This window comes from Falco cherrug, chromosome 6 (genome assembly GCF_023634085.1).
Source record: "Falco cherrug isolate bFalChe1 chromosome 6, bFalChe1.pri, whole genome shotgun sequence".
NCBI lineage: Eukaryota > Metazoa > Chordata > Aves > Falconiformes > Falconidae > Falco > Falco cherrug.
The window spans coordinates 62,171,972-62,314,297 of record NC_073702.1 but is presented as its reverse complement, the minus strand read 5'-3'; the positions used below and the strand labels follow the sequence as shown (position 1 = coordinate 62,314,297).

Genomic DNA, 142,326 nt, shown 5'->3' with positions numbered 1-142,326 from the left:
GCAAACCAGGATTCAGCTGCACCTTCAATGCACTACAAATCTAGCATACCCTCCATTTCCCCTCATGTGAAAAATGATACCTGAATCCTACAGAATGGTTCAGGTGGTGACATGGATTTAAAAAAATATATATATATTCAAAGGTATACATCAGATAAGGAAAGCCCTACATTACAAGCTCCTCAGCCTGGAAAAGAGGGGGCTATAATGAAGGTGCACAAGATCATGAGTTGATGAAGGTACCAGGTAAGGATCCAGTGTTTTATCTCTTCCACTTCCAGAACCTGGGAGCATCGAATGGGCTGGTGTCAGGTTTGAATGAAGTATTTTGTACAGTATTTTGGATGCTGAAAAATCTGCATGGGTTAAAACTGAAGCCAGACAAATTTACAGAAGATACACCTCAGGAGATGCTAGATGCAGAGATCCCTGAAATGCAGATTCACAGGGTGCGAGTGCATTCCTGAGCTTGCTTTCCCTGTCCCCGTGCTCCTCCTTAGCTATCCGCTGTAACCAAGAGGTGACCAGACTAACTCAGCCTTCAGTCTGATTTACTCTCACTAGTTTTATGTCCCTTTTGGTTTTATGTCTTTATTATACACTGTTGCTTAATAACAAAGCAAATTCTCCTTCAGACCAAGGCAAACATTTAAGTTAGTGGCATGTTTTTGCCTGCAGCAGCAGCAGGAGCTCAGTGCTGAGCACAGAACGTCTGGTGCAAGCCCAATGGGCAGCCACACCAGCGCTGACTATTCTGGCATCTCTGTGCCACCTACTCACTGACCAAAGAGCTGCAAGGACCCTTCTTGGAATGTTTAAATGACCCCCAAAGTTCATTGAAAGCAATTTAGGCTCTCACAGAGTTTTGACAAGCCACTGTGCTTGGTTCCTGCAGCCCCAAGTATGGCATGGAGTCTAGCAGCATCATACCTTGCTGTCTTGCCTGAAGTAGCCAGTACAAAAATCAGGCTGGCCCAGCTGGAGGCAATGTTTCCCTGAGCCTGGGGTGAGGCTCTGGCTTTGTGGTTAACCTCTGTGCAGTGATAATGCCCAGGAAGAATCAGTGCAGTGTAAATTATAGCATTTCAAATCTGATCAGGATGAAATCATATTGCTGATCCACCCAGTGAGCTCCCAGGTCATGCAAGAGGCAGGTAATTTTGACTAAAATCAGAGATAAGCGGCTGCAGCAGAGGAGACAACGGTGACCACCATCCTTGGCTGGCAGCTCATCTGGGTGTCACCAAGGATATGATGACAGTGAACTACCACACTGCCTACATTGCCTCAGAGATCTTCAGCTACATGGCTACCAGCAAACACAAAGCTTCAACTTCCTTAATTCTAAGCGCCAGTTCACCTCATCTGGATTTAGACAAGACAAACCTTAGCTAGGAGCCTGGATGAACTCCCTCAGAGTGTGAATGAAACCTGGGGTCTCTGGGAACAAATGTTTTCATATGCAGCCCAGTCTTCCAAGCCCAGAAATCCCTTCCAGATTTCTTTTTCTTCATTATGCAATACATTTCCATCATTTTTCCACTTCATGCCATCTGCTTAGTTTCTGCTGGTTTACGAGTGGGATTTTGGGGGGGGGGGCTACAAAGCTGCCACCACCTACTACGGAGAAGGAAGTCCAAAGTCTGGTTCCTGGCAAATGATACTCTGGTAGTTGGAGCTTCAGTGGAAACCACTTGCTGGGCCATTGCTATGCGCATACTGCCTAATTTGCTCTAACTGCTTTAAAAAGATTAATTTCTTAGCTTGAAAAAAACATTATTATAGTTGAACTTTCTTCCATAAGGGAACAAGCCATGTTGTATTGCCAATAATAAGGCAGGATAGAAAACTGTACATGGTCCTGGATAGATTTCTCAAATTTTATTCACACTTTGAATCTGTTGCCTCACTGAAAAGATGATGATGAAGTTTAAGCCATTAGTACTTGCAATGCATGTGCAGACAATCTATTTTTATAGAAACAAAGATAGATCATTGTTGTTTTGATGTAGATTACTGGGCTGAGTTTCGACCGTGGTCTCCACATGACCTTGATACTCTGCAGTGGGCTTGTGCTCTTCTGTTTCCTCCGAGAGCTGCTTCTATGCCTCTTTACGTCACCACCAACAGAAACTGAAAGCTTCATGAGCTTCTCTAAGTCGTGGGAGCTTCAGGACACTTGTCTTCCTCTATTCCTTTTCTGACTGAAATTTTGCTCTCCTCAAAGTAAGGGGACACAGAAAATGGATAAGTTACACTGGGTGCTGGATTTCTGCATCCGCCACCAGACTGTTCTGGGTTACAGCACTGTGTCCCTGCTGACAGCTGCCAGTGAGCACATCTTCTCGTCTGTGGTGTTCAAGTGTCCTTGCAATTCTGGGAACATGCTGTATGGCTGCGTCTTCCTCATAGTGCCTGCCTTCATCCTCTTTCTGCTTGGCTACATGGTGAACACCAGGACATGGCGCCTGCTGACAGGCAGCTGCTCTCCGGAGAAGTGCTGCAGCTGCAACCGCTGGGGAGCCTGCACCCACTACTGCTTCGTGCTGCTGATGGTGACAGCCAGAGCCTTGGTGGCCCCCCTCACCTGGATTGCGGTGGCCCTGCTCAGAGCTAGCTTCTACGAGTGTGCAGCCAGTGGGAACAGCCTGATAAGGAACTTCATGTGTAAAGGCAAAGGACAGGAGTGCCACAAGCTGCTGGTCAAAATACCCTGTGATGAGAAATTATCACAGAACATATCGACTGAAGTCCTCAGCCTGAAGGCACAGTCTCAGGTAAAGCCTCTCCACTCTTCACCCTACGAGCTTCAACCCTGGCTGTTCTGTGTATGGTGGTGCCTGCTGGGGCTGTCAACAGCCCCTCCCTTTCATGCTATGTAAGCACCAAAAGTATACAATTAGCAAAAAAAAAAAACCACTAACAGAAAGGTAATAAGTGTATATTTGTGCTAGTTTCTGGGTTTACATGGCAATTGTTTGGCACTGCCATTTACAAAACCCCTTTCAAAGCTGGGCAGGGAACCCGCCTAGAGACCAGGACTTTCCACAGGAAGTTTTCTTCTCATTTAACTTAGTGAGTTCTTCTCTTTTTACATTTCTATCCCTCTAAATTCCAAAAACTTCCGTAAGTACACATTAGCTGAGGGGAAGCTGAGGTCACAAATAGACAGGACACTGATGTCTCTTTGCAACAGAGCACCAGCAAGTGAAACTAATGAGGACAGTTTGTTTGACTATTAATCTCAGCACTTGAACCTATCAATAATTTCATACTGGTGTACTAGAATCATTGAATCCCAGAATGGTTTGGGTTGGAAGGGACCTTAAAGGTCATCTAGTTGCAACCCCCCTGCCGTGGCCAGGGACACCTTCCACTAGACCAGGTTGCTCACAGCCCCATCCAGCCTGGCCTGGAACACTTCCAGGGATGGGGCATCCACAGCTTCTCTGGGCAGCCTGTGCCTCACCATCCTCACAGTGAAGAGTTTCTTCCTAATAGCTAATCTAAATCTACCCTCTTTCAGTTTAATACCCTTCCCCCTTGTGGGATCACTACAGACCCTACTAAAATGTCTCTCCCCATCTTTCCTAGAAGCTCCCTTTAGTTAAAATATGTATACATCTTGTTAGAGTGTTCTTGTGCTGAAGACAAACTGCATGATCAAAAAAATAGCATTTGTGGGTGGATTTTTTTTTGTTTGGAGTGAAATGAAATGCCCAGATTTTGGCAGCACTCCAGTTTTGTTTCTAGTTTTGTTTGGTTGTTGTCTTAATTCCAGTAGAAAAATCAGGTTTTACCAACTTTTTCTCAGGAAAACATCAAGTCTGGTTAAGGGAGTTAAGTTTATATGAGATTATAATCACTTGGATTTTAGTACTTCCTCTTTACTAAAAATGCTTATTAAAACAAAAACAACTGTTTAGATTCATCAAATATTTAGCATGCTGCTGCTCCAAGAAAAAGACTGAAATGGGGCAAACTCTATATCATTTAATTCAGATAGGGTAGAGAAAGGAGCAAAATCAAGACTGTCTGTTACTGATACCGCAGTGAAATCTAAAAGAAGCAAACCAGTCAAACAAATCAGAGAAAGTATGAGAGCATTTTTGTTACTGACCATCATTTTTAATATCTGATCTACTTCCAAAAACTTTAAGAACCAAAAACCTCATTTTTCTTTAGCACTCAATGTTTTCCACTTGAAAAAAAAAATCAGCCAGATGTGAAAGGGAGTACTGTGAGATCTCTGCCTGGACCTTCCAGCTATGTACCACTGGGTACTGGAGGGACCAGCATCTACTAGGACACTTGCCTTAGGTGGGGCCTCTGTGACTTGTCTAAGGATGTTAAAATCATGTATAAAACAAGAACAAATTCCAATATTCAATAGTCAAATCTGTGTCCTGCCTACAAAACATACAGGAACCAACTTTTCTTGTGTACTGTGGCAACTGGCTATTTTTTGCAGACTCAGACATCGGGGAGAGCAGTTACTTTCTCAGAGCAGATAAAACACCATTTTTTCACTTGCAGCACCAGAGGCAGACAGGGTGATTCTGCACCCTCTGTACCGTAAACCTGACCACAACTGCAGAAACTGCTGGCCAGTATCTTGCCTTTAAAGTTAAGAAAGCTGGATATAACTGAGGAAAGAACTTCACTCCACCTGCTCTTTTTCTTTTTTCTTTCTTTTTTTTTTTTTTTCTTTTTTTTTTTTATATTCATCCTCAATCCAACAAAATCAGCTCAGGGGTTCATAAGCTCTGTAAGGCTTGCTGAATTGTGTACATGTGGTCCCCTCTTCCCAGAGCAAGCAGACTGTTAACAGGCACTCCAGAACATCTTTAACAGTTTTCATGTCTGCTTCAATATTAAGTTCTATACTCCTACATATGACCATGAAACCCACCATTAACGCATCTATCTCTTTTCCAAGCTGATAGGATGGATCCTGGTATCCAGCATCATGACTGTGGCACTGATTTCAACATGTGTCAGCCATTGTTACTCCCCAGTTAGCTATCTTCAGCTCAGGTTCTGGAAAATTTACTCAAAAAAGGAAAGGGAGCTCTGGGAGATTAAGGCTAAAGAGCATGCAACCAAGCTGGCAGAAATAAATATGAAGTGCTTTTTCGAAGCCACTGACCCAGCACCGTTCCAGACTCCCAGCAATGAAGACTGGAGGAAGATTTCAATCTTGTATACCTTCAATTCACAAGAGCAGTATTACAGCATGATACACAAGTATGTCAACACAAACAGAGGCAACAGCGTCAGATTCAAGGAAGGACATCAGAATCTCCCTGTTTTAGAGTTTGTGGATGAAGCAAGTGCAAGCGAGTCCGGGTTTTAATGAAACAAATCCTTTGCAACGCCTGCCGTCTTTTAACCCTATTGATAAAAGAATCTATGAAATCTATGCATATTGTGTGTAAAAGCTGATAACTGTAACTCTCCGCAGATTTGGTTTTAAATATACTTGATAACTTTTGCTTAAGTACATTTAAATAAATGAATCTGTCACAATGGGAGTTTTCATATGTCGTTGTTCATTGAGAACAGCCACATGTATAAAATAATCATCATCCACAAAGATGTCAGCACATACTATGTCAAATTATTACCAAACACCATAAGGGCATTTGGCATCTGGAGTGACAATAACAAATCTTCGTACCTGGCAGTATCAAAAAGACAAAAAGGAATGGAAGTTTTCACCAGAAATTCAGCTTAGTTTATTAGCTCTCACTTGACCACATATTCTTCAGTGAAGTTTAGAGCAAGCTCTAGACTAAAATACTTACTTTCAGTCAATTAGTTTCTCAAGGGAAGGACGGTATCTTTTAAAATCTGGGAAGCAATCAGGATTTTGGAGCTATCTGTGCATAACAAAGGAGTCCATCAGAATGACTTCAGCTGCTTATCAGTTTGATTAGATGAGCAAAATGATTCCAGCGATTTTACCACTACATGCTCAGCAGCTTTAATAACAGTGAAACTAAAGACTATTATGGTGGTAAATTTTCTTTACCTCTGCCTGATCTTGATCACCTTTTGCAGCAGGCCTTCTTAATGAGCTCCACTGCTTATTTCCTGTAATTGTACAGCTTTTTATAGGCATTTGAATGGTGCAGGGGAAACACACAAACATTAAATCTTCCTGTTTACATTCCATTTATATTTTTTCTATTTTTCCTGAAAAATCCATAATTATTATGCTTTTTTAAAAAATATATAATATTATATATAGGGGTTTGGCCCTGGCATCGGTACCTAAGCTACACCTGAATGTCCCTACCCAATTCACTATTTAACTTGGTCCAGAATGGAAACTTAACTTAAATTTTCATGTCTTGTGTTAGGCTTATGCATAGGATGGCAGTATAGGTGAAGCTTATATTAACAAACATTTACAGCGCAGCTACATACTTAAGGACATTATAAATCCACAATCCATATTAGCAAATAATCATGTTTTCATCAAAGAACATCTAATTATAAGAAACAAAGATAGATATCAGTTTTGAATGAAGAACAAGACAGTTCAGGTTTTCTCTGAAAAGTTTTTTTTTAGAGAGGTGAGTCAGATTGTTTGGTCGAGGCTGTCTTCATTTCTCCCAGAAATCTTCTCTTTCTAGACAGTAAATTCTAACCTGGAAACTATTCAGACAGACAGAGTGGAAGCCCTTGAAATTGTTTGTTACAGTCATTTTCCAAGGAAGAAGGAAGGGAAAAGCCTTTTTTAACTAGATGAATATAACTAGCTTGGAAGCTTCTTTCTTATTATATAACACATATAACATATGTATAACATGACATAGACACATATAACACATAAAAGGAAAACAACATTTAATTCTGTAAGTAGAAAGGAATTTTAAAAAGCATTCATTTTGTCACAGAGCCACTGACTTGCTCAGTGCTATTTTCCTTCCAAGAAACTTGATAATAGAGTAACAAGCATCCAATTTGGTATTTGTGACCCCAGAAAGCATGGTTCAGTTAAAAATATTCCATTTTACCTTTCATATTGAAGAACTCATTTGTTCATTGACACGTAGAGAAAGATAAATCTCTGGAATGTTGCAAAAGGGAAGGAAACAATATCCTGGCCCCACTGCAATCAGTGCCAAAATGTTCCTTGACGCAGAGGGGCTAGACTTTACCTTAGAGTAAAATACTTCTGGGTAGACTGAAATCTACCAGGAACAAGCTGTGCCTTCTCTTCTTTTCTTGAAGAGAAGCTGCAGCTGAAAACACCCTCAGATTTTGTGTTAATCCTCTCAGCTGCATCTGGGTGGGCTTTTGCCACTTTCCACAAACAGTTGCAGCTGCTAGGGTCTCATTACCAAAGCTGCCTTAGCTTTCCAGGCAAGACACAGAGCTAGCACTTTTAATTAAAATCAAGGAGCAAAGGCTTCAAATGGGACTGCAATACATGCCTTCAAGTTTGCTGGAAATGATGGCAGTCTGTTTTTCACAGGTGAAGTGACTTTTGGGGGAAGGAAAAAATATATATCTATGTACAAGAACAGAAGCAGATGTGTATTGGTTTTGTATGCAGTCATGTTTGAATTTTGATTTTTCCTCACTTTATGTAACACTCATATCTTCTGTATGTAATTACATTTATAATGAAAGAAAGTTTGGAGAGAAGCTTCAGCACACTTGTGAGTCCTCCATTAGACACCTTCAAAAGAAGGGCCTACACTAAAACAAAACACTGAGGAACACTTCTGTGAATATGCTACCAAGCGAGACAAGCAAAAACTGTATGTGCATAGGGTAGCGAATGTCAGCAATTAATGGTAACGTAGCATGGGTCACTGTTTTTTCTGTTGTTTATTACCATTTTTCTAGCTAATATTGGTTTATTCCATATTAGAATACAACGGATGAGGTGATCCAGTGTAGGAAGAAAATACAAGAAACGCTAACAGTAAAACATTGTGCATTCAGCATGTCTGCCCAGCACAGAGCTGAGCCAAGAGGAACGACTGCTGCACAACCAGATGCACAAGCAGAATATGAGTATGAACTAGCACCCAGCCTAGTCTGGCAGTCTTATGTTGCCTCTTGGCTTGATCTCAATCTGTGCTGCCTTGACTGACTCAGGCATTTCTGCTCTATGTTCAATTGCACAGTGGAAACTCATCCTTCAAAACTTACTGTGTCCAAATAGAAGTAAAGATTTCCTCAGGCTGTTTATTCTGAAATACTGAAACCTAAAGAAACAGCTTTGATGCCCTACGTCACTTTGATGGAACATCACTGCAAATGTTTGATGCTAAAGGAAGGGGAGAAAGCCCTGGCCACGCCACAGCCAGTGCAGCAAGACTGCAAAGGCCCCAGCATGATGCTAATGGTCCTTGCTTTAAAAATGTTGAAATACCCAGCCCTGACTTTGCTAGCTAATGCCTGCAGGCAGAAACTCTTTAATAGGTCCTGAATACACAGGAGTCTGCCTTCGTGTCACTGCAGTGTGGTGACTGATGCTTTTTAACTAGTGCAGACCTCGACAGAAAATGTTACCATAGGTGTGTGCATGCACACAGACCTGTGTGCACATCTAATGCAACAGAGTTTTAAATAAGATAATTGTATCTTACAAAACAAAAACAGTATAGGTTATTCACTTTCAAGGTAATAATAAAAAGAGAATATTTGATTGGTAGGATGTTACTGGAAAGAGCAAAAATGGCCAATGCCTTGTAAAAAACCTTTTTGTGGTCAGCCAAAATCACCACATCTCCATCTCAGCCAGCTGGGAATAACCAGCAAAACCCCACCAAGGGCTCCTGCACTGGCAGTGAAATCAGGCAAATTGCACCTGACGTTTCAGCCCTGATTAAAAAAAAAAAAAAAAAAAAAAAAAAAAAAGGCAGGGAAACTTGTTACTTGTTGTAGCATGTTGTCATTTGTTACGGATAGCATGTAACAGCATGTTGCGCTGAGCCCAAGGCTGGGTAACGAATAGCATAGTTTTTGTTCTGTACAAAATTGTTCTCTTAAAGCTGCATTACAGTACCGCGTTACAGTATGCCACCACTGTACTACCTGTTAAGACAAAAGAAGGGAGAAAGATTATTGTGAGGATTGTACAGTTCTGGTGGGAATGAACCCTGTTGTCCCCAAGGTAAGAGGTGCCCCTGAATTAGCAGGATTAAAAGGTAAACAGACTGAGGGAAAAATAGGAGATGAGGGTGCAAATCACAGCAATAAAATCAGGGTTAACTCTAGGCTTCATTGAACTGAATTGAGGGTTTGTATTTCAGTTTAAAACAAGCTCTTTGGTGGAAGAAGGTGAGCTGGCGTTGTGGACAGGGTACTTGGGGTTTTGTCCACCCCCTTACCCAACCCAGACATCTTGCATTACACTGGACAACATTAACCTTTCCTATAACTCAGGTCTCTGCGAGGCTGCTGTTTCTCGGCTTCGCAGTCATGTTATGGTAACAAGTGCACTGCCAAGAGGAAGATATTCAATAACCAGTGGTGAAGGTCAGATAAGAACAGACATAACAACCAGCAAACCAGTTGTGTGGCAATCTCTGAATTTTTATTCAAGTTTTCTTAGGCAAGTACAGATCCACGGTGACTACACATTAAATACATCATGCTTTCTTCATTTTGGTCATAAGATCAGTGCTCTTGAAGAGAAGACTAGTATGAAAAGGCCTATAGCTTGAAGCAGCACAAGCACTGCTGCAGTTGTCAGAGTGCTGCAGCCTGCCGTACGTACATACGGGGCTGAACAGGCATGCCAGCAAAACTGCATGTGCAGCCTGAAAGAGACTTAATGAATCAAACCTGCTCCTGCCATCAGTGAAGCCACATCCCTCTCTGGTTTCAAAGGGCGCAGGATGTCCAGTGTGGAGGACAATGAACAGCAAACCATTACACATCAAAACAGGCACCCGACAGCGAGACACTACATACAGCTGTCACAGTAGATTAATTAATTACAACATCCAGGGAAATAAAGCTGCCATGCTTTGAAACATTACCAACAAACAAAATGGGAAAAGGTGATCATTTAGCTGAAAGCAGCTCGTGTCTGAAAACAGTGGAATGAATATTTTGCATCCAGTGTGCAATAAATATTGAGATAATCTTCCACTGAGCTCAAAAGCATGGTTATGTGAGAAGGAAGGGCAGGACATTTTGATCTTTTATACTGATATCTGTGTCATGACAATTAACATTGCTTTGCCCCTGCTCTGCCCTGCCTGTTTGCTGCCTGGCTCTCTTCACCTTTCAAATGTATGACAGGTGCAGCTGGCTCAGCGAAGCCATTTTCACCCTGCATGTCTTCTTCAGAAACAAAAGGTGCAAAAAATCCCTCAGAAAGGTTTCTTCCAATATTTCATTTATTTCTTCTGTACTTTCTGTCTTCAGCCTTCCTTAAAAACCTAATTCCTATTTCTGTCACAGCATCACCCTTCAGCCTGTCCTGGAGAAAGGTAACTTCTGCTGTTAAGTGAACCTGGAAAGAATCAGGTCTGATCAGTTAAGCAAAGAAATGCCCAGTTTTTTCCCTGTCCTCCAGTTTAAGGAGCTTTTTCTGTCTCTTACCACAAGGGGACCCCCTTTCTCAGGATTCATAAGAAAACAGATTTCTAGCTTGTTTTAAAATATCTTTCCCAACCAAGTTAATAAAGAGGACGTTTATATACGCTGGAACTTGTATAATACATTACCCTTCATTCCAGTGCTTTGCTTTCTTCCGAGAACCTGAATTATGTACTTGATGATTTTGTGATCGCAAAATTTCCTGGTGATGTGCTAATACTTATACTACTTTTGCTATTTAGTCCCATCTCAGATACTATAATTCTGAGACTGACGTACATGCATAATACTTGTACAGCTTCTGTTTTCTTGAAGCGTAAGATATATGACAAATTAGATATTGACAGAAACATAAAGCAGCCCAAACATTATCTTCCAGAAAATGCCACAGAAGCTCTACAACTCAGTGAATTTCAAATGATGCCCTTTGTTTATTTTTTTGTAAAAGTCTTAAATTTAAGAACAAAATTCGGAATGCCATCTGATACACTTCTGATGCTTTAGCTTTAACATTATACCCATCCACACTTTGTTCGCTCTTTCAGCAGGTGCTGTGGTAACCTGAGAATATTACTCATTTTCATGTATTTGGCAAGAATCAGGAATGGCTATTACAGGTTACACCTATGCAAGAAAGTAAGATGGGCTCAAGGAGCAGCTGAGGAGTCCAGCAGGCCCCCCTGGCTCTCTACATTATATGTTAGCTGGTTCCCTGATCCCACCTGGCTTTTGCACCCAAGTTAGATACTGAAGAGCCAAGTAGGGACAGTGTGGGGGTGAGCTAACCTGTGTGCTACTCTACCCCAGGATCCAGGATCCATCTGGCCCTTTAGATACAAACATTTAATCTGACAGAGAGGTTAAACATTACTAAATTTCCTTCATTTATCCGAGCAAGTGGTTTTGCTTTCCTGCATATTAGCAAAGAATGGAGAAAACAAACGTGCACTTCCTTACCATTTCCAAGGCACCTCGAATCACCCCACAGAGGAGGTTGCAGTAGCAAAGTGATGCCCGTTCTGCTGGCAGCTCCTCCACAAAGTCCACTAGTGGGTTTTTGTCCAGGATTAAGGAGAATTCATTTCCTGCAGCACTACTGCAGCTCACACTAGGGGTGACCCCAAGGTACATCTTGAAAGCAACCTGCAAAAGGATGAAACTCTGCTGCTTGAATCTGTTGTGTGCAAACCAGACATGAAACTTTAGGATGCAGCATACTGTAGACTAGCTTTACCCCAGGAAAATAGGGAGAAGGGGCAGACAGGCTGGAGATCAAATTAGATTTGCCTCTTCTGTGATCAGCTTGAGCCAGAAACACAAATCTGGACCTATGTGATACTTCAGGGAAGTACAACAGAAAGCTGCTTATTGTGTCTTTGATGTTCCTACATTTACAACCCCATACAAAGTGGTTTTGTTGTTATCACTCATCTGCTTTCAGTCACGGCACACTCCCCTGGGACCATTAGCATCTATATTAGGTCCTTCACTATATTGCCAGCAACTTTGATAACCACAGCTCAAAAACTCCTGCGACTGGTGAGTGTGTGTCTTTACTCTGACCTCCATCCACCGTCAGAAAAACAACCACCAAGAATAAGACTGCCAAGACAGCAAACTTATTTGATTACATAGAGCACTGCTTGCTTTCCTTCTATTACTGATGAATGTTACTGTAAATGTGCAACATCTGCTCTGCTAGTGGAGGGGTCCCCTGTGAGCATGTTTCTCCAGACAGTGACATCACGGCGTTATCTAGACCGCGCATACGCAGGCAGGCTAGCAGCAGGCTGTTCTTCCTCTGGAGAGCTCTCCCCTGCTACACCACTACAGACTGCTACGACCAAAGATAAACGTGTCTTGATTTTTACCTCTTTAGTGAGCATGAAACATGGATGCTTTCCAAACAATCCTGAAATTCTTTATGAACCGGAAAACCGCTATAGGTTACAGTTTTATGGCACTCCTGACAATGGGAGGTGAGCGTGTGTTTTCTCTTGTTGCTTTCAGATGCCCCTGCAGCAATGAAAACTTCAGGTACGGTTTGGTATTTCTCTTCTCCCCTGCTTTTGTTTTGCTAGTTATTGGATATTTCTTGAACAGCAAGACCTGGAAACTCTTTACAGGCTGCTGGGTGAATCCCAGAAAAATATTCCCCAGAGGGAATATCTGCCATTTTTTTTACATCTTTGGACAAATCACTTTAAATGCTCTGGTAGCCCCAGTGATGTGGCTTTCTGTGGCTTTGCTCAATGGGACTTTTTACGAATGTGCTATGAGTGGCTTGAAAAATCCTGCCTACTTGAATGCAGTTTGCCACAGCAAATCTGCAAAGTGCTTTGAAGAGCTATACAAGGTAGCCTGTGACAAAAGCTCCATGCCCTTTTCAGAGAGTGACGAGCTGAAACGAACTCTTCAAGCACAGTCCCAGGTAAGAAAAATAAATTAAGAACATTATGCAGTTTGTACTGTCACTGTGATTTATCTGTGGATGATCCTGATGTCAGATGCTAAGATAAAACTGTTGATTTCACATAAACAAAGTTTTGGCATGATGCAGCCTTGCAAAATACAATCAATCCATCTTGTAGTTCAGTTTGAGCTGTGCCATACTTCGGGGGGGCGGCGGGGCACTGACAGCAGGATCAATAAGACCAGATAACTTAAAAGATTTCTTTCTGAATGAAGATTGCTCTAAAGAGAAAATGGATTGTTTATGAGGCTGAATTAAAAGATGTCACCCCATTAAAGGGAACTATCCTATTACAAAATCCATACCACACTCTCCTATTTTATACTATCATGATAACTGTAATGAAATCTTAGGTCACTAATAGTAGAAAAATACTGGAAAATAAGATTAGTGACAGATTTGTGACTGCTTGCATAATACATTTCTGTTTGTGTTTCTCATGTTCATGGTGCCGGATGATGACATGATTTTGTCCTGCTTGGAGGAAGGAAGAAACACTAAAATAAAACAAGCAGAACATACAAGCTGAGACTGCATTACCTCTTACTGTATTGCTGTGATACAGTTCTGTTCACTGCCTTGTAATGTAAATAGAGACAAAAAGTCAAAACAAAGGGGGGGGGGGGGGGGGAAGTCTACAGAAAATGACAGAAAGATGAGTATTGGCAGGAATTAAAAAAACCCAGTGGAGCCAGCAAGGTTTTGTCAGGCAACTGTACCCATCTGCAGCCATTTCCTCCCCAACAGCCGGTTTTATTTTCTCATGCAAATAGGACCGGTATGCAGACAAAGCCTGTGCTGCAGACAAAGCAATTTACTTGAGAGTTTTAGAAGGAAATAACAAACAGTGCTGAAGACTTTAAGTTGTATGTATGGGAAATAGTGAAAGACCAGTGACTCAGTCTATAGCACGAGAAAACATGGGTCCTTTCTCCAAGAAAGTGAAAAGCTGCTAAAAAGAGCAGTTTCTCAAATACCCATAGAAATCATCAGTCAGTACAAAGTGACTGGAAACATAAAAGAAATAGCAGAGCTATTCTTCCATACCAGTCCCTAAGAATAATTGCTTGTCAAGCTTCTCTGTTTCACCTATTTCCCTGAGGAAACTTACTATATTCCCTCAGCTAAATATAGACTTTTACTGGTGGTTATTTTTTTAATATTAGTGCAAAAGTTCACATGAGAAAGGTTACAGCTCTCCATATCACCACCATTAAAGCATGGGAAATCAGTTCCAGTTCATATGGGTCTCTGAAACCTAGATTTGTTCCACTGTTTGAAAACAAGTTTGTTTGTTGCTTTTTTTTTTGAAGATGTTACACGTTGCAGTGGAGTAGGTAGGTAAAACTATTGCTTAGGCCAGTGGCACTAGGCATGAAAAAATTGTGTTCACCCCTCTGCTCTCCTTAGAGGAGAACATCCCACAATAACAATTTCAAGTAAGTTTTTCCACCCTCAGCCCTTGCTCTAATCCTAGAAGTAGCTCTTTCTTTGAAAATGTTAACGGAATTTTGTCAAACACTGAAGTTGCTACAAAAGAAGGTTGAGTTATGCTGGAAAAGCATATTTCAGCAAAAAACAAAGCTTTCTGAAAACACAACTGTTTCTAATCAATGTGTAGATGAATTGGGCTCTATTCCAGTGCCAATACAGACCTGCCAATGCGCATGCTAATTCTTCTTTCTCATGCCCTCTCCGCCCAGCATTCTGACCGGATTGGGCAAGAAGGTGATTTAAAACCAGTTTTGGCATAAAAATTATTTTCCACTACAAAGGGCTGATTCATTGAAGTCTAAAAAAGTTCACAAGAATAGCACAGATTTCAGTGAATCTCCTGGTAGAAGACTTGGGGAACACTTCTTAAATTTAAGAGAGTCTTTTATATTCCTATTAGCTAATTAATGCAGTTGTTGGTTTTGGTTTGGTCTGTGTTTTTTTGAGGTTTTTTTCATTAAAAGGAAGTCTAAAAAAACACATCTAAAAATGGTCACAGTTTAAAAGGTTGATTGAGCTGAGACAAAAGTTACTTTTTTGGGGTTTGTAGTTCATCATAATTCAGAATTGTGTCTTAACCTTAATTCTTGCTGGGTAATTTTATTATAACACTTCCAGGAGACAGAAAACCATTTACCATCTAGTGATTGGGATATTTTATTCTCTTTATGCACTTTTCCCTTTTTGTGACAGGACTCTGTGAGCAAATCCAATACACTTCATGCCAGACAGTTATAGTAATAAACTCTCATCATGCAGGCACTACTCCTGCTTTCAGGTCCTCTCCGTTTTCCTGCTTTCAGGTCCCCTCTGTTTTCTATATAGCTCTATTCATTTGATTTATCATCAGACTTGAGTTCTGATTCGAGACAATCTATCCCTGAACCTGCCATTGCTGTTATGCTGGAGACATCACTTCAGCTATTTTTATAAAATGGGATGGGGAAGCAGCCATACTCTAGTATAAGCCAAATTTTCCTGAGCATTTTACCTTCCACTGTAAAAATCAGCCAGCTTTTGCCTTCCTGAAAAAGACACCAAAATAAGCACTATTGAGAAGCCTCAATCCTCATGTCTTCTGCTTCCCACTGGTTCTTGTATGGATGCCCCATCAACACTAATGCCAGGCACGAAATGCAAACTGGGATGAGACACTGCAGTGGGGTCCCAAGAGGGCCCACTGTAGAAAATGTGGTCGCTCTCTCAGACATTCTTGATTTAAGTAGCATTTTCACTTGGGCCTTTTTAACCTGAAACACATTTCTTTTGTTTTCCCAGATTTTAGGCTGGTGTGTGATAGTTACCACAGCTCTCCTCTCCCTGCTAACAACTTGCTGCGTCAGCTGCCAGTCAAAAGTCAGCCACCTCCAGCTGATGTTCTGGAGGGTGTATGCGGAGAAGGAGAAGGAGCAACTTGAGCAGATTTTCCAGCTGTATGCCACCAAGCTGAGCGAGCGAAACCTGAAGTGCTTTTTTGAGAACAAGGAACCAGAAACAATTCCTCTGCCAGCTTTTCAGGCATGGGAGGATGCTTCCCAGCTCTACTCTTTCAGCAGTAGCAAACAGCATTATAGCACAATTCACAGGCTAGTTGAAGAAGGCCAGAAAGAAATCAATGAGGAAAGAGAAACAATGCTGGACTTTGTAGACAGAAGGGAAATACCATAGATCAAATATATTTTCAGCTTTTTTACATCTTGCTTATACGGCCTATTTCTAGCTGGTTTCGTCTCTGTATTTTTTCACAAAGGCCTCTTCTTCATCAAGTTCCTGCCTAGTTACAAACTTGCTCCAGAAGGATGGAATGAAATTATTTCCCTACATCAGTGAAAAAGCTGCAGATCTCCATGGCACCTAGGGTTCACACTCTACTAATGTTGCAGACTCCAGATCAAGAGCTGACAGCAAAGAGATGGATAAAAAAAGAGGGGTTTAGCAATATCCTATGTAAAAGACACTATATTATGCACATCCTATGTAAACCAAGAGACCATCATAATGTAACACCATTTAAAAGGTGTGAATATAATAGGGGTGTGTGTGAATACAATAATAGAGGATGTGTGTGGTTTTCTGCCAGCCCACAGAAAGTAAAGGTTTTGCTTCCAGGTCATTTCCAGGCCATTTACAGATACAGCATTGTTTTGAGGCACCAGTGGTCACACAAGGCATCTCAGTGTCTTTGGACTCCTATTGCACCTACAATGCTACGGATGGTCACAATGATCAGCCCGGGTCCTCTAATCCCTGAGACATCTGCCTGGGGACGTGACCTCCACTGACAGTGAGGTGCCAGGTAAATTTTTAGACAAATCTTACAGTTGAAGTGTAGGGTACCAAGAACTTGAAATTACCAAATAGCTCGGCATTTTGTGTAAAAATTAACATGCTATTTTGAAACATAATCAGTTGTTGTTAGAGCTTTGTTACAATAATGAAAATGCATTACTAATATTTTGCATCTATAGAGTACTTGGTATTATCTTCCCCACTGAGAATTTCTCTTTGTGTGGGTATAAAGCTCCTGTTTTGAGTGGGGTTTGGGCACTGGGTGCAGCCTGTAGAGCTATGCAATTATTGTTTGTACTGGGCCAAAAGCCAGTGTACAACAGAGGGCCTGGAAGAAAATTCCACATTTTAAGACAGGAAAATATTTTTGTAGCAGGGTGATTTTCACTTTTTCTGAGTATCTTAGGAAACTTAATGTCTGGAGCAAGAGGAACTGGCAGGCAATGCAGGTGAGGTGACTGCATGATCAGTACTTCTGACAAATGCATTTCACCCCAGAGCCCTATGCTTTACCTCACCTACTTGGAATTCACCACATGGCTCTAATACGGGGTGTTTAGAGTCTTTGCAAATACTCTATAGAAGGAGAACAAAGTTTCTGCCAAGTTCCTTTTCCTGGGGTGACTGGGCAGGCTTTTATGCAGCATTTTACTGCCGGTCTCCCCAAGTCTGCAAAGAATCATATTTTTTTGCTCTGTTTGAATAGGGCTCTTATCCACAAATCAGGGTACTCTGTCCAGCTGTTCTCATGCTCGCTGCTCTTCAGCAGAAAAAACTTCAAGAAACTATCTGTATTTACTCTTTGTTAAAATAAAATCCAAGAGCTAACTCCACTGTCTGCTTAGAATTTTCTCTGTGTTTTTTAATAACTTGTGGTCTTTGAACAAACAGTTTAAAGGTTTTTTATCCCAGCTGACCCACTTTGCATCAGACTTAGAACATATGCCTGAATGCACCTGCTGCAACTGAAAGCACAGATGTGACACTGTCAAAGTGAAAGTCACAACAGCAGACATGTCTGACACCACGTATGGCACGTGCATTTTTCTCCCCAGGCTCCTCTCCTGGTATAGCAACTATCTACTTCCAGGGTACACATCCCTTTGCATTTGTCTGCTTTCTCGTTTTTTACAAGATGCCCCAACATCTACTGCCCAGCCCCATTTCATCTCCTCCCTACACAGTAGGGGAGAAGTGACACCACCTAACAGGACGTCCCCACTGCCTGGGCCACTCTTCCCTTCCCAAAGCCACCTTTCCACCTCCTTCCTCACAAGTACCGCAGAAAAACAAAGCAAGAAGGGATGCAAAGGCAAGGACTAAGTAGGTTAATAAGCTGATCACAGAATATGGGAAACAAGTGTGTTGATATAAGGAGGAGATCTCCACTGTGACAAGGCAAAAGCATAGTTGGCAGGGGGAAAGGTGGCAGGACAGATGGGTTCTGTTTTGGGCTTTTGACACCCTCTTTTTCCTCAGGAGAAAGCTCAAAGCTCTGCACCTGAGTAGCCAGTGCCATCTGAATCAGGAGTGTTTTCCCAGCCTGGTCTTCTCCTTTATCGTGGAGGAACAAGACCAAGTTATGTTCTCCTCCCCTTGTCCGTACCCTGCTTCATGTTCACAGGTAACTCATGTTCAGTGTCCCCAGCTCCAAGAGCAGCTGCTGAGCACTTGGTGCTGCAACATGTGCCTGGTAGAGGCCCAAGTCTTTTGCTAACCCTTGTTCTCAGGGCTGTGTTACTCTGTGTTGTCTTGCCAAAATGCCTGCAACGTAATGCAATTTCTGTGTGGATGCTGGAATACTTATATAAACCCAGACAAAAATAAAAGCCCGTTTGACCCTATGTTTTCAATTGGAAACTGGTTTTGGCAAATCTAACCCTGCCCTTGAAGCAGCTATGGCAAAAGTTCTTCTGTATCAACATTGTCCCTGAATTAAAGTTCAGCAGCTACCATAGCAGCTCAGAAAGTGGTGAACACTATTGTCAACACTATCCAAAACAAAGTGGAAAAAACCCCATAAACAGCAGAAGCAATATTTCTCTCTTGGAAAACTTAGATTTTCACATTAATTCTGATGTCCATCAAAATATGAGTGCACAAATAAACAGGAATCTTCTGCTCAAGTCTCTGTGCTTTGCCCCTCAGTTTACTATTTCTTCTCCTCTGCGAGAACCCATTTTTTTCATTTGAATTCTGTTAACTCTTCTTCACCTACACATCTGCTGCTCCATCCAACTTCAAGTCTGTTATAAGAACAAAAACTAGTTAACAATGCTAAGCCCTCATATGCTTTCAATTTAGTTTCATCTGTATTTTGCATTATGGTATGACGCATCTGTCCAAATTCCATTGTTAGAATTTCCTGTGTAAAAGAAAACTTGCATGGAAACTATGCAAAGCCAGTAGCTGATTTGCAATGGAACACCAAATTAAACCAAAACTGCACATTTAAAATTGTAACAAAGTCTCAGCAGAAAAAAATATAATTAAGTATAGATAAGTAATTCAATGGATATGAACACTTTTTAAAAAAACAGTCTATGACTGGACAGAAATTCCTTTAAAACTAGCATACACAGCTTCTCAGAAGGTAAAACAAAGTTCTGCTAAGTCTTTTCTTGTGGCTAAAAGACAGGGAAGTAAAACAAATGAGAGGTTTAGAAAGCTGCATTCCTAAATCTGTCTCATTTCTATCTATATGAAAAGGAAGAAAAAATAAATCTGTTTGACATGTATGTAGGCTCACCATCAAAATGACACCCATATAAAGCAAAACCTCTCTTCTGAAAATGTTAATTGCAACTCTATGGGATTATATATTGCTTAATGTCAAACAAGAAATCTGTGCAGCCAGAATTAAAAATGTACCACTACACTTTTTCAGTCTTAACCATAATCCTATCTCTCTCAAGCAGCAAGAATAAAATTCATTAACATTTTGATGGTGTTCAAATACAGTCTAGAATTACTGAAATATTTAGGAGGCCACTAACTTATCAGTCCCTTTATATACTGCTGGGGACTCTTCACTGCAAAATGCTGTATGTGTAAATAATGTTGCAAAGTAAGTGATAATACAGACTGTTAAAACTGAAACCATAATTTCAGATAACAGAATAACAAGATTAATTAAGGACCAGAATTAATCTGCTTGGAAGGTGAAAGACAGCAAAAAAACTATTTTTGCTAGCATACTTTTCAATCTTAGTACTTTTCTACAGTCGGTGTTTGGGAAAAGCAAGATGCTTGAAAGGTTTTGCCATCTGTTGCTGTTTCTGTGTATTCACAAACTTTTCTTCACTGTTTATAGTGCAGTTCTCCAATTTTTTCAATTTAACTGTCTACTGCTTAGCACAGCAACCTGCTATATGCATTTCCCTCTCACTTTTAAGACCTGAAAAGCAACATCTACCAGCTTTTTAAATCCTGCCAGCTTCTGTCAGACTTTCAAACTAGCCATATGTCAATATACAGGGACCTTGCTGGTCCATTTGGTTTCCATTTTCTTATCCCAATTTGCCAGTGAGCAGAAAGCCTATTTCTACATGGCCTGTTTCAGCTCTTTTTTATTCAGTCCTGGCAGTAACCCTGCAAAGTCACAGCACCAATACACGAAGTCAGTGAGCACCGTGGGAACTCAGTGTAGAAGGACTCACTTTGGCTCATCATCAAAACTGGGCCCTCCTCCAATCCAGTATAAAGTAGCAGTAAATCCCAGGCTTTGCAGTCTGAACCAGTGGTTGAAATTCTAAGCCCTCAGTCACTGCCTTAGGTGCACCTTTCCTTCAGTATTTATTTCTTAATATGGCAAGCTGACTTGTACTCCTCGTTTTATGTTTTTTCCCTTTGCTTCATCTCTTTCCATTTCTGCAGGGAACACCCACCGCCTGATCTGACTTATCCTCTGCTTTCCAAAGGGCTGCAGGGTAACAGCTGTGTTTACAGGATGTTTGGCTCTGACTACTTGAACTGCTTATCTGCCTTAATTACTTTAACTTTGAACTGGTTTTACTCTAACACACTCATCCTCAAACAGGTTTCTGCCTTGGAAGAGTTAGTGCAGTTAAGTATTTAAGCACTTTCTCCTGGCTGAGGACACTAGTGTGGAAGGGTTGAAGAGATCACGGGAAAAAGCTGTGTAATCCTGAGCTGATAACTTAACAGCATATTTGCAGTTATTTGCTGTGTCGCTTTATGTATGTTTTGTTGGTATGTGCCTCGGACAAATGTGCTTGAAGACTACTTAAAAAATGTTTTGCCAAAGAATTGTGAAAATACTTTCCATATCACATTTTGCCTCAGAAAGGTTATACTCCTACTACAGAACTCCACTTTTAGTTTGCTAAAAATAGTCTTTTCAAGAGACTGTGTGCTTTAGTTTGTTCCAGTCTTTCCAAGTAATTTTATTTTTCTCAGCAATTCTCTTTTGAAGTACAACCTGCAGAGAAATAGTGTCTTTTCCCTTAATTTGATGGTTAACTTCTCACAGTATATTGTTGTTGAATCCCCTGTACTCAAGAATGTACTTAAGTTTAACTGTACTAAAGCATTTGTAAATAAGGGAACCATAAGGAATAAGACCCAGAAAACCAGATATGTGGCACATATGTGAAAATCCAGGAAAAAATTACTTTTAATATTAAAAAAATATATTTAAAAATTTAAAAACAATCCAGAAAAAGAAGTACACGAACTATCTGAAGAAGAACATAAATGAACACAACCTTGATTTTTCAGCCTGGTATTGTTCTTTTAATGAGACAGTGTATTTTGATACAGTGATTGAAATGCTGCTTGTCTCATGTTTTTTATTCAGCTGCTCTCACTGCTTCAGTGGATCCTCCACTCCAGCTCAGCTCCTCCAAAGGAAGAGCTTTGTTATACACCATCCTGATTTGAGACTCCAAAATACACTTTACTTCAGTGTCCTGGTTTTGGCTGGGATAGAGTTAATTTTCTTCCTAGTAGCTGGTACAGTGCTGTGCTTTGGATTTAGTATGAGAATAATATCAACAACACATGATGTTTCAGTTGTTGCTAAGTAATGTTTACCCTATGTCAAGACCTTTTCAGCTTCCCATGCTCTGCCACTGAGGAGGTGCACAAGGAGCTGAGAGGGAGCATAGCCAGCACAGCTGACCCAAACTAGCCAAAAGGATATTCCATACCGTAGAATGTCATGCTCAGTATATAAACTGGGGGCAGTTGGCCAGGAGGGGCCCATCGCCTCACAGGGACTGGGCACTCATTGGTCAGTGGGTGGTGACCAGTTGTACTGTGCATCACTTGTCTTTTCTGGGGTTTATTTATCTCGCTTTTTATTACTTATCATTATCATTATAATTATCATTATTATTATTATAATCATTATCATCATCGTAATTATCATCATCATTATTATTATAATTATTATTATATTTTACTTTGATTTTTAAAATGTTCTTATCTCAACCCATGAGGTTTACCTTTTTCCAATTCTCCTGCCCATCACATGGGAGTGGAGAAGCGAGTGAGCAGCTGTGTGGTGCTTAGTTGCTGGCTGGGATGAAACCACAATATTCAGGAGGAAATTTAGTTTCCAGTCTTTCATGAGCTAATGGAATCTGGCTGGCTTTTAGTAATGTCACCTGTTTCTGCTTTAAACTTTGGCAGATCATGGGGTGTGTGTACTTTATAGCCCTACCCGCAATAGCAAATGCAAAGAGGTCCTTTCCCTGTTTCTGTGACAGCCATCAGTTCCTCTATGACAAGCATTTTGGAATGATAACATAACTTCTGTCCCTCCATTTCAGTTAGTTGTAACATAAGTGTCTCTGACATGGTTAATGTGAGCAGGATCACACATCACCCGGTAACATACACTTTGAACTAAGATAATCCTGTACAACCAGCATATACTGGTACCTTATTTCACCGTATAGAAAGCCTGCTCTTCCCCAGTACATCAGTCAGCAGTTAAACATAATGCTTACATTTAGCTGATGCTGCTGGTAATTCCCAAGCATTCAGAAAGTATGCCAGTCATATTTTTGTCTCCTAAAATGAGCCAATGGAAATGAATGCCAGTTCAATTAACTGATGCCCAGATCTGTTAAAACAAACTACTACCTTGCAAACTGTTCTTTCTAATAAATTGTGGTTAACTTTTGCCATTGGGGAAGGCTAGGCACATCTTCATCAGCAATGCTTCATAGCTGAAAATCATAAAGCATAAAGGGCTCATTCATCATGACCTGAATGTGTATTAGTCTGAGCTAACTCAGTATCTATGAACTACTACCTCCTTTACAGTGACTCAGCCGTCTAAAGGGGCTGAATATTCCTATGGATTTCTGTAGAGGAATGAAGCTGGGTTAATTATCATTGATAATATACAACTATGGGTTGTAAAGTAAAGACAACTGCTTCAGGGGCGGCGGGTTGGCCGATGTAGATAAAGCTGTGGCTGGTTCTGTTAAGTGGTTGGGCAGCCAATGAAGAGAGCAGCCGAGGAAGAGAGAGGAGGAAGAAGCAGAGAGAAGGGAGAGAGAGCGTGCCTTGAGTGAGGAGAGACTAGGGGAAGACAGCAGAGGGGCTAGCACAAAGAGTATGTTGGTATGTGACGGTAAAAGCCCTTGTTGCGGCTGGCTAGTTTGGAAGAGTGCTGCGACAGATTTCTCCTTGAGCTTCCCCAGGAAATCTGACTTGCCCATGGAGGCAAAAATAAATCTTTAAACACCCATGTATTGCCACTAAATTTCCTCCTAGATCTTTCTTGTCTGACAATAGTGTGAATGACTGATTAATAAAAGGGAAATTTCCATCAAAGAGAGCAAAAGCACTCACTCTGATTTTATCTCTTTGATTTTATTATTAGACTTGTGGGTAGTCAGGAAAATGTTCTTCTCATTTTCTTTTCCTTTCTTCTATTTCTTCTCTATTACCATTAAGTCTCCCTTTTGAAGAAAAACCTGAGGCTTATTTCTATATTACCATTTTAAAGTTAAAAAATGTCTAAGATAATTATGGAGACACTGAGGAGATTTAGATGACAGGGTAAGAATATCAAAGTTCAAGATCTGTATGAGATGGTTAAGACTTATGCTCCTAGAAAAAGAAAATAGTGAGGGAATATATGATTTCCAGTTTGTTAAAACTGGATCATTTTTTATTGTTTGCTGCATTCTCTGGCAAGAGTAGAAGAAATCAGCTTAAGCTGCATTAAACAAAAAGAAACTCTTTACTTATTCTAATGGCAAAATGCCCCTTAGGCTACTAGGAATAGAAGAATTTTAATTTCAGCGTAGCAACTGACTTTAAGGTCAATTTCGGTCAGGGTTTGGCAGCCTCTCACATTTTGTGTTCTCAGTCCTCAGATACAAAACTAACTCACCATTAGGTGAATGAATACTGTGGTTTTGTCAACCTTTTGCGGTAAACTTACCACTATGGGTTTGTCAAGACCATCCACAAAATTCTTGTCTCACTAAACATCACGGTTTTTGTGTTCTGTTGAATGTGGTTTTTTCACCAGCCTGATGTAGCACTATGTTACAGAGGTAGAAACTAATGTCTCCTCTCAAGGCCAGCCTCTGTGAGTTACTAATTGACATGAGGTAATCAACATAGATAAGGAAAAGTGTGTATTTCACCCAATGGAAACATAGGTGTGATTGTAGAGATATGTTTTGATAGCAGTATGGCAGAAAATGTAAGTAACTCCTGGAGCAAAACTATAGAGGACGAGGGAGAAGCTGAGACCATTGAAGCTGATGAAAATATAGAGAATGTAAATTTTATCTACCTGTGCAATCATGTCTGCGGTTTCAGAATAACTGCGGCACTTTTTCACAGCTGAATGAGCTAAAAAATCATCTATCAGCCTTATGCCAATGCTGTATCCCCTAAGGAGAAAACAAAGAAAGTTAATATTCAAAATGGGGGACTTCTTTCCACCTACCATCTCCCTAATCTGTCTCTTGTGCTTTCTCAGCAAAACAGCTGCATGTTCCTAAATGAATTGCTTTGAGGACAACAGAATTTGCTGGTCTAGATTCTCCTTTCTACCGCATTTTGCAGTGCAGTGGGATTGCTGTTCATGTAGTCATTTAAGGAATCAGACTTCGTTATGCACAATACTCCTGGCAAGGATGATATGAATGTTGTTTACATACACATTGTCTATACATACATTTATATTGACATATATGAATAAATATTATATGTGAGATGTGAGTATAATATATAAACATATGCAAATAATACAAATAATACTTCTTTGTCACTAAAAATAGGATAGGATAACATTGCACAGTATTTTCACCATTCCTCTGTGATCCCCAGAGTTCATCTTACATTGACCCTGTCAAGGAGAACAAAGCAACTGCCCCTTTAGGTCACAGCATTCACCTCTGGGCTGGCATGGAGTTCAGCAAATCCTGGGCACCCTCAGTGCAGTGGTCAGGTGCCAGGAAAATCCACAGGAAATGGACTCACATCTGATCTCTTTCTTCTTATTTCTTTACCTCATTATTTGCTCTTTCCTCCACATTTCCCTAACATGTTCCTATTTGCACAAACAATTTGAAAGTTGCTAGTCAATACACAGTTTCACTACACCACCAACTTCATTTTGTATTTAAAACGCTACGGTTTCAGAGAAATTAAATAAAAAGGGATGGAAGTTAATGGATTTTTTTATAAAACAAATACTCATTCCTAGCTCTCACAACATTCCACAGATATTTATTTTATAGTCATCTCTCATTCATCTCTGGTTAAAGTAAGAAGTTTCAAAAATACACAGGCTTCTTTACGATGCTATGGTGGAAATTACTAAAGAGTAGTTTTGGAAGACGTGGAGAAATTTTTCCTCCTTGTGTTTTTATTATTATAGCTTTTTCTATAAAATATTTTGAGGTTTTGTCTTGATAAAGACTTGATGAAACAATGACAGGTTTCATTAAAGCAATACAGCTATTTTTACTTCTATGAAGATGGAAACAGCCCATCTAGAGGAAGAAACCTTACAGATTCATAGATGACCTGTGACAGTTGGCGACAGTATTCTTAGCTCTCTCCACATATATATATATATATGTACGTATATAATCTGTAGTGAGAAAGGTGTTTTTCACCATACAGTTGCCAAATAGTTGCTTGTCAATTTGTTATTCATTTGACTTTGCAAATCTAAGGTGTAACAGTTGAAAGGAACCTAAGCAGTCTTGTACATCACCAATACATACCTTGCTAACTGATGATGACATATTTACCAATGTTATTGATACTGATACTTACACAATAAATAAATATTTCATTTTTTCTTGATGCATGACATACTGCAATTTTAAACCTCATGCTGTCAAAACCACTTTTTGATCCTGTCATCACATTATACATCAGATCACTTTTTGGCTTCTTGTCAAAGACATGGTACAAAATCAGTAAGAAACTTCATTGAGTTCAAGCTTCTTCACTGAGGATGAATGCACTGACAAACAGGCAGAGGCTGCCAGCATCCACATAAATGGAAACAAAAAATTCCCTAAAAACATTTCTGAGTTCACATTCTTTCATAACATTTGTGTCAATCTCTTTCTGTTTTTCAAAAAATGCTTGGAGGTATTAACTATTTTGTGTGCCCATTTTGCCTGAAAACACAAGCCTTACTCTTCTGCCAAAGATCTTAATCTTCTTATTTACCAGCCCAGAAGTTGTTTCTTGCTGATTTTCTGTGATACCATTATTTTTACTGTGGTAATGCCTAGGAATCTTAGTCAGGATGACAGGATCCTATAAACATAGGATCTCAATTTTTCAAAGAGGTTATCCATTATAGAAATCAGTTCCTCATTGACCATTTGTGCTAACTCACTCATTGCTGTATGATCTTTCAAAGGTGAGAAGCCCATCTGCCCCTAACCCAGGGAAGAGAGCCACCTCACAGGGGACAATTCAGACCACCCAAGTCAGCCACCTGAATTACCTGCTCTGGGAAGGCAACTGACTACAAAAGGAAGCTGCCTATTGACTGAGTCACCTAAGCCAAATCCCTACAACCTGGAATTGCAACTGCTTCTTAGCTGTCCAAGTCACAAACCCAAGGTATATGAGTGGGAGGCACAGGAAGGCCACATCAACAGTGAACATAGAAATGCATGTTAACTAGAAAATACCTGTGAGAAACAAAACGTTTGTCCCGTTTGAAAGAATATGGGTACAAAGAAATAGAAGAGGAGAGTTAACATGGAAGTTGAAATTGAATACATGGATATAGGAGATGAAATTTATAAGTTTATATTATGCATTAGCATAACAAAGGATCAACAAGGACCAAGTGTAAGCTATCAAAATAATCCTGAAACTTTTCTTCTGAGAATTCAAAAAGAGAATTGTTGATCTTAATTCACAAATTTGTGTTACTTCTGTTGACAGAATATTGAACCTTATTCTCATGATCTCTGTAATCCTTGACAGAGGGCTAGAACTCATAAGATAGCTGACATAAAGCTGAAAGGTAACGTATAGGTGGACAAATAGCATTATCAATAAAGCTGAACATTTAAAACAGTACTTACATTTTATCTAACCAGGTGTTGACATCTTCATCTTTTTCATAGTCCTTGCACAGCTGGGCTACCAAAGCCCCATATGTGAGTACAAAAAGTTCTCTGCTCTGAAAAGGTCGAAATTGAAAATGAAGCAAACTAGAATCAAACTTTCCCACACTTTTGAGCTGCTACTGCATTAAAAGCAAGCAACATTAACATCTCCATTAATAAAGAAACTTCTGTCTGTGGATGTGTAATTGCTGAAATCCACAATTCAGTGTGACAGAAGCTGAACTGATCAGCACTTGAGTCTCTGCACAGGGAATTTGCTTGTCAAAAAGACTTTCTTGGGATACAGCTACTTTCATCAGGTGCATTCTTGCATCCTATAACCACACATATGTATGCTTGATTGATAAATGCTGTCAAATGCCACCCAAAATTAATGACAATCATTTAGTTGCAGGGAGAATTACAGAGGCAATGAGCTATTGGTTTGTTTATGAAAGGAATAACAGTATATACACTGAAATTCCAGTTCCTTTACAAAGGTATGGTTGATCTGATTCAGATCATCAGCTGCTTTCCCAAGAAAATAAAAATTAGATAAAGAAATTGGCTCAGAATAATGAAAACATACTATAATTCAGCACAAGTGTAAAGAATAACAACAAGTAGAGTAGAAAAGAATCAGCCCCATTGATATTTCCCCTCCTTTATCAGTCTTTACAAGTAACCTGAATCACCATCAATACTAGCTCTCCAAATTCCTGGACAATCTCGTTGCTACGTTATTTCCACTACCTGAGCAAGATGAAGGGAATGGGTGAGGATTACAGCCACCTGCCCAAGGAGCATGGAGAGCAACTGAGGAGGTCAAGGGCGTATCTCTGCACAGATCCTGTCACAAGCACTAGTCTGGGATCTTCAGCTGCGCACCAATCCAGAGGAAAATTTTCTTCCCTCCCTGCCCTGCCAGATCACCTCCATGGCACTGCAGAATTGACTGTATTTAGCAGGAGCAGCAAGTGTCCTTTAGGCGAGAGACTAGGTTGACTCTCACTAAACTTCTTGGGCAAGAATTAATTAAAGGAAGTGCTGCAGGCCTGAGGCATGTGGGCAGACTAGAGGTGCTTTTGTTTATAGCCTGTGGAAAAATAATAGTGAATACCAATGAAAACACTAGAGCAAATCACAGGAAAGGAATAACAGCTTGGTAGAAAGTCTTCTTCCTGCTCCTCTTGAATCAAAAGCTTGGAGTTTAACCAGTATGTCCATTTCACCAAGTCACTGTTCAAAATCTGTAGTATGGAACCATGTCCTAAATTCACCTTGGTGATAATTCCTATTTACAATAATATTGTTCACTTTGCCAAATTCTTGTTAAGAAGTTTTTAATGGAGTAAATGGATGCTATACAGGTTCTGTATTGTTCTAATCTCAGCAAAAAGTCAGATTTGTGATAAGACAAATACCTTAGAGAAACATAAGCATACTCTATCAACATGAGTGTATTTATCAGCCACTCTTGCTATCTGTTGAAGTACTTTTTGTCCATAAACTTATGTATATTAAGTTTAATTATATCGTATTCTTCCATTTCTTTTTCAGTAGAAACCTCTGTCCCCTTTTCAAAAACTGACATAACATTGTTTGCTGTGTCATTCTGGAACTTCTCTACTGCCTCAGCTCCTATCAAAAATCACCATTCACCATACAGAAAACCCTAAGGCTCTAAGTTCCTGAACAAAGATTTGTGTGGAATTGAACCATCCAAACACAGGACAGACTTTGTGTTTCATTTTAATATCTAACAACAGAGGCATATAAACTTACCTGACATTTCTATCTTTGACCATAAACTTCTCTAAGCACTTAGACCTCTGCCTCTGAACAAATCCCAGTCTCAGAAACTTTGTGCCCATCTTTCCTAAGCCTGTTCAGAATCTCAGTACTAGGGATAAAGTAAAAACATGCAGTTAAGTGCCCAGTGAGTGAGATAGTAATTTTTTGTTATCATCTTCTACAGTTGTCTATGTTCTCTTTTCCTTACTAGCAACTTCCTCTCTCTTCAGTTTGTTGTACATATGTATACATAGATATGTGTGTCATAATTATACTTTTAGATGCAAACATATTCTCTTCAAGACACAATACTATCATTGGGTATTTTAAACCACTGTGGCCTTATTTCTGCATTTATGGCATTTTGGTTTTTTGGACTTGTGGTAAAATAGTCCTATACATTTCGAAATTTTCAACCATAGATAGTTTCTGAGGAAATTGGCTATCTGAATTTTTCCTATTTAGACACATCACTGCCAGAGAACAGGAAGAATAACCAATATCTTCAATGACACAGAAGAATGCTTTTTGTGACCATGCAGTTTAAGAAGACCTGTTGGGAAATCTTGTATGCAGTATATTTAAAACAACTGCTGGAACTTTAGGAGAATATGAACATGAAGTACAGAAAAAGAAGGAAGTTTTGGTCTATATAAATTCTACTTGATAGGATTCTGTGCTATGTGATCAATGGTCAAAACCAACATTCAAAGACAATGGTTACAGTTTAACCATTGTTTCCCAACAATCAGATTTTGGCCTTAAAGCCAGCATTGAGGTCCTGTGATGGTGCACTCCCTATGCACAGCAAAATCATGGCATTAGGAAAATTAAGAAGGACCCCTGCTCACGCAGCATCACCACCAAAAGAAGACATGGTATGGTGTGATCCCAGATGAACCATCTCTTCCTGTAATTGTTCATGGGATAGAGGTGTGGCTGACGCAGCTTCTTTTCTCCAAAACAAGAACAGAGTTTTGGCCTCAAGGATTCATGTTGAGGGAGAACTGTCTGAAAATAATTTCATTTTATAGTCAAGGTAGCTGGAGAGATATGCAGGCTCCTAGAGCAAACCTCAGTATAACTGCTCAAACAGACTCCAAGTCCTATGGGCAGGCTTTTTTATGTCACTGCTTAATAGCCGGCAGATTGTTGGCAGCTCACAAGGGGGTCCCACTGTAGTCATAAATGCTGCCAGCACCTCTGCTCTGATACTGGCAGACTCATCCCCATCCTTCCAGCACTTTTTGGAAATTAAGGCTATTTGGAAATATGCAGTGCATCAATACAATAACAGTTTATTCCTAATCCATGCACGATTTTAACTTAGAAAAATGTCTTACTATTTTGTGGTTGTCCTTTCTTCTTGGTGGCCGAGACATGTTGCTTGTGTAGCACCTGATGTACTTGTCAGTTTATGTCTTTTCTTCCTCCAGCAGCATAGTTTTCTCTCCAGTCACTGTATTTCCTCTTTCCCTTTTCTAAAGTTTTCTCCTTTCTGCTGTTCTGCCTTTTGCATGAGATGTGTTTGCTGCAATCTGTAATGCTGCTGATGCTCCTCCTATTTTCTACGTGTACTGAGCCCTTTGGGAGGAATTTGACTGGCAACAGATCTGCCCCTGTACACAACATAAATAACAGCTCCATCCATAAGAATGATCTGTAATCAAATACACAGCAAACAGCCATATGAAGTCAAACCGGGCAGCCCCGAGAGATTCACAAGTCTTATGTTTTTAGGGACAGCAAATTCATTCTGTTGTTTCTGTCAGGTTTTGGTGTTTGGAGAGTTAATAAAAGTGCCCTCTCTGAAGAACAAAATCACAGACTCAGAATCATGGAATTGTTTAGGTTGGAAAAGACCTTTAAGATCATCGAGTCCAACCGTATACCTAATACTGCCAAGCCCACCGCTAAACCTCGTCCCTGAAGATACTGTTGTATAAGGTAATTAAAAATTGATCATTTTCAACTTAAAGGAGCTATAGTCTTCTGTCAGCTCTGACTGCTTTAGTCTGGTGAGTTAATGCCTGCCTAGGCAGTAGCAGTATATGTTACGAGGCATTACTACCACCATGTTTCTGAAAAGCTGGCAGGACAGCCCTAGAGCACCAGACTCCCAGAGGAATGAACTGTGTACCTGCCACAGCTGCCAGCTTGTGCAAATGGTACTGTCATTAGCAATGTTTGCAGGTGATTTTATATCATTCTTAACCTATTATAACCCCTATTTGTAAACATGCCTGCTACCAGCATCTAGGAAGGTTTGGCTTACTTTTTCTGTTTTCCCCTGAGGTAAATTTGGCCTATTCCATTAGTTTAGATTTGCAATAAATTTAAACTATGATCACTAGTGAATTTAGACATTAACTTGGTATCTGTCTTTCCTTACAGCACTTATCTTCACATATATGCCCACTGAGTCCTCTCGGAAAGGAAGTAGAAATTCATGGCCTCATCTGAATCAATGCTGTTATTAAATTTCAATTAATTAATAAATTTGGTGCTAGAGTAAAATTAAAGGTGTTTACTACTCCGGATACACAGAAAGCAGCAAATGTGATTCATTTTGGATAAAAAAGATTCATTTACTTTAAAAAATGGTATTTTAAAGTTATGACACAATGCCACAAGAAAAAATAGGACAGATAAAAGGATTTTTAGCTTTTTCTGTGGAAAACATAGTCATCCTAACAGCTTTAATTTTACACAGAACAAGCTGGTGTTGACAACTTTACAATGCAATAAACCTCTTCCATTTTTTTCCAGGAGCTTTCCTGGCCCTGTAAAATCTAACTCGATTTTATAAGTGAAACTATTGTAGGTACTTCCCGTATCTAAATTTAAATAAATTATAAAAGCCAGCCATTACAATTCTCTAGATAATTACTTGCATTTCTAAATTGAATCTGAGATGGGTTTGTTCTCAGATTGTCTCCAACTGGTAACAAGCACCAAATGTGTATCTTACTGCAAAAGACATCTGATACTCCCTAAGAAATTGTGCTGCATTGTATTTTTAAAAAATCTCTAAAAGATTATCATTAGCATAATTTCACTGCAGTGAAGCCATCACAAAGCACTTAAGGCTTCCCATAAATGAGCACCATTTCATTTATCCAGTTCTGAATGTAAGGATGAATTACTTCAGCCTGCATTATTATTACTACAGTCATGAAAGAACACTGTGGACTGGACACTGCAATGCATGGTAATAACACATCAACATCGTTTGGAAAATACATATGTGCACATGTATATACATGTAAGTTCACACATATAATAGGAAGCCGTTCATAGAAGGTACTAAGTTTTGAAAGGTTTGCATGTGATTGAGAAAATGAAGCTGAAATGGTGTGACCAAATAAACTGGGGATTCAATGGCTCCAGTGAGGGAAACAAGTCAATGATGGACTGCACCCACATCTTCAGGAACAGAACAAAACCACCTTCTTAATTATCATCTGACTTTCAGCCCTATGAAAGTAGTAGAGGCTGGCACATTATCTGGCACCTGTTTTAAAACTTAATATAGACTTCACAGGAATCATCCAATGACAAGCAAATGACAAGCAAAAAAAAAAAGACAAGCAAAACCATGGCTAAGGTTTGCCCACATATCCTGTTTGCCTCAGATGTCAGCTATAAGCATCTCTCTGCTTCAGAGGCAAGGTGGCTGTCACCTCAGGTAGTGGTATTTTGGATTGCATTCAGTCCTAACTCTTCCTGGGCATTGGATAAAGAGCCTAAGTGTCTACCTCAGGACTCCAGGTTCCTCTGCAAAGGCAAGTACTTAAAGGTTTGATGTGCCGCCCAAGCTCTTAATTGGATCCAAACCTGTAATTTGTTCCATAATAGGATGACCTAGCAGGATTATTCACAGCACAGCATGAAAGTAAATGCCAAAGAAGTGAAAATGCAGCAGAACAAAGTTGTATTGATTGTATAAATTGCCTCATTAAACAGCCTTAGGCTGACTATGAATATTTCAGTGTTGTACATCTCTTCAGTTGCACATCTAATGCGTTTCTCGAGTAAACAAGTGATGCTTGGGAAAGCCTTCCTCCCTTATAAACAAAATAAGACATGGGCTCTCAAAGAAAGCTCAGCAGCAATCAATTAGAGATTTTTAAACGAACTGAGGCATAATAGAAGACTCTTATAAAACAGATCTTCAAAATAATTTTGTAATAGCCTGATGGGTTTATTTCACTGAATTTAAAGGAGGTAATTTTTTCCAAAATATAATGCCACCTGTAAAAAACCAAAAAAAAACCCAAAAAAAAAGTTATTGAAAATCCCATGATACTGAGAAAATGAAGCTTCAAAATGGCAGTGTTCAACCAGCACTGGCATTTTGTTGTGCTACTTCTCTGCCTAAACAACCAAGAACTTAACAACAGGTTCCAGACAAGCTGTGGCAAAGTGCTGCTGGATGTTTCAGCGTGTTTCTCTATCACTTTTAATTTTGTGTAATAGTGTCACATAGTTTTGAAGGCCAATTACCAGTGAGAACCTCTTTCACAGATTGTGACTGGAGATGAGACAAGCAGATGTCCACCCTAAAAGTGCACTGGAGGAACAAGGTCTTGCCTAGTAAATAGGCAAGACATGTGTAACACACCATCCATGCATGTAACAGCTGTGAGACTACCTCTGCCACGCAAGCAGATACCATGGGTCTTAAAACTATTTTTTGAGCTGAAAGTTATTATTAGCAACCCTCTCTGCAAGGGGAGAGAAGAGACTGTGCAGTCAAACACTATTATATCATGCGACCAAGTCCACACATGCTGGAGATAGTCTTCCATTACAGGTGGCTGTTTTCCTCATAGATTTTCCGCCTAATGTTTTTTTCTGTTCTTGGTAAAAATATTTATATTACAGGCAGTTTGACTTCTCAGAACTTAAACACAAGTATTTGCATATTCAGATCAGCTTAGGGTATGCAATGTAGAGAACTACTGGATAGCATGACCATAGACAAAGTGCAACCCTGAGAAAATGAGCAGGAGTGAAACGTTCTAAATTAACCTCTGTTTAAGGCTTGATTTGTGACAGATGCTGACAGCCCAGATCATGACTCCCAGTATTCAGAAAACAGTCCTGGAAATGTTTAACTGAAAAATTTCTACCTCTGTCCACAGAAGAGACTGACAATACTGACAGAAAATCTTAGAACTTGTAATCGCAAGCATGCTAAATAAATGCCAGCTATTATCATAAGCATGTCTGAAGCTGGCCTGACGCTGTGTGAATAGCAGATTACACATTACCAAAAAGAAAATCTTTCCAAAGGAAACATTCAGTCAGAAAAGAGATATGCTAGCTTCTTGCCACCTACAGGTGAAACACTAGAATTCTCACGGTCCAGTGCTAACTACATCTCAGACTCCAGCGTTTGGGGACCAAACTGCCCAGAACTTACATTAAATACAAATAGCATTAGGATTCCAATCTTTATGCAACTTATGGCCTCTTTCCTGGTTACATTTTAAATTTTAAATTCTTCAGTTTCTATAATCAATCCACTTGACAAGGCCTGCTTTGATTGCTTTTTTATGAAGAATAACTGAAAAATCTCCTTTTTTTTCCCCTCCTTACTCCCCTGCCATGCTTCTGCTAATTACCATTGATTAGCAAACAGCTTGCCAATTAACCCTAACAGGGTAGTCATTGGTTTGATAGCACTGCATGTTATCCAAATTAGTTTCAGGCAACTAGCAAGGGGCTGGCAGAGCTCACAATTGCCAAAAAGCTGAATGTTCCAGAACTACTGAGATAAATTATTGAATCAGTTAAAACACATGATTGGAAGTTTGTAAGTATTTTTAAAGCTAGTAAACAAGCTTCTAGTTATCATAGAGTAGAATCAAGAATTAGTGAGAGCAGCAAGACTAGCAGGGCTGTTTTGGTGTTGTGTTTGGGGTTTTTGTTTGCTCAGTGGTTTTGTGGGGTTTTTTTATTTATGTTGTTGGAGTTTGTTCTACTCTAGTCTGCCATTAATGTTAGTTAAATATAACTAAAAGCTAGCACTGACTTAAAGCAAAAGATCTAAAATGACTTTACTTCCAAAGTGGTTAACTTTTCTAAAAGGCAAAGAGGTTGTTATTGCTAATGCTGTAATTGCAATATTGACAATTGGTGGGCAGCAACTTTTCTCTTTTTTTACATTCAGCTGTCCCTGTCACGTTGGGCAGAACCTTATCTATGGGCTGGCTTTCCTAGGAGTTCCTGCACTGATTCTTCTGGTTGTTGGCTATGCTCTAAATAACCAGACTTGGAGGCTGGTTACAGGCAAAAGGTCTCTTCTTGAGGAAACGGCTACACCAAACCGGTTACTGCAATGCAAACTGGTCTGCTTTGTCTTGTGCAGCATCACTGGGAGAGCACTGGTTGCTCCAGTAACATGGCTAGCAGTGACCCTGATAAATGGCTCATATTATGTCTGTGCTGTGAGTGAGTATGTGTCTGAGCATTATTACGGAGCTAATCCTAATGTTACTGCTAGTGAACGCAGAAGGATATTGGCTGCATTTCCATGCAGTCAGTTAGTTCCTCCGGAGCTGACCCGGGCCAGAGATGAAGTGATTCTTCTACTCCGATACCAGTCACAAGTGAGTAACTCATGTTGCTTCTATTGCCTGCAGAGCTAACGATGACAACTAGAGTTAATTCAGCAGACCAAGTGATAGGAAAAAACAGTATCTTCTGCCTCAAGTGCCAAATCTGTGTTTTGTGAAGCCCACTTTGTTCCTCTAAGTGGAACTGAACTTGAGGTATATAAATTACTATTTGTGGTTGTCCTGTTTATTACTTGCTACTGGAGGATGTATTCTTCCTTGTGTAGTATCTTGAAAAGTACTGTCAAGCAAGACAAACAGAAGTTCAAGAGCCAGAGAGGGTATGAAGTTCCTTCATTCAGACCTAAGAAACATGTGACTAAGGGGCCCAGGCTGTGAGAGCTCCACATGAAGCGTATTAAAATCTTGGGTTTAGATCAGACTCAATTCTAAAAACTTACATACTGGATAAATAACAGGGTGACATTTATATATAAATAACATTTAGTTGTCACTTCAGAGAAAATTGGTTTTGAACAGGCAGGCCTATAAACTAATATAGGCTAGGAATTGGATGGCTTCCGTAACAGCTGTGGAGGCAAAATCCTTAACAAATTACACAACAGAACTTTGTTAAACTTGACAGAAAGAAGCTACTTTACTACATGGCTACCTCTAGTGGGTTTAATGGCAACACACTATTACCAGGCTTGTACCTTGTTAACCTTATTTAGGAAAAGCAAGATAATCTTGCAGATTTTTCTGATGCTCAGAAGTTACTACTGTATTTTCAGCTGTACAGTTCTGTTCTTTTCTTCTTTTTAAGGTGGCTGGCTGGCTTCTAATTGCTGTGGTAGTCATCACTGTCTTCCTGTCTTACTGCCTGGCGAGCTGTTTCTCCCCACTCAGCTTTCTACATTTCAGATACTGGAGCAACTATGTCCATAATGAGCAGGAGCTCTTTGATGAAGCAACAGACCAGCACTCCAGGCTCTTTGCCATGCAGCATGTAAGGAAGTTCTTTGGCTTTGTCCCAGGGAGTGAAAATGTAAAGGAAATCCGTATCCCATCTCTCAGAGAGTGGCAAGCCATTTCTGGTCTGGCCTTTCTAAAACGAGTGGATGAGGAGCACTACGACTACAGCCTCCTCCATGACTGGGCTCTCAAGGAGTCTGTAAATGGAAAATACATGAAGACTGATGGGGACCCTGTGATCAAAACACACCACTGAGTGTCTGAGCCCCCACCAACACGCTGCAGAAAAACAGGAATGTGTCTAGCTCCACGTCAGACCTGAGCTGTTCTGGAACTTCTCAATGCCCGATACCATATTACGCTGCTACATGATGTGAGCAAGTATGTCTTGCTAATGTAGTCCTTTAGCACATGCTTCCAGAAGCCTTTTCTGACTGTGTGTGATTCCTGTGGGATGTGATGGTCTAGGTCTAGATTAGGGTAGGCTGTTCCAGGCTGCAGCTCTCTGCTTTCTAATATTTGTACTAAAAGGATGAGTATGTAGTGGAAGAGAACGTTATTCCCAAATGCTTTTTCTTTCCTTCCATAAAAAAAAAAAAACCACTTTGAAAATACTAGCTAGACTTCGATTGGATCATATGAGTTCCATTCTGCACAGACCAAAAGAGGTTATCCAGCTTTACCTTAGTGACCCCTAGCAGAAATGCCTTCTCTTCCACATCTTTCTTGTATTATGTGAATAAAATGTACTGAGCTAAGCCTGTGGCAACAGCAGCACAGAAGAAATGTATAGGGAAATGTCAGCAACAAAGGCTGAGTCTACATAGTGATGAGAGAACTTTCAGTTCTGGTAAGGAGATAAAATGCTCACTGAAAAGCACAGGATGGAGGGCCGCAACAGCTGGATGAACACCTACTTCACCTGTAGAAAACTGAGTTCAAATGTATTCTGGGTGAAAGCAATAGTAAGGTCAGTCTCCTATTCCTTTTGGATATACTTCACAATTTGTCAGCTGTTTGTGTGCTTGCCTACTGTACAAATAGCAAACCAGGATGGGAAACAAATCTCACTCTGCAGTAAGGTTTGCTTTGTCTGCAGAAAAACTTACAATCTAGCTGTACTACTGGGCCCATAAATACTACTGTGTTAAAAACTTCTTGCTGAACTTAGTGAAAGAAAGCTTAGTAATATTTTTGTGTTAATTCAGTGTGGTATGATGTGCAGTTACTGCATCTCATCTCTCCAACTCCCTGTCCAGAAGTTTCTAACTCTAAGGGCGGGGGAATGCATACCATAGTTCTTCATAATGCTTCCTGGATTGCTATGCCATGTACGTATGTCCATGTGTGTGCTACAAAGCCATATGCTAGATTATAGGAAGTTATCTGCTGTTAGTAAGTGACCCCAGAGCGTTGAAATGGAAAAATATAATTACTTAGTACATTTTACTAGGAGCCAACAGTAAGCTAAATTGCAGATCTTGGTAAAGTGTTTGGTCTTGAAGATTTAAACTTCTAAACAAAAGCAAGCACTTCATCAAATGCAAATAATGTATGTGCTGAATAACTGGAAAATTATGCATATTTTACATCACTAAACAAATTCTTACAAATTCTGATGTGTATTTCATCTGAATCCTAAACTTTTAGGTATGTGGTGGGTTGATCCTGGCTAGATTCCAGGTGCCCACCAAAGCTGCTCTATCACTCCCCTCCCCAGCTGGACAGGGGAGAGAAAATACAACAAAAGGCTGGTGGATCAAGATAAGGACAGGGAGAGATCACACGCCAATTACCATCACAGGTAAAACAGACTCAGCTTGGGGGTACTTAATTTCTTACCAATCATATCAGAGAAGGATAATGAGAAATAAAACCAAAGCTTAAAACACCTTCTCCCCATTCCTCCCCACTTCAACTCATTCACTAAGTTCTCTATCTCCTGCCTGCCAGTAGTGTGGGGGTGGAATGGGGGTTGTGGTCAGTTTATCACACGTTGTTCCAGCTGCTTCTTCCTCGTCAGGGGAAAGGCTCCTCACGCTCTTCCCCTGCTCCAGCATGGAGTCCCTCTCACTGGAAACAGTCTTCCATGATCTTGTCCAAAATCAGTCCTTCCCGTGGGCTGCAGTTCTTCACACACTGCTCCAGCGTGGGTCCCTTCCACAGGGCACAATCCTTCAGGCACAGGCTGCTCCAGCGTGGGTCCCCTCTGGGGTCACAAGTCCTGCCAGCAAACCTGCTCCAGCCTGGGCTCCTCTCTCCATGGGGCCACAGGTCCTGCCAGGAGCCTGCTCCAGTGTGGGCTTCCCACAGGGTCACAGCCTCCTTGGGGTATCCACCTGCTCCGGCGTGGGGTCCTCCACAGGCTGCAGGTGGGTACCTGCTCCAGCGTTACCCTCCATGGGCTGAGGGGCGCAGCCTGCCTCACCATGGGCTGCAGGGGAATCTCTGCTCCAGTGCCTGGGGCACCTCCTGCCTCCTTCTGCACTGACTTTGGTGTCCACAGGGCTGTTAATCTCACATTCTCACTCCTCTCTCCAGCTGCAATTGCTGCTGTGCAGTTTTTCCACCCTCTTTAAATACATTATCCCAGAGGCACTGCCACTGTTGCTGATGGGCTCAGCCTTGGCTAGCAGCAGGTCTGTCTTGAAGCCGGCTGGCATCGGCTCTATCAGGGGAAGCTTCTAGCAGCTTCTCACAGAAGCCACCCCTGTAGGCCCCCCACCCCACTACCAAACCTTGCCACACAAGCCCAACACAAGGTAACAGAACTGCACTCTTCGTATGATCTCCCTAGGAAGCAAAGTACCACTATTAGTAAACACAATGTCCAATTTAACTTTAAAAATCTTTGTGTGTTTTTTTATTTAAGTAAGACAGAAGTGTAATCTGTAATACATGCACCTGATTTGTGTATCTGAAAGTTTTGGCAAAAAAACCCCTAGGCTGTGTCTGGATTTGCATGACAAGATACTAACTGCTGTCTATGTGGGTTCTTTCCACTTCTTGTGTTTTACAGTGCCACTATAAAATGATGCAATATTTGCAGCTAAGAGAAAAAGTGAACTGTCAAATTACTTTAATTTCTTGCTAAACTAACTTTTAAATTAAACTTCATGTTTTCTGATTTTGCCTACCTACTATTTGCCCTGTCTTTTTTTAATAGTTTATAATTCAAAATCCTGATTGGAAGTACTAGCTGTATCTGTCATTCTGAAGTCAGCCTACCAATATACAGACTATAAATAGACTATCAACCCTGTTAGCATATATTAATCCATAGTACCAAATACAGCTTTAGTACTATAGGTGATTTGGTGTATTTCCCTTCACACCTCTGCTCCCTGAAACATGTCATGGATTGGCAGTGAAGTCACAGCTTTCAAAAGAATTCATGATTACAGAAAAATGAATGGGCTGGTACTACAGAGTCTACCTGTGTCTGCTAAAACCTGAGTCATCTTACCCAAAATGAATTTAGAAATGCAGTTTGCTCACTTGAAGTGAAAATTATTCTATTCATGTCCACAATAAAAGTTTTCTGGAAACTCTGGGTTTTTAAAGGGCACCTAGGGGCAAAGTGCCAGCCATACATCCAGCAAACTGATGCACTTTAAAGCTACTCTGTGTACCCGCTATCCATCAGGGTCTGCTGTTGTTTAACCCTCAACAGTTTTGAATTCATCCTTGCGGGTAACACCTGCCAAGCATGGGAGCTCCCAATACTGCTAGCCTTGGCAGCTCCCGTTCTGCACTTACATAACGATGCTGCTTATGCGACGGATTTCTGAAATCAGCGAGTGTTTCCTGGGAAGCTTGCAAGTGCTTTTTAACTCCAAGCTGTACCACCGATTTTTCCAGCTCACCAAATGAACATCCAATTTCAGGCTGAAATGGCATTCAGCTGCTTCCATGGCACTCTCACACCACTTCTAGAAGAAGTTTCGAATCCCCTCCCGTTTGCTGACCCCTAAGAGTTTTCAATGAAAAAAACGATGAAGAGTGAATACCTGCCTAACAGTGCACTTTTTACAGCCACTCTGAAGCCTGCCTCTAGGGGGGGGTCCACACACCTTCAGAAGCCTAAGTAACAGAGCCTGCAGCCTCACGCACTCAGAACACCGCCGTTCCCAGCAGGGCCGGGTCAGGTAACGCACCAGGGCCGTTCCGCCCAGAGCTGAGCGCCAGCAGCAAGTACAAGAATTAACTGACCAAAGGGCACCGCGCTTGATCACTCTGTGAAGACAACCGAAGCTCAGTCAGGCAAAGCACAACCGCTTTTCACCTCAGGCGCGGCCCCTCGCCCGAGCAGCGTGCGCGCGCGCGCGCAAGCGCCCGTGCGGGACGTTCGCCACGTGCCGCGCGGCCTCCCGCCCCTCCAGCCCAAAGGCATCCACCGCCGATGGCGCGCGGGCGGCGGCAGGCATGCCTAGCCGCTGCCGGAGCGGAGCGCGCATGCGCGGGCCGGAGGGCCGAGGCAGGGGGCGGGGGTCGCGGCTGGGGGCGGGCGCCCCATGGCCGTTGGCGGCGGCGGGCGACGATGACCGACTACAGCGAGGAGCAGCGCAACGAGCTGGAGGCCTTGGAGTCCATCTACCCGGACTCGTTCACGGGTGAGCGGCGGCGGGGCCCGCGCCTGGCTGCGCCGCACGGCCGCGGCCGTGTGAGGGAGGGGCGGGAGGCCCCGGCGGGCGCAGCCGCCCCCTGCGCCGTGCCCGCCCGGGCGCCGCGCGCTATTAGCTGCACGCGCTCAGGGTATCTTTCTTTTTTTTTTTTTGTTTTTGTTTTTTTGTTTTTTTTTTTTCTGGTTTTCCCTGGACGGGAAAGCAAAGCACTTGCCGGCGGCTCTCGCCAGGTGCGCGGCGGTGCGTGCGGCCGGCGTGGCGGTACCGGTGGCCGGCTGGGCGGTGCTTGACGCCGTGGTACCGCCGCCCAGCGCGGGCACCGGCTGGGCCCCGGGTGGCGGCTGGTGGAAGGTGCTCTTTGGAGAAGCCTCTCCGAAGACGCGGGCGGTGGCAGTCGGGCCATGGGCTGTGCGCTGCCCGGCTGTCCTGTCCGGCAGCAGCCCCTCACAGCACCGGGCGTTCGGGTGTGCTTGAAGGTGCCGGTTGCTCTGTAAGTGCGTTGCCGATGTCTGCCATGCTCCATCGCAGACGTGTGGTGGAGCAAAGGCCAGCTTTAGTTCCCAGGTGCAGTGTGTTAAATTGTTAAATTGCTAAAACTTTCGTATGATGGATACATTGGTTTGTCAGATGTTCAGGACTTCCTAGTTACCGTCAATTAAGAGTATCTGCTGTAGCAGCTAATCCGATGTGATTTATGGTGCTCAGTATCCAAAGAATTGTAACGGTGAAAAAAAATTTTGTATTTTCTGTTTCTTTCCTGCACGGTATCTACTCTGCCTGAGGTCCCGTAGTATCTTACTTGGCAGCAACTTCATCATACAGACATTTGCCCATTACATTTGCTTTTGCTTTAATCTAAAAAGCTTTTAGATTCTTCAGTTTTACATTAAAGGTACACGAATTGATCTCTGGTAGCTGGGGATGCTGAATCACTGATACCAATATGGAAGTAATATACTTTCATATAGCTTCTACGCTGATACTTACTCTGAGTTACTGTTCGTTTATGTAATGCTCTTATGCCCAAAAGAAGACGGAGGAAAAATGTTGGTGGTATGTTAGGAATTTGGCAAAATTCAATTAATACTGTGAAAGCATATATGTAGTAGATCTGGTACAGGTTATAACAGTGACACAGAGCAGTCCTTATCTGAGGATAGGGTCTGCAACCCACAATTGTGCAATGAGGCTTCTAGTTTGTGAAACTTTAGATCACAGAGCTTGCGGTTTTTGCATCTCTGTAGAACTGCTTGTCTGTCTTCTAGCTGCCTCATTCATGCAGTTTCATTCTAGTACTTACTTGGGTAGTACATTCCTGAAGAAAAGCACTATGTGTTTCTTTTCTGGTTTAAGAAGCATTTGTTACATTAAGCTGTCCTAAATACAGAAATAGGTGCAGACATACTACAAAATAGCCCAGGGTCAAGAGTGCAGTGGATGCTCATCACACATACCTGGTGCAGTAAAGCAAATAAGCTTTGGGAACTTTCTCCATGCATCCAGTGCATGAACAGAAGTCGTTTGATGGTGGGTGGATTTGCATTTTTTGGAAAAGTGAAACTTCCAAACGAGAAAACTTTCCAAGAAAGAAACTTTTTGATATTATATGGTTTCATTCAAAGAGCACTCCAAACATCACATCATATGGAAAATAGCTGTTTACTAAGAAGTATTTATTAATAGTGTAAAAAGATGCTTAACACTGTATCAGGAGCATCCTTGTTTCATTTGTCTTTGAGAAGTTCAGTTTTAATGATGTGAAGAACTTGCTGTCTGATTTTAAGGAATCTCTCCTTTTCTTTTTCATTCTTTGAACAGTATTGTCAGAAAAGCCGACGACTTTCACAATTACTGTGACATCTGAAGCAGGAGAAAATGATGAAAGTAAGTTGATCGTTTCTTAACATATATAGGAGGAGTTTCTGTGTAAGCCTAATTCTATCACCAGCAACTAGGTATACCTCCACCTAAGTGGAGGCTCTTGGGGGCCTGATCCAGCAAGCATTCCTCAGAAAATGTAGTTCAAGGATTCTGGTGATTGTGTTTAGTTCATAGAAATACTGTGCACTCTCACTAGGGCTACTTTCTGAGATGCTGAACCTCAAATACTTTGTAGCATAGCTTCAGAAAGTATTATGGATTGTCATCATCCCCGTAGTAGTTTACAGCCATGTTGTGAGGTGATTTTCTAGCCACTGTATGTATGCCAGCCACTTGGGAGAGCTGAGTCTGTGTACTGTGAATATGCAGTCCTCAAGAGCAGTTTCAGCGTGAAGAGCTGTGGGTCCCGACTCCCTATGTATTTGTTGGTATCGGTGATTGCATGGGCTTTTTGTAAGCAAGCCTTGCCCCAAGTAAGTTTGAGAGCTGCTCTTCTGGGTTACTGGATCAGAAGGAAGAAACTGGTGCTGTCTGCTTCGGTTTTAAAGGAGGAAGTCCTGCTTGGAGCAGGTGTCTGTGTTAAAGAGACTGCTGGACTGCCAGAACCGTGAGTCTGGAACTAAAAGGCGGCTTTCCCCCTGGTATTCTGGCAGTATATTTGAAAGGAACTTGATTCTCTTTTGCCTTGTTTCTGTTATCCTGGCTCTGGGTGGCTTCAGGTTGAATGCATTCTCAGCCAGTTCTCTGCTTAATAATAACTTCTACTGGGCATTGTGTCCTTGTCATATGATTTGTGTGGAGCTCTGGTACCCAACACGGAGGTTGATACCCCAGCCAGACACACAGTATTTGATGCATTAATATGCTAAGATTCTCTCTAGATCTGTTGTTAGGACTGTTCCTCATTTTCTCCAGCTTTAAGTGGAATATGAGGGAAAAGAGGTTACTGCTGTAGTACCCACTGTACCACAGAAGGTTTTCCCATTAATAGCCTTTAATAATTGGGTATTATAAGGATAAACATAATCTTAATTTCTCAGAACTCTTGCATTATATTTAAATCTGTTCATATAGTTTAACATCTGTTAAAATGTAAAAAGTAAGATGACCGTTCCTTTTAGACAAGAGTATTTTATATATTAAAATGTTTAGGCTGCTGATGCAATAGAAAAATATACAATGAAAGTTACAGAGTTAACACTGTAAGAATATATGCTTTTTCATCTTGTAGCTGTCCAAACAACCCTTAAGTTTACCTATAGAGAAAAATATCCTGATGAAACTCCACTTTATGAAATTGTGTCACAGGAGAATCTTGATGATAATGATGTCATGGACATAATAAAGCTACTAGAACAACAGGTAAGGAACACTTAATATCTCTGTTCGGCTTGATATTACTTCACACTTTAGCCAGAAGTTCTCTCTCAAATCAGTTATGTTCTGAGATGTGTGCTACTGATTTGAAACCTATTCCATACTGTAGGGACTGACTTTGAGGTTTGAGTTTGGTAAATGATATTGAGGTAAATTATGATAATGAGGTAAAATATAGGGCTAATTCAGTGTGCACAGATACAATAATGAAACGGAAGTGCTCTAGGTCTTCCCAGCTTTTGCAGTTCTAGTTTAAGGTGAATTTGTTTAACTGTATATATAGTATTTGTGGAAATAAGCCACTTTAATTTTCTTTGGAAAGATTAAAAAATGCTACATTGATTTTTTTGATTCTTTCTAATAACATAACTGTTTGAGGGGGTGGATCTCTTCAACCTTTGGGATTTTGCATTGTGAAGGAGTGAGAAGGAAACACTTCCTCTGTTTCAGGAATTCTTGACAAGTCCCCCCTGCCTTAAAATGACTGTAATATGTTAAGTAGATGTACGTTCCTTCCGGTTTATTTCATATAACCTTCCTTCCATCAACTTATGTTTTTGGGGTTTTTTGGGAAACTGTCCCAATTCAAAGGGGCATAGAGTGGCATTAAGGAATAAGCCATTTCAGGAAAGCAGGAGTTCTGAGTGACTATTGTCCTGTTGTCTCTTATGATTTATGATACTCATATCTTGGAGTTGTATTCCTAATATAAGTTTTGTTTTATTCATGAAAAAGCCTTCCAGATGTCTATAATATGTTGATAACCTGAACAGAGGTGTTCATCATTTGTGTTTTGCTGCGCACCCGTTTGGGAGTAACTTTAACTGGGCAGTTGACTTGAATTTTACAGCCAGCTTTTGAGGCTGGCGCAGAGCACCTCAGCTGTGTTACCTGCCTTTTCACGGCATACTGCTTTCTCAACACACTCAATGGAATTCAGCTGCTGAAGGTTTGAGGTTCTCCTTGTTTGAAGTTGACTTCTTTGTGTTGTAGGCAGAAGAAAATTTAGGAATGGTAATGATCTTCACTCTAGTCTCAGCAGTACAGGAGAAATTAAATGAAATAGTGGATCAAATAAAAACACGAAGAGAAGAGGAAAAGAAACAGAAAGAAAGAGAAGCAGAAGAAGAAGAGAAAGTATGTAAAAATAATGTTTTCAAGTAAAAATTTCCCACTTTTTTTAAATGCATGGTTTTGATGCAGGAGAAATTCTCAGTTATGCTGGGAGAGGAACATCAGTCCCAAAGCTGACACATTTTAAAACTGAAGGGCTAGAAGATTCTTTAGTGCATTTAACTGATAATTTTTTCCCCCCTCCGTGTTCTAAGGCAGTCTTTTCAGAGATTTATTGCATGTTTACGATCATTTCTAGCATTACTTCCTAAGGCAGGGGCAGAGGTTTTTCCCAAATGAAATCAAAGTCGCTGTAGCCAGTTTTTTGCTTGAAGAGGCAAGAAGGAATGGGGAGCAAAAAAAGGCCTAGAATGTGGCGTGCTGCATGCAGGCTGCATGGTCTGAGGAAGTCTGTCTTCCTTGCTAGACTGAGCAGGTAGGGTGGAAGCAGTGGGACCAGTCTTCAAGACTGGTTTGTCTTCCCTGCTCCTGTCTTTTCTTCCAGCCACTGTGAAATAGTTTTTCCATTCATGGAATGTGCCATAAGTCCAACAACTGAGTCTTCACTTCCTTCCTGAGAAATAGAGCGTGATGGTACTTGGAAGGTTTAGTATGTCTGAAAATGGCAGAAAAATAGCTGGAAAAAAATATCCTTTTTTCTGTCTGAACAAGACAGAAGGGCTTATGTATTTTAACAGACAATATTTCAGTGTAGATTGCAGTTAAGAGTTGATAAGAAGTTCTGTGTACTTATGGTTAACCTGTATTAGTGGTGTGTTCCTAATTATTGCATTGTACGTCCAATACTAGTACGCAGGGCTTTTCTGTAAGAATTTCCACCTCAGTGCAGCTCTCTGAAGGGAGAGTCCCATGACAAAAAAACAGTAAGAATGTGTTCTTTGTATATTCTCAGGGTTAGGATTAATTTCTCAGAATAACTTCACAGCAAGCAGTGCTTCTGGAATGTTGTGATTTAAATAATTATGAGAATGGTCGTCTTTACTTGTAGATTTGCAAGTTATGTTTGCATCCTTGTTTTCTGTTCTTTCAGCAACGTTTTCATGGCACTCCTGTTACCATTGAGAACTTCCTAAATTGGAAAGCAAAGTTTGATGCAGAACTCCTAGAAATAAAAAGGAAAAAAATGAAAGAAGAAGAACAAGCGGGCAAAAATAAATTAAGTGGTATGACTTAAAACTGGTCCTGAAGTTTTTGCAATGTTATTGGACTACAGCTCTTAATGCAGTATTTCATTATTGTACTCCATGTCATGTGAAATCTTTGAGTGCAGAATTTGGGCTAAATACAAAGCTAATAGATACAGGATTTCTGCTGAAGGCATAAAAGTTCCCAAAATGTGCGTTTAAGCTTCTTTGTTCTGTGCTGGACAGTATATCAATTGGAGCTGCTACTGACAGGTGTTATTCTGGTAGAGATAGTTGGGGTTTGTTAAACAACAGAAAGAAAGAATCTACATCAGTTTATTGATTTTTGCCTTTATTGCACTGGGTCATACAGTGACTTTAGATTATTCAAGCGCATGTGGCAGTTTGGGATGCTGTTGCAGGACTGAAGCAACACAGAGGCTGGCTGCTGCTGTGACAAGCTTAACAATGCCTAGTGAGAATGGCTCTGATATTTTTGGGGAAGAGCTTGTCATATCAGTGGTTTTGGGCTCTGTGTTTTGCAGATCACGGTCTGTCCAGCAGAAAGCAAATTCTGTATCCAGTGGGCAAAATGTGGAGGAAATTTCTTACCTATAGGTTCTCATAATAGAAGTAATCTTGGGCATTCTCCTCCACACTCCATGGCTTAGCTTTGGACCTGTTCTCCTGTGACGCTGGATCTACTTTTTAACCTGATTACCTGAGAAAACATGACCATGTGATCATGCTGTGTCTCTGTTATGTTTTCTCCAACCTTCTGAAGGCTTTTGAAACTTTTGACTAGTTTGGATGAAATTTGACAGAGAGATAGAAATTTTAATGGTAGGTAGTTTCATGAAAAGCTGTACAGGGTAGGGGACATGTTTGCTTCCCCTCTGAAGGGAATGCATTTGGGAATCTGCAAAGCTGAAATAGTAGAAATCAGGCTGCTTCTAGTTTTCTTGTTCTTAAAATTGTTAACATGCTGTGTCTGTTTTCCTCTATACAAGTCTGGTTTAGTTTTCTTTACAAAACTAAACCCAGATTTATTCTCAGATGTCGTGAGTGTAACCCCAGTAGAAGTAAAAGGTGTCTTAAATGTTTTACTGTGAACACCAACCAGTCTTGCTGGCAGAAGCTTGCATAAGCAGTGCAAATATAGACAGATTATGGTTTATGTGGAAAGTCCTGAGTTTTTCTTCCCCTACCTCCCAATTAGAAAGGCTTCTACTTTGCTTTGTGTAGTATTTCCTTCACAGATACGTGTGTATAGAAGCTGGTGATTTGTGTGTAGATCCAAGTTGCTTTTTGAATGAGGAGGACTGATGGAGGAGGCAGCTAATTTCCTTTCTTGTTCCCACAGAGGATTTCTTGTGGAATACAAGATGAGGACTGAAGCAGTAACAACTGATCACAGGCTCTGGGGCAATATGGTGTAAAATTTCCAAACCCCCATTATTAAAGCCTTAGTGACTGTAAGAAACAGTAACCCGTTCACATGTGAGAGCAGGAAGCCTGCTGGCATGGAAGAAACCTGGATGAATACTCAAAAAATTAGAACGGGGAACTTACAGAATAAGTAGCTTAAAAAAACCCAGAACAAAACAAAAAACAAACAAAAAAAGCCCACCTCACCCTGCTCAAAATGGTTAATTTTAAAAGCCTAAAATACATGTGCTAACTATTGTTGCCTTAGGTTGGTCAGTATTTCAGATTTTGACTTGCTAATATGTTATTTTTTACTTTTATTTGTAGGTAAGCAGCTGTTTGAAATGGATCACAACCTTGACACCTCTGACATCCAGTTCTTGGAGGAAGGTAAATTTCTGTTTGTTTCCACAACTGAAAGACAGTGGCTTAAAATAGGTCAAAATTCCTAAGCAAAATCTCTTATTATATTTCTGTCCTAGTATCTTACCTTGATACCACTTTTTACATTAGAAGAACTTTAAAAGTATTGTTTTGCAAATTGAAGTGCTTTTAGTTTCTTTCAAAAAACAAACAGAACAGTTTCAAGATGCTGAAGTGTACTTACTTGCAGTTTTGAGCTTGAGTTGGTTTTACTTCTGTTGCTTCTATTCAAGTTTTTGGACTGGAAGCAGAACCAAAAACAAGTAAAGCAAAACCAAAAAAGACATAACCGCCAGCCTTCTTACCCCGGACTTCAAGCACAGATCTTGAAATTCTGTCTCCTTTCTGAATCTTGACCTGCAAGATGTTTACAATTGGTGTTAAATGAAATGCTGATTGCATCTGTGCAACCCAGTTCTTAATGGTTTTGTGCACACTTATTTATTGTCTTACTGAAAATGTCTGACCTGGTGCCAGCTGAAAATTTTGTAAACCTGTGCCAAAAGATGTTAAACTTGGAAAATATGTTGGAGATAAATCAACTAAATCTACTCACAGTCACTTATCAACTTAATTTTCTGTACTGTCTTTTAATATCCTTGTTTAAAAGACTGATTTTTGAGTTAAGACAGCTATTTAATGTAGCTGCATTATCTACTGGTATTGCAAAACACACGTGGAAGAGTCAACAATTTTCTCTTCAAGTTACAATGTAAAAGTCATTTATGAACATCAGTGAGTATAAACTTGAAATGGTAGTAATGAGGGAGTTGAGTTTCTTTTAGTTAGGGGGCATAATTTAAACTTGTCTTCCTCTAAAATGTCTGAAGTGAAGCTGGGTTGTTGATAGACCTCTGTATTTGGGCTCTGTGCCCAAATGACTTGCGATTAATGGATTAATTTTTAATCCTGTTTCTATTGTGATTAAAAACTCCTGTTCTTATTGCTGTTTGCATTCTATCAACAATGCAACAGGTTACTAACTGCAATTTAATATTGCAATACTGTGTAATAAGTAATTCTAATTTTTACAGTTTAAACAGGATAATGTTGTTATCTTTTAGAAGGAGATGGTTTTAAAGGCTCTTTCAAATCTAGTGAAAGAAAACAACATTACTTAGTGGCCAGAGGATGTCACTGATGATAGTCACAAACAAAACAGCAATAATCCTCCAGTTTTATCCTTAGGTCAGCATCATCTTTTTCAGAAGAAAGTGTGAAACCATACAAAGCTTTTAAAATTTAAATCTGAAAGCAAATGTATGTATGTAGGCATATAAAATGGTGTGTAAGGGTTGTTTGGGTTTTTTTGGGGGGGTGTCTTTTTTTTTTTAATAAACCCTGTGTTTTTGTGGCTATGATTGTAACTATTCCAGCACCTGAGATCCTGAGCTCCTACTTTGATGGTACCTGGGAGAAAAGATCTCTGCTTCTAGGATCTATAAATTCTCCCAGTGCATTCTGAGGTCCTGTGTGACTTTTGTCTTGTCTGAGTTTTGGTATGAGGGAAAAAAGTTTCACTTTAGTTGTAAAAAGATAAAATGGAAAAGGAAAAGCCACATGTCTAAGTCAGTTATCAGCTACCTACATTGAAGAATAAATACAAAAAAGCATTGTTTATTTTGTAGTTAGGTACTGGTTTCCTACTTGCATGAAAATAAATTATTTTTCTGTTCTTTGCAGCTGGAAACAGTGTGGAGGTCGATGAATCTTTATTCCAAGAAATGGATGATTTGGAGTTGGAGGATGAAGAGGATGACCCTGACTACAACCCTGTTAATTTAGATAGCGATTAGACTTTTTTGAACTGGCTCTGTCATCAGTATGGACATATGTAAGCAGAGAGGGGACAGGCAGGAAAGCCACAGTATCTGTGGTTTTAGTAGTGTGTATTGGTTTTCTTTTTTTTTTTTTTTTTTTTCCCCCAAAGAAAATAACCAAGATATTTTAAATCCAGGAGAATGGTCTTCTGCTGACTTTCATAATAAATAAATTAACTTTAATATTTCAGATGAAAAATTTTAGAAATTTTGATCTGTCTGAAAATGCTATTCTACTTGCTCTTACTTTTTCCCTCCCACTTCTGTAATTGTCCTTTGAAGAGACGTGACAACGAGCAAGATGGAAAGATGTTATAGCAAGTACTGAAGACACCTGCCTCTGAAGGCTGAGCAGCTGTTCTGCTATCTTCCACCTGGGATATACATGGGCAGCTTTGGTGAATAAAAGGGATCACATACTATGCAGTTATTTTTTTTTTATGTTTTTTTCTTGTGTGGAATTTTGTAACACTTGAAGTCAGTTCTGGTACCCCAACCTAGCAGCTGTAGATAGGCAGTTCTAGTCACCTTTTAATAAGGCATCACTTTAATAAAGTTGAATGGAAATGCTTTCCATACCACTACATAGTAGTAGAACTACTACATAAAATCTTCTGCTGTCCTTGAGTACAGTAGTTTCAAAATGACTAGTTCAAATCTGTGGGGAAAAAATCAGAATGAGGTGGAAGTCCTCTTGAAAAGTTTGGTTGATTTGTTCAGAGAGGAAACATAATAAGTGAAGTGCAGTACCAGGATTTATAGGGTTCTTAAAGGTCTGAATGTAATGGGTGTTGTTTTAGAAGCATCGTGTTGGCAGCTTATAAATGCACAATGTACAGGAAAGCTACACATCAACTCACGGATGTTAACCATCCTGCAGAGTTGTGTATGGAGCCAACAGCTTGATGCTAGACGACTCCTCCCTTCCCACCTCCAAAAAAACCCCAAAACACTGCGAGAACTGTGGTGTTTAAACATGCAGTGTTTGAGACTCCATCAGCTAGAAGGATGACTATGGATGAAGGTTTCAAAAGACAACTCTCCAAATAGAGAACCACCAGGCGCCTCAATGATTAAACACTGTGTGCTGAATTTTGAAATACTGTTCGTAGACTGCCTTAACTGCACCAGCTTCAACCTTTGAAGAGGGTTGCACTAAAGTATTGCAGTGTTTAGAGGAATAATAAATTTATGAATTCAATATTTGGAAATACTGTATTCAGAATTTAATTCCGGAAATAATTTAATGGTGTATAAGATTCTCTGCTCATATCGCTTGAGAACACCTGTTTAGGATGATCTCCTTTAACATGTTTTCAGTAGTCTTTTCGTTTTGTATTCAAGATGAATGAGTTTCTATTAGGTAGAAATAAATGTTCAAGTACCTTGTAAATACTTTTATAAATTAACCATGTGCCTTTGCTCCTACTGTCCTCTATTTGATCTTTTTAATTTTGGCTACTAAGAGCTCTAAACAAGCATCTAGTTTTCAATGATAATGTTGTATGTTTCAAAGCAATAAGCGAGATCTGTGTTCCAGCAGTTACCAAATATGTTAAAAAAAATGTGAGCTAATGTGATATTAAATCTGAATTTTCCAAAGATACAGTTGGATTGAAAGATTCATAGTGACTACATCCAGCTTCCTGTGTAATTGCTAGGATGCTTTAAAATGCTCTTCAGTACTGGTCTTAATTTACTTCTGGTATGTCTCAATTCAGCTGCATAAAAATATTTAACTCCTAAGGCTGCTTTTCATTTTCAGCAATGTATGTTTAAAACTGGCATTTTTTCATAGGAGTGAATTAGTTCTCTTTACATCTGAACTGAATCCAAGAATGCAGTGTAGTCTGTGCAAAATGTGGTAATCTGAGAAAATTTTCCAAGTGGGTCACTGACAAGAATGATGTACGTATGAAAAAATGTTTCTTGTTAATGGCATTTCTAGATTAATGAAATTTTCTAGTCTGTTTTCACACTAACATATTTATTGGTTTTCAGGCAGAGGGTCTGTAGCTGAAACATGTTAAAATGTGAAAACACTTTCACTGTTACATCTTATATTTCAAAGCAGAGGAAATAAGGTTTGAAGTGACAAAAAATTGCATAAAGTCTGTTCCTCCAAGTCTTTGGAACAAGTTTCAGTGACTCAATCTGAACTTCAGATTCATTTAGCTTTGTTAGCAATTAACATCTGTGAAATAAAAGGGAATTTGACTGAGAGTAAGCTCGGCTATGTTTGCGTGTTTTAGATTGCTGAAATGGAATGAGGTAAGGTTTCTTTGGTGGTAGAAGTTTAGGTGAGATATTTAAAGTTTACTTATGCACTTTGGATTAGATTGAAGTCTGATTCATATTAATCTAATAAAATTCCATTGATGAACTTTGATGAGATTTTAGTAATTCAGAATTATGGTGCTGACAGCCTTGCTTGTACCTTGCTTTTAACGAAGTCCAAAGCGTACCCTGTAATGCATGTAGGGAGACTGTTATGGGTTGCAACACTGCACTACAACCGGAGCTAATCTAGTTTTGCTCATGCTGAACTTTCTCAATAGTGGTGCCTGAGCTCTAGTAAAATTCAGAGGATGGTGTTGTAGGGGAATACAATCTTGGGTATGCTGCAAAACCTAGGATTTTGCATCCAAATTAGGATTGTTTTACGATCTGCTTTAAAGCAAACAAACTCCTAGTATGTGTCTCTAGGGTTTTGGGGTTTTTTTTCCTTGTCCTTTGGCCAAAAATGGAGAGCTCGAAATACATCTCCTGTGGGGAGAATCAACTTCTGCCCTTCTCCTAGGGGACTTAAAACCGTCAGGCTACCTCCACGTTTTAAACTGTGTGGTTGCTGAAACAGATTCAAAGCTTGTTGGACAAGGCAGTAGACTCTGCGTGGATCCAAGATGCTGATGCCCTAGATCCTGAGGGAGAGCTGTCATGTGAGTGTTCTCCCTCTCTTCTTGCAGAATTTGACAGGGTGTGAAATGCTACTTCACTTTTTTTATTATTTTTTTTTTATTAGCCCTTCAGAGCCTTGCAACTTGGCTTGGAGTAGGAGGGAGAGGCTTTTCAGTTGTTTGACGCAAACGCATTTATCACCGTGAATTCAGTTTTACTTTCTGCAGTACGTGTTCCTGGAATCTGGAACTGATCGAGTGAGCTGATACCATTGGGCTGTGGCAGTGTAGTGTGAGGTTTACGTGGCTTGTATTACTATGCTGGGACTTCCCATCTTCGGAAAAAAGAGTAAAGATCAAGGTCCTACTTGTAATCAGGAGTTCTGTTCGTACTTACAGCAAACTCAGCAAAAGGCCTGCATTAGGCTTCTGACTTTGAACTGGTTTTACCTTTTCTGTGGCCAGGGTAAATACGTGCATGTGGAAAAGGGAACTTTCCACGAGGGGACCAGTGACGACTCGAAGGTCGGGGGATGCGGTGGTTACACAAGTCACAGAAGGGGTTGTTTTTTAACTTGTTTTCTTGGTATTGGGGATGCAAAGTTCCAGAAGGAAAGATGATCTGACTGTATCATTGAAGCACATGGAAAAGGATGTATGCTAACAAAACACTGGTTACGTTATCCAAAGGCTACGTCCTGAAGGCTGCTGAAGAAAATGAAAGGATGATGGCAGAGGTTCCCAAGAGCACAAGCAGGCTAGCACAGCAGAGGCCTTGAAAGTACAAGCACAGATTAGTAGCTGAGATGTGAAAGCTTTAGTCATAAATCACCGCTGAATGCATGATCAAGTCATTAATTACTAATCACTAAAGAAATGGAGTCTTGAAAAATGCGTAGACCACTTTTAGAGCATAAAGTGAACCTGTGTGGAAATACACAGGTCTAGGCATGTCAAGACTTTAGATATCATGCAAGATGACGGTGAATCCAGGTGGTTGCTCAGTTGCATTTGCTTCAGAAATAGGAATGCAGAATTCATCACAGCAGTGTCCCCTATTGCTAGGTAGGTAAATAGTAATTTATTACCTTTGAAAGGAGGTATGTATCATTGACTCACATTTGCTCTGATCTCCTGCTTGATTGTAATTTGGATGCAGCAACCCCCAAAACACCGCCATGTGAGCCCACAAATCACTCCAGATATCCCACAACCACCTCCAGCACTCATGCACCCAGCCCTACCAAAACTACCTATGTGTTTTGAGAGGCACAGGAGGTCGGTTTGGTTTGCGTGTAGCTTGCTCAGGGTACACCTGCATGACTGAGCCCAGGAATGAGGTAGACCCGTTCAGCTGGACCTGAGCAGGAACCTCGTGTGTGGGCTGTTCAGGCCATGGCTGACCAGGGTTTATACTTAAAGCTACACTGCATGTACTCAGAGATGATTCAGGTCTAAAAGCAAAGGTAACAACCCTAGGTACTTCTGCAGTTAGGTAGCTGAATAAAGGCAGACTTTCCCCCTCCTTTAGTAACAATTCCATTGTTTCCTGATTTCGGGTAAGTAGTTATGAATGTGTCACTATCTTTGATTTCACAATCCTTCAGGGAAGCTACGTACTCAAGTGAAGTATTTACAGCAAAATAAAACCCTTTGTACCTGATGGTTCCATTGTTAATCTGTTGTCCTTATAGGTGAAAAACCTGCAATAAGAAAATATAAAAGTAAATCTTTTTCTTTGATTGTCATCTCAGAAGCAAGCAAGTAATTAAAACAAAGAATCCAGTGCTGGGAAATTTTAAAAAAATGCATCTCAGCAAAATTCTGGAAACAATACAGTGAAATTTAGCTTTCAGATTTTCACAAGAACATCACTCAGGATACATTTCTAGTGAAAAAAACCAACAACTCTATAGCAATACCTTTTATTCATATACTTATTTACATGCTATGTGCATATAAAAACTAATGAACTGAAGGCAACCTATATAAAAATCATATGTCAAAACTCCTCTAGGATCTGAGTGGCTGTAGAGTTTTCTTTGGGATGTCAGTAGCTCTTGGACAGAGCTTAACTACCAAGCTCTCATTCTGAGTTTTGTGACTGGAACTGTGTTAGGAACATTTTATTACAATTTCTGCCTCCTTGTACTTATTCTCTGTCTCATTACTAATGTTTCTCCCATGGTAAGCATGAGTTCTGAAAACAAGGATGGGTAATTGTGATTGTGTGCTATTGTTATTTTCTTAAAAATGCCTACTGGTTTTATGAGATTGTTGTCTTGTGTCTCATTAACACCATTGCTGTGTATTTGCCAGAAAAAGACATTAAACATCATTGTGGTGACTAGAGAAGAGCAAACGCTTAGGGCGATAGAGGAAGAGTAACAGAGAGACTGACTCTGGTAGCTGAGCCAGAGCCAAATGACACATCTAGGTCTGGAGGTTTTGATCTGTGTCTCTTCTGCAGTCTTTGGGCTAAACAACACATCCATGGACTTCAGTGAGCTTAACATCCCAGTCTCTCCCTCCCTGCTCTGTAGTCATCTGAAACTATGACCTTCCAAGTTTTGTTCTTATAAGTAACACTTAATAAAAACACTAAAAAAGAGCAGGGAGGAACAAATTCTAGAGTCTGTTGATGTAGAGGCCATCAATTAATTTGTGTATCAGTTGATACGAAGTCTTCTATGGGTCTCCCAGAACATGATCAACACACTTGTCTTTTTCTCCCTTAAACCTGTGAAGCAAATACCCTTTGCTTGTCCAAGTCTTGGTTTGGCAGAAGGAAGTTTACCTGCACTTTCAAGGTTTAGACAGTTTCCTCCTACCTCTTTTCTTTTGTCTAGCATTAAGGACCTTTAAGTGACCTTCATGTAATCTTTTATCACTCTCTTATGATATTCTTCATCATGCCTAAGAGAAATTCCTTCTAAATACCTACAAAGCAAGATCATTTTTCTTCTTCAAATCCCTTCTTCAGACAACCCTATGCTATGATACATGTAAACCACTTGCCAGCAGATCAACAGTCATTGCTGTGATCATTGTCTATCACACTAATTCTGTCTCCTTATTTCCTTTTTCTCTGGGACACGGCTATGTCCATCTGTTGTTTGTTGTCTTTATTTTTAGATTGTAAATGCATTAATCGTCTGTGTGTGCCCTTGTTAGCATTCTGGGCTTTGCCTAGGTATTTGAGCTTTTAGGCATTACTTCAGAATAAATTAATGTTTTTTTATAATGAATTGATAAAAGAAATGTCAATAGTAAATGTTAATAAAGCATGATAAGCTTTGGGACTTTCTTTCTTTGATCATACCACAGGCAAAACAAATGCATACACCCAGCTATGCTGGCCACAGATGAAGGCAACAACATACAAGATACTGTTGTGATCCCAAGAGAGAGGAATGGGCATTGAGATGGAGATGTAAAATGGAGAAAATGCCATCGTGTCAGTCACCCTGCTCCTGTGATCAGAACAAAGACAGTTAAAGAAATAAACCAAAAGAATGCTGACGCAGAGTCATACGGAGAAAGTTTATTTAACAGAACCAACAGCATGTCGTTAAACTAATCAGCCTTTATTTTTTTTTCTTGGAATTTCCAGGCAGTATCTGAAAGTTGCATAAATTGAAAAAGGGACCAAAGTCAAGACAAGGAGGATCAGTCTTACCTAGGTTTCATGATGAAATCTATGTGCAGGTTACAACTTCTGTTATGAAGCTCTGTGCAGATTTAACTCATTTTCCTACATCATTTCAACAACCTCTTTTGATCTGAGGCAATAGTTTTCATTCTACCACTATCAACACTTTACTGAATTTCAGCTGCTTACGTGCTTTTGGCACATCCGGTTGTAAAAGTAGCTTATTGTTACTTCTTGTTTAATGCTTTCTTCATAACAAAGAAAAAGAGTAATTCCTGTGCATACACTAACCTTTACCTTGATCTAACGAGATTGCCGTAACAAGTAGAGGAGAAAAAAGAAACAGAAATAATCTACTAATGTATGAACTATTGTGAACTCATGGTATGTGAGTGTCCTAAGTCAGGTAGGACAGTAACAGGGAACTGCTGCCATAAACCTCACTCATGTAACATTGCTTTTATTTCAAAATGATGAGGAGAGGGAAAGGAAAAGAAAAATCAGAGGGAAAAGAAGAGTTCTGAAGATAAAAATTAGAAATTGAGAACTGTTAATTGAGAATTGAGAATATAGTTAATATTAAAGGAGGTTTTAATATTTTTTTTGCTTTTGGATTTTTTATTGAGGTATGTAAAGAGGCTATTTATTCAACTGTAAAAAATATCTATTAAGTAAAATATCATAATTCCAGGATTCATTGTCAATAATGGATGTGCTGCATGAAAAGCAGGAAACCTGAGGGAGTAGTTACATACTGATGTTTTCTTCCTTCTTCAAGCAAGAGCTTTATTTCCTCTCCTATTTATTTAAGAGAAATTTAATATTTTACACAATAATAACTGCTTTGCTTAAGTGAGAGTGAATAGACCTGAATCTTTTATTTCTTCAGGAAATTCACTAGGTTTGATTTTTCTGACCTGATTAAGCTTTTGAAGGAATGAATAAAGAAGACTAATAGACATAGTCAGCAAGAAAACATTTAATTTACTTTTAAACTCAGAAAAGATACATTACTTCAAAACGTTAATTAGATGTGATTTAGAAACAGACACAAACTCTCCATGAGGATGAATTTATCGCCCAAGATGCTAGAATAGGCAGAGACGTATACTGACTTTGTGCTGACACTACAGAATAATGCAACGCTGATGTATGACACCCGACAGTTTTTAGGAAATGAAGTGAAAGCCTTCTTAGCACTTGCTGGTACGAAGAATACCATTTCTATAACTGGGGCTCAGATGGTAGTGGTTCCTCGTAGTAATACCCTTCTCTAAACTCTTCCTCTCTAGAATCTGACTGCCATTAAAAAAACATAACAAACTGTTATTTGCTGTGCTTGCAAGGAAAACACAGTAGCATTGTCTGAACGTGCTCTGCGTATGAAAACTATGACGAAATAACCATGAGATGGCATTAAAAGTTATCATTTCTCTCCAGTCTACAGATGCCTCCTGCATGACTCCCTGGGATGACCCCCTGTAGAAAGGAGAGGAACAGAACTGAAATAAAATGCTAGAAAACACCCCATACAGGCAAGCTCTTGTCTGTGCAGCGGAAATCAGCACTTTCAGGGCTGGAGGGTGCAATGAAATTCACTGCCATATAGCTCAAGGGAATAATTAGAAAGTGTTAAAGTTGTTTCTGCGAGAAAAACCTAGGGGTCACCAAAATCCACGTTTTTCACTGGAACCTTCAATTAGGAACACTTAATCTGAAAATGCCTGTCTATAAAGCAATGTGAATTAGTGTTAAATACTAGAATTACTAGAATATTACTAGTATACTACAATTAGATGACTTGATTTTTAAAATAAAGTTCACATTAAACTTTTTATAAGTTCTTACAGTACATATAAAAGCATTTGGACAAGTCTTATATAGGATAAATTGTATATAAATAGACAAAAAAGAATGAAACATTTTGCTCCCAAAATTTTGGATTTACAGGGAGTTTTGACATTGTTCCCAAGGAGAAATGAACACATTTTGAAAACCATGGTACACAATTAACAGCTTCTGACAATCCTGAGTAGCAATTATAACAATAATTAACTGAAGCTTTTCTGAGAGTAAATTTACTTCATGTAAAGAATAAACTGCTTCAGCACTTGATGTACAGCAGACTTAGGAGGCTTTTCAGTAATTAATTTGTGCTCTGTCTTGTGTAGGTTCACAGACACTTCTTCACTGTTTTGTTCAGAAAACAGAGTTTGCAGCTGAACACAAGCAGCCAGGGCCCCCAGCAATGACAACTCCCTGTGATTTACTTCTGATTACGGAAGTGTCCTACTCCTTTTGTTGCCCAGCTGCCTGGGAAAAGCAGATCAAAGTCCTTCTTGGAATTTCAAGAACATGCCATCATTTTCTTCACCCAAGCAGTTAACCAAATATTCAGGGTCTTGCAAATAGATCCAAACAGGTTCCCATTCTTTATTTGAGGTAACTATTTGCAAAGAAAAGTTTGGCTTCTGTGAACCCAAGGGAGTCTTGATGATAAGAGACAATATCCCTCAAGCAATTACTTTAATTAGTATTGTGCTCAGATACACTCATTCTCTCTCTCAGGGCAAACTTCCAGTAGTGATTCATGCAAAGTCCTGGGCCTCGTTAAGGTTATTTTAATGTTTTGTTACCCCACTGCTTCCTTTCCAGCCGTGCATAGCTAATGTTTGAAAGTTACCCCATTACCCTGCTCCAGCTGCAGTTCCCTGAAAAGGCTATTGTTCGTTATACCATGATTACCTTGGTCGGTTAGATCTTTACATGGCATCCCTGGGGTCAAGCTGAAACAGGTGAGACACCAAGAATATGACCTTAATAAATCTGTAACTAGGCTTGTGCTACTCTGACGCTCCCAGAACACATGTTAAAAAAGACCCCAACCAAACCAACCAACCAACTAAAAAAACCCACACCGAACTAAACCAAAACCCAAACACAACAACATTTATTGAGGTCTTGGCAGAAGGTCATGCTACACAAGGAATAAAGTATCCCGAGTGGTTGGTTGCTGTCCAGATGGTACCAGGAATCACCATTGCAAGAACCCTTGCAAAAGCATCTTCAGCTGGATCAGGTGAGACTCCCCTCTTCCGTTCACTTTCAATCTAGCTGCCCCATGGTGATTACACAGGAATCAAACAGCATGCACAGAGGTACTGCAAATCTGGCACGTTACAGCACTTCGCCAAAACACTCGCTTAGCCCCAATGGCAGTTTGAACACGTAAGTGAAGAGCTGGGGCCGAGGGTGCAATTCCTCCTCCTTAGGCGTACACACCTGGGCAGTGTCACACTGGTAACGAACATGCTCAGTCTGGAATGAGCAGAGCCTTAGCCAGGAGTAGATTCAGTTCCAGTCACGGGAGGTGAGGGAGCAGAGCAGAAGAGATTGAAGTGTGTCTGAGAGGTTAAGTAACTGCATGGCTGCAAACCTTCACATGGCACATAAAAACATATGCCACACAAGCCAGGGCTAGTGTAGGAGCTGGTGGGCCCTCAGTTCCCAGAACTCTGTCCCTAGTCTCACCCCCTCCAGTGTCCTAAGTATTTAACCCTTTCACAGGTTATAGGCCACTTCTACATACCTACTGAAATGAATTAATTTTCATAATTAAAACTTCTTACTTTCATGCTTTTTTGAGAAAATTATCTATTTATGGGTTGCAGTAACCTTGTATGTTCACGTTTCACTACTACCAAAAATTACTAGTTCTTTTTTCCAGAGCATATTAAATATGAGAACAACAGTAACATTCCTACACCTACACCTAGATGCCAACGTGTAAGAAAGCCTAAATGAAAGGGAAGTATCCAATCCCTAGGTACAGTAAATGGATGCTATGGCATGATTCAGTTGCTTAAGCAGAAACATCTAGTGCTGTCTGCAGACACACCTGACCACCCCTTCCAGCCTCCAGCTGCCCTACTCTTACATTCAGCCAGAGCAGCACGTCTTTGACACAGCAGGGCACCTCAAACACCCAAGAAACTCATCTCAGGGCATAGCTACAGTCTCTTCAATGGCATTAACCCTGCACAATACAGCCCCCAGTCAACAGTCAGTGCAAACGTCCTTTTGAGATGCCTCTGGGACCTAGGGGATATACACTACAAAACATATACAAACCCAGAAATAAATAAAAGGATTAAGATGAAATAAAAGACTTTAGAAATATTTTTTATTATTTTATGTATTCATAGTACAAAAGAACCATTTTCTTCCTATACCCCAATGGATTGTCTTGTGCAGCCCCTAAAGCACCCCCCACCCACCCCCACTTTGGACACCACTTAGACCTCACAGCCAATGCTAACGTTGATCCACCACACAGGCACACATGTTCATGTTTACAAGCAATACATCCACAGAAGCCAGCTAACTGAAAAGATCAGTAAGTAAACTAATCCCCAGTGGAACAGACTGTATCGTGAAACCATCGAACTGTCTCTGTATTTTGCGAACAGTTGCAGAGAATTTGCTGAGGCATAATAGATATGGGTTGACCAAATTTTGTAAGAAACAGAGCATTGGCCACAGAGGCAACATAAATATACATACAGAGGTAAACCATGTCCAGGCACTCCAATAAAGTAGTCACACAGTATCTTTACGTGCTGCTTATTGACAGTTAACTGTGGTGCATAGTTGGCTGTGGGATGGTGGGTGTCGCTTGGCAATTTCAGCAACTAAGAAAATGCCAAATCTTCTAGTAAGACAAGGACTGTAATACTTCAGAGTTACAGATTCATCAGGAAGGCAGAGTTCTGACTGAAGATAAAAACTACAGATTTACACCAGTGCTGTGCTTCTCCAGAGCCCCCAAGCATTTATGGAGACATAGTTTAAGTCTAGAAATTGTGGAGTTAGGATCTCAGTCCAAAAGTTTAGTATTTTACATCCAGTAAATGCCAGAAAGAGGTATAAAGGCATCCTTTAAGGAATCTTCTCTGATGTTAAGACCTTAGAAGCACGGCAGCGAGCCTATAAAAAGTGGGGAGAAGGGGAAAAGAATAGTTTAAGGAATGAAAATATCACTTCAAAAAGCATTTTTCAAATTATTAGTTTAATAAGCTTAACAAGTATAAGGGGGTTTGTATTTAGTCTTAATTAAATGGGAGCTTTCAAGACAAAATTCAAAACCCCAGATATTTTAAAATGTAAATCACATCTTTGAAAAGAGGAAAAAAACCCAACCCCCCCCCCCCCCCCAAATCCCATACAATACTCTTTTTACTGGGTCCTGAATTTTAAAGCTTTTGCTAGGAGGAAGAGAGGATGGCTGTGTTTCACTGATATTTCTGACATGTTCAGGGCCAGAAAACACTTAAGGCAACACCTCATTTCAACACACTGATGTTAAATACAGTTGAGCAGGTGACTCAGCCACTATTTATTTCATAGTTTAAATAGAAGTGTGTCCTGAACTTGAACATGCTGAACAGTGCTGATAAGTCACCACAGAATCAGAATGTGGGTCCTCAGAATCAATTTGTTAGTGTAGGAAAGAGAAAGCTTAAGAAACAAAAATTATATCTGACATTCAGCTGAAAACTTCTACGGTCTTAAAGAGTAACTATGCCCAAAGTGAAGTGTGTGGACAGGATTTAGAAAAACGCCAATGTAAGACATTTGGAACTGTGTTTTGAATATACAAAGTTCTAAGTACTTTCAGAAAGCAGAATGCACTAGGTTCTAGCATCCAAGATGAGGAGACATTAGATGGTTAGGCCTCAGTATCTGTGTGCCTTGCTCTTCAACTATCAAAGGCTGATAGATGCCACGCAGTTTTACAAAATGGCAGTAAAAAGCCCTGAACATAATTTTGGACTATGAATGTTTTGTAAGTACCTTATATGCCCACAATAAGTTATTTAGGGGAAAACACTGTAAGAAAATTAAAAGAAAAAAAACCACAACCCAATTTACATCTGCGAACAGTGCAAGCTTCATAAAAGACTCAGAAGTTGTCAGTTACATCAATATGGCGCTCATTTACATGCAAAACTGTTTTTGGTTTTGATATCCTGCGACTACTCAATTCACAGACAAAATGCAGAAAGTAGCAGAGAAGATAGATGAGGGAAGTGAAGAGATGAAAAAAATTCACCATGCAAGCATATATGCATATCCATTTGCGTATTAAGAGACGCAGATTCTCTTAAGCTTTCTTAGACAGAAACTATTCTCTGGAATACTTACAGCTTTCTCTTCCAATGACAGTACACCATCTACAGCCACTATCTGGTATTGCTTTTCTTTTAAGCTACCCACAAATCTTCGAAGCTGTCTGAGACTAGTACCATCACTGTTCTGTTTTAGCAGTTTCTGCATTTCTTGGGAAGGACAGCCCGGGTCAAACAGCAGCAAACATAAGTTCTTATTCTTCTTCTCTTCTATTCCAACAACAGTACGACTATGACCTAATTGCAAAATACAGAGTTTCAGTATTTTAAAAAGCACATAAATCCTATTTATTTCCTTGTAGCATACTAAATTTCAGATGAAGGAAGACATTACTTGAAATTTAATAAGGTAGTTACAAGAAAAAGAGCAGATGTCAAAAAGCTGAGATCCCAATAACATCCAGGTCTTCTATGCAATAAAACCACAAACTTTAATACTGCTTTTATTACATAAAACAGTAACAGCAAATAAAAGCCACATCTTCAATTAAATGAAGAAGCAATGTAAAAGGCTGCTCTGAATTGCAGCACATAAAGAGAACAGTAGGAAACCAGTATATTGTGATACTGACCTTGATGTTGCAAGTAGATGGGTGGTTTGGAAGTACACACTACCTTTGTACCACCTTCATTATCTGTAGAATAGTAACGCAAAATCCACTCAAATAAACGAGGGTGTGTACCCATAGGGCCAGTTGGTTTGTGAAAGTCAATGATTTGACACCTACAGAACATTTAGAATGGAAGCAAAAATAAAATTTTAAGCAGGATGTTAAAATTTTTCACCTCTCAGCCCCTTCCTCCTGCACCAAGACTGTTTTGTAAACAGCAATTCCAGACATCAAGTGGTTGTTATCACTTTTTTTTTTTTAATACAGGAGGAAGGGACACATAATTATAAGGCAATGCAATATATACTGTTCAAACTGGAAAATTTACTCCTTAACAATGAAACACTCTGATCAGTCTAACAAGAACTTGTGAAACTTGCAAAAATTTTAATGTTAGATTTTTTTTGTATGTGATATATGTACAGTAGAGAGTCCAATTAACAGCTTTCAGAATTATGCACATGAATAGCTGAAATTCAGGTTCTTCTTGAGAAGAAACTTCCAGAGACATTAAGTTTTACTCAGTGTTTGATTGTATGCGTATGTGGCATAATTTTTCATCAAGTGTCAATGATCTAAGTAGTTACTCAGTTTATGTACCTGCATAAGTAGTTACACAGCTTTATATTGTGCTGAATCAGATCTGTTTATAGGTTGGTTAAATTTAAAGCCACTAAGGTGGCTTTATCATTGCACAGCTGGTAATTCTGACTTTTAGAGGTACAGCACTTAAAAATAAAGCAATATTTACTTTATCCGGAGATTGGTTAACAGCGAATAAATTTCACATGCTCCTATCCATGCTTTGGAACCATGTAATCTGTTGTTGAAGTGAGATGCCCCTTGAGGATCAAAGCCTTCCCTCCAGGCGTCTTCAATCATGGACTGAATCTTTGGTATACTAGGAATTAGTGTAGTATCTGGAACAGAAGAGCTTTTGAGTTGTGGTTACAGTTACTGACATAGTCTATTAATTAAAACTATTCAGCTTCTTTTATAAGGTTGACATTACAAAGATGCACCAAAAAAACTAAAGCTAAAACTTCAACCACATCATGCCTTGCCAGTATTCACCTCTGATTCCTTCCGCAGTTAAGCTCCAGCGATATAACATACATTTAATAGGCATCATTGACCTAGTGAGCCTCACTGCGTAAATTAAAAGGCAAAACATCAATCAGTAGGTTGTCATCCAAGGTGTGTGAAACAAATAGGCAGTGTTTTGTTTAATACCTCTCAAGCAGTCATTATACAAGCTATTTTGCAGCAGTGAGGAAAGGAGCATTTGGAAATTCCTGTAACCACAACCCCAGCCTCTGTCACCAAAAGATGACTGGAAGTGGTCTACTCCTGCTGAAAGCCATACATGTCTCACATCTTTGTTTTCGTTCTGATAGTACTTGCACAACGCTTCAATGACTCCTAAAAGAAGACAAAATATAAAGTTTATCTGTAAAATTAACTACAAAATTTGCCAGAAAAAAAAGATTCTTTACCCAGCTTAGAACAGATACAGATTATTTTACAAACAATTTATTTTAAAACTTCTATGTGATCCTACATTACATCTGGAACGCAAATCACAAAATCAGTGGACACTGCACCTATTTCTTTTTTATGGTCTTTACTTCAATGAATTTATGAATACTGAAGCATTAAAAAAAAAATAAATAATCCACTTGCAGGATATTCCACATCCCCCTTTTTTACATGAAAGAACATGCTTGAGAATGCTCTGTCCAATTTGTAAAGTTAAATTCTCAAAGGCTATTAATTACCACGCTATTGTGAAGACAATCATTCCATAGCCATCACAGATTATTTTCTGAATTCCTCTCTGAAGTCTAAATATCTACCAAGAATGAAAACTTTAAATGTATTGTCCTCACTCAATACATTTTATAGAAGTAATTTTATTTTACCTGTCAAGATCCAAACAGCTATTTTGTGAGCTAGAACCACTAGCAATTAGGTAAAACACCTTTGAACTGTGGTCCTGACAAGTAAAGACAAGAAAGCCTTTTCAAAGGGACACAGAAATCCACTGTAATTTTGTACCAATTATAAAATATTTCAAATAAGATGTATCAAGTAAATATCTACTCCTCCTAGTAGTCTTTTAGACTTTGTAATCAGATGAACACACCATGCTCACCTGGGACAAACTTACACAATACTTCAACTAATTGAAACACCAGATAAAAAGCTATTGTAAATTTTAACAGCTACGCTAGGTTAGGAACAAATGAGTACTAAGTAGTAAAGAAGCAAACGCTTAAGGACAACCAACTTGTAATAAAACATTTGCATCTTTTGAAGCATATTGTATCTGGGCCTTTAACCAGACAACTTGGTTCCATAGGAAAAAAAAAAAAAACAAACAAAAAAAGAAGAAAAAAGTCTACAGGTTAGAATAAAGATTAGAAATACACCATGCTTTAATTTGCCTATTAGTTTAGGACTAAAAGGCTATAGAATGATCTAGAAAATAAGGATTAGAACTAGGATGCAACCTGTTATTAAGCACCCAGTTATATGCTTTGTTAAAGAAAGGTTTGGTCCCTACAACTGAGGTCTAAAAGAAGTCTTCATTGTATAATTTCAGCATTTTTACCTGAGGTCTTAGTTTTCCCATCATCTATACCAAAAGCCAAACATTCCATCATGTCAGCTTTCCTCTTGTGATATTCAAAAGGCTGCATCTTTCCCCTATCAACTTCCCTTTCCATATTCTTTAGGAATTGCTGCTTGTAGCCTCCAGAATTATCCAAGCCATATTGTCTCTGTTAGGGATGGAATGTGTATGATTTAAATCACATTTTTTGAATTCACCGTCAGTGATTGAGAACTGCATGCACAATCAGTAACTTTAAAAAACAGTGAACAATAAGACATAAAAACTTCAGATGTATGCTATTTTAGAGCTGAAGGCCAAGACTCACTCCTGAACAGGAATGTGGGACTAGGAAAGCCACACCTGGAAAAGCAGGCACATCCCTCTGCTCCCTCTTGGGCAGACAGCCATTGGCACAGAGGCAGTCAGCGGCCAGGAGGTAGTGAGAGCGGAAAATGAGCTATCAGGGCTGTCAGGTGGCAGGGAGAGGGAAGCAGGATTTTGCAGGCAAGTTGGTGATGGTATCCAGGAAGAGAATGGCCAGGGTGCTCAGGGCCTTAGGCATTCTGGCAGGGAATGTGCTCCAGGCTGCAACACAAGGCAGAGCACCAGAGCTGGCTGAGGCACAGTAGAAGACACCCAAGTGTGCCAGGGCCCCTGGTGAGAGCAGTCCGGCATGCACAGGGAGCACCCAGCACCACTAAAGCAGTAAAGCCAAATAGCTCAAGGCAGGCATGCCCAGCACGCATGCCAGGATCAAGGCTGCCAAGAGCTTGCATTTGCCTGCAACCCACTCCTGCACCACTACCTCAACACTGCCTGTCTCACTGCACAGGCCTGACCTGGTATGGCCATTCCAGGTCATTACAGTTCCAAGATGCTCAGCTTCTAACGCCACATTTGTTCCAAAGTTTACCATTTAGGAATATCGCTGTACCTGCAGCTTTTTAAATTCTTCCCTCTCTTGCTTCTGTTCTTCTGATTTCTGCCGTTTATCTTCTTCAATTTGGAGCTGTTGAGCCAGTTCTAGATCTCCTATGTTTCCACCTACTCAGGAATAACATTTCAAAGAGAGAGGACTTAAACAGGAGGTTAACAATGCTTTGATGGATCATTTATTTAATTTTTTAAGATTCTACGTGTGCTTAGGAAGCAGACACATGTAAACACAACTGGACATTAATTTTAGGAGATGCATCCCACATTTTTTTGAGTTATTAGCAACAAACACGAAAGAGGACTGACTGCATTCAGTCTACTAAGATTCAGACTCTTGACGTGGACAAAGTTTATGCAGTTACAGGAGCAATTACTTGGCAAATAATGCATGTACTGTACCTCTACTACTACGAAAACAGCTTTTTCACTTATTGTTAGCAAGAAGTCCCCACTTCTTGAATAACACACACTTACTAGCTTCTAGGATCGCTGGCAGCAGTCTCATAACGAAGTGACAAAAACAAATTTAGGATCAGAGAACTGGATCAGGAATCTCTAGGATTTTATTTGCCATGCTAATAAGCAAAATCAATTTTTATTCCTTTTTTTGCTATGACTAAATGAATTGGCATAAGCACTGAGAAAAAAAACCTGTAGTTTTCATAAGCTATATATTTCCAGCTCATCATACTGGAATGTGCCACAATAAATTCCATGTATTCTATAGAGCTAGAAAAAAAAATATAACATGACTGTCTTTTAAATATTTTTCACTCTAAATTTTAGTTTTGGCTGACATACAGTGCATTTACTTAATCAGCACACAGAGACAAATATTTATTTTAGCGTATGTAATTAATTAGAGCACTTGGGCAAGTGATAGGATTTGCTATTAACTGTGTTAATTATATACATGTCCAGTTATCTTTTTAAATAAGGAAATATTTAAATTTTGTCTGAGATTCTATACTACAACATGCAAATACTAGTAAATGCTTTCAAGTATTATCAAGCCTGTATCCTTTCACGTACCTTCTGAAAAGCTATGTTCCTCTAAGTGTAAATCCACATGTTCTTCAAGTATCTGTATGTTTGTACAGGTAAGATTGCACATTGGACATTCATATAGCTGTTCACAATTTCCTGTGTCTGAAAAATAAATGCGATTTCTTGATTAATGGAATTCCATTTTTTTAGTGAGAATCATCCCCCTAATTGATATACAGTCTAAGATACAGTAATGAATTTTGTGTTGCCATCAAAATTCCTCAAGTGAAAGGCAGCAAATTCTAAACAGCTGTTGCTCCCTTAATAATTTAAGAATTTCTGTCTAAATACCTGAAAATTAAGACGCATTTTCCTTTTGTCTATTTATCACGTTTTGCCCCATTTAACTTATAGATCACAACTTGCTAGGATAGTATTTGTTTTAAGAAATGCTTAGTCTAAATCATCAAACAGCTAATGAAAAGATCTGCCCTGCTAACAGAAGAACATTTCCTTACAAAACTTATTCATTCTGCCCACAAACTGCTGTGTTATAACACAAATATTAAAGTAAAACGTGCTGCTGTTCTTACTTTGTTGGTCTTTCTGCATCTCCTCAAATATTCTTTCTGCAGTTTTAGTATTATTATTGAAAAGCACCATAGAGAATAGTTAATGTTCAAAAAGACTTCATCATTTAGATCCTCAGATTAAGTTGTACAGGGCCTTTTCCACTCGGTTTTTTTACTAACTCCAAGGAGAGACACCCTACAAGCTCCCCAGAGAAGTTACTTTAGTGTTTGACCACTCTCACAGCAAAATAGAATTTCTTGTATTTAAAAGGCATTTCTCATATTTTAACTTGTGCATACTGCCTGTTGTCCTGCCACTGGGCACCACAGAGAAGAGCCAGACTCCATCCTTTTAAGTCCCTAGATTTTACTTGCACCTTCCTAGGTCACAAAACACAGGAATTCATATGCCATGTTAGCTGTTTCTGGAAAGCATTTGCCCAAGCTGAAAGTTCATGACTGGCTGGGGGGAAACTTGATGGTATAATACTAAATTCACTAGCAATATTTTGAATAACACTGCATGCATATAGTTTCCTGAAACACATTATGCACTTAAAAAAACCTCAAAACACCCTTAATACAACTATTTTTTAAATAGAAATCAGCATGCAGGCAAGTTATTTATTTATTCAAGGTGTGCATTATTTGCATCCGTAGAAGTAATCTATTATTCAAAGCTAAGATTTGGTGGGGCTTTTTTTTTTTTTTTTTGAGAAAACCATTTTTAATCACAGACTAAGCTGTGTGGTTGATCATACTGCCAGATTATGCACCCTAATCACCGTTTGTATTTCTTGTCAGTATCAAGAATGCCAGTTGTCTAAGAGAAGTACCCACTAGCAGAGATGCTGTTACTTTCTGAAACAGTTTCTGAAATAGCTACCAGCAACTTCGGACAGTTAGAGTAAAATTCTGGCCATTATTCTTAATATTAATTTAAATATTAAAACATCTTAATATTCAAATAAATAATGATTTTCCTTACTCCAGCTTTAGCCTCCAAAATATCCTTGTGGTCTCCAAACCAATGTTTAGTACTTCAGAATACTTTGGTGCTGGATGTTTCCTAAGTCTCTACTTCAAATTGAAAACTACCTTTCCCTAACATACACTGCAACTGCTCTACAGGATCCCGTCAAGGATGAGACTTCAAGAGACAAACTCAAACTTTTGCAACCAAACATATGTCAAATAGGTAGAAATCACCTCCCTATCACACCAAGACGTTACTATCTGCTTTCATTGATAGGAATGGTGTATTTTGGGTACACAAGACATTGCAGGTTCATCTGCATTAGTGTTTTCAGTTCTGCTCTGGAGCAGATTTTTTCAAGCTACACCTCCACCGTCTTCGCTCACTGTCCCTTTCTAAGTGACTCCTCTGCCGTCTTCAGTCGCTGCCCCAGCACACACTGAGTGGCCTCGGAGTGTAGTCCACTGGCTCACAGCTATGTGACTAATAGACGGCCAGTCTGTTATTCAACTTGAAATTTAGACAACATATGTAAATACCTATAGCGAAAAACAAGAAAGAATTTGAAAAACAGAGGATGTTAGCTAATCCTTACAGTTAGCAAAACAGGGCCTTGGGAGAAGCAATAGACACCATAAATAAGCGAAGAAGTAACAGGATAAGCTCGAGGACAACAAAAGGATTAATGAAACTAAAGCAGAAAATTACTTTAACTATGCCTGAACTATCCCAACCGGTGTACTAAAGACCCACCCTCAAGAGAAGGAAGCCCCCTACTAACACCCCCCCCCCCCCCCCACCATGCGCTGTGGAACACCCAGAACGCTGTACTTTTACATGGAGACGAGACTCGTGGAAACCCAAAAGAATTAAGTGTGACAAAACCTAATTGTAAGCTGCTGTTCAAGGCCTGTAAAGCCCTGACGGTGTGTGCTGGGGCCGGGCCGGCGCGGCGGTTCTGCCTCCTGGCGCCCACCCGCAGCCTGCGAGCGCCGCGGCTGCGCGTGCGGGCCGGGCCGGGCCCCCGCGGGAGGCACCGCTCACGGGGCGGCGGGGGGCGGCGGCAGGGCCCGCCCGGACCCACGGGCCGCTCCTGGCGACAGGGCTCGGCCGAGCCAATCCCAGGCCTGGGCACGACCGGCCCCGGAGCCGGGCGAGCAGCAGCGCTTTGCAGACGCATGTCCCGGTGGAAGGGGGTGACGGGGTACGGAGAAGAGCAGCAGGACTGTGGGGTTTGGTTTGGCCTCTGCATAAGGTGCATCAAAACGACACAAAGGAGCGTATTTGTTTCTACCCTTTGGTGACAGCATGCCTTGGGTTTTGGTATCGCGCACCCCTTTTCACATTTGGATTTTGAATGTCCGTGAAAACTTGGGAGTGAGGTGTATGCACCTGTAATTAGTGCATGAACCATTGGGTACATTCTTTTCGGTACTGAAATGGGTTCCTCTCCTCCAGGAATGCCCCTTTGCTCTCCCCAAGTATGCATCCTAAAAGAACTCGAGTAAGTTCGGAGGGGACCCTATGACAAAGAATAAATTGAAACAATATTGGAATAAATGGTGGCCATAATATGAGTTAGGTGATGGGGGAAAATGGATCTTTAAAATACATTACAGTTGATGTTATTTTGTAGGAGGCAAGAGAATAGGGATGAAACTCCTTATATGTTGATTTGTTCTTTGCTGTAAGAGATTATTGGGATTGTAAGAGAAAATCTAACTTAATAAATGGAATATTTTCACTGTCTAAGGAAACTAAGAAAACAAATTGAAAGCTTAAGTCTTGTGTTAAACGTGAGGGTGAGTGGGATAAAGTTGAAGACATCTAATGTTGGGACCCGCCTTGGACTAGGAAAACAAAGGTGGCTAGAAAGTGAATTTCATGAAAAGGCTGTCTCTGATGCCAGTCCAGTTTCAAGCAGAACTAGAGGAAAAGAAAAAAACAGAACTACAGGCACCTTTGAGAGCAGCAGTGGTGCCTGAAGGACAGGTAGTAAATATACATGTTCCATTCACTACCTCGGACTAATTAAATTGGAAATGAGATTGGATCATACCGTAGCAACCCCAATGGAACATCGAGCATGGTTAAAACAGTGATATTAACACACAATCCTAACTGGGGAGACATTCAGGCTCTGTTGGAATATTTGTTTATGTATGAGGAAAGACAGTCAGTGTTGGAAAAGGCCCAAGAAGGAGTAATTAGAAAAACTGGGGATCTGGGCTTAAAAGTCACGGGAACTCCTAAGCCCCAATGGATTTCTCCCCAAGGAGGATCCAAAGTGGGATCCAAATAGAAGCGGAGGATTAGATCAGTAGAAAATGTATAAAATCAACCTTTGTTATGAGATTCAGAATGCAGTAGAGAAACCTAAAAACTGTGTGAGGTGAAACAAGGAAAAAAGGGATCTCCCTTAGCCTTTTATGAGAGACTGTATGAAGCAGCTTGTAAGTCTTGGACACTGAAAGTGAGGGAAATAGAATGTTATTTAATATGCTCTTCACTAGACAGTCTGCACCACATACTAGAAAGAAGCTTCAAAAAGTAGAAGGGGCAGATGGGACTGTGCCTTCAGAACTGATACCATACACCTTACAGGCAACAGACAACAAGGCTGAAATAAAAGAGGGATAAAAAGAGTCAAGCTAAATCAATAACTGCTCTAGATAATCCTAATGGCCAAGAATGGAGAAAAGGAGTAAGTGCCCGAAGGCAAGGAGGATTGAGAAGATGAAGTCAGGGATGAGGACATGAATTACCCCTCCAAACCAAGGAATGTGCATATTGCAGAAAAGGACAACACTGGAAGAGAGAAAGCCCACTGCTTAGGAGTGGGCAGAACAGGGAAGCAAAAGCTGTAGGAGTTATGGCAGAAGTAGGTTTAGACTGAAGGGGACCGGGAGACTTAATATTTCCCCAGCTGATCCACTGGTTCCAGTTCAAATGGGAAATAAAATTATTAACCGCTTAGTCGATACAGGAGTGACATACTTAGTTGTAACTAGTTGTAAGAGTCCTTTAAGTAATAGCTTTATGCTGATTGGGGGGGTCATGGGAAAGCAAGCTTTGAAACAATTTTTAAAACTGATGGAATGAAATATTGGAAGTAAAACTGTAATTCACAAATTCCTCTACATGCTGGAATGCCCCTTACTTCTAAGGATGCAATCTGTTTAGTAAATGAAGAGCATATGTAACTTTCTCTGATAAGACAATGCAGCTACACCTGCCAAAGGAAACAGCTTGGAAGACTCAAATCCACTTATTAACAGAGAATCATCAGAGAGATGCAAATATCCCCGAGAAAATTTTGGATGCTGTAACACCTACTGTACAGGCAACCAACAGACCTGGAAGAGCAAAGAACACAGTACCAGTAAAGGTTGAATTAAAACCTGAAACATAACCGGTAAGAAAAAAAGCAATATCCAATTAAGTTAGAAGCTTGAATGGGTTAGAACCACTAATAAATGATTTTATTCAATATAAAGTATTATATTCAGATTCAATAGTCCGATCTTACCAGTTAAGAAACCCTAGACCCAAGAATACTGACTGGTGCAAGATTTGAGGGAAATTAATGGAGTCACAGTTGATGTACATCCTGTGGTTCTGAACCTTTATACCTGGTTCTCATCTTTACCTAATAACTGTTTTATTTTACAGTATTAGATTTTAAAGATGCCTTCTTCTGCATATCCCTAGAAGAGCAGGTCAAAAACTTGTTGCGTTTGAATGCAAATACCCAACAACAGGACTAAAAGGTCAACTCTGCTAGACTGTGTTACCCCAGGGATTCAAGTATAGCCCTACTTTGCCTGCTAATGTATTGGAAAAAGAGCTGGAAGATTGGCAAGGTTAGAACTCCTCAATTACCTGGCTTCAATATGTAGATGATATTCTGCTGGGATAACAGAAAAAAAGCACAAATTGCTTAGATAACTGTAGAATATCTGGGTTTTGAGATTTCACAGAGTGAGAGAAGACTGGGAACAGAACGAAAAGAGGCCATATGCTGTGTAGCCCCTGCAAAATCAAAGAATTAAGAGGATTTTTAGGAATGGCCAGGTGGTGTCGCCTGTGGATACGAAATTCGGTTTAACTGCTAAACTGTTTCATGCTGCCATCAATGAAAGGGCCTGAAGAAATTCTTCGATGGACTCCTGAATGTTGTAAAAGCTTTGACACTATAAAATTGAAACTTATGAGGGCCCCCGCTCTGCACCTGCCAGAATTGAGTAAGCCTTTCACTTCATATGTGTAAGAAAAACAACATGTCGCCTTAGGAGTTCTAACTCAAACTTTTGGAGACTGGAAAAAGGCCGGTGGCATACTTCTCTAAACAGTTGGATGAATTGAGCAAGGGATGGCCAGCACATCTTAGAGCAGTGGCAGCAACAGTCTTAATTAGTACAGAAACTTGAAAATTGAGTTTGGGACAACCTATTATCATTTTTATTCCTCATGCTGTTTTGGGACTGGAGCAGAAGGGCCATCACTGGTTGTCTTCAAACAGACTGATTCAGTATCAGGCATCCTTGATTGAACAACATGATGTCACTTTGAAGGTGACCTCTGTCCTGAATCCTGCACCCTACATCCTACTAATCAAAACAATGGATTGGAACATGACTGTCCACATGTCATAGAACAGGTGTACTTCAGCCAACCAGATCTGAAAATCCAAACTAGGAGTTATTCACTGATGGAAGCAGGTTTATGGACAATGGGCAGCAAAAAGTGGGATATTCTGCCGTAACTTTGAAAGATGAATTAGAAATTAAAACACTGCCTCTCAATGCACCAGCTCAGAAAGCTTAAATTATTGCATTGATTCAAGCCCTAGAACTGTCTGAAGATAAAAAAGTAAATATTGATATGGATTCAAAATACAGTAGTACATACTCACAGGGCCATTTGAAAAGAATGAGGGCTTTTCTCATCACAAGGAACTCCAAACGTGTGAAAGAAATTTTAGGACTCTAACATCCAGTTCAAAACCCAAAAGTATCTGTGATTCACTGCAAGGCTCACCGGAAGGTAAAACCAGATGCAATTAGCTGAAGAGCAGATGAAACTGCAAAACAGATAGCTCTATTGAATTCTGTAATGGGAGCTTTGATTCCTATTGAGAAGTTAGTATTAAAAGAGCCTCCACATTACTCTGAAAGGGATGATCAATTGGCAAAACTTCTGAATTGTACCAAAACTGAATATAGATGTTGGACAATGGACATTGGACAGATGATAGTTACTGCTCCATTAATGAAGGAATTTGTAAAGAAAGCTCCTGAAGAAACCCATATGGGATCAGAGGCAACAGTGGCAAGCATAAGATATTATGCTGTAGGGATGAGAATGTAACAGCTTGCTAATATTATTGTGAAACAATTACTAATTTGTTGCAGAAATAATCCAAAAATACAGAAAAGACCCCTCCAGGACAAATTAAGAGGGGACATACTCCAGGGGAATACTGGCAAATAGATTTCATTGAGTTACCAAGATGTACCAGCAGGTATGCGTACCGATTACTCGTAGATACGTTTTCTGGATGGGTAGCTTTCCCATGTCAAACCAACAAGGCAAGAGTAGTAATTAGTGTTACTGAAAGATATTACTCCTAGGTTTAAAATACCTGAGGGGATACCACCCAATAATGGGCCTCATCTTATTGCTACGGTAGTACAGAAAATTGTCAGGTTCTTAGGAGTTTGATTGGGACTTACATATACCCTAGAGACTGCAATCTAGTCGGAAAGTAGAAAGAATGAATCAGACCCTGAAAAGACAAATCTCAAAATGATGCCAGGGAACTCAAATAAAATGGGTAGGTGTCTTGCCCGTAGCTTTACTATGAATCTGAACTACCCCGAGGGTTCAAGAAGCAATTAGTCCTTTTGAAATTTTATGTGGCAAACCATACCCTGTAAGTAGATTAACAGGGAAAGGTGATTAGATGCATATAAGCAGAAATCAGATACTTACTGAATACATGTTATCATTGGGGGCATATTCTATCTTCATTTCTTAGGTACCTGAATGAAAGAGTACCTGTACCTCTGGACAGCCAGTACATACCTTCCAACCAGGAGATTTAATTTACATCAGAACCTGGAAAGACGAACCTCTGAAAGAATGCTGGAAAGGACCATATTTAGTATTATTAATCACACCCACAACGATCAAGGTAAAGAAAACAAACTCTTGGATTCACTATACTCAAGTAAGGAGTGCCTCACTGGAAAAGGGGAAGTCAAGAGAGACCGGACTTCTGAAACTGAAATTACCACGGCACCAATGAAATGCACCCACAACGATCAAGGTAAAGAAAACAAACTCTTGGATTCACTATACTCAAGTAAGGAGTGCCTCACTGGAAAAGGGGAAGTCAAGAGAGACCGGACTTCTGAAACTGAAATTACCACGGCACCAATGAAATGCGCCTGGACCAACTGGGAATCGAGCAACAACAGAGCCTCGTACGAGACAGCGGGTGCTCTCCAGCGGCATCCTCCGGTATGAACACCGCAGAAGAGGCGCTCCGGCTGTACCCCCGGCACGGTACAGCCACCCTCGGGCAGTCAGTCCCTGGCACAGCGGCAAAGCGCTGCAGGCTGGTTTTCCCTTCACCGCCGGGCGACCACCACGGCCAGCCCCAACCTCCGCCGGGCCCAGGCGCGCCGCCCCGCGCCGCCGCCGCTCACCTGTGCCCGGGGCGCCCAGCAGGTGTCCGTGCCGCGCCCTGACATGCGCCTCCAGCTCCCCCCCCGCCGCCTCCCCACAGAAGGGGCACTCGGGCAGCCCCTCGGCGAGCTCGGGGCGGTGGGCGCTCGGCGGCCCCGGCTCCGGGTGGGCCACCTCGATGTGCCGCTGGAGCTCGTCACAGCCCGGGGCGGCGGCGCCGCAGAGCGGGCAGCGGGGCTGGCAGCCCAAATGCGGGCGGCCCTGGTGCCGCCGCACCGCCGCCTCCGTTGACAGCGCCTGCCCGCAGACGTCGCACACCAGCATCGCGCCACCGCCGGCCGCCTCCCCCAGGAAGCAACACAACCACACTTCCGCCCGATGAGCGCTCCGTGCCGGCCGTTACCCGTGACGTCACATCCTGCCCGCGCCCGCTGCCTGCTGGGAAGCGTGGTTTCCTTGCTGAGGGCGGGTGACCGCGCGCGCAGAGCCTGCTGGGAACGGAGGGGCCCGCCCCCCACCCAGTGCGGCGCGCGGCGGGGCGGCGTCCGCCATCTTGAACTGCGATCGGCTGCCGCTGCCGCGCTCCGAAGCGGAGCGGGGCTTTCTCGCTTGGAGGGCGGCGGGTGCCGTGCGTCTCCGCTTCGATGGGTAAGAGCGACAGAGCACTGAGAGCTGGCGGGGAGGGGAGGGAGGAGGAGGAGGAGGGGCTGTACCCTCCTCTGGGGCGGAGTGCGGCGCGGCGCCGTGCCCCTTGCCGTAAGGCTCCCCGGCGCAGGCCGGTCTCCTGGCAGCTCGGGGGCGGCGGGCAGCAGCGGGGCGTTGCCGCACACGGCGCCTCGATCCCCACCGGGCGCCGTGGTCGGTGCTGGGACGGGGTCTTCCCGCGCTGTTCTCCGCTGCTTCCTCAGTCAGAGGGCTGCTGTCTTCCCGCTTCCCTGCGCTGCTGCCGATGGAGGCGCATTTGCCACCCCCTCTTTGAGGAACGTGGGTGAAGAGGTTCGCTCGCCACTGTGCGGCCGGGGCGGGTGGCCGCTGGCCGGGCAGCCGCCCGGCGGACTTGCGCTCTGACCCGGCCCCGCGTCCGGCTCTTGGCTGGGGCGACGCGTGCGGCAGCGTCCGGTGTCCCCCGGCGGTGCCAGCCGGGGAGGGGGCGGCGGTAGAGCGAGGCGCGGTGATTAGAGAGCCTTATGTGCGCGGGGGGGGGGGGGTGGGGAACCCAACAAACGCAGCATTTAGTGGGATAGGTCTAGGCACAACAGGTGGGCAAGCTGCAGGATGTGGAGGGATTTAGTGTTAAAACGAGTTTAGTTTTGCAGAGCAGAAGTGCAGACTTCCTTGGATCTTCATGCACAACTCATGAAGCCTGAATAGATCAGAGGCTGCCAGTCTTTTTGCCCTTACGGTGTTTATACCAAAATCCTTGTGGGGTGAATGAAACTATAAATTCATAAGCTTTCCTTTTTGAATACGGTTTTGACGACAGCTTCCTCCCAGTTGAGCCTCTGTAACTCTTTATAGAGATGGTGACCTGACTGGGATACTTTGAGTGCACGCTTCTCTGGTTCATTGTTGGCCCTGACAGTTTTATTGGTGCAACTAAACTAGCAAGGCATGAATGATTAAGGAAGTGATGATGTGATGATGTTCTGGGACTAGTTAAGCCGGTAGTGTTAGTGGAAAAATGATCTTAAATTGTACCTCAGAAGTTAAATGACAGCTGCTAGAAAATTGCTTCGGACAGTGGCACACTTAGCATCGTGGTCCAGAGATGGCAGTAGTTACTAAGTTTCCTGTGAAGCAAATGTATTTGGGTGAAACAGGCTGTTGAGTCCTCAGAGTGTATTGTTGATGTCAGCCTAAGTCTGCAAACTGTTTTCCTCTCCTAGCTTGTGTTTATTGCTCGGCAGACCTTGTTACCACTGATACAAAAATAAAATTGTCCCAGCATGAAAGTTGATAAGAGAATTATGCACAGCTCGAGCTGTAGTTGAGATGTTTTCATGTTGTGGAAGAATTCCAGACAAGTGAGAGTTTGTGTAGAGTCTTAAATCACATTTTTGACAGTTAGTTCTCAGATGAAGACTACAGTTCTAACTTTAAAAAGTATCACCATACTATTAACAATCTTTTCCAGTCAGTTTGATCATTTCAGAATTATGTTTTATCGCTTTTATTTTTTCACAACTGATATGCCTGAAATGACAGTCAGATTCTAATTGTCTAATCCATCAAAAGAGCTGTTAATTGGAATGAGTCAATAATTTTGTTAGGTATACCCTTTCCCATTTTACACTATCTGCATGCTACTGATTCTTAATTTGTTTTTCTGCATACAGTTTAGAAGGAAACACAGGATAATCTTTACAAAAAAAAAAAGAAACAATGCAGTAAGTTATTAAATGAAACAGTAATTACTGCAGATTTTCTTTTTGGATTTGTCCTTATTTTTTAACACATGTAATATTTTCTTTATAAAAGGAGGAAGCAAATTCCCTTACTTGCTGACAGAATCAAAATTTAGAATCATAAGGTTTTTTGTTTTTCAGTTTGCTCATAAGAGCCATAATTTCTTTTTGCAGTAGCTTATGACCTTTAATGAAGTATCTGATCCCTGAGATGAACTGTAGTTTAATCTGCCATTAAGAAATACCTAGCTAGGCAAATATTTTCCTCTGATTTTTATTTTAGAGATTTTTGTTGATGAACTGGGTATTGCAAGCAGCTACAGGAATATATAGCTGCTGCTGTAGATACTTCTATGATACAAGAGGTGGAAGGTTTGTCTTGCAGGGTTTAGCCTTTTGGAGTAATTTTTCTTTTTTTCAATAGACAACATGGCAAGCCCAGGTAAAGATAACTTCAGAATGAAAAGCTACAAGAATAATGCACTTAATCCCCAAGAAATGCGCAGACGAAGAGAGGAGGAAGGAATTCAGCTTCGGAAACAGAAAAGGGAAGAACAGGTAAGTATCTTGGTGAACTGTTAACTGTTAAGGGCTTGTGAAGCTAAATTCAAATATATGAAAGGACTTGAGCAGGCTACTCCTTGAGCAGGCTACTCCTGTGGAGCAGAATCCAGAGTGCCAGGTTGAATATCTGTTTTCTGTGCAATGTTGGGGAACACCAGGCACCTCTTGATTAGGATCATAAAAGCAAAAAGTGAACAGAAGCCCCCTTGAGTCACAAAGGCACTCAGAGGAGAGACCTGCGTCTTAAGTTTAATCCTCAGACTAGGTTTAGACATGTAAGACTGGGCTGAAAGGATACCCATATTTCCAGTAAGAATTAGAAACATTGCATTCTCTTCCAGAGCTTGGGCCAAAGTTGTCTGTTAGAGGGGAGAGGATTACTTTCATCTGTGAAGCCATATTTCCTCTTGCCCAAGAGCTTTTTCTACGATTTATTAAAGTGGCTACCAACTTCTGATCCCTGAACCGTTATATGTAACATTTGCCGTTGTCGTTACTGAATTTTTACTGATCAGAGTACACAGAGCATTGTGTAATTTAATGGTTTATGGTAGTTCCTTTTCCCAAAATGTTTAATAGTTTCTTGCCAGGAAGGTAAGGAATGTAGTTTATTTTTCCTGCTTGGTCTAAAGTGGCTGAATTTGTCTCCCACAACCTAGAGAGTGTCCCAGACACTGATCTACAGCCTTCTCTGAGGTGGGAATGCTTACCCTTCTCCTGGGAAAGTGGTGCTACTGCATGGAAAAAGAATGTAAATTAGTTGGGCCAGAGAGGTAAGAGTAAGTAGTACAATACTGGAGCATTTACCTCTGAATGGTAACTGCATTGCAGTTCCTGCTGAAAATTCTATGTGCTTTGTAGTAAATACTCCCTAGGTAAATTACGAAAATAATGAGTGTTTCCTTTCCCATGCTTACTGTTGTACCAATGAGAATACTGTTATATTCTCCTCGATCCCAATTTGTTGGACTGGTGGTTTTCAGCTCTTCTTGAATTGGAGAGAACAAGTTTATGCAGGGAGATGAGACTGCTTTTGCTCCAGAAGAAATTGAAACTGGTATATAGGCCATGATGCTAAACAATAAGAGTTTATACGTTCCAACCAAGAGCTTCTCTGTCCTTTTTGAGTGCTAGAAAGAATGGTCTTCCAAAAGAGGAATGTTGTTTCTTTTTCCTTGGTGGGTTTAAATGGAATTAAACCTTGTTTATGTCCAGTATTCTGCAGTTGTTTTGTGTCCCGGATTGTGCCCAATCCAGAAGTGCAAGGGAGAGAATACCTTGTTTTAGGTTCCTGTTTGAAATATAGGTGGATGTGAACATGGAGTTGCCTCTGCAGGTGTGGGCATATACAATCACAGAAATCTAGGTGTCTGTAGACACCTACAGGACAAATCCTTCAGGATTTAATAAGAGGTTTCATTATTATGCTTACAGGTGAAATCTTAGTCCATGGACTGAGATTCTAACATTAATTTCTAGAGATACCAATAAAATATTTTTAGAATTATTAATTACGGTAGTTGTAAGTGTAGTACTGGATTAAAAATGAAAATTTAGATTTGGTTTCTAGAAGAAAACAGCCTAATATGAATGTTTTGCTTGAATGCCAGAAAATGAAGAGGTGCTCATTAAACATAGCTTATTAAATATTACAGTGCAGATATGTATTTTAAGCATAGGCAGTACGTGCAGTCAATTGTAAATCAATTTTTGGACATGGGGAATATTTAATGTTACATAATTCAAAAAGTTCACCTTGAAGCTACGCTATTTTTTTCTCCAGCTGTATTAAAATAATGTTTCTGTTTTAATCTTTCTGCAACTGTACATGAAATATAGGTGCTGTTCAGTTGTCATGCAAAGAAAGTACATAGACCCTCTCTTGAAGGGAGGAATATTGTGTGCTGAAACATAAACTGTGTTGATGATTTTAGCCTATAAACTAAACCAGGAGAAAGTAGTTTGTAGAATACTATTTCCTCCTTCAAAGTAAATGCTAACTAATCATGAGGGTAAGAGGCTAAAAGTAAAAAGATCTGTGTCTTATTTTTCTTACATGTGCAAAAATGTATGGTTCTTTGCTATTTAAAAAAAACCACTTCATTTTTTAAGTGTCTCTCTGAAGTATTGCAGTGCAGTTATAAGATATGGACATAGTATTGTTTTTCTCCTTTATGTTCTTTAAACTTAAATATAGAATTCCATTTACATGGATGAGTAGGAAGGTGAGTATTTGAAATACTTTGACTAGTATTGGTGAAAGCATTTCTTGAAGTGTTTGTCATAGGTACCCACTCTATGATAAGTTCTAATGTCTCCCAAAAATTTCTTCTTTGTTTAGCTGTTTAAACGCCGAAACGTTTCTCTCCCAGGAAATGAAGAATCTATGGTAGAAAGTCCAATTCAGGATCCTGATGTCAGCTCTACTGTACCTATTCCAGAGGTAATTACTTTAGAGTGTGGTTAGAATATTATCTGTTAATGTGCATAGTACTAGATATAAGAAATCCTCCTTTCATTTTTAGGAAGAAGTTATTACAGTAGATATGGTACAGATGATTTTCTCAGATGATCCCGATCAGCAGCTCACAGCAACTCAGAAATTCAGAAAATTGTTATCTAAAGGTACATAACCATTGCCTGATTATTTTTTTTTCATTCCTTCTGTGTTGTTATTATGAATTTTAGTCATAGAGGCAGTTAACCATTAGTTCTGTTTTACTTTAAAGTAGAGCTTGCTGAAATTTCTCTTTGTAGAGAAACTGTGCCAAATCTCTTCCAACCTAATGACTAAATACAGAAAGCTTCATTATTCTAATGTTAAGTCTTTTGGACAAAGTAACAAAAGCAAGGCTATTTTGATTGCAGTGTCCAGGGCTGTAACTAACTGCACACTAACATTACTTATCATACTTGTTGCAGTGATTCAATTCTGATTCTCATCCTGTAATTGAGGGGAGAAAAATTAAATGGCTGCCAAAGAACAGTTGTAACTTGGTTTTGTTGAGACTGTAAGGCATGCAGTCTTAAATTAATGCTAGTATTTTTATAGTATGATAGGTAAAGGTATGCTTGATCATTTAAAATAGTATCTAATCCTAATTCTCTTCCACTGCCCTGAGCTACTAACCAAGGGAACAATGTTTTGTGATGTGTTACTAACATGCCCATGGATAGTAGTATGTGTTACTATTATTACACATAATATGGTGTTTACTAAGTCGTTGCACTTCACAGAGATGATCCTGCAGTCTTCTAAAGTCAAAAGTTTAGCTCCTTCATTTGAGATTAAAATAACTGAATGCTAAAAATTGTGTTGACCAGAGAACCATATTAATGTTTTGTGTCATACTGAAAAAGTAATTTAATTGGTCTTTTTTGTTAGACCTACACACATATGTTTGTTTTTATTCCGTAGAGCCTAATCCACCTATAGATGAAGTCATACAAAAACCAGGAGTAGTACAGAGATTTGTGAAATTTCTAGAGAGGAATGAGAATTACACTCTGCAAGTGAGTTTGGCTGGTACTCGTTGGGGGTTTGGGGTGGGATTAGAAACCTCCCCAAAAGAGCTTTGGAAAATGAGTGGGGTTTTTTTTTTTTGGTTTTGTTGTGTTTTTTTTAATAACCAAATTTAATTATTTTTAATCACCTAAGCTGTATATTTTAGTTTTCGAGTATGTCAGTGATTGCTGCTGAAATTGTGACTTGAATCTTGTGAATTTCATAGTAGTCTTTAGGGTCCTGTATTCAGCTGGTCAAATACTTAGGTCTTGAAAGCAGAATGTGCTCAAGAGGGTTTCCAGGGTGGTATATTAAGATTATTGGCACTGATGTGTGAGCAAAATCTGTTCTATTTGTTTTAAGTATACTTTTCAGTTGAAGTCTTGGAAAGTAAAAAAATTCGTGTGGCAAGCTAAAACCTAAAAATAATTTAGATACAGAAGGGTCTTATTAAATAGAGATTTTGTCAATGCCAATTATTTTATTGTATAGAAAGTACAATAATATAAATAATTGCATTTCAGTGGAAAGGAAAAGAAGTGGTAAAAGCAACCTCTGCAACTCTCATTTCAAACTGCTTTTCATGAATTTAATTTTTACTGTTGAGTGGTTTAACACAGTCTCTGTGCTCCTCAACAGTTTGAAGCAGCTTGGGCTTTGACAAACATAGCATCGGGAACGTTTCTACACACCAAAGTTGTAATTGAAACTGGAGCTGTTCCAATTTTTATTAAGTTGCTTAGTTCAGAACATGAAGACGTACAGGAACAGGTAACTTTTCTTGGGGTGTTTTATAACTACTAAAAATTAATTATTAATTTCTGAATGTTTTGGAGGGGCAGGGAGGTGGGGTGGCTAGAGAGGCTTTGAGCCCCATTTGTGTATAAGCCAATTGATCTGACTTCAGGAAGATAAAAATTTACCTTTTACCTTCAGGGTATTCCTCCCCCCCGATTGTTTCAGGTGTCTTCGAACCTGTTTCTTATTTCCTGTTACTGAGCAATTTCAAGAAAGCACCCTATTTCCATTGTGGCATTTACAGGTGGACAGGGTCTAAAACACCATAATAGAAGTAATACAGTAGAAGACAATATGGATTTTTTTTTCCCCCCGAAGTTAACTTGCAGTTTTATTTCCTTTATCCTTCTGCTCTTCCATCTTACTGTGTTACAGTCTTCATTAAAATTTTCCTAAACTTCAGGTTTTTTGGTTTGGTTTTGAGAGGGTTTTTTTTTTTTTTAAGAGAGGGGATTTTTTTTGTTTGTTTTTTGAATGATAAACAAAAAAGATGTTTAAGAGAGGCTGTGATTTACTGGCTTTTATTTAGCATGTTTCGAAGTTTGTACAGTGAAAGTTCATGATTTTACTTTTTTATTCCTTATACATTGTTTGCAACTTTGAGCCAGTTCTATTTAGTCTATTACACATAGTGAGCAAACATAAATGTTGAAAAGTGTGTGTGTCTTTTTTTTTTTAATTGTAAACCACACGAATAAACATACTTTCATAATAAAAAGTTTTTCTTTCCTTGAAAATCTGGTGTTCAAGCGTAGGTAATTGACTTTGAGTGCAGTATAGAAATCAGTAGTCTTCTGAAATTTTATATTTGGAATGATAACGCTTTTTTTATTCTGGAATATTTGCTGTAAAAATGTATAGATGATCTGTAAAAGTTGATTTGCAAGCATGTATAAATTCACTTGGATGCTTTGCTTTTTAAGGCAGTGTGGGCTCTTGGTAACATTGCTGGTGATAATGCAGAATGCAGAGACTTTGTTTTAAACTGTGGAATATTACCACCCCTCTTGGAGTAAGTATTGTAAATTAATACTATAATTGTAGTGCACAGGTATATATAGCTAAACTTCAACCTAAAATTTACTTGAAAAGAATATAAGATTTTTTGCTAAATTGATGATGTTTCTAGTTTTTGTATTACGTTGCTATGAATCTAACATCTTGGAGTACCTAAGCATCATGTATGTCTTTAATTAGTCCATGACTGGCATCTTTCCAATGTTTGCAAAAGGGGAGAGGTGTTATTTTACAGGTATGAAATTTCTGTGTTGTGCAGAACTCTAGTGTTGTCAGAGTTCTGGATATAGAGGGTGGAAGAGATTACGTATTTCACACTTGAATTTGTGTGATTCCAACTTGCTGGGCAATAGGCTGGTTTCTTCACCTTTGTCCAGTAACTCCAGGCTCTGGTCTTGCTACCTATCCATTTGCTTGTTGAGATGAGCTGGAAGAGTAGTTGTTACATGAGTTGTGTTCCACCAGAAGATTTCACTTTACTAGGAATATCATTCCGGCATTTACTATATGCTTAAAATGGCAGATAAGGTATTTTCATCGCAGAAAAAAATAAGAAAAATTCTTCAATTTATTATTGCTTAAAATAGTAAAATGCTTTAAATAATTTGTAAAATAGATTTAAAATAAGAAGAGGAGAGTGTGATTACTTTCCTCAGGGATTTAAAGAATTAACAGGTTTAGATGTTTTGGTATGTATCTGAAAGTGAACCTGATTTCTCAGGTGTTGAATCTTTTGCATTCTATTCAGAAAACCAGTAAAATGTTAACTTTTTTAGATGGTCTTTTAAGTTCTAACTTTTTATGCAATATTTTTATTAATTGCATTCTCTGAATGAAAGCATCAGTATTAATTCAAGGGAGGGTTGCATCTCCTAGCCCCCTCTGAAGAGCCTCAAAAAAGATTGGTTGAATGATCTTTTCACATGAGCAATGGTTTATTTTATATGCGTTTGCTCGATTTGGGAATGAGATGCCCGTGCAAAATCATCCATTCGGATTCAGTTCATTCTAAGAAAAATTTGCTGCATGTAAGCTATGAAGAGAAATAAACTGAAATTAGTGCCAAATAATATGGTTTCTTTTCCTGATTTGAGGTACTCTTGGTAATAATAGACATAAAAAGACTTGGCTTTTCAATAAGAAATGATTGGGTTTATTATTGTTGTCTCTCTGGCAGACTGTTAACAAATTCAAATCGTCTTACAACAACTAGAAATGCAGTCTGGGCTCTCTCAAATCTCTGTAGAGGAAAGAACCCGCCTCCAGACTTCAGTAAGGTATAATAAAGTATTCATTTTCTGCAATCAGAAAGCTGAAGATGATTTACGTTTGTAATATAACACACAGAATCCTTGAATCTGGAGATAGACTCAATTTTATCTTTTTAATGTAACCACACAGTCCTTGTAATCTTGTCCATCTGTTGCATCTGCAAAACATCATCTACTTTGACACCTATCAGCAATAAAATTAAATTACTTAAAAACTTGAAATTGTAGTTAGATGCAAATAGTCATTCACTAGTATGAAATAACAGAAATAATGCATTCAGCACTAAATTCCTTGGGGCTGTATTTTCTCTAGATCTGTTTTGGAGCCTGTGAGTTCTGATTGAAGTTTTTTTAAAATTTTACTTGTTTATTATGCTTATGAGTGCATGCTGCAGGAACAAAATTTTGAGTTTTCTGTTCCATCAGATGCAGTTAAATCAGACTATGGTGACAGAGGTGATCTGCTTGTATGCCTTCCCTTCCTCCTCTCTCCAGTATGTGGTTGCAAAGACAGGAAGACTGTAGTGGCTAGTAGGAATATTAGCTCCTTACTTCCAATACGAAATGAATTTCTGATAAGGTTAATGACATTAAAAAATTAAAAGAACTGAACATTGGATGTTCTGGTAGAAGAGGCTGAGGTTAAGTGATGATTACAGATAATTTGGAGAGGATGTACATGTCTTGAAAATTACCTCATGAGGTGTTAATTACTGTCATTGCTACTTAATAATTCTTGGAGAGATATTAATGAAAAGATACTGATGATAAAGATGATAATGAAAATATATTAATGAAATATATTAATTTCTGATGTCAATTAATTGATCACCTCAGTTGCTTTGCTTAAGTTACATCCTTCTGTCCTTCAGTAGTGTTTTGTTCTGGCAGTAAAAAACCCAAGGTTTCTTCCTGCTTAAGCACTTCAGTGGAAAAGAACGCTCTGTAGACGGCTACTAGTCCTTTGCTCTTTGCCCTTTACAGTAGCACCAGTTGGACACATAAGGGAGGCTGAACTGCATAACTGATGTAAGATAAAGAATTAGGTTCTACAAAGAATATGAAATTCCCAAGCTGTACAGCTGAAACCTGTCAGGTTCCAAGTGGTGTTAAGGTGGTCAAGTTGGCTCTGTTTGGAACTTGTATGAGATTAAGACTAGGCACTACAGTTGCACTGAGAACTGAAGTCAGACATTGCTTGTTTTGGTTCAGTTAACACTGAATCCTCTGTGAATTACTCTTGAGTTTCTTTGTGGTAAAGCAGTTGTAAATTGGTTATTAACAAATCACCTCCAGTACTCCTACAAGGACAGCAATATAAAAAAATGTTATTACTTTGAAATTCTGTTCCCCACGTGATTAAAAAAAAAAAATCACTAATTCCTGATCCTGTGGTTACCTGTAAAAGCAAATGTTTTTTGATTAGGCTGAACAATATATTGTCTCTAAATAAATAGGCTATGAATCAGGATTTATCCAATTTTCCAGCTTGAATTGCTAGTTTAATCAGAAAGTGTTCCACCTAGGTCCTGATTCGTTAATGAGGTCATGTGCTTTGACAGTAAGTAGTTTCACACCTTCATGCCTTTGCAGAATGTTCTCTGAAACTTGAAAAATACAAAATACCTAATTTTATGCAATATTTTTTTCTTAACCTAGGTTGCTCCTTGCTTAAATGTTTTATCAAGACTGTTGTTTAGCAGTGACCCGGATGTATTAGCAGATGCTTGCTGGGCCCTCTCTTACCTTTCAGATGGTCCCAATGATAAAATTCAAGCTGTTATTGATTCTGGAGTATGTCGAAGATTAGTAGAGCTGCTTATGTAAGTCTGGTTGTCACCAAATAAATGTCTTACTGTATTGTTAATGAATTCAAATGGAGTTGTTTCTTCTCACCTGAAGTGTGAATGTATTTTTCGAGAAGTGATAAACGTGAACTCTGTCTGGAACTTTAAGTTGCTTGCTAGGTTGCTTGGCTCCTGAAATTTTTCTTGAGATTGACAGTGAAAAAAGTTTTCTCCAAAGTATTCCTTTATAGTCTTTAAAACTGAGTGTAGGATTTATATACATGGAGGAATAGAAGGTGAAGACTGAAAACAAAGCTTGACTTGCAAATTAATTCCTCAACTTTTTTTTTTTTTTTTTTTTCTCACTGTTGTATTTTGTTTTCTTACCTTTCTAGGAGATGTGGTCGCAATACAGACAGTTCTTGGACTCACAGAGTCCAGAGGCAGGCTTGTGCCACTTTTGAACTGTTCCAGTATATTTGGTTTATGGTTCGTTATTTTCCTAGAAAGGGAGACTAAATCCCTGTGTTCACATGGAGACTGCAGAGTAGGTCAGGAATAGTTCCCAGCTCTGACAGCTCAGCACAGTTTGCTCTTAAAGCTCATTTTTATAGCTGTCAGAGGGTGAGGGTGCTTTTTCTCCTGTAGAAGCTTTAGGATGACTGAGTAATTTCCTACTCCCACAGCTCAGACAGTTGTATATGGGAGTGTGGGCTTCATGTACTGGTTTCTAGGGTTATTGACTTGGAAAAGGGAAAAGTTGACTTACAAAGATGGGCTAAGTTTTAGTATACAGCTAATAATGCCCCTTTTGTTTCTGTAGCTGTTGAATGATGCAGGTTCCAGTATTGTATTCAATAATACTTGAGCTGGGTGAAATTAATCTGCTGGACAGATAGGTTGCTTTAAGTTGAGTTGTTCCATAGAGATGCCCTTTCCTTGAATCTGCAGTTCAGTTGTGGGCTTGCAGTTGGTGAATTTGGCTAAATAGGGGGAAAGTATAAGAAGTGATTACATGTGTTCTATCACTATAAATTTAGCACCTGAAGTAAACCATTGTTCACTGAAAATGCAAAATTATACTTTTAACACTGGGTAATATAAAGTGATTTAATATTTGTCTCCAGGCACAATGATTACAAGGTGGTATCCCCTGCCTTAAGAGCAGTTGGCAATATTGTTACCGGAGACGATATCCAAACACAGGTAAGATAGATGATTTAAGAAAAATGGTCTGGTAGGACAGAATTTTGTAAAAGTAGTGACAAAAAACCTGTCTAGTACAGGTATCTGTGTACGTCAGTGAAAGAGGCTCTGTACAAATCTATATTGTTAATTTGACAGTTTAGGCTGCTATTTTAAACGTTAAATTACTGCATGAATAAACTTTTTTTTACAATACTGTATATAGTGGATTGTTTCATTCCTATATGCCGCTTTGGCTGTTGCTTCCCTATTGGTTTTTTTTCTCCTTAGTTGAGATTCAATTATTTATTATTGTTCCCTTTTTAAAGTCTTCAAATGCAGTCAAATTTTTCACTTGTAAGCAACAGTTATACTTGATTTGTCCATGAATTTGTGTTTGATACTCTTACTGATGCAGTTTGTTCTAAAAATTCGTTTTTCAATTTTGGGCAGTGGAGTTGAGTTTGATGCATTGCAGAAAATACTAAGATAGGTCCTGCTTTAAAGAAAATGGTCTCTCAAAGGCTGACAGAACTAGTGTAAAGGGAAAACAAGGAAATAAGTTAATCACAGAATTTTTAGTTGTGAGCTCTAGGAGAGGATTTTGCTAAGGAATTATATAGAAAACATCTATCTTTTAAAAAACAAATGAATTAATAACTATACAAATTAAATTTGCAGTTCTCCGTTATTCTTAGTTACTCATATTCTAGGTTTAAGCAGCCTTATTTAGTCTTGTGGTTGTCAGTCTTCTAGTCTGAACTTAATTGAGGGCAGATTCTTTCAAGTTGTTGGATTGTCTATTCACACACTACAACGTTGAACACTTTAGCTTTGCAAAATGTTATCTATGATACTCTGTATAATATAAATGTGTTGCAAAAACTTCTTTTGAAGTCATCTGTAAAAGTGTTTTAAAATATATATATATACTGCACAAGCCTATATATATATCTTATGTATATTGTACAACTCAGTTTTCAATTCTCAAATTATTTTAGGTGATTCTAAACTGCTCTGCGTTACCCTGTCTCTTGCACTTGCTTAGTAGTCCCAAGGAATCTATTCGAAAAGAAGCGTGCTGGACTGTTTCTAATATTACTGCAGGAAACAGAGCTCAGATACAGGTAAAGCCAGTATATTGGTTACTTGGTTGATTTTATTCTCATTTTACTAGTTCACTTTATTTTCCTTCACAAGGAGAAATATGTAAATACTACACTGACTCTAAATCACTTGTTTTAGGTAAAATTATAGACAGTTAGGACTAATTTAAATGTTTTCTTCTGAATTGTGGAAAATTATTATAAATTCATAAAATAATACTTAAAAATAGCTGTCATGATTTGTACTAGAGAAACTGGTTAAATTTTCCCAGAGGGATTTGGTTGATGCTTGTAAAACAAGTAAAGGATACTTCTCTTGGATCTGATATCAGTAGTTGTAATTTTTCCCTGTGGGAGCATCATCTACTGGCGCATTTCCTTTAATTTTGTTCTGCATTGTAATGTACGTGGTAAAGTAATAAGCAACTTTTCCTTTTTTTTAAAGTTGAAACAAAAAATTTGCATAAATTAGCCCAGTAAAAAGTGGACAATTCTACTGTTTGGAAACGTTGAACATGTCGCTTGGGTAAAAAGCCTGCATAATGTCATCAATACTGAGTCGTATTCTCGTGGAAACTACTAAAACCTGACTATTGCTCCAGGTGTCTGGAGTTAACTGAAAAAAGGTTCTGGTCAATAAAAATGAGAATTCTGAATCAGAGTACATATTTTAAATTACATCAAGAAGTTCCATGTTAATCTCTGACTGAGGAGAAAAAAAAAAAAAAAATCACCCTGAAACATATGTAATGTAGTCTTAGTCTTTCTATGGAGACTGTAAACCTGAATAAAATGGACAAAGTGAAATTTTGTTATGAGGTTTGATCTGAGTTCAGAAATCGGATATAGTGCTCACGTCATGGTTTTTAAATGGACCTATCCAGTAAGCAGTGTTCTGTCCACCAGAGACAGAGAAATCAAAAAAGATGATACTCTGATAGCTGTTGCAGTGCAGTGTTGGAATGGTTCTGAATTTCAGTTCAGTGTTTCTAGTTTGTGTGGTGCCTTCTAACAAAGCATTGTTTGCTTTGATACCAACAGGCATCCCTGACTTATGTAGCGAAGGGTATTAATGTACTTTGCATGTAATAAATCTTTATCATTAAATGTTACAATTTAATCTCTTAGGCTGTTATAGATGCCAATATTTTTCCAATATTGATTGAAATTCTTCAAAAAGCTGAATTTCGCACCAGAAAAGAAGCAGCATGGGCCATAACTAATGCAACATCAGGAGGAACCCCTGAACAGATCAGGTAAATTTATATATGTTACTATTTTCTCTGCCTAAGCACCTTCTCTAAGGCATTTTTATTTCTGCATTTGAATCTTGACAAACATAGCAACCAAATCCTAAACACAACTGTAATTCCTTGAAACTCTGTCTGTACAGGGACTAAACATGTAGAAACTCAAAAAAATGAGTAAAATATATGCAGTAGACTTGATAATAAATTGACCAATACGGCTTTGTTTCAGTGGTGTTACACCTACAGCTTTCACAGGGTTATCTTCCAGAGTTGATGGTATGCGCTCAAACATGATTGAAACAGTTGATGAGCAGTTTCAGTGTTGGAGAATGGAAAACTTTGGGAGAGTTGTTTAGAATGTGTGTGCAAGGGGATTGTATCTTTGTGGAGAGACTTCAGGAACTTCAGTGGTTTCTTTGTGTATTTTAAACTCCCTATTATTTTTTAAAAAATTTTAAAGAGGATATCTAGCAAATTGAGTTTGATTAAAATTTCAGTCAGCAGCTATTTACCTGCTGCAAAGATTGGACTTGAATGACTAGAATATGATGCTCTACAGTATCTCTGAGTATCATCAGCATAGCAATCAGTTTGAATCAGTAGTTGATAAATGGATTTATAAATGACAGTGTATTATTTGGAAGCCAGAACTGAAAGTGATGTGATAACCCTTCCAGTGCATTTGGGAGATCTGTTGCAGTAAGTGCATGCTTATTTATTTCAAATGTAAACGTTTCTGGTTTCCTTATAACCACTGAGTGTTATCAGAGGTAAGGAAAGTTTGTTGGGTTTTTTTGCCATTATTTTGCTTGTTTGCATAATGTAACATCTTAAAATTTAGCATATATTAAGTGAATTTTAATTCAGGGTCTTCAAGTAGGAAATGTGTGTGTAATACCATAAAACACAAAATACAGATCTGTTACCTGCGTCATGAAGTTCTAGCCCTTTTAACGTTCTAAAGGTACTACTGTGTAACTGCAAGATAATTTAAAACCACTAAATAAATGATATTTAAGCAACCTTTTGATGCAGGCACACATTACTGTCTTCATTTTACTTATACACTAGAAACAAGAACACAGGTTCTGACTTGGAAAAGTTCATACACAATTTTGTGTAGAATTGGAAAAAGGAATAGGTTACTGAGAATCCCAGTATTTTTTTACATTTACAATTATGTCCTTTTTATAGTAGGTAATGCTACTATCTTAATGGACTGCTGTTGTGGACTACATTAGTACAAAGCAGTGTCCGGTGTTCTTATCTGTCTCGTGTTTATTCAGTATTTTTGTTACTACAAAATGTCAAATGTTTGAGAAAAGAACTTACAGCTAAAACTATTTTTCTTACATTCCATTACACCCATCTGAAGATCCTAAGTGAAAAGGTGTTGAAAAGACTACAAATTCCACACAGCAGTTAGGAATATGCACATTAAATTTTCTCATTAGGATGAATTAGAGTATTTATTCAGTTTCAGACTAAGCTTATCTTAGTGTTGTTGCATGGTTTAGATTGTTGGTTTTTTTGTTTCAGCCAGTTTTTTAAGCAAAATTAAAGACTGATAGTGATAAACTGGTGTGTCACTGTAAATGTGCTGGCTTATCAGTCCTTTTCCACGCCCCCCCCCCTTTTTTTTTTTTCTGCTGTTATAAAGGTATTTGGTAGCACTAGGTTGTACCAAGCCTCTTTGTGACCTCCTGACTGTGATGGATTCAAAAATAGTACAGGTGGCTTTAAATGGACTCGAAAATATTCTGCGTCTTGGAGAACAAGAGTCTAAGCAAAACGGAATGGGCATTAATCCTTATTGTGCCCTTATAGAGGAAGCATATGGTAAGAAATTACTTCTTGTAAAACTACATACCTGAACTTCCCTATTTCAGGCTGTAAAAACAAAACCATTGTGAACCATTTTGAAATTTGTAGGTAAGTTTTATATAAGTAGGTAAGTTTAATATAAGAATGACTTCAAGCATAAGTGAACATTAAAGCGTTGTCAAGTAAGTAATGTAACATGGTGGAAAAGGTTAAATGCAGAAAACCTGTGGATGTGTGTCTGTGGTCAGTTCATGGAGTGTCTGTCTAGAGAAACATTTTCAGAAATACTTAACATACAGATATCCTAGTCTGTTGGAGCAATGATTTGCATTAAGTTTATCAGACACTCCTAAATACATTTTTATTACTTTAATACATAGTCCTGTCTGGTGCAGTGTCATTACCAATAGGGATGAGAGATCAGAGTTTGTTTTACTTATTCCCAAAATTGGATCACTTTTTAGCGTAGTTAATATCAGTATTAGCAGAATCGGCTTCACCTCACAAAAATCAAATAAGTTTTACTGAATTTGTGGGAGTATTTTGTTCTGTTTTTCCTTTCATTAATCAAAATTAAACCCCATTTTAAAGGCATAGTATCAAAACTAAATTGACTGGGATTTCATGACTAGATGATTTTGGTTTAACAATGTTAAAACTGGTGTATAATGAAACTAGCATTATTTCTGGAAGGTTGTCTTTGTAGCTCTGAGAAAACAAAATTGGTAGACATTGGTGTTTCAGAAATTGCTAATAACAATTCTAGTTGACCACATATCTGATTAGACGATACTAACTTCTCTGTAAAGTAGCCTTTAAATCTGAATTCCATGTTACAGTTTTATTTATAAAATCAAGTGCATACTTGGAGAACTTACTTTGCAGTCGTAACGTGTAAGAGGAGTAAGTACTGACTACTTCAATGGAACTTACTCTATTCCAGATTTTGAGTCTGTTTATAATTTCAACTATTGAATGTCGAGGTTCTGTTCTTTCCTTTACCAGTTAAGCATAGACTGTTGAAGTGGTAGAGTGTAAGTTCAAGTAGGGGAAACAGCTAATTATATCACCCTCGTTGCTTTGGCCTCTGTAGTCACCAGAAGGGTTTGTATGACCTCTTCCTAATCCAATTTAAGTAAAAACTGAATTGTCTTTAAAAGAGTTTTGAATCGGCCTAACTGACCGCCAAGCACTTAATCCTGCCAGCAGAACAGAGGTTATGTCCTCTAGCTTTCAAATGATAAGGCTTTGGCAAGATACATTAAATTTGAAAAAAGATACCAGACTGTGCCCAGTGACGACTCGATAATAGGGGATAGAATTTAGAGTTGGGGAAGACTCAAAGAGTAAAAGAAAAGAAATGAGGATATTGTAAATCACTATAGCAAACAGTTCTATGCTAATTCTTTACAGATTCAATTTCTTTGTAGGGATGGTGTATTTCTTTGTAGATGCTGCAGCCTCTTCCTTCTCCTTAGTTTAAATGGTAATTTTTTTAGCATAGTGTTAAAATTCATTTGGATGACAGAAAATGCTGCAGAAAATGAAGACTAGAAATACATGAGTTAGGAAATAAAGAGTCAATGATACCAAGTTAATTGAGATGATTTGGAATTGCATTTTTTTATTTAAGAATTTCCATTATGCTGTGAGCTATACTATAAGCTGTTTCTTTTGAATTCCTCATTCATTTAAGCAACTGGATTTTGAAAATGTTTTGTTTTGAATGTAGGACTTGATAAAATTGAATTTCTTCAGAGACATGAAAACCAAGAGATCTACCAAAAGGCTTTTGAACTCATAGAACATTACTTTGGTGTTGAAGAAGAGGACTCCAGTATTGCACCTCAGGTGGATGAAAGTCAGCAGCAGTTTGTGTTTCAACAGCAGGAGGCTCCAATGGAGGGGTTTCAGCTGTAAACTACTGAAGTGAAGACAATTACAAAAAGTAAAGGCTTGTAGGGTTTGGGGTTGGGTTTTTGGGTTTTTGTTCCCAGAGGTCTTTTCTTTATGGCCAAAGTTAGAGGAAAAGTTGAGTATGTTTTGCAGAAATAGATGAAGAAGCAGCTCATGCACTTTTATATATTGTGTTAGATACAACCGTTCTTTGTTTTGTATTTGTGTTTTTCATTATCTCTTATGTACAGAAACAACTGTGAGTAACCCTGTCTACAGTAAAGCATTAAATGTGATTTAACAAGAAGTGTTAAGCTAAGTCTTCATAGGATTTTAGGTAGTGGTTCTGAATTTTTCATGTAGTCTCAAACTGCATATCAGCAATACAGTTATGACAGTTGCATTTTGGCAGTAGGCTTGACTTGCCCAGTCTCTATCAAATCTACCTCTTGTATTGAAGCAAAAACATTGCTTCAGAACTAAGGCATGAAATAAAGATGAGCTTGTAAGAAGCTGAATTGGAATGTGAAAAATATTTATTTAAATTGTGAAACTTTATGCATTACTTACTTTACAACACACTGTTGGAATTTATTTATAAAATGTATTTAAAGACCTAATAGATATACATATATAATGCTAATTACCTAATATAATATTGAATATATGAAAAAGCTTTTTCTGGATTTTGTGGGAAGAGGATTATTTCAGAGGTTTTCAAATTGGAATCAGAGAGCTTGCTGGTCATTTGATGTTGGCTCTTGTAATTAAAGCTGCTAAACGGTATTAAAAGTCAGCCACAAATACAGTACTTTGCAGTGGAAGCAGTTGCTGTAGTTACCACAGGAATGCTGTGACTATGAATGGCAGAGATGATGATTTGCACAGATCCCAAAGCAGATGGTTTACAGCTGTCTCCTGTCAAAATGTGGTAACGCCACTTCAGTTTGAGAAACATGGCAATGTTTGCCTTTCTAGTACAGTAGCTTCTTAAAAGTTAAGACATTAGGTGTTATTTTTTTGACCAAATATGCTATTGTCACTTGAATTATTCTTTTAAGTTAACCAACTCTTTTCTTTTGGTAAGACAGTAAAAATACTGCAGTGAAGAATGAATATGAATCACTCCTTTGTAGTTGAAGGAGAAGTTTGTTGTACTGTAAATATCATTAAGTATGTGGGACACCAAAACTAACTAGAATTCATTGTCATCTAAATATTTAGGCTCTACAATATACAGTGTTTGCTGTTAAACACTAAAAGAAATAGAATTGTGATATTTACTTTAACACTTTTGAATACAGAAAAATGTATGCTCCGCTTCAACTTGCATATAAGTAGTGTTTCTGGTGTATTGGTAGTATATCTCATTTGGAGAAATGAATACTTTGGGTTAACTCTGAAGTATGATTATTTTTTAATACCTGTAATTAATGTATTAACATCAGACTCCTGGGTTAAGTGGAATCCTTGACATACGACAGCATTTCATGCTTCATAAAAAGCTGCAATTTAAACTTCAGATTACTTATCCCATGGCACTGTGCTTGTCACTAAACAATATTTTAATGCACTGAAAAATACAGGTTAAAGGTGGTATCATTTACAGTACCATTTGATATTTAAAATTTTTTTACATGCAAGTTAAGATTCTAAGATGTTTCACTTCGATGTTACAGCAATATATACTATTGTAATTGAATGTGGGACTTAGAAGTGGATTTTCTAAGACTAATGGTCAGATTTGGCTAAGATGTACCTGGGAGGGAAGAAACCTCTTTTTGAAGTCTTTTTAGTGGAAGATAGAAGCGTAAGCAGTGTACATAGGAGTGCTGTTACTATATGAACTCCAAATAGTGAGATATTTTAGTAAATGACACTTTAAACCTAGATTTGTACAGCATACAACAGTTTTGAATAGTGTGATAATACTGAGTACAGCTGCCAAATTTTCATATAATTTTAGATGATTGTATTTGTGCCCTTTTTACTCTCATAGTTTTAGGTTTTCATATTATGCTGCCCTTCCTTCTTTCCTGGCCCCCCTCCCCCTTTCCCCCCTTTCATCTGTTCAAAGTACAGGGTAACAATCATGAAAAACTACCAGGATTACTAGTAAACGCTGAATTTCAGTGTTCTTCTAATGTAAGAAAATTATTCAGGTAACAGGGTATTCCATTGTTTCTAACAATCTTGTTTTGATAACATAACCAGCTGTGCCTGCTTTTTGTTTGGAGAACCCTGTAAAAACTGCATTTATAAGCCTCTCAATTTAAACCAAATCTGAACTATAAACATCTTGATTAAAAGGACTTGAAAATGAAGAAAAGAGGGGACACCAAGTGTATTTGCTTTGAAAGAATGTCTTCAGTTGTGTGGCTATATTATTCTATATGTGTGAAAGGTTAGTGACTGCACTTTACGCATTTAGATAAACTATTTCATGCCTCTGATACATTTAATCGTAATGGTTTAAAAGGGAACTAAAATTGATGGACTTTGGCTAATGAAAATCATTATTTAAACTCAACATCTGGTTTACCCTAAAATTGTTAAAAAAAAATCACTGAAATTTCTTCTTTAAAGGAATGAGTGTGCAGCATGGCCTCTCCTATTTTATCACTGGGTTTACACCACACTTTGCTAAAAGCACATAAATGAGCAATATAAAACCAGAGATGACGACTCAGGGTCAGCTCTGTGGTGTCATTTGCAGGTAGAGGCATGAATATGATGATGTTGCCTAAACAGATGAAACCAATCTGTGGAGGAAAAAAAACCCCAACTAATTGCGAGAAGGAAATATTTAAGTTTGGTATTTTATATGGAATCTGAAGTGCCCCATCAATTACAAAGTCTGTTTAAAAATACAGGGGTTTGGTTTCAGTTAAAAGGGTACCATTTGTTCTGCTTAAATGTGAATTCTAACTAGCTAATCTATGCAACTATGCAGAGTATAAATAAGACTGATTTTTTTTTTAGTTCCCTACTCGATACACTGAATCATATCTGATTTTTTCATCGTTGCACTTTTATCTGAGGACTGGTTCATACAGCTTTTTAATTTTCTAGTATTTGCTTTAAACGCTGTTGCTAGCAGCAATCAGACAATAGTAATAATGTTGGCACAGAAATAAGTTAGCTATAGAACAGGTTTGCAACTGGAAAATATTTGTCGGGTCTGTCTTTAAAAAAAAATAAAAAATAGAAAAGATGCACTATTGTCTTTCCTCCACAGTTAGTTCTCAGTTGGTGTAAATTTCTCAAATTGTACAACTGAGGTATTTTGTAATAGGTCTGCCAATTGATATGTGAAGTTTAACTGTGACTTCAAAGAGTTCACTGAAATCTGGAATGGGAAATTTCAGTTACTTATGGCACAATATCTTCATATAATGTGTGGAAACTAAATTACCTGTATTAATTTCAGATAGTAATAGTGCATCTTTAAATCTAGGCCAAAGGCCTATTACTGTAACAGAACACATATGAATAGTATGCAATATTACGGAATGTTAAGTCTCAAAATACCATACAGAAACCAATAAAACCTATTTTACAGATGTTTATTGTATTTATTTACTGGTTTCATAAGTGTGGCTTCCTAAATGAGAAAACGCAAATGCCATTTTGAATACAGCACTGAGGCAAATGAATTCAAAGTGGCTGATTTGTGCACCGTAGGACTGCACTGTCACCAGAGAACTCTGGCCTTAAACGTTTTGTAAATAACTAACCAAACATACCTGATGTTCTTGGGTAACTACCTCATCTCCTTGGAAATTAGTTGCTGCTTTTAATTAAATGCAAAACACTCTTAACTCATTTTAATTATATGCAACCAGTATATCAAATATCTCTCTCATAGACTGCCCACTTCTTTTTGTGATCCTATAACTACCCTTATTGGCTCCGGTATGTATAATACTATGCTTGTCCATTTATTGGTGAGATTCATGAATCGCTCGCGGTTAATTTTGCTCTTAACAAGGACATTCGGCATTTTGTATGAAGTTACTTTGTCTTCGACTCTGCTGCTAGTGCAGCCTCCTCCCGCCACTTGGCCTTCTTTGCTAAGTTCCAGCTCGTTAAGGACTCATGACGTGCAGCGGCCTGCAGAAGTAAAACACCTACTTAATGAGCAGCGTGGCAAAAGTAACGATGCACCTCAGGGAAAGCTACCTGGTGTTGGGAACAGCTGGGGTGACAGGCACATCAGTTAGCTGGCACTAGGGTAGGTCTAAGTTGCTGCTGGTCAGGTTTGGCTACTTTTTGCGGCTTTCCATCATTTTTAAGCATGCCCCCTGATGAATAGCTGGCACTACTCACCTTTTTAGCTGAGGCGATCACTGCAAAACAAGCAACAATTGAGAGTCCGATCATGATGTAACAAGCTTTAACTCGAGCTTTGTTTCTTGCCCTGTCTAGCATCTCTGGCCTGCAATGAAAGTTATTGAATTGAATCGTTACAAAACTGTGAGGTACCTCTTTGTCAAAGCATTGTAGACATAACATCATAATTGAAAAATTAAAAATAGAATTGGCTTCTAAAACAAGCGTCTTCAGCTTGCTATGACTGGTTATGTACCACCCAAGAACTTTGTATTTCCTGACCCTAATCCATTTGCAGTGGAAAAGCAACATCCAATGGATTGAAGCTGATTATTTTTTTTAAGCTGAACAAAATACAGTAATTGCTCATGCAGTAAATATTAGCATTTAAATACTTGGGGTAAATACACCAGAAATCATACCTTAAGCTTTATTTAAATTGTGAAAATTAAGGGGGGGGGTGTTACCTATTTAAACAGATGGAGAAGTGTATGTGGTGTCAACCAGATGTGATGAAAGTGAGTTCTTTTTATTCAAAATTAAGTTTTGAAATCAATTACTGTCATATCTAACCTGCTTAGATGGTGCCTTGTGTAATGTAGGCTAGGGACTTCGTATATATTTGGATAGGTGATTACAACAGTTTGTACTGCTGTGAGTTCAAACTTTCAGTTCTCTGGAAAAGCAACAGCTTTATTTAAAGTGGGCAGCTCATGTTGGCTTTCTTACTATTACAGGAACACACACCTAAACTGGAACAATCTATGCGATTTTTTTCTGCTGGTCATCCAATGCAAAAGCAATGAAAACTTCTGCCCTGCGGTTGGCAGTAGCTGCTGCGAGAGAGGCGTTGTACAGCCCAGCAAGGCGCGTTGGTACAGCTCCCTTTCCTGCCCTCCCGTGTTCTGAGCAGGCTGCACACCCGACAACCAGCTGTACAGGGAATCTCTGTATCACTAAAACAGTCTCAAAACTTCCAGCTAGGTCTTTTTCTGAGTCAGATGTTATACTTGGGAGTACAGTTTTAAAGATGTTCATTGTAATGGTGGCTGTGCACTATTTTCCTTTCATACGTCACACGGGAATGCTTTATATGGATAAAGATACATATTCCTAAGATACATAATATACATCATATAGAATTATGGGGGTTTATATATTATGTAAAAAGGATAGTTGCAGAAAGAATTGATTTTATGTGGGGAGTAAAGATCTTGTAACAATCTTTCCTCCAAAAAACCTTTAGCTTTACTTTGAAGAGGATGTGCAGTGGGATGGGGCAGAGCTGGAGTTCATACTGGAAGTTCTGCCTGTGCAACCTGTTCCAAGGCTGAGGGCCGCAGTGCTTCTCTCTAAGGCTTAACGCAACAGAAGAGGGCAAGCCGTACGAATGGCTATGCCACATCTACCCCCCTCCCTGCCAAGACACGCACAAGCACGTGTGTGTGCCATGTTCCTGGCCGATGGCTGACGCTGGCTGCCGTTCTAAGTAACTGCTTTTGTTTTGTACAAAGGTAAAAATAATCTTTAGAACAAACCACACATCAGACTAGCACATAAAATCATTAATCCACTAATCCATTTGTAGCAACAAAAGAAAAACCGTAAGTGTTATTAGTCTGCTTTATTAACCTAATTATATTTCACAGTGCACTAATTGAAAATCTGCTTCAGAAGAGTTTCACTTTCTCCCTGCTTTCTGCCTCTGCTTTAAGGAAAACAGACCTGATTATGTTCTTCCCTAATTGCACATTAGGGCCTTTGCTACTCAACCCTTAAGCAAGACTCTGGGTAAACCTCTGCTGAAGTCAGTAACAGCTGTTCTAAAACAAACCACCCACCCACCCACCCACAACAACCCAACCTCGAATAAAGATTGCAGATTTTGACTGCCTTCAGCAGCTGGATTGTGTTCACAGTTAATATCTTGCATTATTATTTTTTTTAATAAAGCAATGACAGTGTTCAGCTTCAATGCCTCACAATTAACTTCTAGTAACATAACAATTATAATTACCATATATGAACTTGCATTTTAAGAAGACTTCGCTCACCCAGAAAGCACAAAGTGGTGACACTGACTTGCCAGGCCAGTTACCACACAGAAATGAGCGATTTCTGTGTGTGTATGGACTGGCAAATGTGTGTGTCTTTATAAACACTTCCTGACGACTCCAATAGCTTTTAGAGCTTCTGAGACCTGCCTGAACCTTTCTGTAGCGGAAAATGGTCAGGCAGCACAAGAGAGGCTGAACCGTTTAGAAAGTCACTGTCTGGCTCAGCAAACACCAGTGGAACCATCAGGAACCAACAGCAACAGGCAGAGGATGTACCTGTTGCTTGACACGGCTCTGCACGCTGCTTATGCTCAACATACCACCCAAGGCAGGGACATACTGCGATGATAAAAAAGTGTCCTGGAGAGACATGCTGGCTAACATCCTAAGAAAAAGGCAGCAGCTGGTATTAGAGGAGTTTCATGTACTCAGTGACTGACTCCCCTGGGGTATGCTAACTTTCAGGGAGTCAGAGAACCACAGAATTGGCACGGTTTGGGTGGGACGGGACCTTCAAAGGTCACCTCGTCCAGTGCGTTAACAAGAATGAGAGGCTCTGTCAAGTACTCCATTTTCCTTGGTGGGGAACGTTTCTCATAATCTCTCTTTTTTTCCTCAGATTCTCTAATAAATCATAATTTACCGCCTGTAGTCATTCAGTGACAGCTCCCTTAGAACTGTTTATGGGAGCTATAAACAGAAAATATTATTTAACTATAACATCCTTTTCTCTGATCGCACATTAGGAATAAGCAAAATAAACAAGCAAGTACATAAATGTAACGGAGGCTATCTGCTCAAATGGATCCAGCTCTTAACCCCAGGCTCTGGGGACTCCAGTAAGGAACATTTTTTCATCTTAACCTCTAACCAGGACAGGAAATTCTTTTGCCCTCTAATTTGTTTCCAAGTTTTCAGCGTTGAAAAACCGACTGGTTCAACCTCTGTGGAAAAGCTTTAGATGAGGGTCACGGCACTGCTTCCCCTTCAGCTCCAGTTCCCCTCGGACAGAACAGCGCACTTACGGGATCCGCAGCGGAATCTCTTCTTCTGTCTTGAACCGGCCAGTCCAGAGGAGGATTTTTTTGTCAAACTTCGACGGTTTGTAACTTGCAACCACCTTGTGAGCCTGCTCAGCTTAAAGGTGAGGATAAAACCACTTCGTCAAACCACGCACTGAGAAGGAAAGATGTGCGCTAAACCCCCCTGCCCGGCCTGGTCCTGGGAAGAGGGACTCGGGGATTAAACTTCCCGGCCCCCGGCACGCCGTTACCCCCGCGCGGTCCCCTGAACACCCCGTACGCAACGAGCGGCTCTGCGGGCGCGGTTCGGCCGCCCCGCCGGTGCGGGTGCGGTACCCAGCCCAGCAGCGCAGCGCCGCCGCGACCCCGAGCCGCCCGCCCGCCCGCCCGCCGCTCGCCCCGGCCAGCCCCAGGGCGCTGCCGGCGCGGTGGAGCCGCCCCCCCCGGCCCCCAGCCCCGCTCCCCGGCGCGGCGGGCAGCGCCCCTTACCACGGGGGATGCTCGGGCTCCGGGCGGGCTCCCCGCCGGCGGCGGCTCCCCGCGGCGCGGGCAGGCGGAGCGGCGCGGCGGGCAGCAGCCGCCCCGGGCGGAGGCGTACCGGCAGCATTCCGGGAGCGGCTGGAGCCTCTGCGGCGGCGGGAGCGGCCCCAGCCCCGGCCTAGCCCGGCCCGGCCCGCCCCCGCCCCTCAGCCGCGCCCGCCGAGCCCCTCAGCCACGCCCGGCCCCGCCCCGCCAAGCCCCGCCCCTCAGCCGCCCCACGCCCCGCCCCGCCGAGCCCCTCAGCCGCTCCGGCGCCGGCCGGGGTGCCGTCCCCCTGGAAGCCGCCAGCGCACCCACCGCGCCCGGGGGCGGCGCTGGCGTTGGAACGTCAAACGTCCGGGTGGGAACTGGGTTCCAGAGCAGCGCGGTGGCTCAGCTCCGCTCTCAGGGCAAGGGGGGCTCCAGTCCCGCAACACCTGCCCGCCCGCATCGCTGTCTCTGAAGGTGCAAACGCACTGAATCTCGTCACGCGCTTTTCGGTTTACTTCAACCGAAAAACTTTTTTTTTTTTTTTTCTCCTTTCACGTCCTGCTTAGAGTAAACCGTTACTAAAAAAAAAATATAATTAAAAATTCGATACCAACATATCCTTGGAAAGAAAATATTCAGAGAAGTCACCCTGGAATACATACTCAGTAAGCAACAGCCCGTGTGCTCACGATGCCGGTGGCAGCGAGCACGGTGTCCCCGCAGAGGTGTCGGGGCACAGGCCGTGCCAGGTGGGACACCCGCCCCCAGCGCCGGAGAGCCTGCGGATGGACGGGAGGGACCCGCTCCCCGGGGATGGGTCACCCCCGGCAGCGGCTGAAGCCCTGCGCTCAGCGTGGCAGCGCGAATAAGGAGTCTTGAACCTCCAGTTAGCAGCTGTCAGGAGCAGAGCCAGAGGTAAGAGCTTTATCCACAAGCAAATTGTTGAGTAGAGGAAATAAAACAATTTGTCGGCCAAGTGAGTTCTAGCATCCTCAATAATAATACTTCTTTAAAAATGCCATTTGGACAACATTTCACCCTGGAAAGTTATTCAAAAAAGCACTTTCTTTTCAGTAAGTCCCATGTTGATGTTTTCTTATTCACACATGTACGGTTTCCATTCCAAAATCTTTAATATAACAAAATATCCTTATTATTGATAAAACATCAAAGCCATTCCTACCAACTGAAAAAAATTAAATTAAATTAATCTTCCCACATTCTATTTCAGAACAAAATTTCTATTTGCAAATGAGCCATTCCCTAAACAGAAGAACCCAGCTCCTCAAATCAAAGTCCTATACCGGCTTTCTCATGTCCTTCTAAAAATAACAAAAAGAAAGAGTATGTGCACACACACCCCCCCCCACACACACACCCCCACACACACCCCACACACCCCCTCACACCCCCCAAGTGGCTCTGCCCAGCTTCAAAATGTTGTGGGGGAGATGAAGACACGCCGGCAGCCAAGACCTGCAGGGTGACACGGGGTTGTAGCCTGCCTGTAGCCCCTTTGCCTTCTTCCTGCTCCAAGCGAGCGGCATGGTGTCTGACAGAGCTCCTTGTCTCTGGAGACACAGCTGGGAAGGGTAGAAAGGGTCAGGACATCTGGGCTGGGCTGCTCAGCATCATTCGTTACAAGCAGCGTCCCAGAGGTGGCTGCGAGTTGCTAGTCCTGCTGTAACCCGCACATTCAGAGTCGTTGCAGCTCCAGAGGCTGTCAGCGGAGCTTGAGAGAATTACGCCCTGGAGGAGAGGACTTGAAAAACTTGATGTCCGTAACAGGCTTCATTCCCTCTAAAGATACAGTGCACTGTGTGAGAGTGGCTTCAGAATGCGTCATTTAGCATTATTAACAATGAACGACATAAAACTCGAAAAGGTTAAATAGTGTTTACATCCAGAGCAGCCTCCCACTGCCCTCAACAAATGGCCATTTCACGCTTCACCTCGCTGTGGACAGCAATGTATTTGGGGACGTTTGTGCTGAGACTTTGCTATGACTCGGGAAGGTGATTCCTTTTCTGTGCTCTGGGGATGAAAATCTGTTTCAGGCTCATTTAATGTCCACGCGCCTGGTAACAGAAATAGTTGGATTGCTGGAATACTTACTGTTCCGGGCGGGGGAATGTGTGCAAATGCTCCCTTTAGCATCACAAACCCATATTTTCAGCTTTTCCATACCCTCTGTATAGGATAGCACAATCCTTGTATATTCTACCTACATACGATCACTTGCTTCTTGCAGACAAGGCATTTAAAAGCATATGTAATACATCTTGGTACAGTGTCTCTTTTTTCTGCCAAGCCTAGCTAGCAAATCTGTTACATTGCCTCAGCTCCACTGTTGAATGTGCTTTACGCAGAACACCTGAGTAGCTGGAGAGGCAGATGTAGTATGTAGGACTCCTTTGAAATTCTGCCATATGTGATGACTTTCCTTAAAGATACCCTCTGTAGAGACCTTCACATCGCTGTCACCACACACTACTCCTTAGGACAACTTTCCACGAATGCCCTGCTGTACGTAGCTTTCAACCTAAAGGACATTTCTTAGAAACAGACTGGTTTATGGCAAAATCAGAGGTCATGGGGAAAGATTAGGAAATTAAGTAAGCAAACTCAATTTAAAATAACAATATGGCTTTAATCATTCCCTTTCATATATCTTCAAGGCATGATACGCTTAACACTTTTGAAAATGATAAATACAGGTATGACGGTCGAACCAAATTAACTTTTCTAACCGTCTGAATGCTGAAAGTTGTTGTGCAATGTAAGCTTTGCTTCTCTCTTTTAGGGAGAGACTTCTTGATGCATTGGCAGCCAAATTGCAGGAATTTTAACCTTATTGTACATAACTTCATATTCAGAACAGTATTTGTGATAACTGACGCATGAACAGCATTCATCATATATGTGCATAAACCTTCATTCTTCCAATCAGCTACAGAACTTGAGTAATTACTCAAACATGTAGTAAATTGCACCCTTGCCATTCAAATGACTTTAAAAATGTCTTCACAAGTATGTAGCACATATGTAGTCTTCATGTCACAGTAATTTCATTGCCTGTGTCCATTGTTGAAATGTGATTTGCAGCTATCTTGTTCAAAATACAAGTAGAAAAATCATATGGATAAGGGTTGGCAACATATAAATAGAGGTGATAGAAAAATAGATATATTGTACATAACTATAATACAATATGCATGTGTAACACCAAACCTACTGAATTTTATTTTGGCATGCTACAACATCCAGTTATTCCAGATCTAAATAGAAATATGGGGAAAGACTCAAGGAATTTAGTATGATTTCACAGTAACAAGGCACAGAAGTTAGAATAGCAAATATGGTCTAGGCTTTATGAACACAGAAAGGTATTTCTCATGGTTCTGGACTGGCAGCAGAGCTGTGCTGTTTAGAGTTAGAAAAAGCTCTGTGGTACCGCTGTCCTGACAGAAAATTTCCTCCTCTGAATGTGCCCTTTGCCTCTACAGAAGGCACAGCACAGCTGTACTGACAGAACTACAGAGCAGAGGCTCATCCAGTGCAGCTCATATTGGTTCATCCTTGTGCTATTTCTATGTATCAGAATGGTGCATTGTCATTTTCTTTTTGAAAATCAGATTTTTAAAATATGTATCAAAAAACCTAAAATTCCCAGGATGCGCTCGTGCTGATCCTAGTCATTGCATTATTTATGCTAATGAGAGTAATCCATTTGCATTTATCAGTTTTGACATTACACATTGACATGACATCCCCAACTAAGGGAACAAACATAGTGGCTCCCCTCCTCTCATGCATCAGAGGAGGTGGATGAGGTGAATCACTGTACTTCCCCTGAGTATGGGCAAAAAAAAGTAGATTAACATGCTTATAACTGCAGAGCTCGAGAGAAATTCTTTAATTTTTAGATAGACCCATCTCTAGTTCATTATCATCCTGGTAAATACAAAGAACTTTAAATGTTACTGCAGCACTTGTCTGGAATAAGGTGGGCCATTTGGGGGAGTAAAAAAAAATTAATAAAAATATTCACTGATATCAGGTGAAAAGGATTACTTTTAGATGTTCAGGAGAAGGGAAAGCCTATCTTGAAAGTGGTGACTAAAGGACTGAGCTTGTTTATCCCAGCAAACAAAGGCTGGGAGAGGGTTCTGTTTGATCTGTAAAGCAGAGCCAGGTGAGAAGAGCTCCTTAAACATTTGAGCATAGAAGATGCAAAAACAGTGGGGCACACCCATATGGTACCACCTATGTGTCTGTGAGAAATAATAATTTCCTGATGCTTCTGCCTCACTCAGGGAAGTGAGATTGTGGAACAGGTTCCCACGGGTTGGTGTGAGGGGGCTGGGGAAGGAAGGGAGCTGCTGAAGGGGACTGCACCTCACAGTGCCTACAGGAGCAGGGGCTGGCCTCTGTCAGCCAGGAAAGCCTTTCAGATCTGGTAATGGATGACTGCTCAAGTACCAGAGGAGGAGGCATTTCATGTGGCCTGCTCTCCTTGGAGATGCCAAAAGGAAAGAGACCTGAAAGAGAAATGGCTCCCTGAGATGGCTTTTCATCTTTTGGTACTTTCATGCTGGCCAGTCAAATGCTGGAAAGTCTTTTCCTGACCATAGTCCGTGTAATATTTTTAGGAAGAACTTTCCCTTTTATTAGTGTCTGCCCAGGCACTTGGAAATGGCAGTTTCCATTCGCAGAGTTTTTCTCAGGTTTACACGAGTCTGAAATAGTAGCTCGGGGGCTGGAAGACTTTGAGTCCAAAGAAATCTGACTAACAGCAATGCTGCCTGCGCTCTTGGAGGAATATGTGTAAATCATTTTGAGAAAGGCAGATTTTGTGTTAGTTTCTTGCTTGAAAATGATGATATAGCACTTTGGAAGAAAAATGCAGCAGAGGATTCCATAATTGGATATTAAAACAACAATGATTTCCACTGCTGGCAGGTATTTGCCAAATGTAGTTGCATAGACAGGGATAAACACAATCCATGCTATAAAGTAAATTAGCATGCCAAAGGTGATGAATTTAGCTTCATTGTAGTTCTCTGGCAACTTCCTACCTTTAAAGGCAAATATGAAGCAAATGAAGGCTAGGGCAGCAATGTAGCCCAACATAATTGCAAAAGCCACAATAGAACCCTCATTGCACTCCAGAATTATTGCTCTCGGAATTGAGAAATTTTGTGTTACAAAAGGTGTCCTAAATACTAGCCAGAAGGTGCAAATGATAACTTGAATTCCAGTGCAGGTGACCACAGCGGGAATAGGTTTATACATGCATTTCAGGAAGTTTTGCAGCTTGGGATCAAAGCTGAAGGCTAGTAAAATTTTTAGTGACTTTATTAAAATACATGAAATGCAGAGTGCGAAACTTATCCCAAAGAGGGCTTGTCTAGTTTTACACTTGAATTCTGTGGGTTCATCTATGAAGAAGACAGTGCTTAAAAAAATTAAGAAGTGGCTGAAGAGAATAGTATAGCAGACAGTTAGACCTCCAGATGCCTTTACAACTGGCGTGTTCAAGTTTTTAGTAAATATTATACTAACTGACAAAACCAAAACAACCCCAAAAGAGGAGAGAAGGAGGAGGAAAATAGCAAACCAGTCAGTCCAGGCGAGGAAATGGATTGTCTTTCTGTAGCATGTGGTGCTATTGATGGGAGCCCAGTAGGTTTTGTTGTTACATCGGTAGCAGTAATCCATATCTGAAAGCAGAAAAAAGGAAGATAACTTAGAAATCCGAAGTAAATAAACTTCGAAGTGGGTTACGGAGGCGTGAGATGCAGGAGCAATGTGGGAAGGGGTGCCGAGTTGATTAAGCAGGGCTGACGCTTCCGACTATTGCTGCTGCTGCCCAGGGGGAGGAGCTGCAGGGCTGCGGTCGCTGCGGTGCCATGCTGGCAGTGGTGGCAGTGGTGGCAGTGGTGCCAAAAGGACAAATGCCTGCCAGCTGTGAGCAGGGGCTGCCTGCAGCCAGGGCCTGGGAGGGGACAGGGAGAGTGACCAGGGTCCTAACACTGCCTTAGTCACTGCTGACCAGCGATACATGACCTGGCCAGAGCTCTGGAAAGGCAAACTTTAACTGAAACCTGAACAGTGACTTGGGAGTAACTAAATTTTTGCAGAAATTGAAACAACGTTGCTTTCATTTATCTATTTTGACAAGAAAAAAACCCAAACTTTCTCTTTACAGATAGCTTTTGAAATACAACAGCAAGAATAAACATTGCTTTATATTATGCTTTGAAAGGTTACTTTTGCTTTAAGATTCCTATCCTCTGATACAGAGAAATTTCACAATTATTTTAATTAGAAAGATAAGATTTAATTTCCTTCTGCTCTCAGGGTATTAAAAGTACATTGTACCACAACTTTCTTAATTCCATATTTCTCCTCCATATTTAATTTTACCTTTTAAAGAATTTTGCTCAAATCTGTAAATGAACAAGAGGTAAAGTACACATCTGGTTTGATACTAGAAAATATTACTGTACAATTATATCAGACTTCGCAGTACTCCCTGGTAAGACAAAAATATGCTGGTAAGGAAAAATACATAACCCTTGAACTTTGTAGACTCATAGAATGGTTTGGGCTGGAAGGGACCTTCCAAGATCATCTAGTCCAACCCCATGGCCTGGCCAGGGACACCTTCCACTAGAGCAGGTTGCTCACAGCCCCATCCAGCCTGGCCTGGAACACTTCCAGGGATGGGGCATCCACAGCTTCTCTGGGCAGCCTGTGCCAGTGCCTGATCACCCTCACAGTGAAGAATTTCTTCCTTATTAGACTGGGTGTACTGCGGAAAGACAGGGAAGCAAGGCTCTATTTTAATGAAAGTCAGTCTGATAAATCATCCAGACTTTCCATCCTAACAAAGGATAATGCCAGTCATCTGGACAATCCAATTGCTTTAAGTTTTGTCTTCTAAAAAGCATTTAAACCTATTTTATAGGCCAAACACTAGCATTTGGGAAACTGAGCATAGACAAATATGTCCGTTTGTCCCATTCCAAAGATTTACCCAAGGTTGCAAGGCGCATTATACCCAAACAAAACAATCATATTGATGCCTAAATAAACCTTTATTTGGATCACAATTTCTTACCTGTTTGATTGCTGTAATGGTTTTCTGGGCAGTAAACACACTCATAGCAGCATGTGTGTGGACTCTCTGTAACCTTTTTCATCTGTCCTGGCCTGCAGTGCTGGGAGCATGTTGACTGAACCTTCTGCAGTGTGCAGAGGACAAAAGAAAAAAAAATCAGCTCAGGCACAACTAATTACTTAGAAACGTTAAAATAAACCTCCAGTAACTCTGTGATTTGCACTCTCTTGTATCTAACATATTTTAAGGGAATCTGAAAATGATGCTGAAAAAAGGCATTGTAGGCTCTATGTTCTTCTGTTTTCTCCACACATTCAATAAGTGACAGGATGGGGCATTATCTACCTGATAATTATATTTTTTGGCCCCGAATGCCAATCAGTGGAATCGTCTGTAGCTTTAAAATCCAGATCAAAGTGTCTCATCCAGCTTTGAACCTGGAATTTATACTGCTAATGATTAGCTCCAAAGAAAGCTCAGAAGCATCTGATGGATCTGATGGAGGATTCAAGTGGACTGCTTCACAAGTGAGATCTTGAAATGCCTTTCAGCTGCTCTGAGCCTGGGGAAGACACCTTGGTGGGTGCTCTGCACTGCAGCTCTGATATTCCTGACCCTCAACAGCTCATCCCTGAGTCAGGAAGCACCACTCTGGGGTGCATGATCAGGGCCTTGTCTCAAGGTCTGGGCTCCAGTCCTCATTCCAAAGACAATTTTTTGTAAAATGGAGAAGCAGTCCTAAGGGACACTGCTGTTTCTTCTTTCTTCAAGATGGCTTACAAGTAGGTAGAGACATTTGCTTGCCATCCTGGGCAGCGCCACAAAGGGGGACAAGATCTGAGGTTTTCTTCAGTCCTCAGCTGAGTCTGTGCGCTGAGACTCGAATCCAGCCCACCTGGTAAGCAGCCTCACCCTGCCCCATTAGTCATGAACACAGACTTCCACCCATGCACAGATAACATTATCCAGCTGTAGAGACACCCACTAGTCCTGTCAACACCAGTGCCGGGGCTCCAGGTGGTACCACCCACCTCAGACTCCTGTAGCTGTGCTGACTCCAGCTCTAACAGAAGCAAATAACAACAAAGCTTTTTTCTTTTTTTTTCTTTTTTTTTTTTTAATACAGATATGAGTCTTCATCTACAAAATAAATGGTGGTGGTACAAAAGAGAGGGAGCTTTTACAGACAGTCATTTTTTATTTTAAAACCCCTTTTCAAAATTCTGGAGTAGCATCCTTAGGACAGACATAATTTCTCATCTTAGGAAATCTCCTAGGAGCATTCTGGAGAAATAACTCTTTTTCAAATCACTGAGCCTGCTTACAGGCTGACAGGCTTCTCAGGGTGCATGAAAGTGTTTGAATATCCCCAGAGAGGGTTTTTTGCTCTGAAAGGAGAACATGAAACCACAGGAGAGATTTCTAGCTGACACATACTTCAGTTACAAATACTGTAGGGAGAAGAAAACATATGAAACAAACTTCACATGTTTTTTCACAAACTAAAAGTTACCTTTAAATCCAGAAATGCTTTTTTTTGGTCTTCATCCTCAAAGATAAAGCCACCTTTCTCTAGGTCATATTCTGCCATGGTGGTAATTTCCATGTGGCCATCAATTTCTTTCCAAAGAAGTACATCGTAGCTGGTGCTCATATCTCCGTTGGAGTCAAACTTGATTTCTTTATCATCATCAATGACTGTAACTTTTTTAAGTTCTTCAAGGAGCTGAGCATAAGTATAAGGAATGATAATATATATCAGTACCATGTCAGTGCAATAAACTCAGTAGTTTTACATCTGTGTGATGATATCAAGTTAAAAAGACCTGTTGGTTTTTAGGAGTAAAAGAAACGTTAAAATTAAAAGTCATCTTTATAACTGTTTAGTTTGATGTCTGACACAGAATTACATTATTCAGACAGTCCTGTTGACCTTAAAAATCTATTAATAAAATATAATCTTTTCTTAACTCTATGCAATGAGTACAAATACTCATGTTAGTATTTTGTTCCAGCCTTGGAAATTCTGGTACGATGATGGGAAAGAAAAGATTTTTGCTTGCAAGACCTAATGGCCTTTTGGAAGACTCCTTCTTGTAAAGAATGACTGTGAGTGATGCTCCTATTGTTACTTTACTGTCACCAGAGTCAATCTGGACAATACTTGCTCCACAGAAACCTCCCCCAGCCTGTCTGGAAATAGGTAACATTGTTTTCAGCTGTCACTCTGACTGATACTATGCATTGCAAGGTGAGACTCAGAACTGTTAAACGCCAGTTTGCTCAGGTGAAGTGATCAATGGCACAATGGCAATAAACAACAAGGCTGTATTTTATAGATCATAGGAAATATCAAAACAAGCATGCTTTGTTAAGGCAACTGTCCAGCTTCATATTGCAAGCCATTCTGTTCAACAGGGGGATATTTCTGTTTCCCTCATGACAAACAGCCAGATAAAAAGTTCTGTGTGAATCTAGAAAAGAACTGGTTAAGGTACATATAACCCACTCCCAGTTCATAGGGAGACCATAGAATGACTTTCATTTGCCGCTGTAGTTCTGAACTGAAGCAAAGGCTTTATGCTTTTGCAGGCCTAACAATTTTTGGCAACAGGGATTAATTAAGAAGAAAAAAACCCCAGGTTTTGGTGACAGGCTGAATTTAACTGCCCCTTAAAGCACGCTCTTGCATGGATCTGTTTGTGATATTTATAGCATCTAATGGACATGCTGATAAATCTGCTACTTAATAGGCTTTGGCAAGTATATATATGCATATAACGTCATTTTCTCATGTATAACATAGTTGTTTTGAGAGTTCATATATATATACTCACTGCATCTTTACCCATCTGTGAAGAATCAAAGTGTGCTTCTAACCAATATTGCATTTGAGTTGGATGTTGTATAGTTCTGTTGGACTGAATAGGTTTTTTTTATTGTATATATTCAGGCTAGTAATTTAATTTTTCTCTTCTCCACTTTACCAATTTCTCTAACAATATGGTAACAACAGAGCTTTCTGAATATATCTTGAGCTTCAAACAGAAGGAGCTAATAGTAACATTTTGATGTAACTGATAGCTACTTCAGCAAAGTCTGTAACACTGATTACCCTTGTTGCTTCTCTGTGTGTGGAGATGTGTGACATGGATTAGTTGCATCCTAAGCTTTGTATATGTATATCCATTTCTAGAGGCTTTAAATTTAGTGTACAGAAATTCTATTGTGAAAGCAATACAGGAGGTATAACTTTCAGTTTTCTTCACGAGTTCTTAGCCTCGTAACAGTAGTTTTAGTTTGGGTTGTTTGAGATTTAATTCAGCAATGATGTAAATGCAGCTCAATGAAGTTGCAGCCCCCTGTAAAGCAGTCCTGAATTTGTCCTATTCACATTTACAAATTCATGAGTAAGAGTCTGATTGTTACTGTTTCAGTATTTTTTCAAAGCCCCTACCTTGGTTTGACCTGCCCTGACCTAGGATAAGAGGTCAGAGCAAGTCAGAATGCTTCAGTGGTTGATTGACTTTTAAATTAACTTTTGTTTAGTCCTCTGAGTATAATTGTGTAAAAGTGAATACTCCTGAGCAAGTTCTTGGGTAAAAGGTCAGGTCAGGTTTACTTGTCTGATTTTTCCTCTTCTTTTCTACCTAGTAGAGTTTGATAACAAGTACCTCACTCATCTTAAAGGCTGTGTCTAATTTTCCTACCAGTCACTTCAGTAGAAATCAAGATCAGACAGAGGAACAGTCTGTTCCATTTTCACTTTCAAATAAAGATTACTTATAGAGAAAAATACCTGAATTCAGATGAAACAGAGACAATGGTGAGAGAGAAATTGGAAAATTGAAACTCTTTGGTGAACACTCCTATCCTGCTGTATCCCCATCTCTCAAGAACACTCATTGCTGTGTATTACAGTGGTTTGCGGCAACTGGACCGACTGCTAGTAGCTGAATAGCTGGTAAGTCAACTGTAGATTGACTATACATTTTATTCTATCTCACATGAGTAGCTCGCAAGGCATTCCAGCAAGAAGCCTACAGACTGGAGCCTTCACCCAAGTTAGTGCCTATGCTGTGTGCTCTTTGGAGGTGATGGGGCAAGTGTTACAGTAGCTAATGAAACCCAGCAGGTAAAGATCCCTTCTGCACCTGTGGAGTCATGTGTTTACAGCCATTGCTAATGTACCCATGAAGGAGGAGATGGTGCATATGCAGTTATTCACCATCAGCTAGTTGTCTGTACATGAAGTGCAATAATCATTCTCTACCTACAGCAGAATATAGCCACAGCTCAGCACCAGGAGCCTCTGCACCTACATGGGCCAAAAACAGGGAGAAAAACCTGGAATCTAGTCCTTATCACTGCAGCAGTTAGATACTGCTGCTCTAGCACATAGTCTGTTATTTCAGCCAGTGAAGAAAAGAAGGAACAGGAAGAAAAAATAATTTAGTAAAAGGACCAAGCTAGTGAATCCAGGGATGTGGGAGCAAAAATGAGATGAAAGTTATGCAGAGAATAAGACCTGAAAGAATTAACGTCATACCTCCCATGGAGTGAAGGCAGAGGGATCCTTGCAGTTTCTGTCTTTGCATTGCCCTTTAATGGCGTGAGCAATGGCATAGACTGCAAGTATAGTACTATGGATAAATCCCGATTCAACGTTAGCATTCAAAAAATCATCTCTCCAGATCTGATGTTTATTCTCAACATTTTGCAATAGATCATCCTGGGACTGGTTTGAAATGCATGTTTGAAAATCATGATATTCCAGGTGTGCACAGAGTGACAAAAGTGTAGTATATTCATGTAAAAACTTGTTGTTGTCAGTGGGCTTTTCATGAAGGTTTCTTAGAAAGTCTTGGAATGTGGAGACATTGCCACTTTTAAATCCAAATCCCACAATGGTTCCCAGTTGTCTGATGTTGGGAATTGTACTGATTTTGACTGCAGCCGACCAGTTATCACTTGCGATCCAGATTTTATTTACATTTCTCTCAACTGCCTTCTTAAATAGTTTGAGCACGTGGAACTGTCTCATAAAGACAACAATAACATTTACTCTGGTTTCCTTGACAATCTTCTCAATTGCACGATCAACTTTGGTGTGAAAGGTGTTGTCAGAGAGATAGGCAGGTAGCATTTCTTTAAAAGCTATGCAGACATTGTTTGCCATGGCCTGGACTCCAAAGCTCTCCAGAGCAAACCGCCCGTTGTCATCATCAGTGGCTATTATTCCAATCCAATTCCACCCAGACTCACAGATCAAGTGTGCCATTGCTCTTGTCTGATGAAAATCACTGGGGATAGTCCTGAAGAAAGAAGGAAACCGGATTTTGTCACTGAGGATTTCAGCTGATGATGCAGGACTGACCTAGGAAGAGCGAACAATTCAGTTATGGAGGCAATCTCCTCCAAAGGACACCGAGAGATCCAAAGCTGCCATGATTGCTCTTTCATCCAGCCTGATGCAGTCTCCCTCCTCCTGTGAGTGAGTGTCAGCAAGGTGCAGCCAAATGGGGCAGGTTGCCTCACCCTGCTCTTAGGATGCAGACTCATGCCCATTACCAGTTCCACGGTTTTCATCCTGATCCACATAATTACTTCAGTGAAGGCAGAGAATAAAACCTTTCAAAATGGATATGACAATCATGCTGGTAAGGTTTTTTACTCTGTTCAGATACCATCAACATGCTATTCAAAACAATATTTAAAGCATTGGAAACATTAACCATTGTTTGAGTTATTATTCAAGTTGCTAGTACCCTTACATTTTGCAGTATTTTAATATCACTGAATATGTTAGTATGGTTCACCTGTATATATATATTCTCTCTCCAAGATTTAATTATTATATTTTAAAGGGATCACTAAGCCTGTTAGAACCTCCCAGAAAAACAAGCAGTAACCAATACTACAGAATACTATAATTCTTTCATATAAAAGATGTATTACCTTTTCCTTGTGAATGTAGCTAGAAAAACATAAATGGAACATTGCTATTTAAATTTCTCTAGTTTTAATCCTTTTCTATTTGTTTGTAGGAACTTTTTCCCCTACACTTATATTTCCTACATTGCTTGACAGTTCTTAAAAAAAACAAATCTAAGGTTTCCAAAATGAGTCAGGTCTCTGAAGGGGATACCAAATATCTGATATCAGAAGATTACAGACACTATGGATGAGAAAAATCTGCTGGGTCATCTTTTCCATCTCTGTGCCCCAATGCAGATTTGTTTCACCAATTGCCTTTTGGTTATGTTCAGGTGTGGCATTTTAATTTTCATACATACTCCTCTGCTAGAGCTGGAGGTCATAATTACTTCCTACCACTGCAGAGGACAAGATTCCATTAGAAGTTCTGTTTAGTTTGGATTTTCTTTCTTTTCCACGTGTTTGGTTACTATGTTGCTGTGTTGAAGGGAGGTAGTTTATGTCAAATGGCCAAACCCATCCTGCAACACAGGATGGTGTGGAAGCGGATCTCCTTTTCCCTCGTTGGTCCTGGCCTTGACCCAAACTCCGTTACAGTAGTGAAAGCAGAAAAGTAAGGACTGGCCTAAGTGCAAGTGCGGGACTGTACGAGTCCTAGAGAGGTCAGAAATAGAGAAGGATGTTTTGGGAAGGAGCAGCATGGATCTAGAGAGTTGTATATTTTCTCTTCTATAAAGAGTAACATGAGTAAAACTGCACTTTACAGCAATATTCCTCACTTCCCTGTCCAGAATTACCACAGATTCCAACATCTCATCTCTCTTAGGCGAGAGAGAATTTCCAGATTTCTGGCCAAATTTTATTTAGACTTTTTTTTTTTTTTTTTTTTTTTTTTTTTTAAGCTCGACACCAGGTGTTGCCATATTCATCACCAGCCAGACTAGAGGCAGTGGGTGTAACTTTGTTGCCTGAACAGAATCCTTGAATGTCATCCAAAGAACACTGGAGTAACTGGCACAGCCGTGCAGGACTGAATAATGGTGCTGCCAGGCTGACAAGAGCCCAGCATCATCCTGAAATAGCACTTGGAGGCATGTGCCTTGGGCATATGAAGTAGCTCTTATTGCCTTTGTTTAGGCAAATGAATTAAGCCCTCCATTTGAAGCTGAATCCCACCCCTCCCGATGTCCTTAGGTTGAGCCAAATCCTGCCCTGTAGCAAACGTGTGGCTTTCACAGTCCCTATGATCAGAGCCACACCTTGATTCCAACCTTGGTAAATTTGACCTTCTGTCCAAAACGACGTAATTGCCTCACACCTACCTGTGGGATTAGTTGCAAAGCCAACAGCCTTGAAACTGCCATCGACACCTCTGAGTAGGTGGCTCCAATGACTGCCTTAATTCTTGGGATGTAGTCTGAGTAGTTACACTTGAACTCCACAACATCCTCAGAAGAATTGAATTTAGACAGAAACCTCAGAGCAGATGCCATGGCTTTAGTGACTTCTGCACATGTGTCATAGATTTCGTAGCCCAGAGTTACTCCAGATAACAGTGTTGAGTTGTTGATCATTTCAATAGCATGTATCATTGCAAGTGTCTGAAGAAAAATTTGAATTTCAAAGCTGTCAGGAAACACAGAAGTTTTACTTTAGAAAGACATTTGTGGGAACAAGGCTGAAGCAAAGTCCATTTTGAGGATATCCCTCAGAAATTGACAACTACTGAAAAGAAGTGATGGATAGTATGTTTTGAGTGATTAACTTAAGAAAAATAAACGCAAAACTTAAAATATACCTGAATGAAAGTTGGTTTATTGGTTTTTGGGTTTTTTTTTCCTGAAAAAAAGCAGCTACTAAAGAATTAATTCTCATGTTAGATGAAAATTTGCCAGTAATATCTTCAGGAAGCATCTGTCAAAGCCAGTGAAGCTATTGCAATTTACTTCACCTGCCCAGTAAGCTTTTTTAAAAATGTATTTATTTTCACCAAAACATGTAACAAATCAAAGAAAGGACTAAATATTTCAGAATAGAAGAAAATCTTTCAGAGGTTGAGGTCTTATAGTGTTCCTAAAGTCTTCTCTAAACCTGATGAAGTTAATACAGTTATTCCCCTTATCTCCAGTGGATATTATAACAAATGCTTAATGAGAATTGTGCTAGCACAAAATGTCTGCAATACAAAAAAAACCCCTCTCAGGCAAGGTTCTCTACAGTTTACAAATCTTGCAAACTAAATTAAATTTCAAATCGACCTTGGACAATTTATGACTCCATAGAAAAATACTGGAAGACTGGCAAAATGATCGACTTCATCATTTTGAAATTAATCGAAATGGATACCTGAATGTCCAGGTCACTATTAGATTCAGATGTAGGATTAAGTTGCATGCAAAATTCAAATAAAATTTGAGGATTTGTACCTGTATTATAATTAAAGAAAATGCATATTTGGAATTCCTGGGCTTAGGAAGGCTTTATTATATACTTAAAATGAAGTCCTTCACCAGGTTTCCTTTGCATTCTTTCCAGAAAAATGGATGTTTCAAGCACAGTAGGATTTGAAGACAGCAAAACAAATATTCTGATGCACAGTCTGAACCTGAATCCATATGTGACATGGTGTTCATGTATAGTCTATCCTATAGCATAATGCCACAATTATAATACAAAGTGTAATAACTACATAATTAAAGTAATTATAATAGTAACTACAATCTAGTCAGCAAGGTACTATCATAAGTTGCAGCTGAGCTGCCTTGTGAGGCGGGGGACATATTTTAGTATGCGCTTAGGTGAAATGGAACAGTCTGCCTGTGTTCAAATCAAAAGTAGATGCAACTTCATAAATAACGAACAACTGCACAGCAGAGTGCTTCAGACATATAGCAACAAATTAGCATTTACATGGAAATTAAATGATTGTTCAGCACAAACCTCCAGGGCTAGTTGATTACACATTAAGATTGAAATAGGATCCAATGCTCATTCCCTTCCTCAGGCAGCCACAGTATTTTTTATAACTGCAACTTTGCCATACTTTATCATCCTGTACTAATTTGCACACAATTTATGTGACGTCCAAGTTCTTTTAAAAGACCAGGAAATTCAAGAGAACCAGCTTTTGTTGATAATGTAAGAGGTACATGCCCGATCTCAGTGACCTTTGTTATATGTATAATTTCCAGTTTTACTTACCCAGCGCAGTTCTGAATTACTGGCTTGATGGGATATTCTTCTGGATGCAGCATTTCGCTATGAACTGCAAACAAGCCTCCAATAACAATGTCCCCTGGAGAACTGGCGCCCACAAAGTCGTCAGTACTCTGGCAAGAGAAAGTGCTATCAGTGCCGACCACAAAGCAGAGGATCAAAAAGCTAACAAATGCCATGTTTCTGTTTCACTTGCTCACTACCAGCTTCAGGGCAATTAAGCTGCAGGGCCGACGAGGCTCCTATGTCATCTGTAAAAAGCAGCAAAGGGAAAAGGCTGCGCTCGTAAGTTAGTCACACCTCATAAGGTGCTTGTATTTGCTCCACTGGCTGAGGCTATTTTATTGAAGCTACTACAGCAATGCTGTCACACAAAAAGTGATGGTGCAGGTGTGTGAGAGTGAAGAGGGAGGGAGAAAGATAAATGAGTTTAAGAGGAAATGTTGGACATAAAATCTGTTTTGCTGTGTTCAAAGTTTATTATGCCTTATCTGAAACACATGGCAAATATTTTGGTATAAATTTGGGCTTGTCTTGAATACCTTCCAACTGAGTGCAGGGTGTGAAGAAGCAACTGCATAATGTGGTGGTTATATTGCTTTGACCATATTTTAAGGGGCTAGTCCAAAGAATACTGAGAAAAGACCCCCCCTGCCACAGTGTGCTTTAGATCAGACCCTGATGCAGGAAAACCCAACCCAAAACTATTGAAAGACTGCTTTTCTCTCAACACTTTTCTTATAAGTTTTAAAATCTGTGTATGAAAGTGGTTAGGATAAGCTAATAATCACGGTTCTGATGCACACACAGCTCCTAGGGACTTCTGCGAGCTTTGGGTCAGGTTCTGTATTTACAAGCCTGGCCATGTCTGCTGCTGGTTAACCTGATAAAGACGGACCAGTGGGGAAACGTGATATTAATGCTAGGTTTTTTTTTTTTTACTCTTTCCTCTCTCTGACTGAGGACACCAGCATACAAGCAGCTCCTGTGCTGCGGGAGGACAGGGAAGAAGCTGTTCTCGGTGCCATCATTCCCCTCAGGTTTGCAGGAACTGGATGCTGAACCAGAAGGGAACCAGGGGAAAAGAGAAGCAGAGACTGGACTCTCAGCTTTCATAAACTCCAACCATAAACTTGAAGGTGAACCTCTTTTGGATGGAAACATGGCCGATGCTACTAGACAATACCAATTTACGTAAGAGATACAGATTTGACAATAATCCCTTTCTGTTCTTGATGTTGCCTTCTTTATATATTTTCTTGTAATGGCTTCTTCAAATTTTTCTTCTTTTGGTAATATGCCAAAACACTCTTAAAATAATGGGCTCAGTCATAATGTTTATTGTCTATGAGTGTATTATAAAAAATGCTGGGTTTTACACAGAAAATTTGAATCAAGGATTTTTTTCTGGCAAGCAAGAAAGAGAAATGGGTTCTCTGTTACATATTCTTTCTGATAAGCATAATGCATATTATATAAATTATCTGAATTATTATATTTTGCTTTTTCTCACTAGTCTCTTCATAGTCAGAGTATCCATTTACAACAGAGATATTTCTTGCAAATGCAAATGCAACAGACGTATTACTTGCAAATTTTAATCACTAGTTAAGTTACCATTCAGCCTTTTCTTTGTTATAATATAACAGCTTGTGTATCTTTCATCTGCCTTCTTTCTTTCCATGTGGCATTCTCACTGCTGCGTCAGGGCATATAGTAAACAGCTGCCTGCAGTTTCTTTCATGTATCTGATCACATGCATTTCTGAGCACATGATAATATCCATTTATTCTGCTTCTGCACTGACTTGTGCAAATTCCAGTTACTTCAAAGGTTTTCCTCCTGACTTATAGCAGCGTAACTGTAGTCAGACTTTGGCTCTGAGTTAGGAGACACTCAGTTGCAAATATTCATGTAGTCATTCCTTACCATCCATGTAATGCACCCCAAAGCCTAGTTCCACATACTCTGGTGTTTCCTTTATGCAGACTTTGCATATAGTTTTGTGTACAAAGCTTGTGTATACTTAGATATAGTTAAAGCATAAGACTGGAGCTAGTAATTTCCTCAAGCAAGCCACAAGAAATATTCAGCCATATGCCTTTAGTACAAAAAGTAACTTTCAAAGACCTGATACTAAGTATTGCATTAAGGACTCAATGGAAATACAGCACTGATAATTTCAAATTTCAAATTTGTTATATTTACAATTTAGAAGCAGAAAAGAAACTTTACTCTGGCCAGTCTCTAAAAAACTATCAATTTCTATAGAACATTTTACCTACAAACAAAAATCCTTACTTGGTCTCTCTCGAAAGTGGAAGTTGACAAAATAAACATCACATATAATTGGTGCATAATTTCATGTTATTTATAAAAACACCATGAAATGAGGCATGCTTCAGATTCAATGACATAGTTTATGTCACAGTGTAGAGTATTTTCACAGGGAAAGGTTTTTATTGTTATCATTGGTTTTCAAGACCAATGTATCTCATAAATGCTGCTAGTGACGAGAAGTACTTAGAAGCATTACTGAGATAGCTCAGCCTCATCTAGTACTGCAGAATTAACTGGAACTGTTTGCAAATATCCTTTTTAATTGACACTTAAATACCAATGAAAATAAGTGTATAGTACGAAATGTTCTTTGCCTAAAATTTAGTGACGTATTATTGTAGCATCACTGGATTTTCACAGTTGTCTGCATAGGACTATTTCCTGGCAGGTAGAATCAAGTATAATGATTCAGAAGAATTCTTGAAGTACCATCATCTGTAGAAAGCAGCCTTTAATGGACGGTGCAAAAGCAGAAAACAGGACCTACCAAACCTGAGTTACTCTGAGAGCCATAGATAAATTCTAAGAGGCTTTGGAGGATCTGGCTGGAGACAAAGGTACTCTGTTAGTATCTCTGTATGCCCCAAAGGTACTTGCTGCCATGCCAAAATGGCTACTTCTTCCACCTGTTCTTTAGCTTCCCTTCAAGAAGGACTGAAATAGGTGGGTTTTGGAAGATGGCCCTGTCAAGCTCAGCACTAATCCTGCAGGTGACTTCTTGTAAATTTACAGTTAATAAATTTTTTGCAACAGTGCCATACCTATTGAAGGGATCCATAATCAAAGACGTGCAAGAGAAGCTGGGGGACTTGAGTATGAGACCAACTGAGTGTACCCTCAAAGCAGTGGACACCTGTAAATGGACCATCTGCCTCTCCCATCTTCACAGCTTCTAGACATGGACAAGTTATGGCTTTTGTGCAGAAGGAAGTTCTGTAACTGTCAGTAACTTGGTCAAGCAAAGAGAGACTATACCATGCAGGAAACAAACACCAAGATTTTGGCTGAACTTCTTTGTCCTAGCTGCTGTTTTTCATGGAGAAGTTAATGAGTTAGATTCCAACAGGAATATCTTTTCTCTGAAGCCCATTCAGTCAGATACTGTTAAAGGAGAAAGACGTTTTTCATCGCTTTCTCTTTTAAACTGATCTTAATTGTGCTGTTTTCAAACCAACATACAGCAGAGAGCTAAATACTCTGCTAGGCATATGCAAAAGTTAAGGAAAGAAAGAAGAAATTTGGTTATTCAAAAGATTGGGATAACCCCTCCTCAGGCTGGACCTACTATGATCCAAGGGAGATTGCCCTGTCTGGAGAACTCAGCAGCATTTAAATAAAATCCCATCATGTGCGGGGAAGCTGATGTTTGTGTAAGTTAGGAGTGACTGCCCCTTCTCAAATTATTCTTGGGGAAGACATGAGCCACAAAGAAAGGAAGATGACCCAGAATTTTGAACTGAGTGGTTTGTTCCCACTTCTACCACTGTTTTCTTGTGCCTGCACAGATTTCTGCCATGACTTCCCAACCCTAGTCAGGGACTCATAGCCAGGATTCTGAAAGGTGCTCTCTCTCAAATTAAGTAGGCCAAAATGCCTTAAAACTCTAGATTTAACCTTCTTCTGATTCAAATCTGTGAAGCAGAGAACAATATTGCCTTTCCATTCAGATCACAAGCTCTTTAGAATAATTACTGTCCTTCACTTATGGTGACCCCCCAGATTATATAAGGTATTTTGATACAAGCAATAATAACATAACAAACAGGCAAGATAAAACAAGCTGAACTAAGCCAAGTAAGAGTGCAAATCAGTGCTGCAATAAAGGAACATACCTCTATTTAAAAGAGTATTACTTTTCATTTAACTCTGAGCCTGGAAATATTGTAAATGCTGTGGTTGCAGAAGCTGTAACCCACCAGGAAGCTGTTCAGTCAAATTGCCTCTGTCTGCTGCCATCTCCTTTCTACTCAAAAGCTGATGTGGTATGCAATTGCTTTGGCCAGCAAGCCACTTCTCAGTTTGTTTTGGGGCAGCAAGAAGCATGCTTGGAAGGCTTCCATGCAGCCCAGCTGCTCACTCATGGTCTTACTGAATCCCATGAGAGCTGCTGAGCCTCACAACCGAGGCTGAAAGGCCAGCTGACGGCTACTCTACTGAAATGAAAACCAGAGAGTCAATGTGAAGCTGTATATATATTGACTATAAGAATAATTTGAGAACATTTAAAAAAATAGAAATACCAAGGACAAAATGTGTGGAACTGCTCTCTAAAAACACCACTAAAAAGCCTGTGCAATTGGAAGCAACCACTGCTGCTAGCAGGGAAGCCATTACAAATGAGTACACCAACACCTTCCAGGCCAGGAAGAAGGAACTGTCCCTTGCGAAATCATTGTATTTTCCATGCAACCAGTTTATGGAGCCATTTCCTTTCAATATGACAGACTACATCTATACTAATAAAGACAGTAGACAGTGTTAAGGTCAAAACATTAAGAAGAGTAAATATTGGTTAGGATTGCCAGCTTTCTAGGCCAAAAGAGGCACTATATTTAACCCAATGATTTTAGATTACAGAGTTTCTCTTAAGGAAGTTTAAACAACTGAGAAGAAGAAAAAAAAAAAAAGCAGCAGCTATTGCATTACTTAATTTTAATTATCTTTTTTAAAATTCTTCTATTTACTGGCCCCCTACACAGCTTAATATTAAATATCAAAATTAAAGAATGGCAAGGAGGACAGCCATTACTTTGATTTGTGGTCTGTTATAAAAAAAAAACCTTAAAAATTAAAAACACATCAACAGTGCAATGGAATTTGGATGGAAGCCAAGTGGTCACATTAATTCCTGAGAAACAAACTAAGTTAATTTTCAAGTTCATTGGGTTTGTCCTCTAGAGGGTGTCAGCTGAGCTGCATGATGGGGAGGATGAGTCCCGTTTTTCTTTATCAGGTCACAATATTACAATGTTCCTCCTCACATTCTCCGAAAGCTGAATTTCCCCTGATGCAAAAGGCCTTTTTGGAGTACTTCTGGTGAAAAACTAAGATGCTGGGACACCCACCTAGAGCAGGGCTGTGACTGTGTCTTCAGTGTCCTGCCTGGACTGCCAAGGCAGTCCTGGGCAGCCCCACAGTAATTTCTTTTTCAGAAAGTGTTTTAGTCCATAGTTGGTGTTGTGCATATTGAGTGCACCTCTGCTGTTTATGCTACAGTAGAACTGCAAGAAATTAAAGCAGAGTTCTGAAGGGGAAACATTTTTCTGAGTTCAGAGGAGAGATGTTTGTTTCATTTAGCTTCTTTCTCTGGTATCTTATTATACTTAGAATAAATTACAGGTCAAATACAATTTTGACATGAAAAATCAGGTGGATTTGAGTTTTATGATGTTGAGGACAAATACTTTTAACCATTGAATTTCTCTGTAATTGAAATCAAATTTCTCTGTAAATGAATCATTTTTTCAAAATAATCTAGCAAGGCTGTTCCTATCCCACACAGCCAAGAAGACAGAGAGCTGCACAGGATGGATACAGAACAATTTTTCACAAAACCCAGCGTGGTAAGCATGACCCAGTTGATCGAGATGCCATTTTCAGAATTCTTCAGCAGGTTTTATTTCTTCCCTTTGATCGATCTCCTCCACTCTTGATTGGAAAACAAGAGAGCAAAAATGTCATTAATCTACTGACAATGCAAACATTTGGGCCCAACCTGTAGTGAAAGGGCCATTCAGATGGAAAGAAAACCTCTAGCTTAGGTATTTGGGCTTTCTCCTGAGAGGCTGGAGGCTGGGGGGTCCAATCCTTCTGCAAAGACTGTTTGTGATCCTATAGTAAGACCTTTGCTACATAAAGGAGGGGACTCAAGTTTTTCTGTTCCCAGTGCCCTCTATTCACTGGAATGTCACTGACGATTTGTTTGAGAAAGCCCTTCCAGCCTGAGCATTAAGAACCCGCCTCAGAGGGTCAGTATATTCAGAAATTCCAGAGGGTGTATTGCCTAGTATATTTGGCACGTTCTGGAAATGCCTATCTGCAAGAAAGTCAGGCTGGAGATCATCTCACATGAAAATGCTGATGTCAAGCAGGTATGAAGCTGATACTAAACCTCTCAACATTATTAATACCGAACACCCCTTAAAATAAAATTAGGCTTATAAGTATTTAAAAATATGAGTGGCTGTAATTTTTAGACATCTCCAAAGCTGTGGACTGTGGGGGAACTGAGTGTATTAGTTTTGGATATAGGCTGTTAAAGGGACAGATAGCTACACAAATCCAAATAGCCATCTTGGTGGCCTTATGTTTATTCTCATTAAACCACTTCTGCAATAGTACTTACTGACTTTTTAACTCTTAAAGTACTTGTCCCACATAAATGCCTTTAAAAATGTAAGCACTTTTCTTCAGTCATTTTGTAGCTGAAACAGAACTGGTAATATTAATCAGTAATTAGAATAAGACAAATGAAAAAAATGTTCAGTTTGGGGACCAGGAACTGAAAGTCAGGTGGACCCTAATTTTAATAGAATGCTTTCAACACTAAAATATGTCATGGAAATTTTCGCTGGGTTCCTGGCCTAAGCCTTCAGTTACTATGTGCAAATATCAGCATAGGAAACCCTCTCTTACACACTTTATCAAGAACCTTTTGGAAAACACAGGTTTAAACCTCTTCGGACAGAAGAGAAAATCGAGTCCATGTCTCCCAAATGTGCTGACTGACGGGATCTAGAATGGCATACCAGGGAAAGGGCTGGTTTTCACTTGCCCTGGTTTCATACAAGTCCCCATCTTGTCACTGTCTTGAAACCACACACCTGAGCAAATACATACCTTTTTACCTTCTCCCTGAACACTGAGTTATTTGGCACAGAGAAAGTTAATTTAGGATTGGACTAGATGATCTCCAGAGATCCCTTCCAGCCTCAACTGTTGTGTGATGCTGTGATAATGCTACTTGCAGTGGTGTTTTGGGGGGAAGAGCTGGTGTCCATAGCTGCCAAACTGAGGAAGAGCTGAGTGGGATTCAAGGCTCCTCTCAGTACAGGCTATTGTAGGCAGTCCTGAGTTCAGGCAGCTGGTCTTGGGGAACTCTATTTTTGAGAATCTAAAACTGCTCATGTTCCTACAGGAGGTAAGCTGTTAGAAGCTCTTCATTGAGCTGCAAGGAACTCTGCAGGCAAGGGACAAGATTTATGAAGGTAGATAGATTTTATGCCTTAGTTAACTCCATTCATGTTCAATGCTTAAATACATTTAAAATAGACTCTCCAACTTTTTGGACCCTAGGATTTCAGCTCTCAACTTATTTTGTCTTTTTTTTTTTTTTTTTTGAGAATCAATTCAAGGTTGTCATTGTCACCCTTATTCTGGACTTTTTATTTATTTTGGTTTACTTTTGAGATCTTAAAAGATTTCAGCTCACCTTACAAGGTTTAACTGATTGTGTTATAGAAGTAAACATACATCTGCAAAGAGAGTACAGGCAGAACAGGTGACACTCATAAAAATTCCTTTCAGATAAGGAAAAGAACCCCAAGCAGCAGATCTGGAGGAGTCACTCTGGAGATTGACCTCAGTCGTCAGAGTGAAAGACTGAAAAAAAGAAAGGTTTCACAAATTAAAAACATTGGGAATGTTTCCTGCTAAAAAATTCACTTAAAACCTTGTAGTATAACATATCACTCTACACACTTCCTACAGAATATTGTGCATTGTTGGTTAAGGATAGCTCACATACACAAAAATACTGCATTACTAACTTTGGCTAACACGAAAATAGGAAACAAGACTTTGCTTTAAGGCATTTCTGCTCCTTGACAGGAAATTGTTTTTGAAGATATATCACAAGAATGGATAAAATCATTAATCTGCAGTTACTTCCCCAAGCATTCTACTTATCCACATCTTTTCAAAATACAATATAAAGCAGTTAACAGTACATAAACCCATGACTGATCTTAAGTTTGGTATTACATCTCTTTGCAGTCACCCAGCCTTTAAAGGTGAGATGGTAGAACAACAACCATTGCCTTCATCAACTAGAAGAAGAAACAAGTTATATCAGCAGTTATCCAAAAGACAGACAGAATTGACTAGAATCAACCAAGGACAGAAAGAAAAAGGCATTAGCTATGTGAATTTTTCAGTTTTTTGTTTTACTTCCCTCCAGAGTATTTTAATACATTCAATTTCCTGCAACTTTCAGGTACTCCCACGGTGACCTATGCTGATGAAATGGTTATTGCCACACAAGACAGAAATTGTGTGATTTCATATAAAAGCAAGGAAATTTTATATGAAAAAGAAAAAAGAAAGTTAGCACTTTCCTAGAGGTATATTTAAATATCTGTACTTTGGTTTTATAACTGTATATATCTTTATCTGTGTTTTCTGTTACATGGGCCCACTCAAAAATCTGAAAGGATAAGCATAAAACCTTGTATTATAAGTTGCTCTAAAGATTTCCCTTCCTTCAACAGCAAACGGGTTTTGAATCACCTTCATAATTCAGAGGGGCAGAGAAAAAAAATAGAACATCAGGAGCTTGAGGTCAGTGCGTGTACTGTTTTCCCATCTGTTTGTTCTTAGTTTTTTTTTTAAATCAGTATGGTTTCCATCTTTTCACACATCAACTTGTTTACATAGATTTCCATCACTGACTAGGGAAGTTCTGTTTTTGCTTTTTTCCTAGTAATAAGAAAAATTGTATTTGTGAGGTACCTCAGTAAACCAAAACATCAACTTTAAAAAAGTCTTGATTTTAAGGAAACTGCAGCTGTGATTTCATAACCAATGGCTGCCGAAGTTGTACTGTGAACTAATAATAACTTTAAAATCCAAACTAATTTAAATCCTTTTTCTACCTCAAATACATTGAAATGCAGGTATTACTTTCTCTGAAACTGTAGAATAAACGTTCTTGCTTACATGGATGCAGAATTCTTTAACTTTTTGTCTACAAAGTTGTATGTGGGCAGCAGATTCTTAGACCCATAGAATGGTTTGAGCTGGAGGGGACCTTCAAAGATCATCCAGTTCCAACCTGCCTCCCATGGACAGGGACACCTCACACCAGACCAGGTTGCTCACAGCCCCATCCAGCCTGGCCTGGAACACTTCCAGGGATGGGGCATCCACAGCTTCTCTGGCCAGCCTGTGCCTCACCACTCTCATCGTAACAAATTTCTTCCTTATATACAAACTAAATCTACCCTTTTTTGAATTTAAAGCTGTTGTTCCTTGTCCCGTCACTATGGGCCTTGGTAAAAGGTCCTTCTTTGTCTTTCTTGTAAGCCCCCTTTTTATACTGAAAGGCCACAAAAATTTTCTCATTGCTCTTGAGACAATGTTTGACTTTTAAAAGGTAATGTCATTATTTCCACATACAAATATTCATAAATCATCAACCAGGCACAATAAAAACATGATGACAGTGATGATGATGATGGTAGGTAGCATTTCCATTAGCTCCCATTAAAATCTGAGAATATATCTGTAGGTTAATGAAAGGTGATTCATAATTACATGATTACAAGAGACGAGGCAGTAAGAAAGGTCTCTGCACAGGTACCACATCTAGTCCTACCTCATTAGTGAGAAATTAGGAAACAGAAAACTAAATTACTTTCTGAATTGCACCAAAGTAATTCACAGCTTAATTCTGCAGAGGTGTTTTGGCTACACTAGACAGATCTGTACCCTCAAGGACTGAACCATGACAGATCTGTGAGATTAACTGTGAGACTGTCATATTTAGGAATGCACCACATACCTTCAAATTCAAAACACAATGCAATCTGTTAGCTACCAAGGCCTTTGAAGACAGCTTTTTGAATGTATGGCAATGTAACATATGCTTTGCATTATTAAGATATAAATGTTAATGGAAGAATGAAAGAAAAGAAATGGAAAGAGCTCATCTGCAAGAAACGCTAGCTTTGTATATGTATGCAAGTAGCAAGCAAAAGCAAGCAGCTAGAACAAGAAAATCAATCACAGAATTATTTTGTCATGAGTATGACTGTCTATTATATTATAGTATTCCTGGCACAGCATTCAGTATATGTATGAAAAACTGTTCCTTACCCCTCCCATTCCCTGTCTTTGCACAGATCATGCATTTTGATCATACGCTAATGTTCAGTGCTCGCTGGTGGACTGACTTAAAACCTAAAGAGCAGTAGACAATGAGGTGTCAAGTTGGAATGCCAGTAAAAGACTACCTTCTTGTATTTAAATATCCCAAGACTACGATAGCACCATTATTGTTTCTCATGCACAAAACGCAAACTCAAAACAACAAAAAAATCAACTATAATTGCAAGTGAGCCTTCTTAGTAGTAATTATTATACAACCTTTATTTTGATACCTAAATTGACCAGTCCACTGTTAAATGACAGGCAAAACAAATCCCCTTCCCTACCAGTACTGACAAGAAGTACTTTTAAAATTAAATGGACTTGTTAATGACAGAACTTTTTTAAACAGTGCAGTCTCTGAAGGGAGGCAGAGTGAAAAGATGGATGAACCTGCTAACTTGACCCAATTTTTTTCCTAGTTGCCTAACACGTATCCAAAACGGTGTGGCCAGCAGGACTAGGAAAGTGATAGTCCCCCTGTACTGGGCACTGGTGAGGCCGCACCTTGAATACTGTGCTCAGCTTTGGGGCCCTCATTGCAAGAGGGACACTGAGGAGCTGGAGCGTGTCCAGAGAAGGGCAATGAAACCGGTGAAGGGTCTGGAGCACAAGTCTTATGCGGAGCGGCTGAGGGAACTGCGGTTGTTTAGTTTGGAAAAGAGGAGAGTCCTGGGGGATCTTATTGCTCTCTACAGCTACCTGAAGGGAGGCTGTAGGCAGGTGTTGGTCTCTTCTCTCAGATAACAAGCGATGGACAAGAGGAAATTGCCTCAAGTTATGTCATGGGAGGTTTAGATTGGATATTAGGAAAAATTTCTTCACTGAAAGGGTAGTCAAGCATTGGAACAGGCTGCCTAGGAAGGTGGTTGAGTCACCATCCCTGGAGATGTTTAAAATACACGTAGATGTGGTGCTTAGGGACATGGTTTAGTGATGGACTTGGCAGTCCTGGGTTAATAGCTAGACTTGATGATCTGAAAGGTCTTTTCCAACATAAATGATTCTATGATTCTAACATGTCACTAGATATCATTGAGCCAGACAATGATTGTTGTATCACCTACCTTACCACTGATCAACAACATAAAAATTCCTTTATAATAGGATAAGAAAGAGGAGCACTCATCCTGGGCCTGTTCAGCTCTGGACAGTGATCTACACAGAGAAAAGTAAAATTCTCTACAGCAGTTTTGCATAGAAAATCCCGAACTCTGCCGCCAGGAGGTTGCCTATAGTTCTGCTTCTCAAGGGTTGAAGTCATTCTGCATTTTCTGGCATAGTAACCACACAGTAATCAGAAAACAAAAAATTGAAAAGACATTCAAAGTTTATCTAGAGAGGATCTATTCAAACAAATATTCACTTTAAAACCAATTTTATTCTGTGAGATAAGCAAAGAGGATGAAAGGAAAACATCCCTGGTTCATGTTCACTAATTGGAAAATTATGTTTCAGAGGATTTAACACAGATGCACAGCCACTGGCAATTTCTCTCCTAAACCCTTTTGCACAGAAGTACACAGCTTCCTCTGTGCTTACATTACAGACAATGTCCTTGTTTGAAGACTAACTTAGGCACAGACATTTCAAAAGTACTTCTTCGAACTGCTTTTCCAGCACAACATTAATAGAGGGTTTGAGGAAGTTGCTACTGTTTCAGTAGCTATTAATGTGCCTGCTTTGACTTATATAAAATATCAGAGAAAAAAATCATTCATGTAGGTATTCAACAAAAGTTTCATATGTGAATTTTAGGGTCAGAATTGTTTAATACCATCAATCCAACTCAAAGTGTTTTGAAGAAACATAATCTCCAGAGTTTCTCATAATGAATTTCATTCCCATGAAAGCTTTCCTGTTCTCACCAGGTCTAGCCCTTGTTCAGTCTGTTTTATTTATGTTATTTCCCATTTGTAAACAGTGCACGTCCAAGTGCCTTGTTTTTAATGAAGTGTAGCAGTAACATTTGATTGGAATTTAGATAAATGAGCAGATTGATCCATGTCTTTTTTCTTCAAGTTTATAGGCATGTATATGAAAAATGATAATGTAGCTAGATAAAGACCAAAGGCTGGTCTTTGTTACCACATCTTACCATTTTTCACCCCAAAATAGGAAGCATTATGGGATCAACAAAGTTCTTTGTGAGATTCCTCTAACTGTTGAAATACAAATATTATGAGAAAATCTTTTGTGGAGACTTTATCAAGATTAATAGAAAGGCTGCATGGAAAAGTCAGAAAAAACTTTGCCTATAAAAAAATAAGAGCTTCTTTGTCCTGTGCAAGATTATTTTAATGGTCCTTTTTATAAATATCAGCATATACTATTACTTTTATAGTTCCATAGTTTGAGACTGTAAGCATCTATAGCATACTAGACACTATACATACTAAGAAACAGTTCTTCCCCCCCAAAGACTTACAGGCTAACTGAAGATAAGGAACCCTTTAACTTCATTTTACAGACAGAGCAGGTGGCTTTTCCAAAGGCAAATCAGACTTGCTAAAAGCAAGCAATAAGACCTGTCTCTTATAGCACTCTTTTCTGAGTACCATCATCATAACCCACCCATCACTTCAGTACACCATTAATTTGAGCACACATTAGTTCAGATTGCAGTGGGATGTACTGCTAATCCTGCACAAATGTTCTGTTCACTTAATCTGTTGATAAGACACACAGCAAAGACCTTCCTGATGTTTTCAAAACATGTAGCAGGTTGAACAGGTGGTGCTGAAGGTGTTTTCGGTGAAGGAAAGGACTAGCTGAGGCTGGCTGGGGCTGAGGAGATACTCAGCCTCCTTTGCCTTGGTGTGTTAGAGTAGGAAATAAGCAAACTTGTTTATTAAACATCAGTGGTTTGGAAAGCACCCTTCCCACCAGGAACCTGACCATTACTGAGCATATCTAGCATCCCTTTACGAAGCAACCCATATACACACAGATCCTCTGCATCATGTGGGGCTTCACAGTGTGCCTTCTCCAGGGCACGGCTGGGTTTCTGTCCACTGTCCTAGCTATCCCAAGGTCTTGTTTTTGGCCAGCATTTACACTCAGAAGCTCTGAAAACAGTGTGACCGCTTTGTGGTTGAAGATAAGAGACATTTGACATCAAGCAACATTGCTCCTCTGACACAGATGACAGAGTTAGTTTTCCTCCTGAGCAGATTCCAGAATCTGTTACTGGAAAGAACCTATGATTTTACTTAGAGCACAATATTTCTGTGATTGTGTACACATGACAAACTGAACTTCTATCTATTGTTTATTTTGCAAAAAAAAGGAATTAATCAAGAGCCCATTGAAGCCAGTGGGAAGAATACTATTGCCTCTGGATCAGGCATTGAATTGCTCTGACATTGTCTGTCATTAAGTATAATACATATAAAGAAAGTTTTAAAAAATACTGTACAAATATATCATGCAGAAAAAATACCATATTTTTTTTCTTCTGTCCCAGAATTTAAAAATAATTGGCTATAATATACCCATTTCTGGCAAGCACCATTTTGTCAGTGACAATCAGGAACAGGTGACTGCAGACACTTGGTTCCTAACCTTAGAAAACTCTTGCAGGAATTATTATAACTCAGAGATGAGTGAGTGCATGAATCTCTCTCCATCCAGGAAACTGAGATGCAAAGCCTCACCCCTGCATCCCAATACAGAGCATATGCTATCAATGGGAATGCAAAAGGGCAAGCAGTGATCTTGTTTCCAGGTTAATTGAGGGCCTGAGCAACTCCCAAGTGAAGGCACCATCTGTCTCTGAGGCTTTCTGTAGACTGTGGCTAACCAACCTCTCTCTCAAAAAAAAAGATTTTATGGAGTGAAAAACAGAATTATCCAAAGCAACAGAACACCAGACTCAGCTACATGCAGTCATTAGCACTTAGCAGATTCCTAGTGCAGCATGATTCTGTTCACATCTAGCAGGAAGAACGCTGGTAATATTCCATGAAAGACAGAAGACAGAAAGTCAAGCCTGGGATTTTAAAAATATATATATATATACATTACAGTTACAGCACTGTAAAGTTGCACAGTAATTGTGTGAGATCATTTGTTCAAAGAAGGCTACGTAAATCTAAAAAGCACCTTTTGTCAGATGCACATCACTCATGACAACTATGAATAGGTCTGTGGTTCCACAGGCAGTTCAGCAGATCTTATTGCTGCAGAAGTGAGGAAATCTTGCTCACCTCCACTCTCACATATCCTCTCCCTCTTCTATCCTACCCCATCCCTCTTCCCTTTCCCTCAGTCCCAGCTATACTGTCCAACCCATATTCTGGCTCTCATCACACTCCCTTGCTGATTTAAGTCATTAAAAAGTCAGAAAGCTCTTCATTGATTTTTCCTGGTCTTTTTTTCTGTTACTTCAGTGAATTAAACTGACACAGAAGTGTCTGACAGGTGCTGAAGCTGGCACAAGGTTAGCAGCTGGAGTGTGCGGCCAGGTATAGGGTGGACAGAGAGACACAGAAGGGGAAAACAACCTGTTTTCAGCAGTGGTGAGCTGTCCGTGAATACAGCATTTTAGGGAGCTGTATCCAACTGGTGGTACAGCCTTTAGGACTCAGCTTTAAATAAAGAGAATAGTCCCCTGACTTTAGTGGTTTGCTTCTGTTAACACCTATTCGGCAGTTATTTGCAGATAGGCTAGGTATACAAGAACAAGTGTTGCTAATAGAGCTGCTTGGAGTATCTGCAGAAACTCTCAAAACCACTTCTTCAAGGGTGAACATATTGTCTACCCTCAGCTCTATTCTTGGATCATTCACAGGGAAACTGGAGATGTTTGTATAGCTGCCCAGTGAAAAACTCAGCTGGTCTCCTTACTTTTCTTTTCCTGGATGCTGCCCACCAAAGCGCAGTGCAAATACATGAATAGTGAAGTGGCTGTTCAGTCTGCAAGCTTGTAGGAGCACATACTTATATGAATACAAACATTTTCTCCCAGTTTGGCAAAGGAAAAAAGAATACGTACTGAAAAATAGTGTTTTAAAATCAAGATAAGTAACCTGAGATAATTGTCTAACATCACCTTGAGAGAGAGGTAAGCATGGGAAATTTTTACTTCCATGTAGCTACATAAGGTCAGACCATGAAGTCTCCACCTGCAGTTTACCTTGATGACTTACAGTGTGGAGTTTCCCTGTGTTTGCAGAGCATAGAGACATGTGAGCAGTGAAGGAGTTAGTGTAATACAAACATATAATGATAGTTCATTTATTTTGAAGTTTGCTCTTTGGAGAGAAAACCAGAAGTGTCCACTTCTATACAAAACAGAAATGGGGTTTCATTTAAGGATCATAAACCCAGGTAATAAGTAAAATACCTAAATGTAAAGAGACAGACAGACAGTCTGGCTTTATCAGCTGGAGACAGAGCAGGGAATATATTATTAAACATCACCATCTACTGGATGCCAGCATTTGTTTCTTACAAAAGGAACTCTAAGCTTCTATGCTGGACTGACTTGTCAGACAAACTTCTGCTTTCGCAGTGCTGACACTGCTCATATAGTCAAGCAAGCCAAGGTTTGTGGACCCTTTCAGCACCAAGTTGGGAAAAACCCACACCAGCACCCACCCATCCACAGCCCCCACCACTGAGCTGCATGGCTGTCCCCCTGGGTAGTTTGTGCTGACTGCATCCATAGTTCTGAACATTATCTGCTCACTCTTGGCTGCAAGTTTAGCTGTATTTGTGTGATTTTACAGCATCAGGACTAGCAGCAAGGCTCACAGAGCTTGTTAGAGGGAAAAAGGCACCAGTGCAGCTTGCACTCACCTGCTACAGCTCCTGGGCTGGACCAGCTGGACAGTGAAGGGTGCTCCTTCCCTTCCCCCCCTAGAGCAGAAGTCCCTGGCTCCACAGTTAAGGGTGGCCCTTTCCTTCCCTGATTTCCACCCACCCACCCCCCCCCCCCCCCCCCAGCTCTTTGCATCTCTCCCCAACTTCCTTTTCTTCAAGCTTCCTAGAAGTCACAGTGCTATGTGGAAGCAATGGATGATATGAGTATCCTCCTTTGTGGTAGAAGAGACATCTAATGGAGAAGTGCTAAAACTTTGAGGGCCCTCCTCTTTCTTTCCCTTTGCTTTCTCTAAGGTTTCATTTGGTTGCATTCACACAACTGGTGACTCAAACCACCAGAACTAAACAATTTATTTAGAAAAAGTTGCTGAGGAATAAGCACCTTGAGAAGGGCTCAGAAAAAAGCTGCAATAAACACGCAAAGGCAAAGAATTTTTTCCTTATAGTGAGTGATGAACTAAAGCCATCATTACAATTAGTTTATCAAAAAGAATGACTGGATAGCTATTGGAAACAATAAACCTAAGATTATGGAGGATTCTTCAATGCTTTCTCCCTTTAATTCATAGATACATATTTCTTGAAAGACATTTGTGTGATTAAAAAACTTATTCCTGGTTATATCCTTTCAAAAGGCATTGGCAGGGACTGGGCAAAATGCACAGGGGCTTTTAGCTTAGTGCACTGTTACTTCTTTTTGTCAAGGGCAAAATACTCTCAAGAATTAAACACCGAGATGTGGCAAGGACTAAAACAAATGGGAAAGCTGCCTGGTTTGAACTGTTGGTAGCTAAAACTGTTCATTGTACCGAGTCACAGGAAACCAGAAATGGGGCTTCAGAAGGAGCTGGATTCATGCTGTGTCAAGGCAGAGAGAATGACAAACACTGACGATAATGAGAAATTACTTTATTATTTCCTTGAGGAGTACTGGTACGTACCCTACTGTATTATTGTACTGTCAGCATATTTGGAAAGAAATAGGTGTTAGAGTGTACTAAATAGTCCTGAGGTCAACACAGCATCAGAGCTTCTGTATAGTTCACATGTCTGGGGAGGATAAGAGGTGAAACAGTTTCCAATACTTAGGTAAACATGGTGAAGTTACACCGGAACAGATCAGTAACAAATTGTATCTCTACTGCTGCATTTATCTTCCCAACATTTTTCAGTTCAACACACAGAATCCCTCAAGCAGATTGCTGTTTCTGGCAAGTCACACTGACATAAATGAAGTTGAAAACGTTTTGTTTCAATGTGCTGTGTTGGCAACAAGAAAAAAGGAATGATGCAGTAAGATGAAATGATGCAATCCCTGAGTGCTGATATAAAAGACATTTCACATGTAAATTATTGAAAAATAATTCTACTGTGCTACAGGGCACATGCATCTGAGCGTTTACTCTAGACTGTACAGCAGAATCTTTTGAATTTTGGTGGGATTACACCTTTACAAAAAACACCTAAAACTAAGCAAGACTCCCTGGACTCTCAGTACAGACAAGGAATAGAAGGAGATTTGTGAAAGGATGATTTGTTTCTGTGGCTAATGTGCCTGGTATGGATTATTCCTGGGAGACACCTTTTCTTCTCCACTGCCTATAATGGGAGACTGAGGTGACCAGAGTAGACTCAGAAAACGAACTCAGAGACAAAGGTAGGCGAGAGGTATCCCGTGTTTCAGGGACAAATCACAGAATCACAGGATCATAGAATCATAGAATGGTTTGGGTTGGAAGGGACCTTTAAAGATCATCTAGTCCAACCCCCTGCAATGAACGGGGACATCTTCAACCAGATCAAGTTGCTCAGAGCCCTGTCCAACCTGACCTCAAATGTTTCCAGGGATAGGGCATCCTCCACCTCTCTGGGCAATGATTGGAATTAAATACACACACACACACACACACACACACACACACTTATACATACAAGTGCAATTTTTGAACAGGAATATAATAAAAAGCTAGGTATATGTAGATATATCTTTCAACAGTTCTACTTCATAATTTAGATTTCACTCAGTAATAAGCAATATTGACAGGATCACAATTCTCAACAGAAACACCACAAAATGATAATAAAAATTCCTAGGCATTAGCAATGCTGTAATGTCCACGGTACCTACGGCTCCAGCTAGCCCAGCTCTGCATCTGCAACCTCCCTTCTATCTCCCAAAAGCTGAGACCATACATCTTGGGTGGACTGTCCACTCCAGCACCATGGAGCATAAATGTGGGGCAGGATTGTCCACCTGTCCAGCAATGAGCTGGAGCACACAGAGCTGCTGCTCAGAGGGGGTTTGTAGGTCTCAAAAGAGGATTGAGCAAAGGAGCGGTGTTGTGCTGGGATAGTCAGTGTCTTAATCCTGGGAACAGGAGAACAGGACAAGGAGTCTCAGTACCCTGTGGTTCAGCTTATTCTGCAGCCTGTACCAAACAACAGTCAACAAGAGCTCAAATGATAGTTAATAGTGAGAAAAAAGAAAATTATATCCCAGACAAACACAAACCACCCTGAGCCTCCCTGGACTCATCTCCCAACAGTTCAGCAGCGCACAGCACTGTTTCATCTAGTGTCAGGAAATGTTGAAACAGTGCTTCCCAGCACCCTGTCTAAGGCCCCACTCAGCAGAAACCAACCACCTGACTAAGACAGCATGGAAGCTGTGTTTACAGCTTCCTGGGAAACTTGAAAGCTACCTCTTCTCAGCAGCGAGTGTTTGAAACACAGATGAGAATCAGATTTAGCCTTTTCTTTCTTATGGCATTACTAGCTTAAATATCTGTTTTTTAGGCACAATATGAAATATCTTGCTGTAAAATTACTGCTTCTTTGATACCTAAGACACCTATAGAAAATCTACCTGTAATCAACTGAAGTATGGGGATATTCTCCGCATCTGCTGCATTACTTTCTAGATGCTGCTGCACTGATTCATGCACAGTTCAGGGAGAAAAGGAGTCCCTGCTGAGGAAGGTTAGTCCAAGAGTCCATTCTTCTAAGTACATTGAGGCAATAGATGGACAATAGCTTCAAATCTATTTTAAGTTAGATCCCCAAAATCTGTTTCTAGCATGGAATCCATCTTGAAAATTTTGGGTTTTCAGCTTAGAGATGTTTGCTAAAATGGACTCAGAGCACTTTCATAGCTATACTAGCCTTGGAAGAGAGTGCAAGGATAAGAATGCTAAGCGATAATGAAAGCAGTACGTTTTGTGTATATGAAATATGACCTTTCCATCAGGATGAATGCTTCTGAGATTACACCAAACCCCAGAAAACTAGGAATTAACTTCTTGAGGTAAAAAGAGTAGTACACAGTGTGCTAGTTATTTTGTAAGAGATCTTTTCAGTTGCCTCAAATCAACACCTTCAATAGGCAGGTGAGACAACTCACATTGAAGGTCCAGCAAACAGAAGATGGACTCGTGGTGACTCTCTTATGCTGGAATATACTTCAGAATGCATCAGTGAGGCAAAGGCTCTAGGGAAGTCAGGTAAATAAACAAAAATAATATAAGTGTCACTGAAGGCAGAGCTGAAGTCTGGTTTGGCAGACTGTTAAAAGGACTTCAAAATGGAAGCAACATGGTACAAAGAGAATGGTAGGAACCGGATGGAAGCAGGAATGGTCTGAAAGAAGGTAATGAAGGACGAAATAAGTAAGACAGAAGATGAACCAAAGCTAGGGCAATGGTTTGAGTTCCAACATCATGAAGGTATCATGCTTTAAAGAAAATTGTTAAGTGTGAAGAAAACTACTTGAGACTGCAAACCTGTGGACGGCTCCCTGGGCTTTTTGGCTGGGTTTGGCAGTCCATCTTGGGAGTTCCACAGTGCCAAGTAAAATACTACAGATGTACCATGCAGGTACCACAAATATGATGATTCAAACTACTCTGAGAACTCCCTGACAGCAAAGCATGACATGTGACTACTGAGTAGGTATACCCTGAGGAATGGAAAAGAAATCCTCCGTGGTGATACAAACCAGCAGAGATAGGTTCAAGCAAAGAGTGAAAAATAAGTTGAAAAGGGTTGGGAGGCAGAAGCAACACTGGAAGACACAAAGAGATACAAGAAAATGGTACAGTCAATTTAATCATACTGGTTTGTTTGTAGTAATGAAATTACAGAGAGTCAGAAGACATGGTAACAGTCCTCAAGTACTGAAAAAGTGATGAAAATATAATAACAGTAATCATGTTCTTAAATAGACAGAAAAAAGAAGCAATGGACACAAGCTGAAGGGAGATTAACACCAATAAATATTTTTTATTGCCAGATGACCTGGGTGTGATGTGATCCTCCATCACCGGAGATTTTTAAGAACAAGTGAAACAAACAGTTTTGGGAATCACACAGGTATAATGATACCTCTCTGTAATCCTGCCTTGTTTCCACTGGATGCGGTGGGGTGGACAAGATGATCTCTATCAGTCCATTAAGTCCTTCAGCACTATAGTTTATGACTGTGAAAATGAAACTGAATAAGCAAAAGTTTCAAGAACATCACCAGGAATAAGATACTGAACTTGAAGTCTGTCCACATGGCCAAGCACACCTACAACACTAGTATCGATAGGAGGGACAGGCCCATAATGACAAGAGTCATAGGCTGGCTCAGCTGAGTAGCAGTCCCTGTGACTTTGAAACAGACACAGCACCAACCTCTGACTATAGAAAAATATTTTCTATGAAGCAAAAGGATTTGGCTGTTTTATTGCTGCATGAGTGATACCACAATTTCCTTTTGCTTGCCAGAATTTATCTTTCTGTCCTATAAATTACTTTAATTGCCAATGATTTCATATAGAACCCTTTTAAAACAATTTGAATTTATTAAAGAGCACTGTCAGTCCCCTGTCAAAGGAAATTTTTTAATATTTAATTTATTGTATGCTACTTATTTAAAAAATCCCTTATTTCTATTAATTATAGAGTACCTATGTTTGCTCACGTATTGGCACTGGATGATGTACCTGTACCATGACACATGATTCTCATGCATGCTTTAAATATGTGTTTACTTAAGAGCACTGGCCTATACACTCTTCTTTCTTTACTACTGCAAACATAAGCTAAGTTTTATACAAAGCTCGTAACACTGCACAACAATCTTTCACTGGCTTTGAAAGAGCAAGTAGGGGACAGTTTGTATGAGCCAGGAAAGGCTACTAGGTCCAAGGAGAACTTCTGTTTACTGAAAAAAACTCCTAAAAACATCATCAGTTTTAGGTAAAGCTAATTAAATCAGTGCCTGGCCCTCAGAAGGGACAGGAAGGCACTACAAATGGTCGTTGCCCCAAGGTGGAAACTAACTGGTCCCTGGACCAGACTCCTCACTCTGTTAATCCCTTTGTTGGTGATGGCTAGAATTCAGAAGCATCACTGAGGATACGAACATTTATAACTCCATTCAGCTCCATATTACCAAAAAGACAATGGCACATAGTTTTGCTCACGAAAGATTCAACACAACAGTTAGTAGCTGGGAGGTTTGCTTGTACTGTAGAAGTACTGATCCTTGTGGGCCAAATTCTGAAATACTGGGATCAGCCAAAAGTCACAGAGAAGTCAGAGGGTCAAACGCAATTTTACCATAACCTCAAAACAAAGCCATTGAAACCAGAAGCTGAACTATCTCAGCAAGTTGTACTAAGAACTGATGCACTGACAAAGTCATGTATAGACACAGGCATATGGACAACATCATGTATAGTATCACACATGATGTATGAAGGGGACATGGGAACAGTGAATGAATGTTTGAATAGAGTAACCAGTAAGGAATTGAATAGAGTAACCAGTAAGGAAGGAAATATATTTTACACAGTTAAGGGAAAAGGAAAAGGTGCAAGTAGAAGCAGCAAGAAGTTCAGGCTAAATGCCATTTTTGACTCTGGGCCTCTCTCACAGGTCTGCCGCATTTCTGAAGTCTGTCATTCATACTTATGACGTGGTTTTGGGCCTTTTGGCAGATATGGGCACACCTGGCATTTTGTTAGATATAGATGCAATAGCTGGTCTGGTAATGCATCTGTGCACGAGTCAAGGTGGTAACATTCTGCTGCTTTGTACTGCTGGTGGGATCAATGACTTGAGGTGCAACGGCGATTGGAAGAGTAGAAGGAAGAACAGCTCTTCACAAGCTTTGTGCCTGTGACAGCCCAACGCTACTTGGTGGCTAGATGAATGACTAACATTCATCTGATACAGCATTTCAGGGCTGCTTGCCACCACAAGCCATACTACAATTTCCCAGCCTTTACCTGGGAGGAGACGTGCAAGATTTTGCTTTAACGGGGATGTATTTAAACAGTGGCTGTTGCAGTGATCAGGCTCATTTTCCATCCTCCTGAGCACTTTGCTCTCTGGAAAAAGCAGAGACCACGGTTCTGTGATCACCCCCCGTCATCTATCTCAGTCAGCGTGCTGGAACGGAGCAAAGACACGCCTGCCAGATCTGCGTGACTTATCTGTGCAAAATCTAGATGTTTTGTTCCTCTGTGTG

At 40.0% G+C, this 142,326-nt stretch overlaps 9 protein-coding genes across 13 annotated transcripts; 5 read left to right on the top strand and 4 right to left on the bottom strand.

Moving 5' to 3' along the window:
• Positions 1–2,137: 2,137 nt before the first annotated feature.
• CALHM6 (calcium homeostasis modulator family member 6) lies at positions 2,138–5,477 on the top strand. The gene is made up of 2 exons (XM_005445744.3): positions 2,138–2,777; positions 4,940–5,477. The coding sequence occupies exons 1-2, from the start codon at positions 2,244–2,246 to the stop codon at positions 5,354–5,356; spliced, it is 951 nt and encodes a 316-aa protein (XP_005445801.2). The 5' UTR covers positions 2,138–2,243; the 3' UTR covers positions 5,357–5,477.
• Positions 5,478–9,550: 4,073 nt separating this feature from the next.
• Positions 9,551–30,825, bottom strand: TRAPPC3L (trafficking protein particle complex subunit 3L). Its single transcript, XM_005445700.3, has 5 exons — positions 30,555–30,825; positions 27,394–27,491; positions 24,618–24,717; positions 11,533–11,718; positions 9,551–10,489 (listed from the first exon to the last, which is right to left on the bottom strand). Exons 1-5 carry the CDS (start codon positions 30,591–30,593, stop codon positions 10,370–10,372), a joined length of 543 nt encoding a protein of 180 aa, XP_005445757.1. The 5' UTR covers positions 30,594–30,825; the 3' UTR covers positions 9,551–10,369.
• On the top strand, positions 11,784–17,664 carry CALHM5 (calcium homeostasis modulator family member 5). 2 transcript variants are annotated; one of them, XM_055713973.1, is made up of 3 exons: positions 11,784–12,554; positions 12,657–13,006; positions 15,821–17,664. In XM_055713973.1, the coding sequence occupies exons 1-3, from the start codon at positions 12,467–12,469 to the stop codon at positions 16,208–16,210; spliced, it is 828 nt and encodes a 275-aa protein (XP_055569948.1). In that variant the 5' UTR covers positions 11,784–12,466; the 3' UTR covers positions 16,211–17,664. The 2 variants fall into 2 exon arrangements, with proteins under 2 accessions (XP_055569948.1, XP_005445755.1); XM_005445698.4 differs by having other exon boundaries at positions 11,795–13,006.
• Positions 30,826–35,260: 4,435 nt separating the features above from the next.
• On the top strand, positions 35,261–37,349 carry CALHM4 (calcium homeostasis modulator family member 4). Its single transcript, XM_005445743.3, has 2 exons — positions 35,261–35,828; positions 36,601–37,349. Exons 1-2 carry the CDS (start codon positions 35,271–35,273, stop codon positions 37,003–37,005), a joined length of 963 nt encoding a protein of 320 aa, XP_005445800.1. The 5' UTR covers positions 35,261–35,270; the 3' UTR covers positions 37,006–37,349.
• Positions 37,350–41,207: 3,858 nt separating this feature from the next.
• On the top strand, positions 41,208–52,784 carry RWDD1 (RWD domain containing 1). Of its 2 annotated transcripts, none has more exons than XM_055713971.1 (7): positions 41,208–41,362; positions 43,193–43,258; positions 44,487–44,617; positions 45,626–45,769; positions 46,797–46,929; positions 48,646–48,708; positions 50,425–52,784. In XM_055713971.1, the coding sequence occupies exons 1-7, from the start codon at positions 41,290–41,292 to the stop codon at positions 50,535–50,537; spliced, it is 723 nt and encodes a 240-aa protein (XP_055569946.1). In that variant the 5' UTR covers positions 41,208–41,289; the 3' UTR covers positions 50,538–52,784. The 2 variants fall into 2 exon arrangements, with proteins under 2 accessions (XP_055569946.1, XP_055569947.1); XM_055713972.1 differs by having other exon boundaries at positions 41,280–41,362; positions 44,564–44,617; positions 50,425–52,165.
• Positions 52,785–61,266: 8,482 nt separating this feature from the next.
• On the bottom strand, positions 61,267–77,083 carry ZUP1 (zinc finger containing ubiquitin peptidase 1). 2 transcript variants are annotated; one of them, XM_055713245.1, is made up of 9 exons: positions 76,711–77,083; positions 68,495–68,611; positions 67,461–67,570; positions 66,524–66,692; positions 65,143–65,331; positions 64,661–64,829; positions 63,871–64,022; positions 63,315–63,535; positions 61,267–62,096 (listed from the first exon to the last, which is right to left on the bottom strand). In XM_055713245.1, exons 1-9 carry the CDS (start codon positions 77,012–77,014, stop codon positions 62,049–62,051), a joined length of 1,479 nt encoding a protein of 492 aa, XP_055569220.1. In that variant the 5' UTR covers positions 77,015–77,083; the 3' UTR covers positions 61,267–62,048. The 2 variants fall into 2 exon arrangements, with proteins under 2 accessions (XP_055569220.1, XP_055569221.1); XM_055713246.1 differs by lacking the exon at positions 76,711–77,083 and adding an exon at positions 74,913–76,293.
• A 96-nt stretch (positions 77,084–77,179) lies between these two features.
• On the top strand, positions 77,180–98,861 carry KPNA5 (karyopherin subunit alpha 5). Of its 2 annotated transcripts, none has more exons than XM_055713244.1 (14): positions 77,180–77,338; positions 79,520–79,653; positions 82,001–82,102; positions 82,185–82,284; positions 83,078–83,172; positions 83,804–83,935; positions 84,886–84,974; positions 86,157–86,256; positions 87,910–88,073; positions 89,165–89,243; positions 90,224–90,349; positions 91,457–91,584; positions 93,239–93,417; positions 95,135–98,861. In XM_055713244.1, exons 1-14 carry the CDS (start codon positions 77,335–77,337, stop codon positions 95,320–95,322), a joined length of 1,620 nt encoding a protein of 539 aa, XP_055569219.1. In that variant the 5' UTR covers positions 77,180–77,334; the 3' UTR covers positions 95,323–98,861. The 2 variants fall into 2 exon arrangements, with proteins under 2 accessions (XP_055569219.1, XP_014140902.1); XM_014285427.3 differs by lacking the exon at positions 77,180–77,338 and adding an exon at positions 80,319–80,432 and having other exon boundaries at positions 79,516–79,653.
• FAM162B (family with sequence similarity 162 member B) lies at positions 98,239–103,355 on the bottom strand. Its single transcript, XM_055713247.1, has 4 exons — positions 103,199–103,355; positions 102,713–102,824; positions 99,628–99,736; positions 98,239–99,411 (listed from the first exon to the last, which is right to left on the bottom strand). The coding sequence occupies exons 1-4, from the start codon at positions 103,314–103,316 to the stop codon at positions 99,313–99,315; spliced, it is 438 nt and encodes a 145-aa protein (XP_055569222.1). The 5' UTR covers positions 103,317–103,355; the 3' UTR covers positions 98,239–99,312.
• A 4,466-nt stretch (positions 103,356–107,821) lies between these two features.
• GPRC6A (G protein-coupled receptor class C group 6 member A) lies at positions 107,822–119,677 on the bottom strand. The gene is made up of 6 exons (XM_005445694.2): positions 119,484–119,677; positions 117,605–117,908; positions 114,895–115,722; positions 111,859–112,071; positions 110,346–110,469; positions 107,822–108,942 (listed from the first exon to the last, which is right to left on the bottom strand). The coding sequence occupies exons 1-6, from the start codon at positions 119,675–119,677 to the stop codon at positions 107,822–107,824; spliced, it is 2,784 nt and encodes a 927-aa protein (XP_005445751.1).
• Between the last annotated feature and the right edge of the window lie 22,649 nt (positions 119,678–142,326).

Coding starts and splice junctions, on each gene's coding strand:
- RWDD1 (XM_055713971.1), top strand. CDS start 41,290: ATGACCGACTACAGCGAGGAGCAGCGCAACGAGCTGGAGGCCTTGGAG. Junction 46,930..48,645: donor GGGCAAAAATAAATTAAGTG/GTATGACTTAAA, acceptor TTTTATTTGTAG/GTAAGCAGCTGTTTGAAATG. Junction 48,709..50,424: donor CATCCAGTTCTTGGAGGAAG/GTAAATTTCTGT, acceptor TGTTCTTTGCAG/CTGGAAACAGTGTGGAGGTC.
- KPNA5 (XM_055713244.1), top strand. Junction 90,350..91,456: donor GAAACAGAGCTCAGATACAG/GTAAAGCCAGTA, acceptor TTAATCTCTTAG/GCTGTTATAGATGCCAATAT. Junction 91,585..93,238: donor GGAACCCCTGAACAGATCAG/GTAAATTTATAT, acceptor GCTGTTATAAAG/GTATTTGGTAGCACTAGGTT.
- CALHM6 (XM_005445744.3), top strand. CDS start 2,244: ATGGATAAGTTACACTGGGTGCTGGATTTCTGCATCCGCCACCAGACT. Junction 2,778..4,939: donor GCCTGAAGGCACAGTCTCAG/GTAAAGCCTCTC, acceptor CTCTTTTCCAAG/CTGATAGGATGGATCCTGGT.
- CALHM5 (XM_005445698.4), top strand. CDS start 12,467: ATGGATGCTTTCCAAACAATCCTGAAATTCTTTATGAACCGGAAAACC. Junction 13,007..15,820: donor CTCTTCAAGCACAGTCCCAG/GTAAGAAAAATA, acceptor TTGTTTTCCCAG/ATTTTAGGCTGGTGTGTGAT.
- ZUP1 (XM_055713245.1), bottom strand. CDS start 77,014: ATGCTGGTGTGCGACGTCTGCGGGCAGGCGCTGTCAACGGAGGCGGCG. Junction 67,571..68,494: donor GGAACATAGCTTTTCAGAAG/GTACGTGAAAGG, acceptor ATTCCTGAGTAG/GTGGAAACATAGGAGATCTA. Junction 62,097..63,314: donor TGTCATTGGAAGAGAAAGCT/GTAAGTATTCCA, acceptor CACTTTTTATAG/GCTCGCTGCCGTGCTTCTAA.
- GPRC6A (XM_005445694.2), bottom strand. CDS start 119,677: ATGGCATTTGTTAGCTTTTTGATCCTCTGCTTTGTGGTCGGCACTGAT. Junction 117,909..119,483: donor GTAATTCAGAACTGCGCTGG/GTAAGTAAAACT, acceptor GTTTCCTGACAG/CTTTGAAATTCAAATTTTTC. Junction 115,723..117,604: donor CTTTGCAACTAATCCCACAG/GTAGGTGTGAGG, acceptor CGCTCTTCCTAG/GTCAGTCCTGCATCATCAGC.
- CALHM4 (XM_005445743.3), top strand. CDS start 35,271: ATGACTTTACTTCCAAAGTGGTTAACTTTTCTAAAAGGCAAAGAGGTT. Junction 35,829..36,600: donor TACTCCGATACCAGTCACAA/GTGAGTAACTCA, acceptor CTTCTTTTTAAG/GTGGCTGGCTGGCTTCTAAT.
- TRAPPC3L (XM_005445700.3), bottom strand. CDS start 30,593: ATGTCTCGGCCACCAAGAAGAAAGGACAACCACAAAATA. Junction 24,718..27,393: donor AACACCTGGTTAGATAAAAT/GTAAGTACTGTT, acceptor TTTTCTCCTTAG/GGGATACAGCATTGGCATAA. Junction 10,490..11,532: donor TTCGAGGTGCCTTGGAAATG/GTAAGGAAGTGC, acceptor GATTCTTTCCAG/GTTCACTTAACAGCAGAAGT.
- FAM162B (XM_055713247.1), bottom strand. CDS start 103,316: ATGCTGCCGGTACGCCTCCGCCCGGGGCGGCTGCTGCCCGCCGCGCCG. Junction 102,825..103,198: donor GAGCCCGAGCATCCCCCGTG/GTAAGGGGCGCT, acceptor CTCACCTTTAAG/CTGAGCAGGCTCACAAGGTG. Junction 99,737..102,712: donor GAGATTCCGCTGCGGATCCC/GTAAGTGCGCTG, acceptor CTTTCATTGCAG/GCCAGAGATGCTAGACAGGG.